The 144,179-nt window shown below is 36.7% G+C and overlaps 2 protein-coding genes and 1 pseudogene across 3 annotated transcripts; 2 read left to right on the forward strand and 1 right to left on the reverse strand.

The window, feature by feature from the left end:
• Positions 1-13,827: 13,827 nt before the first annotated feature.
• Positions 13,828-81,610, reverse strand: LOC120781777 (52 kDa repressor of the inhibitor of the protein kinase-like). The gene is made up of 5 exons (XM_040114005.1): positions 81,328-81,610; positions 60,574-60,801; positions 59,572-60,514; positions 59,483-59,513; positions 13,828-14,424 (listed from the first exon to the last, which is right to left on the reverse strand). The coding sequence occupies exons 1-5, from the start codon at positions 81,608-81,610 to the stop codon at positions 13,828-13,830; spliced, it is 2,082 nt and encodes a 693-aa protein (XP_039969939.1).
• A 12,945-nt stretch (positions 81,611-94,555) lies between these two features.
• Positions 94,556-95,822, forward strand: LOC120781622. Of its 2 annotated transcripts, XM_040113856.1 has the most exons (4): positions 94,556-94,727; positions 95,107-95,228; positions 95,350-95,550; positions 95,611-95,822. In XM_040113856.1, exons 2-4 carry the CDS (start codon positions 95,127-95,129, stop codon positions 95,695-95,697), a joined length of 390 nt encoding a protein of 129 aa, XP_039969790.1. In that variant the 5' UTR covers positions 94,556-94,727; positions 95,107-95,126; the 3' UTR covers positions 95,698-95,822. The 2 variants fall into 2 exon arrangements, with proteins under 2 accessions (XP_039969790.1, XP_039969789.1); XM_040113855.1 differs by lacking the exon at positions 94,556-94,727 and having other exon boundaries at positions 94,749-95,228.
• A 44,963-nt stretch (positions 95,823-140,785) lies between these two features.
• On the forward strand, positions 140,786-140,988 carry LOC120781890 (annotated as a pseudogene).
• Positions 140,989-144,179: the final 3,191 nt, after the last annotated feature.

Raw genomic sequence — 144,179 nt, forward strand, 5'->3', positions numbered from 1 at the left:
CCTGAAGGAAACGACTCTATAAAGTTCTGTTGACATAGCTATAGCAGTTTCCGAGATATGTACAAAAAACTTACTAGGGGGCGGGGCCACGCCCACTTTTCCAAAAAATGGCGTCCAAATATGCCCCTCCCTAATGCGATCCCTTGTGCCAAATTTCACTTTAATATCTTTATTTATGGCTTAGTTATGATACTTTATAGGTTTTCGGTTTCCGCCATTTTGTGGGCGTGGCAGTGGGCCGATTTTGCCCATCTTCGAACTTAACCTTCTTATGGAGCCAAGGAATACGTGTACCAAGTTTCATCATGATATCTCAATTTTTACTCAAGTTACAGCTTGCACGGACGGACGGACGGACAGACAGACATCCAGATTTCGACTCTACTCGTCACCCTGATCACTTTGGTATATATAACCCTATATCTGACTCTTTTAGTTTAAGGACTAACAAACAACCGTTATTTGAACAAAACTATAAGACTCTCCTTAGCAACATTGTTCCGAGAGTATAAATACGGCATATTTTACAGTACTACTACGATACAGGCAAAAATGCATCTCAAGCCGCCAATAAAATTTGTCCAGTTTATGGACCCGATACAGTTTCCATTTCCCCCGCACAACGATGGTTTCAACGTTTTCTTTCTGGTGTAGAGGTGGTCGAAGATGCGCCACGCTCCGAAAGGCCAGTCGTCGAAAATTGCGATAAAATCGCTGAATTGGTCGAAAGAGACCGGTATAGTAGCAGCCGTAGCATCGGTCAAGAGCAGGGAATGAGTCATCAAACCGTTATAAACCATTTGAAGAAGCTTGTAGTCACTAAGAAGCTCGATGTATGGGTGCCACACGAATTGACGCAAAAAAACATCTTTGACCGTATCGACGCTTGCGAATCGCTTCTGAATCGCAACAAAATCGACCCGTTTTTGAAGCGTATGGTGACTGGCGATGAAAAATGGATCACTTACGATAACGTAAGGCGTAAACGGTCTTGGTCGAAAAGCGGTGAAGACGTTGGCCAAGCCTGCATTGACGGCCAGGAAGGTTCTTCTGAGTGTTTGGTGGGATTGGCAGGGAATAATCCACTATGAGCTGTTGTCCTAAGGCCAAACGCTCAATTCGGACCTGTACTGCCAACAACTGGACCGCTTGAAGGCAGCACTCATGCAGAAGAGGCCATCTTTGATCAACAGAGGCCGAATTGTCTTCCATCAGGACAACGCCAGGCCACACACATCTTTAGTGACGCGCCAGAAGCTCCAGGAGCTCGGATGGGAGGTTCTTTTGCATCCACCGTATAGTCCGGGTCTCGCACCAAGTGATTACCACCTGTTTCTGTCCATGGCGAACGCGTTTGGTAGTCTGAAGTTGGCCACAAGAGAGTCCTGTGAAAATTGGCTCTCCGAATTTTCTGCCAATAGGGAAGCGAGCTTCTATGAGAGGGGCATTATGAAGTTGGCATCTCGTTGGGAATGCGTCATCGAACAAAACGGCGCATATTTGGCTTGAATCGCGTTATTGTAACCAATTTTATGAACAATTGAAAATTCAATAAAATACCGCAAGATTTTTTTGACAACCTATTATGTAACGTAAGAATTCAACAGTCTTTATTTGACGAAACCTTCAATGAATTGCAATCATATTTGGTATGGTATCTTATTTATTTATATTGTTTTATAGCCGATAAATTTATTTATTGTAGTTTCATGGCTACATTTTGCTTAAAGACCAAAATATTTATATTAAAATTAACCCAATTAGGAAAGAGGTTTATATCAAGGTAATTTCTTTCATATACACTTAAATTATTCAAAATATCACATTTATTGATATTATTATCAAAATAAGGTCCGGAATTCTTTGGAGCAGCGTAAAGTTCACAAGTAATAACGAATATCATTATATGCAGTATTTAATTAGCGAGTTATCGCATTTTTAATGGTTACCATACGATTTCTCAAATTTTAATGCTGTACATACAGGTAAAAGGTAGTATCAATAGCATTCCTCCTTAGTACTGTGATAATTTGCGAGAGTTGTACGTTAAATTTATATGCTTTTTGCAGCCCTCAGATGTTCTAACCTTTGAGAATACAGTTTGTTGTTTTAATTTTGCAATGATCCGATTCCATTCATCTGTAACTCAAATCTCACTTGGGTGCCAAGGAACACTTATACCAAGCACCGTCGCGATATCTAAATTTTTTTATCAAGTTATTGCTCACCCGGAATCCGATTCACCTTGTAATCTTGATCATATATGTATATGGTATATAGAGCTCTATATACAAACATTTCATACCATATTTAGTTTATGTTTTGCAATTTTTTCCTTATTTCTAATTCCAGTCTTATTGTCTATTTCTAAATGTTGACTTTATCGACTTTGTTTGCAAATTCAACTTCTAATTCAGTTACTGGCGCTGGACTCGTTGCATTTGTGTTAGGTCCACCTGAATTCAATTGCTTGTTGGCTCTCCCTCGCATCATTATATCAACAAAATTTGCAAAGGACAAATATTTTCGACACTTTCTACGGCAACGTGAAAATATGTGAAATGAGATGAGCTTTTGTTGACTACTTAAAGAGGGATAACTCACTAACTAAACATGATAGGGAAAATAAAAATTATACACAATTTCGGTGCATATACGTAATATCATAATGAGTGAAATCGGACAAACACAACGCCTACTTTCTTTAAATCACAATTTTAAATCCCATCTCAATCTGTGAAAAAATCAAGTACCAAATAAACTATAGGAATAAAACTTTTAAGAAAGAGTTTATTTGAAACATACAACTTACCCTTGTGCCAAAAAGGGGTAAAATCGGGTCAACACTTTCTCTATACCCCATACTCGTATCAAACATTTCGAAATTCAGATTAACTATATCGTAGATATCGGACAATTTGTGAGTTAATATAACAAAGAGAGCATCTCGTTCTAATAATACTTGTAGTGTTTGCCCCCATATATGTATGTAGTTACTTAATAAAGAATTTTAAAAAATCCGTTCGACTTTATACCTTATGTAACATATTAGTGAGATATCCTATTGAAAGTTTGCGTGCATTTTTTTCCGGTAATTGTATATCGTGTTACCAAAAATTGATAATATTGATAAATCGGATTAATAGTAAACTTAGCTTGGGAGCTTAGCTTATAGTGAGTATACCGCATATATCCGTCAATATCTCAATCTTAGGGAAATTAAGTGAATTTATAATACAATATTAGATGTACCATATTTTAATGCAGAATTACCACAGCTCATGTAGACTATATACAATTATATATATTTTTGTTATGATAACTAAATTTATGCCAATCGTTAAATCAAACATTCCCCTTGCCCAAAATACACGATAGTGTTCCGACTTTTATCCTTACTGTAAACTTTTTATGTCGGTCAATATGCCCTGAAAATAGCAAAAATACGTCTAGACTTGGGTCTAAGTCTCATATCCCAAATATAGTGAACACTCATCCCATGGTTGATGTTTTTCTCATATACGCAAAATTAAATTTTACTCCTATCTATATATCATTTGAGTTAATTAAGTTGATTTTAATGTAACAGTAATATACAATATACGATTGTAATCCTCTCACACTTCATTTACTAAAGTTTAATTTAAAAGGAAGATTTTTTTTATAAAATTTTAGCTGACACGAACTAAACCAATGTAATAAAACTAATTCTGCGTTTATGGATAGAAGTCAATTTTGTTAAAGTATGTAGCTCAAGTTGCGTATTTTATTTTTGCATTGTGATACTTATTATTTACGAGACTATAGAAATTGTGTACAAAATTTAAAGCTCGATATAAGAGAACATTATAATATTAAGTTTGCAGATGTCACAGTACCATCAAGAATCGGGTGAGAATAACACAACTTACATGGAACTTCCTTAAATGCAAATATCCAATTCGCTACATAACTTCAAGTATAATATATCTGTATTTCTTTTAAATGCAGTTCACTTTTTAAATTTTTATTACGATATTCTATATGTAGCATTTGATATATGTATATGTATATCTAAATACAGTAAAGATATTATAGTTATAATTTTTTATTAATAATAGATACGAAGGAGAGTGGTATAATAACAAGAAACATGGCTACGGTGTAACTACATTCCGAGACGGTTCATTTGAAGAAGGGAAATATAAGAATAATATTTTAATGACAAGCCAAAAGAAGAAGCATTTGTTTCTTGCGCGATCACGTAAATTTCGAGATCGCATCAACGTAGCTGTAAATTCGGCACAAAGGTCGTTAAAAATGGCAATGCAAAGGTCTGATATTGCCATTTCACGTACTTCAACTGCATCTGACAGAGCGCAAAATGCCGACATTGCAGCTGATAAAGCCCGCATTGATTGTGAAATCGCTGTTAGTATGGCGCGTGAATTTGCTCCTGATTTTAAGCCATCAGTTTTAGAGAGGTTTCAAAAACTTTTTTCTCGAAATCACTTTAAATTAGGTCATTTGAGGGGAAACTGCTCTTCATTACCTTATAATGAAAATAGTAGATCATCAAATAAAAGAGGATTCTTACTAAAAGAATTGAATGAACCGGATCTCAATGTGTCTCTTCGACAGCAATCGGATATTTTGTCTAATTCTCTACCCCCACAAAAGCTACATGTAACGCCACAAACAGATTTTGCCCATTTAGTTAATCAACCAAGTCAATTCGGTAACAGTTCTTTTGCTCATATTAATCCTTCACAAATCAATGATGAACAATCGAAGCAGTATCAAGAAAATATTCAACCTAATTTTATTAGAAACATTGAGATGCAAGTTCACAATTTGAATGAAGAAAATAGCACTTCACCACACATCCACAGAATGGGAAAAAATTACATCGCAGTTGGACAAAATCAAACCAATACTTCTGTCAACAGTTATATTTCGAACGCTAATTCCGACCAATTGGATGGCTATATGTACAATAACTCTGAGCGCAGAACTAACTTATTGTCAAATAACTCAACAACAAATTATAGTGAACAACTAAAATCTCATCAGCAAAATTCTACACAAACATTCACGCAGCCATTGTCTAATCAACTTTCCCAATTTTATCGAACGTCACCACAAAAAAAAGAAATATTAGGAGAAACAAGAAAAACAACAAGGCCACCTCCACTCTGTGAAACTGGTCAACAGTTATCTATTGATTACTTTGACCACTATAAGAAGCCTCCTAGTCGAGACTCATCCACCGATCGATATGCTCGGGCAGCTAGCCACATTAGCTCACGCCAACCTTCGATTGATCAATCAATACCTTCACAATCACGAAATATGCCATCGCCTAATAAGGAAATTAGACAACGAGAGGGCTCACATAATCCAGATAATGTATCGAAATCTGTTAATAATAAAATAATGACTAATATGTCAAATCAAATGCTAAATGCGGTAGAAAAAAGACCGTCAATAAATCAACCTTTCGAAGATGTTCTTTTGTATCAGCGAACATTAGGTCAAGATATTATTCCTTCCGCAGTTACTCCTAAACGAACCGAAAGCTTGTATACTCCTGCCAAAGTTTTTATTCCAAAAGGGACCACGGTTAACTCTAACAACTATACAGGAAACAAACCAGTAAAGGTATGTATATTTATTTCTTTGCCAATTATATCAATCATTCTCCATAGATAGGCAAAATTTTGATGACTAGGGTTTTAAACATATAATACATAAAAGCGAGTATTTATCCATACAATTATTTCTGAACACATTTAATTAGTATTAAGGTAATTTGTATTTCACTAGTTACCTTGAGCTTTATTGGTTGCATAATTCTTTGTATAACACCAAAATTCGACACATCTTAAAAACATATTGGCTTAAGCAGTTCCCAGTAATACATAAGTATGTACATATGTATGTACTCTTCTATTAATCAATTAGTCAAAATTCATTGTTTTGAAATTTTGAAGCGTAAAAGCTTAATTTTCCTGGATCACAACTTTGCTTCTTTCACTGAAATAACAATAAGGTGTAAAACTCTCAGTATTGTTATGTGGTATGCGTTGTTCGTTAAATTTGTTACAGCTTGTCAATTGTGAATGCACATTTCTACGCCATTTGTTAATCGTTGAAATTTCCAAAATATCAAGTAAGATTTTTAGTTGTTTCTTAAAGCTATTGCACCAATACATGTACTGACCAGATTCGGCGGAACGCTCTGAAATAATGCGAAATATAGTACTTTCAGTAAACTATCTTTTTGCATTGGATGTCATATACATACATATGTATATTCTCTTAAATAATAATAAGTAGTGTGCGGCTACCAGATAAAGATTCGCGATGTGGTTGTTGGTTACTGTGGTTCTACTCAGGATTCAAAAATATTAACAAATTGTTCATTTTTAAAAACCGCTCTAATTGTTTTTCGGGACAGAAAAGGTTAGCTGTTAATTCTGCATATCCACTTAACAATATTATAATATCTCCGTAAAGAAGTATAGTATGGTAATGCTCAACAACTTGAATCAGAAAAAAGTAAAAAGTTTAATTTACAGTCCAGTAAGTACAGTGTTGGAGTAGCTTTGGTGTATTAAAAGGCGGTTTCTGTAGCCTAAAGCAATTGAGAATGGCTATCCGCAATAAAGAAAGACTAAAATTCTGTAATAAATGGATTCTAGTTTATTGTATTCTCCATAATATTTTAATTGATGACACGGACTTTGGGGTATTAGTGGAATATCCTTGAATGCTTCCGACGAATTTGAAGACGTAGGCACAATTAGTTTAGAAATGAAAAAGAAGTGCTGTACAACCTTACGTTTCAGTATAATTCACCTTTTTAAAACAAAACTTTTTATTGATGAATTCTTATTATAAATAATATATTTGTATTTACTATTTATTGGTCTTTGTTATGCTATTTTTCTTTAATACGTTTACTATAAATTTAAAATTCTTTTTACTCTAATTAAGGTTTTCTTATTTCGAGGTCCTAGGCCAACGTTTGTTTTTCTAGCTTTTGTTGGTCATGTAACAGGCGTATTTCTCATTATCAACTCTTTGTTGTTCTATGTTCAGGCGCATTTCATAATAAGAAGCTCTTTTTTATTTTAATATGAGCGAGATTGCTTAGACTGTCTCATGGTTTGCGAGTTTTAAATTTTGCTCCAAGTGATCGTTTAGGGCGGGGAGTTGATACGTCTAACTGGGAAAGTGCTGACTCAGGTAATAATTCAATGGAAGCCTCCAACTCAAGGTGTAGATCTAACAAAGGAAAAGCCGATGCTATTGGTAACCACTTTAACACGTTCGCGGACGCAAAAAATTTTAGGGAGCTGCAAAAATATACAGGCAATTATTTTTGAAACTAGTTGTAATATCCGAAATCTAATTAGACATATATTATAATAGTAGTCAGAACATCGTATTTTAACCGTTATATACAATGAATGCTATAGCATCCACGACGATATAGATACTATTTTTCAACCAGAATGACGTGAGGAAATTTGTAAATACACGGAGAAAAGATAAAATAATATGAAACTATCTAATGAACCAATTGGTCATTATTTTGAAATGTGTATTAATTACAAAAACTTAAGATTTTATAAAATTAAATGAATAAAAATTGGCTTTAAAATTTGAATGCTATAGCATTCACGTCATTTTGCATCATTATGAAAATGAATGCTATAGCATTCACGTCCGCGAACGTGTTAAGAAAACTTTTAAGACTTACATACGTCGCAATTGTGACTATCAGCGTTAGAATGTTCAGTATACTCTCAACTGTCCATGTCAAATAGATAAATCAATATTTTTTGGTTATTAATATTTAGATAATATTATTGCATGGGCAATCAAATTAAAGAATTGTCTAACATTTTCAGCACTAATACTTAACCGTGGTTTTAGGCGAAGCCACTATAACAAGCCCGAGAACAAAATATCTCTTGCAGACCAATAAGACTGCTGACAATATTATCCAAAATATTTATAAGAATATTTCTTTGATGATTATTGTCAATTATAATATCTCTTCAAGGAACTACAGGAGCGCCAGAATAGTGCCACAGAATCGTTCAGATCATATTTAAATACCTAGAATAGAAACAGTACTGTTTAGCAGTTTTCTTAGATATTCAACAAACTTTTGACAGAGTCTGGCCCGACAGGCTGTTATGTAAAATAAATTATACTGCCAGCTTCACTTTATCTATTTCTTAGGTCATTATGACATTAGATTAGACATTTCTATGCTAAAATTAATGATGGCTCATCCGACATACATATATGAAATCAAAGCACGTGTTCCGCATAACTGGTGCCACATGCACAGATAACACCATCATATTTGCATCTGCTTATTCCAGAAAGGAAGCTTCTGAAACTTATCAAAAACAACTGAACGAATACGGAATCCAAATATGGGGAACTGCAAATAAAACTCTCAGGTTAATCGAAAACGATTCGTGGTACATCAAAAACATTAACTAATATGAAGACCTTGAAATAAATATGATGAAGTGCGAGATTCAAAAACTGAGTTCAAGTTTTAAATCGACTAAACTATTACCCTCGCATATTTACATGCCATCAACCTACTTAATAGCAGTGAAGATACTCGATGTATGCAAAGGCTGCATTCCTTAGACTTATCATATATGTAGGTCATAAGTTTAACTGCACTGAATAAGTTGTAAAGTAATACTAGCTTTAAGCGAATCGTGACAAATAGAACAAATCTTATACTTAAAATATATTTAATGGGCAAATTGCAATTTCAGTATCAGCGCAATTCTTTAGATATAATTATATTTGCTTATTGTAAAATAAAAACAAAAGATTTAAACTAAAGTTTTGCCAACACCTTAAGGTTTTTTCCTGGTCTTGATGGTGGCAAGTTGCAATGTCTTAAACACTACGTTTTACTTGAATTTAGCCCTTCCTTACTTGTTTATTATATAATTTTGTCAACACCTGAAAGCCAATCATGAGAAAATTTGGATCTTGCAAATCGTGAGAGAAGCAAATGTTCGATTCCTTAATGTGCAGAAGAACTATACACACCCCGGTGTTTGACCGATCAAAGTAGCACGAAGAGAGAGCAGAGAGCGAAGTAATTTTTAACTCTTGCAACGTGTTGCTACAGTTTTGTTCACCAAGCGGTTGTATCAATCACTTAAAACTAATCGAGCCAGATATAGGGTTATATATATATATACATATATAGTATATAGAAATGATCAGGATGACGAGACGAAGTGAAATTTCTGTGTATTTCGGATGAACGTGTTAGCTATAACTTGAGTGAAAAAAAAAAAAATCTGTCCAAAATGATTAAATTGATTAAATAAAAAATTGGTTTAAGCTGATGGCTTAACCGCTAGTGCTATATATATAAATTATAATTATATTATTCTTTGTATAAATTAATAATAATAATAATAATAATAACTTGAGTGAAAATTAAAATGTCTTGATGAAAATTAGTACACATATTCCTTGGCACCATAAGAAGTTTAGTATTGTAGATTAGCGTAATTACACCACTCTATTAATCGAAAAGGTATAAAGTGTTATAACTCAGCCGTAAATTAGGATTAAGAACTGAAATTTTGCACAGCGAATCACATTAAAGCGGTAAACATGTGGTTTTAAATTTTTTAAAAAGTGGGCAGTATAGTACAAGTGAAAGTCGTTTCTTCTTTTCGCTATTTGGGCCAATTCAATATACCAAGTGTAGCCAGGTCTTTTTTCACCTGATTTCTCCAACGGAGTGGAGGTATTTCTTTTCCTCTGCTTCCACCAGCGGGTACTGAATGGAAAACTTTCAAAGCTGGACTGTTTTCATCCAACCGAACAACATGACCTAGTCAACGCAGCCGCCGTATACCTCGTACAGCTCATAGTTCCATCGACTGTGGTATTCGCCGTTGCCAATGCGCAAAGAAACATAAATGTTCTGAAAAAACTTTCTCTCGATGATGTTATTGTCCATGTCTCCACATTATATATCAGGACGGGAATAATGAGGAACTTTCTTCGTCGAGAGAGGACTTTGCTTTTCATTTATCTACTCAGTTCAAAGTAATACCTGTCGACAAGAACGATTCCGCATTGGATTTCAAGGCTGATATTGCTGTTGGTGTTGATACTGGTACCTAAATAGAAGAAAATTATCTTCGACTTCGAAGTTATAACTGCCAACAATAACGTGTGACTGTTTGATTATGGCAGAAAAAATTTGTTGCCTTCTCCTCGTTTACAACCACACCTATTCATCTCGCTTCCTTATCTATTCTGAAAAAAGCGTTTATTGAGGCCAATTATATCAATACCATCGGCATACGCCAGTTCCTGGCAGTTCCTTTCATGCTGCCGAAGGCAAGTTTAAAAACACGAAGAAATGTTGTATGTCAATCTTCCTTACACGAGTCTTTTCCAAGATTTGGGTCATGGTGAAAGCCACACTGACAAAAGATCCTATCAGTTTGTTGACTGTAGGCTTCAGTCTTCCACACACTATGCTGGACAGGACCTTAACGTGATTTGGTGTACAGCGGGGGGTACGTATCTTCGCTACAACAAGATAATGGTCCGAGTCGTTGTTAGGTCCTCGGAGCGTACGCACATCAAGGAGGACACTGTGTACATGCCGTCCATCTATCATAATATGATCGATCTGGTTTTAAACTTTTCGACCCAGACACAGCCATGCAGCTTGATAAATTGTCTTGTGCTGGAATCTGGTACTACAGACAACCATATTTCAGGACCCTGCTGAGTCGATCTGCCTCAAACCATCATGTGCGGATCCGAATCATAAACGTGATCCGAGCGTTCATGAAGAGCATCTTTGATCTTTGGTCATATCGGCTTCCTCTCTTTTAGCCGTGACCCTAGGCTAAACACAGAACGGCCCTCATCCAATATACCCTAATTACTCATACACTTTATTTCCAATAGAAGTTAAACAATTAATTAAATATTTGTACATATAAGTATGCTTTGGTGATAAGACATCATGTAAATGACTTCTAAGCAGATGTACTATTTTAAAAATACAACCTTGAATAGCTTCGTTTTGTTGAAAACACTTTTTTTAAGTTTATATACACATATACATACCTACTTTCTTCACTGAGGTATGTTAAAGAAAAAATCCTCAGATTTCATTTAAATATCGAACATGTTGACCGACATAAAAGCTTTAAATTCAAATGGTAAGGAGGCTAAGGGTACTTTCGTTAAATATGCTGGAGAACATGTTTCCAAGCTATTTTATAAAGATAACTCGAAAGAGTTTGCTGGAATAAAGAAAATCATTATTTATAGTATATGGTATTTTCGTAGACCAAATTCACACAGTTTCAGAAATAAACAGTAGCCTTTCAATATTATGCAGTCACTTAATTTTGCAAAAATATCTTATATATCGCCCAATGTATATGGTATATAGTTAACCAGAAGTTTGAATTTCACATATTAGGTACATATATAGAACTTCGAAGTATCTTCTGTAATTATGAGTAGATGTGCAATTAAAAAGTGAATTCGGAAAAACCTCTTTTACAATTAAAAGTTTGGGTAGTTTTACCTATACATACATAGTTACCAATAATTACTAAATTGTTCTTTTCTTATACCTGTGACGAATAGCTATAATGTATTTTTAGTGTCCAAATAATCTTCTAACTGCTTCCTTCAATAAAATTCATGGCATTTGGAAAGAACAAAGTATAGCGAAAACCAACTTTAAGGGTATTATAACGAAATACGTTTCTACTTTTATCAGTAAGTTCTTGAAAGAAATGTTAAATGCTCCAACAATTAATTTTTTATTCTCTTACAATATTATAAATATAGAATAATGGGTTTGTTCATCTATGTTCTTAGCACCACTTAAGGGGACAGTAGGGTAATCTGGCCTGTTTTTTGACATTTTTTTCATAGAAAGTTTCATTCTACAATAGAAAAAGTTCACATGTCATGAGATACATAAACAATTTTTTTCGGATTTTTTTGTCGGCATCTGTCGGAGAAATGGCTTGATGAAAGGGATGCGTTTTTTAATTGGCGGACACGATTTCTCATGTTTGGATCATCTGAAACACAAAAAACCAAGTTTATTCTTAAAAATTACGTATTGTCCCTACTAGAATCATGAAAAAATGTTGATAAGTAAAGAAGTAATTAACGTTTTTTTTTTAATTTTTCCCCATGTTTTTTTACATATGTAAATTTGGTCATAACATTGTCAATAAATTAGAAAAAATTATGAATCTAGTAGGGATGATAGCCAGGCGTTTTGTGAACATTTAAAAAAAAATTAAGCAAATTGGTTGAGTAGTTCGACCGGAATCATGTCCGCCAGTTTAAAAAAGTGTGTTTTGGGAAAAACGCGTTTGAGTTTCAGTATAAGGAAAGAGAAAATGCAAAAAAAAATGTTTGAAAAAAGATTACCCTACTGACCCCTTAAAGCTAACTTTAATAGATATGGAGTCATATATGAATGTATAGTACATAAACGAGCATCATTCCGGTCTCTGTCTTCCCCAAGCTTAAAAAATTTAATTAAATCAAAACGATCAAAATTTGTGGAACTCAGTACCTCAGATGACTTTGAGACAAATACATATGTGGCCCAATAAAAATTTTTTTAAAATTCGTCTAACCATATCAGTAATATGTAGCACCTCTTACTGGTCCTATACCAAAACAAGTAAGGAAGGGCTAAGTTCTCGTGAAACCGAACATTACATACTCTTGCAATTTGCAAGGATTAAAGTTAGCTAATTACCTAACAGATGTTGACAAAACTGGACGTTGAATGCGAGAGTATCACTGAGAATTCATCCATTATTTCTGAATTTCATTAGGGATTCTTACATATTGACCGATAGATGCGGAAAAAAGTGAACTGAAAGTTCGGAAATATTTATGTTAGATAACATACTTGTATATGGGGGCTAAGAGAAATGTTGACCCGATTTTACCAATTTTTGGCATAAGTTATAATCGGTAGGTAGGTAGGATAGCACTGGCTGTGCAGTTTTGGTGCACCAGTCGTAGACCTTTTATATTTGCTGTCACGTTTCAATTCTCTTTCAAACCATTTTGAAGTTTTGTGATAGGGCTGGGCATTCACAGATAAAGTGGAAAATTATTTCCTTGTTCTCTACTATTTCGCAGCCTCGGTAGATGTTGTTGTAGGGCATACTCATTTTGGACGCATGTTCTCCAAATGGCCAGTGCCCTGTTATGGCAGCAGTTAGTCTGTATGTACTTTTTCTGGACCTATTTAATAAGTTTCTTTTGGCTACTATTTAAATCGTTGGTTTTAGCCACCACTTACATCGGCGCTAGGTCTTTCCGCACAAATTATTTAAAAATAGAATTTGATAAAAAAAAACACAGCCTGTTCACCAACAACTAATTAAAAGCAAAACACAGTACGTTTGGGGTTTTTTTTTTCTTTTGGTTTTTTTTTCGATTTTATTGTCTTTTATTCACTGCCACTGCACTTTTGTAGACACTTCGATATAAAAAACAATTGACGCTGCGGGATACGTTCGTTCGGTCCGAGATCAACGAAAAAAAGGGAAAATCGTCCTCCGGAGCGGTCGGTTTTGATGGTTTGATAGTGTAGAGTTGTGGTGTGATGTCAGCATGTGTGGTATATTCGTGTGTAGTAGTGTGTGGTGTCTTCATTTGTGAATCGCGTTAGTGTGGTGTGTTGTCGTGTGGTTGTTCAGTGTCGGATGTTTAGAGGGGAAAGCTAACTCATCTAGCCATCCCGGCCCCCCTAGGCGAATATTAGCCTAGCAGTCGCTGTAATTGCTGCAGCGTGGCAACAAGGCTGCTAAGACAAGTGGAGCGACGATTTGTTGTACGATGTTGCCGGCGCCGCGGGGATGCCTCATTTCGCCTTGCTCGGGACGATGGAGGAGCAACTAGCTTTCGGTGCCGACTGGGCTGCTGTGACCGGTTCGTGGCAAGCTGTCGCGCTACAGGCCGTTTTGGGGTCCGATGCAGCATGGTGTGGTGCGGCCTATTGCACAGTTGGCATAGGGTCACTGATGTGCACTCCTGTGTAGTATGTACCGTTGCCAAGCAGTTCAGGCAGTGCCCGAGAGCTTGAGCAACCTTCTGCCGTTGCATGGGCTGCATGCTGCGGAAAACGCTACCGTGTTGTAGCCGGTTTGGGCGCCGACATAGGGGACATCGGCTGCGCTGAGGTTCTGCTACGGGTGTTGAGGACGGTGGTAGTGGTCGCGTGCCACTACGAGGAGCGGTAGCATTGGCGGTTGCCGCTGGAGTTCGAGGCGTTGCAGTTGCCACAGGGCGCGGCACGGTTATGGTTGACCTTACCGTTGGCGTTGGCACAGTTGGCATATCCACATCCATTGTAATCTGTGTGAGAGGGGTAATGTGGTTATAAATGTATGTCATTAAAATGTGCATGGCGATTGTGCCACGTTATGTGGCATGAAAGGGTCGTCACGTAGATCGACCATTGCGTTAGGTTTCGAAATAGTTTAAGCGAGTTTCTTATTTGTGGGTTTATTACGTCGGGTTTTTGATTATTTAATTTGCGTTACGATAGTATCGGCGGTTTTTTCGTTATTTGCGGTTTCGTCAATGTGTGGTAGAAAACATAGTTTCACGAGCGGTCTTGTTAATATACCGTTTTGAGTGCGGAGATCTACAACTCGTACATGACCGTCGGAACCGTAGTGTAGGTTTTCTATGCGGCCAAGCCGCCATTCGGTGGGGGGTAGACAGTCATCATGGATGATGACACAATCTCCAAGCTTTGGCGCCTTTTCTGGACTCTTCCACCTGTACCTTTTATGAAGGTCCTTTATATATTCTTCCTTCCATCGGCGGCTGAAATCGTGATGGAGAATTTTTATTGTCTCCCATTGATTTAATAAGGATAGCGACCCCACGCCTGGCTCAGGTGTGGCCAGAATGGGTGCTCCTTTGAGAAAATGCCCTGGTGTTAGGGCTGTGAAGTCAGAGGGATCTTGCGAGAGGGTTGTGAGTGGCCGTGAATTGAGAACGGATTCAATTCGCACTAACAGTGTGGTGAACTGTTCATAGTTAAATTTGTAGTTTCCAGCTACTTTTTTGAAGTGGGATTTAAAGCTTTTTACTGCTGATTCCCATAAACCACCCATATGAGGAGCGCTTGGGGGGATAAATTGCCAGTTAATACCTTGAGGAGCATACCTTTGTACAATCTCTGGTGAGACTTGTTTGATAAAATCCACAAACTCCTTTTCAGTGGCTCTTTGGGCTCCAATGAAGGTTTTACCATTATCGCTCATCAGTTTTGATGGGAAGCCTCGTCGTCCGACGAAGCGAGCGAATGCCGCGAGAAAAGCCTCCTTTGTCAGATTCGTACACAGCTCTAGGTGCACTGCTTTTGTCGTAAAACAGACAAAGACAGCCACATAGCCTTTCATTATAGTGGGGGACCTTAGCATGAACGCCTTTATCTGAAAAGGCCCAGCAAGGTCGACACCTGTAACTGTGAAAGGCAGAGCGAAGTTGCAGCGTTCCGGCGGAAGTGCTGCCATAATCTGTGTTCGCAACTTCTGCTTGTGCATAGTGCAGATCTTGCACATGAAAATGCATTTCTTTATTTGGGGCTTAAGGCGGGGAATATAAAACTCTTGACGGACTATATGCTGCATTAGGCGATGTTCAGCGTGAAGAATGAGTAAGTGGATATAATTGAGGAGTAATGTGGCAAGTTGGGATTTCTCTGCTATAATTAGAGGGTGGCGTTCGTTGTACGTCAGGCTTGAGTTAGCAAGCCTACCATTCGCACGAAGCAGACCTTTTGTGTTCAAGAATGGGTTAAGAACCAAGATTGAACTCCTTTTATCAATGGGTTTTGATTCTCTTAATAAGGAGATATCGCGGCTGAAGTAGCGCATTTGGGTGAATGCGATTAGTGCGACCTTTGCCTTTTGGAGTTCTAGATAGTTAGCGTTTCGCATTGGTTAGATTCTGGGTGAATTCCCTTAATTTTATTTTTGAGTCGCTCTACGAACTTCAGCATGTAGGCGATAACTCGAAGGGCACGAAGGAACGATGAAAATCGCCCAAGGATGTCATTATCATCCAATGTTGCGTGAAAGCAGTCAATTTTTCGACTTTCTGGGGCATTTATATTGCGTATGGGCGATTTTGGCCAAGAAACGGGAGATTCTGTTAACCATCGGGGGCCATTCCACCAGAGGGTGGTGGTGACAAGGTGCAGCGGCTTACACCCTCTTGTACCTAAATCGACAGAATTGTCAGCACTGGCTACGTGTCGCCAAGTGGCTGACCCCACTAGGTCAAGTATTTGTGACGTACGATTAGAAATGTACGTTTTCCATGCGTGTGGTGGTTTTTCCAACCAGGCTAGAACGATTTCAGAATCGGACCAGAGATGGAATCTGTATTTCTTCATCTTTAAGTGGGTCTGCACCATGGTAACCAATTTTGCGAGTAGTAGGGCGCCACAGAGCTCAAGTCGAGGTAGACTTAGCGTTTTTAGAGGAGCCACCTTAGCTTTAGCTACTAATAAGTGGCTTGTGGTTGCGTTATCGCTTTGTGTGCGCACATATAAAGTGGCACAGTATGCCTTCTCAGAGGCGTCACAGAAGCCGTGTAATTCGACTTTGTGTTCGGGGGAATAGTTTACCTACCGTGGGATTTGTATCTGTGAGATATCGTTTAGATTGCTCGCGAACTGTGACCACTTTTCTAAACGAAGTGGTTTTACTTGTTCGTCTCAGTCGGTCCCATCTAGCCATAATTTTTTTATCAAGATTTTCGCTTGTATCATAATTGGCGAAAGCCATCCTGCGGGGTCGAAAAGTTTCGCCACAGAGGATAGAATTTGGCGTTTTGTAATGGCGGATAATGCAGATATTGACTCGGTAGTGTATGAAAACAGGTCAGATATCGCATTTCATTGAATCCCCAGAGTCTTTTTTGTACTTTCCTTTTCGAATTTAAGGAAATTAGTGTCCAACAAGTTTTCTTTCGGTATGTGTTTTACTATATCTGAATGATTTGCAGTAATCTTTTTCAGTGGAAACCCTGCGGTTTTAAGGGCTCTTATAACATGTGATAAGGATTCGTATGCTTGTGGAAGACTGTGACTTCCAGACAAAATGTGGTCAACATACGTTTGCGTTTCTAACACCTGGGTTGCCAGAAAGAATTCTGACTTGGTGTTTTCTGCCAATTCGTGCAGTGTCCGAATGGCTAAGTATGGGGCACAGTTGACGCCAAAGGTAACTGTTTTTAACTTAAAGTCGCGTAGTGGACTAGTGGGGGATTTTCTGAAAATAATTCTTTGAAAATCTTGATAGTCTTTATGTACGACTATTTGTCTATACATTTTCTCGACGTCCCCGTTGAAGACGTATTTGAAGATACGCCCAATTTAAGATAAGCAACATTAGGTCTGCCTGAAGCGTGGGTCCCGTAAATAAAGTGTTATTTAGGGAATTTCCTGAACTAGTGGATTTTGACGCATTGAAGACAACTCTTACCTTTGTGGTTTTTTTGTCTGGCTTTACTACTGCATGATGTGGCAAATAAAACGAGTAGTATTTACTTTGTATGATTTTTTCGCCAGCGCTGACTTCCTCCATATGGTCTAAAAGGAGGTATTCTTCTACGACCCTATCATATTCTGGTTTCAGCTCGCCTTTTTTAAGTAGGTTTTTTTTCATACCTAAAAATTGTTGGATAGCAGCGGTGCGGGAATGACCTAAGGCGAGTGTGCGGGGAAATTCTGGCTTTAGTGGTAGTCGTACGACGTACCGGCCATCTACTGATCGATTAGTTGTGGTTTTATAAAAATCCTCACAATACCGATCTTCAGGGGTTGTGATTGATACGGGGGGGAGTTCTTCTAACTCCCAAAATTTTCTTAATTGCGTATTGAGGTATTCGTTGGAGATTTCCTCAACTTGACTTGTCATCGTGGCATTTGGTTCCGCAACTAGTCCACTTAGGACTCATCCTCAAATGGTATTTTGCGCCAGAAGTGTTTTTGTGATTTTCTCAATACCTTCGAGTATTATCTGTGGTATGAGATCGCTTCCTAATAGAAGATCTATTTGAGCGGGAGTGTTACAGTTGGGGTCTGCTGTAGTCTGATTTATTAATGTTGAGTTGGTTTAGGATATTACTATGTCCATAGTTCTGCTGATTCCAACCACCCAATTCTTTTATTCTTATTGCAGAACATGCTGCTATTTTGTGAGTAAAGATGTCTATGGGTAGTTGATGCAAGACCACATTAAGCGCATCAGTCGGACATAACTTGATTGCACCAATAACACCTGCACATGCTGCTCTTTGTAATTTAATTTCTTGATATTGTATTGTTTCTTTAGAGCAGGCCACCATACCAGAATTCCATATGTAAGTATAGGTCTTATGACAGCCGTAAACATGATTACATATATTAGGCTTAAGGTCCCAATTCTTGCTGACGATTCTCTTGCAAGTGTATTGTAGTGTAGGCCATATATGCTTTATTTATTCTTTTTTCTATGTTTATTTTGCTGAGAGAGATAGAGAAAGTGTTGTACCGTTTAGTACGGGAAGTAGAAATTGGGGGATTTGGGTTCTCCTTGTGAATAGCATCATTTCTGTTTTATTAGTGTTAACACCTAGTTTATTGTTCTTAGCCCATAGGTTTAACCAGCGTAGTGCTCTTTCTATAATCTCACTGACTATTGAAGGGAGCATGCCTGATACCAACAACACTATATCGTCTGCATATGCTACTGTTTTCACCCCTCCGCCATTTAGTTGGAGTAGTATTTCGTTCAGCGCTAAACCCTCTAGAAGCGGCAAAAAGGGTGCGGGGTTTACAGGTCTAAAATTCTTGGCATTATCATGTGTACTTCTGCCTGGTTTTGGTAGGAGCGGAACTTTAATTCTTTTCCAACTTCTTGGGTTGTAAGACAGTTGAATGCTTGCTTTGTTTTGTTTGTTTTTTAGGCCTTACGACCATTGGTTCTTCTAGCCTTTGCAGCATTATGGGCATAATCCCATCTGGACCTGCCGCTTTGAATGGTGAGTAACTATTCATGGCATATTTTATTTAACTTTTGTCAACTATTAGGCCTAGATAATCAGCTGCGTTAGCCGGTGGTTCTAGTTAAACCTCCGTTATAGGCGTTTGTTGACTCCCAGGGAAATGCGTTTTAATAAGTACCTCGATAGATATCCAAGCAATTCCTTCCGCCTTAATGTAGACAGTATTGGTATGTTCTTTGGATAGCATTTTACTCAGCCTTGCGTACTCTCTACAACTTTCTATCGATGTGCAGAAAGATCGCCATGAGTCAGTTTTAGCTTTCCTGACTGCTTCATTGTATTTTTTCATGATATCTTTGTATGGTTGCCATTGAAAGCCTTTCTTAGTTTTGTTCTCAATTTCTTAAGCTCACTGTTTCACCAAGGAAGAGGCTATCTCTTTTTCAGAACTGTTAGCGGAGAGAATTTATTGAAAGTTGTTGTTAAGATTTTTTCCAACTTATCCACTTCTATGTAGAGTTCTTGAGGATTACTGATACTATTATTGCCTCCTTTTTCAAGGCATTTTGTTGTTATTCTAGTAAACTTTTCCCATGCTGCTCTTCTAAGGTTTCGATATTCGAGAGGAACTGAATTTCTTGCGAATGCTGAAGACTATCTAGGAGTGATCCAGTGTATTTTGTTTGGTGCTCATGACAGTTTTGCCGCTGCTGTAACTACCGATGTACTGTGGCTGGTACGTCTGGTAGTACTCTTAGTCGTCTCCTAGGTGAACAAAAGACAATACTTACATACATATTTAGATCCTGTAAAAGCAGTGGCGTTTGAATTACTAAATGGTATAAATAAAAGATTAGGAAATATCGAAAAGAGCAATGCTTTAGGCATGGCATCATTCTTGGATCTTCGTTTCAAAAAGTGCCTTTTCAGACCCCACAATAGCTGTGTAGTATCATTTCAGATGTAAGTAGAGTAATTCAAGGAGCCCAAGCAAATGAACCACAAGTAGAAACCTCAGAGTTTTCAATATGGAGCTATATAGGCTCCAATATTGCATCAATCAAGCCGCGAGGTACTAGTAATTCAAGAGCCATTATCGAGGTTCAGCGATATTTGGAAGAGGTAGTAATTGCTCGAAATGCGGACTCCTTCAAATGGTGGCAGCACAACAAATATAAATATCCATATCTGTCTCCCATCTACCATAAAATTAGGATATTTAGCGTTATCGGTTCCTTGCTAACGGCTTTTTTCTCAAGCTGGACTTATTTTAAGTGAAAGGAAAATGCGCTTGGACGATGAAAAAATAAAAATTTTGATTTTTTTAAATGCGAATCACATTATTTTTTTAATTTGAAAACTAATTTTCATGACTATTATTAATATTAATCAGTATTCATAAATAAAAAATCCATGCTAATTAAATATTGTTGAATATACAAATTATTCTGTTTCAATTTATGGAAAATTAAAGATATTGCATTAAAATTAGTAGCGATCGCAATAGCTATAAAAAATCACTGTGATTTAAAAATCGCAATCGCTCTTTCCACTGAAACTAAAAAATCTAATTCGCTCATCACTACTGTTGTAAGAGTATAAATATTGGTTAATTTACCAATATGACGTTGTAAAACCCCTTTATACAAACTCAAATATAACAAGAGTTTGTGGACTTGTAAAACCATTATATGTAAGTAAAACTTGTTAAAAACCGTAACCTGGTTCCCTTAAGCTTCACAGTTAATATTCCATCAACTGGAGTACCATTGTTGTTCAAACATTTCAATAATTTTTAGTTTCAAAATTAAACACTTCTATCAACTTTTCAAAAAGTCAATCAGATTTCTTTTTTTTGTTTTAATATTTTTTGGAAACGTAAAATTTGTTTCGGGGTCTCTCATCCGAGGCTGTCGTTTAGATTTCATTGGGGGGCTTTTTCCGTGGCGGGTCCCAAACCCAACGCACAACCCTATGTAGGGGATGTTTCGCCTTCTCACATTAGCTCGGATGTTCTTAGGCTACCCAGAGGATACTTGGTCAAAGACCGGAAGTAGTGAGCTGCTTGAGCCATGTGTAAAAGAATCGTTTCTGGCCACTCCCAAGTGAATGGCGATCAGAGAACTTTCCTCACTTGCGTGAACTTCTACACATAACTCCATCCTCCAGCATTAACACCACCAACAATGTCAGCCTGGAAATCCAACGCAGGATTGCTCTTGCCAACTTCGGACTGAGTAGGCAATTGAAAAGTAAAGTCCTCTCTCGACGAACAAAAGCTAAACTCTATAAGTCGCTCATAATTCCCGTCCTACTATATGATGCAGAGGCTTGGGCGATGACAACAACCGATGAGTCGACGTTACGAGTTTTCGAGAGAAAAATTCTGCGAAAGATTTATGGTCCTTTGCGCATTGGCCACGGCGAATATCGCATTCGATGGAACGATGAGCTGTACGAGATATATGACGACATTGACATAGTTCAGTGAATTAAAAGACAGCGGCTACGTTGGCTAGGTCATGTTGTCCGGATGGATGAAAACACTCCAGCTCTGAAAGTATTCGACGCAGTACCCGCCGGGCGAAGCAGAGGAAGAGGAAGACCTCCACTCCGTTGGAAGGACCAAGTGGAGAAGGACCTGGTTTCGCTTGGAATATCCAATAGGCCACGTAGCGAAAAGAAGAAACGACTGGCGCGCTGTTGTTAGCTCGGCTATAACCACGTAAGCGGTGTCTACGCCAATTAAGAAGAAAATTTGTTTCGAGGACGTAGAAATTGAAGGCAAATGAAAACCCATCAAGTGACATGTTAGTATAGAGTAAATAGCTTTTTTTTTATTATGATTTTACATTGTACCTAGTATATAAGAATAAAATACTAACAACAATTCCAGTCTAATTAATTAGGAGAGATACTTAAATGGTAAATGTTAAGAAATACATTTGCTGTTGTCTTACTAGGTCGGAAGGCTTCTTGCGTTTCAACCGGATTTCTCGCCCAGCAGTTTCGATGAGTCTGGAGGCTTCCTCATTAACGTGCTGTCTAAGCCTCAGTTCGTGAGACTTTGCTATTTTGGAGATTTCATTTACCACTGAATTCACGCATAGATCACGGTGCAGGTCAGCAGATCTAATGTACCAAGGAGCATTAACTAAATTCCTTAGTACCTTACTTTGAAGGCACTGAATGCTGGCAATACAGCTTTGACTTGAGCAACCCCATAGTTGGGCTCCGTAGGCCCAAATTGGCTTTAGAACTTCATTATATATTAACAGTTTGTTTGAGTTTGCCAAATTTCATATCAAGCTCGTTTCTTTTTTTTGGACATGCTCTTTCCAGCGTAGCTTAGCATCTAAGGTGATACCTAGGTACTTAGCACTGTTATGATGTGGTATAGGAATGTTATTTATATAAATTGGACAATATGAAGGTAAAGTCGACATAAATTGATTTGGTGTCGTTTAATTTTATGCGCCACTTAGATGCCCACTTAGTAATTGCGTTGACTACTGTCTTCACTCGTCGACTAGATACTGAAGTTGACTCTCCAGCTGCTAACAAAGCTGTGTCATCCGCAAATGCCGCTGTCATACAACTAGAATCAGATGGGAGGCACTGGTAAAAAGCAAATAAAGCATTGGCCCCAACACACTTCCCTGGGGAACACCCGCTTCTATCGGTTGCAAGTTTTAATATGCATCCTCTTGTTTAATGCGGAAGTATCTATCTTTTAAGTATGAAGCAATTATTTCACAAAATTGTTGGGGTAGCACGTATTTTTATTTGAGCAGTAGACCCGTATGCCAAATTGTGTCAAAAGCTTGAGACACGTCCAAAAAGGCCCCCGTACAAACGTTCTTTTTATCGATTGTATTTTCAACGAAATTAACGATTCGGTGTACCTGGTCAATTGTTGAATGGTGGTCACAGAAGCCAAATTAATGTGTTGGTATTAGGTGTTTATGAGCGATTATTGGTTTGAGTCTATTTATGAGTACATTCTCAAAGATTTTAGATTAAGCTGGCAGTAGCGAAATTGGTCTATATGGTGTAACATCGTGTGCTGGCTTACCCGGCTTAAACATCATAATGATTTCAGATACTTTCCAAAGCGATGGCACGTATCTTAGACATAAAGCACTGTTTATAATGTTTACAAGTTTTTTTATACAATTCTTTGGTAAATTGCATAATATTTCTCCAGTTATTAAATCGTACTCAGGTGCTTTTTTGAGACTTGTGTTCCCGATAAGACTTTTAATTTCTTTAATAGTAACAGGAGAACTGCTGATGTGTGGATCTACCCAACTATTTTTAAAGTTTATCTCATACCCACCTTTATGCGTAAATGTGTTTCTCAAATGATTTGCAAATTCAACAGCTTTCTGTTCATTCGTTTTGGCCCATTCAGTTTCGTTTAGTTTTAATGGTGCTACATGTTTTATCTGTTTATTAATATTTCTTGTAGCTTTCCAGAGTAAATAGTCGGTGGATTTAAACTAAAATCGCCGTGCATCTATTAAGCTCAGTTTTGAGAGCAGAGGATCTGGTTTGGTGCCATCTCCGTCGAAGCTTGCGCTTTTTATGGATACTCTCTAAGATGTGTTTTGGGTATTTGGGACCACTTAGATTCACGCGGGTATTTGGTGTACTCTTCCACGCAGTGTTTTGAATTATTTTTGTGAAATCTTCAACATCACAGTCCAATTCAATACAAGTCGTGTGCTTAAGCTTTGGGTCGACTTTATTCACTATACTTTTAAATTTATACCAATTAGTGTGTTTATTACATAACGATGGCTTGGCAGCCGAAATACTATAAATGACTTTTCATACAGAGTTAGTAGCACTGGGAAATGGTCAGAGCTTAGGTCCGAGCAATTTTTAATACATAAATTGAGTTTCGGTAGTTTATTGATTATAAAGAAGTCAAGAAGGTCTGGCAATTTCTGTCTATCTGTAGGCCAATAAGTGGGTGTTCCTGTAGAAACAAAATTGCATCCAACTGCTTGAATAGCTTTGAGAAGTTCTCGACCTTTGGTTGTAGTTAAACGAGATATGAAACGATTCCGTCATATTTTTTTAATAAATTCATATACACGTTTCTATTTGTATATTATGTCTAGGTGGACTATACAGAGCAATAATTAAAATTGTTGTAGCTTGAATTTCTTCCGTCTTAATCGGATCTTCCTCGCAGTGTTCAATATTGCTTTTGATAATTATAGCGCTCCCTCCTCGTGCTGAGTTTGCCGAGTGTGGTGTGTGATATAATTTATAATTTTTAAATTTTAAAAATGAATGGTTCGTAAAATGCGTTTCAGATAATAGATAAATAAATTGTAGATGGTACTCAAGAGCGTTGAGCCGCTGATTAAAAGACTTAAATAGTTTTTCTTGCTCATTTAGTTTATCCAAAATTAGGGATAACAGACTTTAGAAACTTTAGAAACGGAAGGAAGGGATTTTACTTCTTTTGTGTTCACAACGGGTTTGTTTGTCGGGGCATTGGCATTCGAAGACATTAAGTTTGCAGGCACTGTTGCTCAAAAGCTTTATTAAAAAGATGTTATTTATTAATTCTGTAATAGTACAATGTAATTCATTAAAATCCTTTACGTCGTTTATTATAATTATTGGTTTTAGTATCATTGTTGGCCGCCTGCTCTTTATTTTTATTCGCAGCGCTAATAATTGTTGGAGAAGTATCAGCTTTGCGTTTTTTTGAAGAACGCTTCTTTTTGAGTATTCATTTAGTTTCTTTAGCTAGCTCATTTTTATCGGTTTCGTATATTTTATCTAAATTCATACTAGAAGGTTTTGATTCAACACTCACATGCTTGCTTTTACTAGATTTTAGTTCTTCGTTTTCTCCTATTAATTCATTGTTATCTTTACGTAACTGATTGCACATCGCTTCCAAAGTTCTAAGCCTCTCATTTATAAGTGAGGTAGTTTTTTTCTAATTCTCTTATTTTATTTACTCTAAATGAGCTGAGACTGTTTCTCGGCGTCACCTCATGAAGTGGTTCAGCCATTTTTGTTTTCTAATGATTTCTCTACTGGGTATTAGAAACCTGTCGTTTTGTCGATAATGCAGTTTGAATAAGAATTTTATTGTTTGTTTTTTTGATTTTAATTGACCAGTACGACAGCGCTGATTGCAGTTGAAAATTGTTAGAACAAAACAGATGAATGCACACTGATGTGCACTTTTTTTCCCCCGCGAAAATTAATTATTTGAGTGTTTATTTGATTTGTTATTGTTTAAAAGAAAACAAACTTCGATTAAATATGTGATTTGTTTTGAATTATTTTTACCAATTGCTACCACTAATCCAAGTAAATCGATGTGAAACGTGTTGACAACATAAATGCCTCCCACGGCGCACACACCCACGAATTACCACAGATTGGATTATTTGCAAATTGTCGCAATTACGGAGCACACTTGGATGTTGACCACACTCAATGATAGATAACTGATCAATGTGTTTTTCTCTAACACACGTCCATACTCCTATACCTTGAGTAAACATTTAGATATATAAATGAAACTTAGTATCCGTGTTTCTCGGTTTCTCGGGAATGTTGGTGGGCGCAATCGGACCCCAACATTAATTGGGAACTTATAAAGTGACAGAAGTAAGTTCCACTAATTTCAACCAAATAAGTAGGGCACATTGCCCTCACATTCGTAGGTTAAAGTGCACAAATAGGCTAAATCAATAGACAACCACACCTACTTCCCATACAACACAACCTTAAATTCCCTCTGATTTTTTCACTTTTAAGTAAACAAATACAGCACTATAGCGGAATAAAACGAGAATAGTGCCGTTAAAGCGTACCATCTATGGTTTGAATGGGGAGTTTTCTTAAACCTCACATAGTACCTGTATTATAGCGGACTCACTTTTTTTGTATTCACTTTAGCATTTATCAAAATCAATAGAAAAACGAGAATTTTATTTAAAAAAAAAGTGTATTTTAAAAATTGGTAAACTGAGGGAGATCGCTGTTGTTATCGAAAAAAGGTGTAAGGGATCCCCTCGTGTGTCTTTTTATTCCCTTTTGTGTGAGGAATCAGGTGGTGTTATGTGTGTGGGATGATGATGATGTGGATTGTAAGTGGTGATATTGTGGGTTTTTTGAAGGTTGCGTATCAGTGTTGTGAATCTGTGTCGATGTTGTGTGCTAATGTGGTGGTAATCCTCCGTAGAAAATTGCGGTCGCGAAGGTCGTCTGATGGCATTACGGTCGGTGACGCCCAGCGTCCAGTCCGGCGGCACTGAAAATCTGTTATACACTCACTCGTGAGATAGGTAGGCGCTAGACGCTGGCGTAGCTGAGGTGTCCTTCCCTTGAAGATGCCACAGTGTGGAAACCGATGTCGGCGACAACGTAGAGCGCATTGAATTCGTTGTGGTTCCGGAGTCAGTGGTTGTGTGTCACTAGGCGGAACCGTTGGCACTGCTCGGGGAGATGTGGTGGTGATGATTGTTCGCTGCGCTGTTACTGGTGTAGCTTTAGAGCGCGGAACAGTAATGGCCGAATGTATAGTGGGTGTTGGTGCAGTGGGCATATCGGCATCCATATTTATCTGTTGAAAAATGTTATTTTAATTATCTTTGCGATATATATCATATGTTAGTTGGTGCCACGTAATGTAGAGATCGACTACGCGAATGTGACCGTCGGAGCCGTGATCATGATGGAGAATTTTAATTCTGTCCCAACGGTTTAATAAAGACAGCGACTCCACGCCTGGCTCAGGTGTGGCCAGAATGGGCACTCTTTTAAGAAACTGCCCTGGCGTAGGGGCAGTAAAGTGTTAGGGATCTTGCGAGAATGCAGCGAGAGGCCATGAGTTGAAAACGGCTTCAATTTAAGTTAACAAGGTCGTGATTTTTTCATAATTAATCAAATTATGAGGAGCGGTTGGGGAGCGTATTTTTGGACAATGTCAGGTGAGACTTGTTTTATGAAATCCACAACCTCTTTTTCTGTAGCCCTTTGAGCTCCGATAAATTCTTTACCATTATCGATCACGATTTTTGATAGAAAGCGACGTCAACCGACGAAGTGAGCAAATCCGTCATTAAAGCCGTCATCGTCAGGTAAGTACATATCTAAAGGTGTACTGCTTTTGTCGTGAAACAGACAAAACCGGCCATATAGCGTGAGAGTAAGAGATCTTAGCATAGACGCCTTTATATGAAAACGCCCAGCAAAATCGACACCTGTGGTGGTGAAAAGCAGAGAAAAATTGCAGCGGTCAGGTGGAAGCGCTGCCATAATCTGCGCTCGTACATGAAGATGCACCACTATATAAGGGGCTTAAGTTGGGGTATGTACAATTCTTGGCAGACCATAGGTTGCATGAGGCGATGTTCGGCGTGGATCATTAAAATATGGCTGTATATGAGGAATAAGGTGGCAAATGGACACCTCTCTGGTATTATTATAAGGTAGAGCAGACCTTTCGTGTCTAGAAATGGGCTTAGAACTAAGAATGAGCACTTAAATGTTTACATTGCACTATTTATTGTGACGTTATTTGCTTTTCATCTTTGATTGTCGCAATATTCGTTTGAACATATAAAATAATGAAATGTGCAACGGAAATGCAATGTGATCTAGTGTAAGTGCCCTAGTATGTTTCGAAATATGATATGCATATTTCGTGTGGTCGCAACGTTGTTGCGATAATAAAAAAGGAAAATATTTTAAGCTGACCAATTGACTAAGTATTTCGAAAGCATTATTAAAAATTTTCATATAATTTCGTTTTATTAAACAATTATTAATTGGTTCAAGACTTTGTAAGTCTATATTATCATTAAATTCGTACTACTCATTATTACATCTTAGTGTATATACATACTTGTTGAAACATTTCGTGTCTAGAAATGGGCTTAGAACTAAGAATGAGCACTTAAATGTTTACATTGCACTATTTATTGTGACGTTATTTGCTTTTCATCTTTGATTGTCGCAATATTCGTTTGAACATATAAAATAATGAAATGTGCAACGGAAATGCAATGTGATCTAGTGTAAGTGCCCTAGTATGTTTCGAAATATGATATGCATATTTCGTGTGGTCGCAACGTTGTTGCGATAATAAAAAAGGAAAATATTTTAAGCTGACCAATTGACTAAGTATTTCGAAAGCATTATTAAAAATTTTCATATAATTTCGTTTTATTAAACAATTATTAATTGGTTCAAGACTTTGTAAGTCTATATTATCATTAAATTCGTACTACTCATTATTACATCTTAGTGTATATACATACTTGTTGAAACATTAACTCAAAGTCGCTACTATCGCCTAGCGGTAATAATACAAGGTGCGTTCCAAAGTAGACAGGAATCTAGCGCCCCTAGGTGGCGCCATCTATATAACGACTGGTACGTTAGAATCTCCTATCTTTATCGATTGGAAGTGAAGTTATTGCGTTTTAAGTGTCAGTATGTTTGTGTTATCGGTGCGAAAATGAACTTCGAACAAAGAGCCTACATTGAATTTTGTTTTAAAATTGGTAAAACTTTTACCGAAACCTTTCAATTGATGAAACAAGTTTTTGGCGATGATTCCCTTTCTCGTAGCAGAGTGCACGAGTAGTTTCAACGTTTTCAAAGTTGTCGGGTGGACATAAATGACGATCAACATGTGGGCCAATCCAAATCTGTGATCACCGGAAATTTCATCGAAACTGTGCTTGAATTCATCAAAAATTAGCCGAAATCATCATTGAAATTCATGGAAAAGGAATTGAACATCTCCAAAATATCGATTTATCGCATTTTAGCGAAAGGAAAGCGTTATACAGATGTAGAGGAGAGGAGAGATTGTTCGATATGCTTTTGAACCGTGCTAAAAGCTATATTGAAGCAGAAGGAGACTATTTTGAATAAAATAAATTGATTTTGCCTAAAAACCTTTTGTTCGGTTTTTTTTTAAGTCCTCTTTACTTTGGAACGCACCTTGTATAGATGTGTATAGTATTACTAATTCTGTTGGGATTTTGATAGCAAAAATTATACATTTGTCTGTAAGGGATCCTAGATAAATTTTTTTAAATTTTTGGGAATCTATGTTATACTTTGTTATTTCTTGGTCGGTTATCACATTACTGTGTAAAATGCCTAAACCACTTGCTGCTATATTGTCTTTTATGTGTTCTACATTGTCCTGTAAAATTCAGTCCAAATTGTTGTCAGGATTAAAAGTTTCAGGATCCATTGCCCCTGCAAATTTGTATTTCTGTTTATCGTTGTTTAAATGTATATCGTTTACATTTTTTTTTATAAATTTCGGTTGTTCGTTATATCAAACACTTTTATAATTCTTTACGTAACTTATATTTCTTTCTTCCACATATTTTTCTCTGTTTTCATTACTCTTATTTATTCGCTTAGACTTTTCATTAAATATACCTTACCTTCTTCGATATTTATTGGTTTTTTTCTTTTGTAACTGAGTGGTAACTGTTATTATACCATTCTATAGCCGAGCTCATTTTATTTGTTATACTTGAATTTTTATTTTCTATACCTAATACTCCAAATTTTTTCTCCTAGTGTATTGTGTAGGCGTTCTACATAAGAATTGCCGCTGTGATTATTCGGCTTAACGAGATGTAGTTCAATATTTTCGTTTCTGAGGAAATCTTTAACATTAATGCTTTTAAATTCGTAATCAGCAATAAGTTTTTTAAAGTGCCCTCTTTGTGACTTATATTGGTTTATTTTCTCGATTATTCTTTGGCTAATCCTATCTTCGAGAAAAAATTAATTGGCAAATTTAGAAAACCTGTCTATAAAGGTTAGAAAATTCGCTTTCGAGTTAGTGTAGCAATCCATGTGAATTATTTCTTCGCAATCTTTCGGTGTTATGTTAAATTAAATTGAGCTCTTATAGGTCGCCTATCATATTTAACTCTGTTGATGTATCGCAATTGTTTACGAATTTGTGTATAAGTTTTTTCAAGTTTTGTAAGTAGATGTGTCTTTTAATTCCCTCGTAGTTCTCGGATATTACTGTGTGTCCTCTTTTGAACTTGTGATAATTTTGGATATGCCTGTAAGCTTCTTCCTCGCTATTTACATCTTTAGCGTGATACGAACATTTAACAAATTTAGTGTTGTCAAATCCATCAAATAACTCGATAATTTTTTTTTGTAATTTATTATATTCATGGTCATTAATTTCGCCATATATGCCAATTTTGCCTGAAGTGATATGTCTTCTGAGGATATTAGAAATATTATTGTTGAAATCTGCTGGTGATACATATATTTTTTTATTGCTGTGTTTTATTTCTAACTCCAATTGTTTGTTATCTATTCAAATTATCTGAGTTTAAACCGATTGACTATGGTGTCCAAAATGGGTATACAGCCATAGTCAAATGTTATTACACATTACTAAATTTTTTTGCGTTTCGGTAAGACTGCTTGTTGTTGTTGGATGCAATGGAGTGTGTAAAAGAAACGAACAAAAATTCAAAGAAAATAACGGAATATTTCTCTCAAAAACAATACATTTGTTTGATTCATATTGGCGTCAGAAGTTATTACACACATTTTATTCGTGTAAAGATCATTAGTTTTTAGCTATCTTGTGAGTTAAGTAGGCGCATTTTACATGATTGCGCAAAAATTAATATTGTTAATTTAATCCACGAAAAAGGTCAAAAGGAAGCATTTAAATGTTGAAACACGATCCGATATTGTGACCAAATTTAAAATGGGAACTTCGGCTTCGGATCTTCTGAAAATTTATGGAATTTCGCGGAAAACTGTGTACAATTTAGTAAAAAGAAGGACACTTGTGGGAATTTAGAAGATAAAAAGAAAAGTGGACGAAATCTCGTTATAGGCCAAAGGGAAAAAACAAGATTAATGAGTGTCCTTTTGGCAAATCCAACAATAAGCCCTATTCGCCTTGCAGAAAATTCGGGGGAACTAATTGGGAAGAAAGTTAGTGAAGCTACTTTACGTCGCAAGATGAAAAGCATGGAAATCAAGACCTATGTAGTTCGCAAAGTGATCGACATAACTCCAAACAACAAAGCCAAACGCTATGCTTTTGCTCGTGAACATATTAATAAGCCCATAGAGTTCTGGCACAACGTTCTGTGGACTGACGAGTCCTCTTTTCAGTTCCAGGGGTCATTTGGAAGAAAGTATATGCGTCTACCGTCAACTCTGAAACGCAAAGCACGGCAGCCTCTAAACAGATTCGGTGGAGGATCTGTAAGGTTTTGGGAATGCAATTCAAGGAACTTTGAATCAATGTGGGTATATCGATGTGTTGAATGATCATGCATTTCCTTCAGCAAATAGCCTGTTTCCAAATACCGACTGGATTCTGCAACAGGATAATACTCCTTGACATAAAGGATGGTTGGTAACGAAGTTTTTAAATGAGGTAGATCAAGCTGTTCTTGCATGGCCCCCTCAAAGCCCGGACCTTACCATCATTGGGGTTTCATGAAACTACAACGAACAATTGATAAAAATCGAAAACTAAATGACACTATTGAAGAAATTAAAAATATTTGGGCTAAACTACCTCTTTCTTTTATCCACACCTTGATTGAGTCTATCCCGGCCAGGTTGCAAGCAGTAATTTATGCCAAAGGAGGAGTAACAAAATATTGACTCATTAAAATTTAAAAAAAAATTAAAAATGTATAATTCTTAATATAAACCATATAATATCGTCCCCTCAATATAACAATAGCGTATAATTTTTTTTGGGTTTTGAGAAAATCGAGTTTAAAGTTTTTGTAATTTTCTTATTGAAGGAAATTTCTGAACATGAAATTATGCACCATTTTTTCCAATGACATTTCCAATGACCCACTTTGTGGAAGTAGAATTTGACGAAATTTTGACCAGACATAGAATTAATGATGGACATTCTAAATATGCAATAAAAAAATAATGGCGTATGAGCACATCCGCTATTGTTATATTGAGGGGACGATATGACATTGTGTAACTATCTTTGACACGAATAAAATGTGTGTAATAACTTCTGACGCCAATTTGCATCAAACAAATGTATTGTTTTTGTGAGAAATATTCCGTTATTTTCTTTGAATTTTTGTTCGTTTCTTCTATACACTCCATTTCATCCAACAACAACAATTTTGGCTTCATATTGAAAACAACAACAACAGCAATCGAAGCAGTCTTACCGAAACGAAAAATTTTAGTAATGTGTAATAACATTTGACTATGGCTGTATGGCTGTTCAATTGCTCCTCTTGAGAGTGGATTGTGTTTGCATGGTTTTGGTCTAAATTATTTTCTAAAGATACATTGCTACCTGTTTCCATAAAACTTATAGAATTTGTATCGATGTTGATTCTGCTGAGGAACTCTTTTCCTTTTATGTAATCTACGTTAATATTATATTCTTCTAATTTTAGTATCCATCTTTTTAGTCTACGATTTACATTAACTTTAACATTTTTCTTTAGAAAATGTGTCATAGATTGTGCTACTTTTTCGCAGCCCTAAATTTTCGATAATATCCTGTAGCTTCTCTAAAAGGCTTTATTTTTGGTAATTTTAAATCTTGTATTTTGTTTATCTTATCAAAGTTCGGTTCAACTCCTTTAGGTGTTGAAACATGGTATAGAAACTGTGTTTCTTTGGCACAAAAAAGGCACTTGTCAAGTTGTACCTTAAGGTTATGATTCTTTAGTGCATTGAACATTTTTGGAAGGCTTTGTATAGGCTCTTCCAATGTTGTACTGAAAACGAGGATATCGTCCATGTACACTACGCAAAATTTTGTTTATGTGATATCTAAGGATACAATTCATCACCTTCTTTGGAAGGTTGATAGGGCATTTTTAAGACCGAATGGCGTTCCATAAAGGGCTATTGTAAAGAGAATTGCTGTTTCTTACGATTCCTTGTCTTAACTTTTCCTGAATTTGTTTAGTTATCTCTAATTCATCTACCTTCATGTATTTTTGAATATACTGGGGTGTCTATCGTGGTCACTATCTCGTGTTGAATAGCTGGTGTAGGGGAAGACGGGGTACATTTGACACTTTCATTTAAAAGTCCTTTATTTTCTACCAAATATAATATAATTTTAAATGTGTTACAGCTTTAAAAGCACCAGGGTTTGGATACTTAGTAATGAAAGTCGGAAGAGTCGGAAGTTTAAACTTAATTTCGCTTCTAAGAGTTATAGATATGTCTTCCACAACTGGTTTTACAAAAACCCAGTTGTCTGGAGATAGTCTACGCAAATAATTTATGCTGAAGGAAGCATCGCAAAATACCTCTACAATTTCGCCAATGTAATAAAAAGGCTTCATACCATTTTCCCCAAAGTTTACCAAAACGTATTCTCCAAGCATTCAATTCTCATCATCCAATAACGAAAATTTTAGCAAACAATTATCTTTGTTGACACATTTCTCTGTGCTGTCTGATTTCAGACTGATAATACTTTCATCAGATGATGTAAGGTTTTCATTTAATGAACGCTTATTTTGTTTTGATTTTTGTTTTTTTGATTTTTCTTGCTTTCTGTTGAAAATTTTAGAGAACGTTTGGAAAATTGAGTGATTCTCTTAGTTTGGAAATCCAAAGCTCGATTTTTTTCTGGTGAACTAGTGAGGATTCGCGAAGATCCACTTTTCTGTGTTATGTTTGGCGCCAAGCGCGCAATAGGCCTCAAATGTTCTGGTGTTAAAGTTTGTGTTGGAGTTACTTCAGAAGACCGTGCAAGCCTAGCCAAGCTTGTTTTTTCAGGCTTTCGTAGTGTGAGGGATGGATTTCGCTTCTAAAAGCCGTAAAGCCAACTTTCTCCAGCTGCCTTGTTAGTTTCCCAAGTAGATGGACATGGTATGTTATTAGCGGCAACGAATTCGTAAACAAATCTTTTGAATATATCATACGACAATCCATATGCAAAAAACGCACACAAACGTAGCATGTTTCGCGTTGATGCTTTATGTCTGCAAGAGCATTTTTCATATCATCCTCAGTTATCTGACATCGGTTGGTCTTTTTCTTATAGTTGCGCACCATTGCTAAAGTAATACTTAGCATTAGAAAACTCCTTAATTGTTTTAACATTCTTCTTCTTCTTAATTGGCGTAGACACCGCTTACGCGATTATAGCAGAGTTAACAACAGCGCGCCAGTCGTTTCTTCTTTTCGCTACGTGGCGCCATTTGGACTTGGTCCTTCCAACGGAGTGGAGGTCTTCCTCTTCCTCTGCTTCCCCCGGCGGGTACTGCGTCGAATACTTTCAGAGCTGGAGTGTTTTCATCCATCCGGACAACATGACCTAGCCAACGTAGCCGCTGTCTTTTAATTCGCTGAACTATGTCAATGTCGTCATATATCTCGTACAGCTCATCGTTCCATCGAATGCGATATTCGCCGTGGCCAACGCGCAAAGGACCATAAATCTTTCGCAGAACTTTTCTCTCGAAAACTCGCAACGTCGACTCATCAGTTGTTGACATCGACCAAGCCTCTGCACCATATAGCAGGACGGGAATTATGAGTGACTTATAGAGTTTGGTTTTAGTTTGTCGAGAGAGGACTTTGCTTCTCAATTGCCTACTCAGTCCGAAGTAGCACCTGTTGGCAAGAGCAATCCTGCGTTGGATTTCCAGGCTGACATTATTGGTGGTGTTTATGCTGGTTCCAAGATAGACGAAATTATCTACGACTTCAAAGTTATGACTGTCAACAGTGACGTGAGTGCCAAGTCGCGAGTGCGACGACTGTTTGTTTGATGACAGGATATATTTCGTCTTGCCCTCGTTCACTGCCAGACCCATTTTCTGTGCTTCCTTGTCCAGCCTGGAGAAAGCAGAACTAACGGCGCGGGTGTTGAGGCCGATGATATCAATATCGTCGGCATACGCCAGCAACTGTACACTCTTATAGAAGATGGTACCTTCTCTATTTAGTTCTGCAGCTCGAACTATTTTCTCCAAAAGCAGGTTGAAGAAGTCGCACGATAGGGAGTCGCCTTGTCTGAAACCTCGTTTGGTATCGAACGGCTCGGAGAGGTCCTTCCCGATCCTGACGGAGCTTTTCGTGTTGCTCAACGTCAGTTTACACAGCCGTATTAGTTTTGCGGGGATACCAAACTCAGACATCGCGGCATAAAGGCAGCTCCTTTTCGTGCTATCGAAAGCAGCTTTGAAATCGACGAAGAGGTGGTGTGTGTCGATTCTCCTTTCACGGGTCTTTTCCAAGATTTGGCGCATGGTGAATATCTGGACGGTTGTTGATTTTCCAGGTCTGAAGCCACACTGATAAGGTCCAATCAGTTTGTTGACGGTGGGCTTTAATCTTTCACACAATACGCTCGATAGAACCTTATATGCGATGTTGAGGAGGCTAATCCCACGGTAGTTGGCGCAGATTATGGGGTCTCCTTTTTTATGGATTGGGCATATCACACTTAAATTCCAATCGTTGGGCATGCTTCCGTCCGACCATATTTTACAAAGAAGCTGATGCATGCTCCCTATTAGTTCTTCGCCGCCGTGTTTGAATAGCTCGGCCGGTAGTCCGTCGGTCCCTGCCGCTTTGTTGTTCTTGAGGCGGGCAATTGCTATTTGAATTTCTTCATGGTCGGGTAATGGAACGTCTGCTCCATCGTCATCGTTTGGGGAATCGGGTTCTTTTTCTCCTGGTGTTGTGCGTTCACTGCCATTCAGCAGGATGGAGAACTGTGTTCCCTCCATAATTTAACTATGCTCTGGGCATCAGTGACTAGATCACCTTTGGGGGTTCTACAAGAGTATGCTCCGGTCTTGAAACCTTCTGTAAGCCGCCGCATTTTTTCGTAGAATTTTCGAGCATTACCCCTGTCGGCCAGCTTATCAAGCTCTTCGTACTCACGCATTTCGGTCTCTTTCTTCTTCTGTCTGCAAATGCGTCTCGCTTCCCTCTTCAACTATCGGTATCTATCCCATCCCGCACGTGTAGTGGTCGATCGTAACGTTGCGAGGTAGGCAGCCTGTTTTCTCTCCGCTGCGACACGGCATTTCTCGTCGTACCAGCAGTTCTTTTGCTAGTCTACAGTTTCGTAAGATGCTTTAAAAAATGTATTTTATTGTTTAAGAAGACTTTACTTCGGATCTACCGAAAATTACAATTACGTTCCCAAAAATAGAAAAACACGTGTAACTCTATTACGCGTTGGAATATAATTGTGAAATTTTTTGACGCTTCGTTTAGTTCAATAATGGTGGTGGCCACGTTTTTACATTTTCAATAAAGCCCCAGTTAACGCCACAGAGACTGAAGTCAAATGTGCCCCAGTGTCAAATGTACCCCATCTTACCCTACTTGTAAGATCATCGCCTTCTTTATAAAATAAGTCTTTGTAATTTTTTATTAACTAACTAACTAAAAAATTCTCTTCCACATTTAGATTGGTTGTAAATTGTTCAATTTGTAAATCCCTATTTTCTATACTCTCTAATTGGTAAATTTCGTTAAAATTATATGGGCAAGAATTCATAAATTTTATCACTTTATTATTATTTGTTAAGGTATCGTTTTTCATGTCAATAACTGCTTCCAATGGTTTTAATACGTTTTGCCCATTGATTGCATCAAATCCTTTATTATGTATACATATATGCGTCAAAATTAAATTCGAGAGGTAAGCTTGTTATTATTCCCCATTTGATTAATGCTTCGCTATTTGACCGGAATTTTATTGAATTGTTCAACAGTATTCTGTTATACTTAGTTAATTTCCTATTATCAATAAGGGACGTAGTAGAACCTGAGTCGATTAGGCATATAATATTTTCATTTTTGATTGTTAATCTACAAACGGAAGGTAGTTCTGGTACGGTCCAAGGGAAAATTTACCTCCTGGCTTATGTGGTCTACTTCCATTGGAATTTCATTCCCATAGTTGGTACTCCTTGCACCATTATAATTGTTATGGTTCGTCTAAATGAGCTTGCTGTGTTATTACTTTGATTGAAACGATTACTTTTTGATTCGCTCCTGTTCGTTCGTTGTTGTGCCTATTGTTGAAATTGTTGTAATTGAAATACCTATTATTTATTGGATTATGACCCTCAGGTCTTTGATTATTTCTTTCGTGTCCTATCTGACCATATTGATTTCTGTGTGTAAGTCCGGTTTCTTCCAGTATGTAATTGGCTTCCCTTAGAGAGTTAATGTTTCTGCCGTAAATTATTGCCAATAAATGAGGCGGAATAGTGTTTCAAAATATTTTCAGTATTTAGGATTCATTTATCCTTGGGATAAATTCTATGGGCGAATTTCGGTCTAAATCAGTCTTTCCCAAAGTGGGCGATAACGCCCCCTTGTGGGCGCTGCAGGTATCAAGGGGGGCGGTAAGAGACCCAGAAAGAAAATGGGGGCGTTGTGTAGAGGCCTGGGGGGTGATTTGTAATTTTATTTAGCTAGGAGGCCTCTTAGTCAACGACTACATGAGCTCTCGACTCTCAACAACAACTTGTGAACATCAACTACTATGAATTAAAAGATTGCTCAAACTCGGTTCTATATTTCTCTCCGCGTAGTTCATATATCTGTCCTATTTTATTGAACATAGAAAAAATTAAAATCATGTCCATCAGTCACTCCGTTTCATAATGAAAGTAGACACAAAAAAACAAATAAAAAGGCAACAGACACACTTTCGCATTTTAATAGTTATTAGTACTCGTAGATATCTATCATGTTTTAACAATTTTTTGTTAAATAACTCAAATTGTGCATTCCCGTATCAATCGGCTGGTTCATTGAATATTTGTTCGGACTTGTTGTGTACGATTGAGTGTCGAATGAGATAAACGAGTTAATGCATGTTTGTTTTATTCCTGTCGGTGGGTGCTACTTAAGCATTCCTATATAAACAATGCAATATTTATTTTATTTTCATTTGTGGTTTTGCGCGCAATAGATGAGTAGTACTTACGCCTCCTTTACACTAGTTGAACGTATTTCTCAAAGCTAAACAATGTCGAAAGTAAAAAAGAAGAGACGGCAATATTGTGCGGAATATCTAAATTCGGATTCATTGAAAATCCCACAAACCCATCGTCGCCTTTGTGTCTTCTATGTCTAAAAACATTTTCGAATGAAGCCTTCAAGACTGCAAGATCATTTGAATAAAGATAAGAAAGACATGAATGTAGCATATTTTCAAGACCTAGAGAAGAAGCATAATACTCAGCCAAGTGTAGCAAAACTATTTTCGGCGGCTGCTAAGCAAGATGACGACGGACTTCGAGCTTCGTACAATATCTCTTTGTTAATTGCTCAAAAAGACAAACCACATAATATCGGAGAAGAGTTAATATTGCCAGCAATAAATGAAGTAATAACTACCGTGCTTCATAAACCGGCCGCAGATATTATCCGAAAAATTCCTTTGAGTAATAATTCTGTGCAAAGACGAATTGATGAAATGGCTGAAAACATTGAAGAATCATTGTGCGATCACCTGAGGTCAAGTCAATTTTCAATTTAGCTGGATGAGTCCACTTTACCAACTAATGAAGCATTTTTGTTGTCTTACGTGAGTTTTATTAAAGATGAGAAAATATGTGAAGAACTATTATTTGATAGAAATTTAAAGACCGATACAAAAGGCGAAACCATATTCAATACATTGGAAAAGTTTTGCGATGAAAGAGATTCCTTTGAAAAATATTATTTCAGTTGCTACGGATGGCGCTCCGGCTATGACAGGGGTGCCATAAAGGCTTCATAGCGTACTTAAAAAATAAAATTCCAGATGTCCTTGGTGTACATTGCGTTATTCATAGACAACATTTAGTTGCTAGAAACTTAAGTGAAAAACTATTTCAATCACTGCAATAAGTCATTAAAGCAGTCAATAAAATCCGCAACAGCTCTTTGAATGATAGATTATTTCATCAGCTTTGTGTAACTCATGACGAGGATTTCAACCGTTTGTTGTTTCATACTGAAGTTCGTTGGCTATCAAGAGGCAATTCTCTGACTCGATTTTACAACCTGTTTGACTCTGTTATAGAGTTCTTGGAAACTAAAGATACAGAATTTCAAGACAAGCTCATAACATCAAAGAATGATATAGCTTACATGACAGACCTGTATAAATTGTTCAACGACATGAATCTCCAACTGCAAGACGATAAACTAAATTTAATTAAAACAAAAAACGTCGTTGCTGCTTTCGCAGCCAAACTGCTTCTAAACGGAAAGAATCTGGGCAGACGTGAGTTTCACAATTTTCTGAATTTATCAGTGTCATGCAGTAACGACGAGTTGTTTGCCTACTGCCAACATTTGGAAAACCTCCACATTGACTTTACCGAACGATACCAGGACATTTTGAACTTGAAAATACCAGACTGGGTGTTGGATCCGTTTTCAAATGTCAACACAGCAATGTCGCCTCAGCTGGAAGAAGAACTTATAGAATTGACAACAAACGAGGAATGAAAATCAAGTTCCAAAATGGTTACCAAGAATTTTGGCTACAAAAACCGATCTCGCAATTGTACCCTGGATTGTGATCAATCGTTCAACGATTCTTGATAGCATTCCCATCGTCATATTTGTGTGAACGTGGATTTAGTGCTGTGACAACACTGCTTACTAAAAAGAGAAATCGTTTGCTTGTTACCGAACGTGGCGACTTGCGACTGTTCTTGAGTAAATTGGAACCTGATATTAACAAACGTATTAAACAGCATCAGATTTATCCTTCACATTAGTTTTTATATAAGGATCGATTATTTTAGTTTTATTTTTAATAAAAGATTCTCTGTTTTAATACTATAAAGTTGCGTTTCAATAATCATTCTTATTGGCAGGTGGAGCCCGTAAGAGTTAACTTGAGACCTTAGCGCCGTTGTATGTTACCTACTGCGCTCAGGTTTCAAGTTGCGAGTTATAGTAAAAAATAGCTAAATAGCTAAAAAATATTTATTCTCAAAGTGGGCAGTAGACAAAATAAGTTTGGGAACTACTGGTCTAAATTATACTTAGAGTTAAGCTTATCTAATATGTTTTTTAATTGATAGTAATAATTACTTACGTTGTGCTGCTTTGTCGTGATGGCCTGGGGGAAGAGTTGGTGGTAGCTCTCTCTTACCCCAAAGTTTCTTATTAGTTCCGTTTTGAATTCTTCCCACGATTAGACGCTGGGTAGTGTCCTTTTTATTTGGAGGGCCTCTCCCTGGATTTTCGTTTTTATGCGTCTTTCCCACACATAGTGTTTGGCCGCTTCGTTCTCGCTAAACAAGGGCAGGATCAGCTCAACCTGACCTGATGCATGATGAAACGTCGCAGTTTCCGTCGCCCCTGAATTCTCTCATTTCAGTAGATTCTTTCAGGAGATCTGATGCCGACATCAGATTTAGATCGGTTTTGTTGTTTCCCATGGTGTAGTTATACAAGGAGTGTTCCAAAGTAAACAGAGCTTTTTGAATCTAGCGCCCCCTGGTGGCGTCATCTATATAACGACTGGTGCGTTGGAATCTATCTTTATCGATTGCCCAGTGAGAATTTCATGACATTTCATCGATTGGAAGTGAATTTTTGGCCTTTTAAGTGTCAATATGTTTGTGTGATCACCGAAAATTCCATCGAAATTGTGCGTGAATTCTTCAAAAATCAACCGAAATCATCATTGAAATTCATGAAAATGGAATTGAACATCTCCAAAACATCAATTTATCGCATTTTGACCGAACATTTGGGCTTACGAAAGGTGGGTGCACGGTTTGTTCCGCACAAATTAACTGACGACCAAAAATTGCTCAGAATACAACATTCGAAGGACATCATTAAAGAGGTTTATTTGACCAAAAATCACATTTTAGCCATTAACCACTCTCCGTATTTACCTGATATGGTACCGTGTGACTTCTTCCTTTTCGGAAAAATGTATTTGCCTATGAAAGGAATAGGTTACGCAGGTTGCTATACATATTTCTGGCCTAATAATGTAAATAGACATATTTATCAACGAAAATGATTTTTTTTATACTCTCGCAACAATGTTGCTAAGGAGAGTATTATAGTTTTGTTCACATAACGGTTGTTTGTAAGTCCTAAAACTAAGAGTCAGATATAGGGTTATATATACCAAAGTGATCAGGGTGACGAGTAGAGTCGAAATCCGGATGTCTGTCCGTCCGTCCGTCCGTCCGTCCGTGCAAGCTGTAACTTGAGTAAAAATTGAGATATCATGATGAAACTTGGTACACGTATTCCTTGGCTCCATAAGAAGGTTAAGTTCGAAGATGGGCAAAATCGGCCAACTGCCACGCCCACAAAATGGTGGAAACCGAAAACCTATAACGTGTCATAACTAAGCCATAAATAAAGATATTAAAGTGAAATTTGGCACAAAGGATCGCATTAGGGAGGGGCATATTTGGACATAAGTTTTTTGGAAAAGTGGGCGTGGCCCCGCCCCCTACCAAGTTTTTTGTACATATCTCGGAAACTACTATAGCTATGTCAACCAAACTCTACAGAGTCGTTTTCTTCAGGCATTTCCATATACAGTTCAAAAATGGAAGAAATCGGATAATAACCACGCCCACTTCCCATACAAAGGTTATGTTGAAAATCACTAAAAGTGCGTTAACCGACTAACAAAAAACGTCAGAAACACTAAATTTTACGGAAGAAATTGCAGAAAAAAGCTGCACCCAGGCTTTTTTTGAAAATTGAAAATGGGCGTGGCGTCGCCCACTTATGGACCAAAAACCATATCTCAGGAACTGCTAGACCGATTTCAATGAAATTCAGTATAAATTATATTTCCTTAACACCCTGATGACATGTACGAAATATGGGTGAAATCGGTTAACAACCACGCCTTCTTCCAATATAACGCTATTTTGAATTCCATCTGATGCCTTATCTGTATAATATATAGTACATTAGGAACCAATGATGATAGCGAAATAAAACTTTACAAAAATACGGTATTTGAAAAATATGTAAATGACGTATAATGAAATCTCGATTATCACTTTATCATGCGAGAGTATAAAATGTTCGGTGACACCCGAACTTAACCCTTCCTTACTTGTTTTTTGTTTGTTTTTTTATTTTATTTTTTTGTTTGTCGATTGCTGTTTTGTTTCGGGCATATACGCATAGATCCATGATTCGTCACCTGTGACGATCTTATAAACTATCGCTATCGTATTTTTTCAGCATTTCTTTACACCAATCCACACGAGCCTTTTTTTGAGCGATTGTCAAATTGTGCGGGATTTTTACGGCCAGTTGTTCATGCACTATCGAATGTATGCTGGTGGGAGAAATGTATAGGCATGCCTCTATCTGAATGTATGTTACATGACGGTCTTGCATTATCAGCTCACGTACGGCATCGATGTTTTCTGGCACAACGGCTGTTTTTGGACGAGCTTCACGGAATTCGTCTTTGAGCGAGCGTCGGCCACGATTAAATTCTGAGTGATGTTATGCTAAAAAATTTCAAACTTTCCAATGGAAATGTCAGATTGCACCTGGCAACACTTAGTGTTGCCCTAGGCCAGAATATATATAGCAGCCCTCGTATGCAGACGTAGAGGCCATTTAAAAGGCTTGCACCGGCGTACTAGCGGCCAACGAGCTAAAACACTCGTTCGAATTGCTTTTGAACCGTGCAAAAAGCAGTATTGAAGCAGAAGGAGACTATTTGAATAAAATAAATGGATTTTGCCAAAAAAATCATTTGTTCTGTTTTTGTTTAAGTACTGATTACTTTGGAACGCTCCTTGTATGTGTTTAATTGTTTTTTTGTTCCCTTTTCAAGAAGTTAGTTCTTTTATATTTATATAATGATCTAACACTGCTTGAACCCGCTAGCAATAGTAAGTTTCTTATACATGACGTCTATGACTTTAGAGGGTATGGGTTAGATTTCATAATATTTCAGAAGTTCACTCCAAGATATTTCTTTATGTAATTTTTATTATAAAAATTTCAAGTACTATTAATTATTGTTTTTAATTTTGCACAACTTGTAGAATTATATTTATACTGAGTCTTGTGCTTTCAGTGGTGTTCAAATCATTTGACGTTTTTCACTTTTCACTTTAACTAAGTACGTTTAAGCGGTTTACCTCTGGCGTCAGGTTCTTTTTCTTTGTCTAAGAACAAAGTTCCTTCGACTGCGCCAGTTGTAGTTATTGAACCCGTGTTCAATACTAAATTTTTAAATTTTTGTTACTGAACTTTAGTTCAAATATTCTAATTAATACTAAACTTCGGTTTAGTGAATCGCTAAGAGAAAAACACGATTTATCGGATTAACCGTCAAAATTCTTCTGCCAGTTTATTTAGATAGGTCTTACTTTCTATTACAATATTTTCTTTCTTTATCTTTTTCTTTATTTGTTATATTGGCGTAACCAACCTCAACTAACATCAATTGCATTCTCTTAAATGTTTACATTGCACTATTTATTGTGACGTTAATTGCTTTTTTTCTTTGGTTGTCGCAATATTTGTTTGAACATATAAAGTAACGAAATGTGCAACGGAAATGCAATTAGATCTAGTGTAAGTGCCCTAGTTTGTTTCGAAATATGATATGCATATTTCGTGTGGACCAAAGATATTATTTTTACACAGAGTTCAAGTCGTGGTAGACTTAGCGTTTTTAGAGGAGCACCTTTTGAAATTGCCATTAATAGGTGGCTTGTGTGCGCACATAGATAGTGCCACAATATATCTCCTTAGAGACGTCGCAGAAGCAGTGTAGTTCCACTTTTGATTGGGGGGAATAGTTTACCCACACGGAATTTGTATCTGCGAAATGTCGTTAAGTGAAAAGTTTCACTTATTTGTCCCAGTCAGTTCCGTCCAGCCATAATTTTGGAATCAGGATTTTCGATAGTATCATAATTGACGAAAGCCATCCTGCGAAAAGTTTTGCCACCGCGGATAAATCTTTATCTTTTTTATGGCGGATTATGCGGATATTGACTCAGTCGCCTATGGAAACTGGTCCGATATCGCATTCGATTGGTTGCCTAATAATTTTATTGTACTTTCCTTTTCGAAGATAAGGAAATTAATATCCAACAAATTGTTTGGTATATTTTTTAAGATTTGGATAATTTACTGTGATATTTTTTAAGGGAAGCCCTGCGATTCTGAGGGTATTTATTACTTGTGATAAGGACTCTCATGCTTGTGGAAGACAGCGGCTTCCAGACAGATATCGTATACATAGCTTTATATTTTAGCACTTGTGTTGACAAAGGAAATTCTGACTTTGTGTCTTCTTTATGTTCGACTATTTATCAATAAATTTTTCGGGATCCTCACTGAAAACGTATTTGTATATACGCCCATTTAATATGAGGAGGTTAAAATCTGGTTGGAATGTGAGTCCCGTGAACAGAATATCATTTCAGGAATTCCCCGAGCTAGTGGATCTTGAGGCATTGAAGACAACTCTAACTTTTATTGTTTTTTTTTTTTCTTTGGCTTTACTACTATGATATGGCAGGTAGAATGAGTAGTATTTGCCGTTGACGATTCTTTCCCCTGGGCTTATTTCCTCCTCCTTCTTCTAAGATACTGTCATAATCTAAATACGTTTTTTCTCATACTTAGAAACTGATGTATGCAGAGGTGCGAAAGTGAAATACTACTATGATCAAATTGAAAGGTGAATTTTTAATTTATACTTCGCATGTTTTTTGAATTGGTAAGTTGGTTTTACTGTTAATGATTTTTATGCTAAATTTCACGTCAAAATATTAATTGGTATTTGAAATACGCGTCGTTTTGTGAGGTTCTAAAAGTGAATTCTTCGATTTTTACTATGTCTGAATTTATTGAACAAAGAAGTGCGATAATGCACCATCTCATACTGCATTGGTTCACCAATTGGTGCTGGTGCTGTAATTGAAATGGCGGGAGTTCTTTGAACTCCCAAAATTTTCTTAGTTGTGAATTGAGGTATTCATTGGATATTTCTGCAACTTGAGTTGTCATGTTGGTAACTGGTTCCGCAACTTACCCACTTCGTATCCAACCGAATATAGTATTTTGAGCTAGAAAGGTGTTTGAAATTTTTTCCAAACCGGGAGTTGCGGTTGCAACTAAACCCGTGCCTCTTTTTGAGAAAGCGCTACTTTGGGGTGTATTGGGAAAACTATTAAAATGCAACATTGAATGATGTTTTTTATGACATGGAACCAGCAGTATGTTCAGAGTCTTTTTGATCTGCAAAAGTTTTTCCTTTCGTTAATATTTAATTCTTTATACTTCTCGCAAGTTTTAAGCTATGCCCTCCTGTACATAGTTCGCATGACGTGTATTTATGCTATTCGGATGTGAACGATTTTGTTTGGAAAGAGATTATATTTAACTGGTTGGTGCCTCCAGCTTGGGGTTTATTAATGCTTCAATTTAGGTCAACAAACAATTTAAAACAGTAGATTCTAGTTTAATGAATTCTCCGCTCGCTTCTTTTTGAATTTTAAGCAAGCTCATAAGTAACGTTACTTGTCTGTCGACCAATATTCTTTATCTTGATCTTAGAGCTAACCAAGCCAACGAACTGAATGACTATTGCGCCTGCTTGACCTTCAGTTTTATATCGGAGGTGATACAATTTTTTCGATCGTGACAATTTTTAATGGCTTTTGTACACTGTTGTAAACATGTCCCGGAAGAATGGCCATTGTTCATGAAAATTCATGAAATATTTCTGTATCGCATGCTGGCACTTTGAGGTGAATGCCAGAACTTAGCTTTTGGGCTTGTAATTATGGCAAATCTACTCTCGGATGGGAAGTAGGTGCAATTGACTTTATAAATTTTAATTGCTCTGAAATCTGAGTCATCAGATTCTACTATTGCGTCGTATGCAGCTTGGAGGCGTGTCCAAAAATTGTCAATAGATTTATTCCTGATTTCTAGTACCGATTACGAGTTGTCTTAAATGGATGAAAATGCAAATCAAGTGCAGTAGCTAATTAAACTGCCGCTCTAAAAAATGAATTTACTATAAGAAATGTCTTTCCCCCTTTTTTGCTTTGTAGCACCTTGCTTTGAGCGCGTAGCTTCTGCAGGAGTACATGGACTTTTATCGTCAGTAGTTATTTTCAGAATTAATAAGAATTATGCTATAAGTATCTTTGCCATTAACCGAAAATTTATAAATTACCATAATTATGCACTAAATTAAGATATAAAACTATAATTTGGTATAGGAGATCGTTGTAGCAAGAGGCACCAGTGGGTAAAAATTTTTGGAAAAGTATGTTGTACGAGTATATATCTCCTAAACTACTAAAGCTACTAAAACTCTTTCACTCCCCACATAACGGTACTGGTACAAACTACTATAAGTGCAATACATCAATAACTAATCATACTAAGTGTTTTCCAAAGTAAACAGAACTTAAAAACAAAAACAGAACAAATGGCTTTTTCGGCAAAATCAATTTATTTTATTCAAAATACTGCTTCAATACAGCTGTTTGCACGATCCAGAAGCATGTCGAACGAGTGTTTTAGCTCGTTGGCCGGTATAGTCGCCAGTATGCTAATGCAAGCCTTTTGAATGGCCTCTATGTAAGTCCGCATAACGCTTTCTTTTCATGGACAAATGCATTTTTCCGAAGAGGAAGAAGTCACACGGTACCATATCAGGTGAATACGGGAAGTGGTTAATGGCTAAAATGTGATTTTTGGTCAAATAAACCTCTTTAATGATGTCCTTCGAATGTTGTATTCTGAGCAATTTTTGGTCGTCAGTTAATTTGTACGGAACAAACCGTGCACACACCTTTCGTAAGCCCAAATGTTCGGTCAAAATAAGATAAGTCGATGTTTTGGAGATGTTCAATTTCATTTCCATGAATTTCAATGATGATTTCGGCTGATTTTTGATGCAGTCATGCACAGTTTCTATGGAATTTTCGGTGATCACGAATTTTGATTGGCCCACATGTTGATCGTCATTTATGTCCTCACGACCACTTTGAAAACGTTGAAACCACTCGTGCACTCTGCTACGAGATAGGCAATCATCGCCATAAACTTGTTTCATCAATTGAAACGTTTCGGTAAAAGTTTTACCGATTTTAAAACAAAATTTAATTTTGACTCTTTGTTCGAAGTTCATTTTCGCACCGATAAACAAACATACACACTTAAAACGCAAAACCTTAACTTCCAAAAGATGAAATGTCATGAAATTCTGACTGGACAATCAATAAAGAATGCAGATTCTAACGCACCAGTCGACATATAGATTGCGCCACCAGGGGCGCTAGATTGAAAAATTGTAAATTGTTTACTTTGGAAGGCACCTTGTAGAACTTTATAGGAACCAGAGTGAAAATTGGACCCACTTTTCGGTGGTATGTCTGTATATCAGTGTATCTTTGTGTTTAACCCATTTACAGCCAATGGTCGATTTTTCGACCAGCAACTTTGAAAAATCGCCGAGTAGAAAATGAACGAGATATGTCCTGAGCGCAATAATTGTATGTCATTTTGCATCTCTCTGATCTTGACAAAAAATTTTCTTTTACTTATTTATTTTCCACATTTTTTCAAAAAATTCGGAAAAAATAGAGAAAGTTTTTGAAAAACTTTCAATTTAACAGAAAATTTCTTTGTTAAACTCTTGATTACTGAGTTCTTTCACAAACAAGTAAACGCAGAAAGTATCATAATCAAAAACATGCAGGACAAAGCGTCGTCTTACAGTTCATTCAGTTTTTTGTAATTGCATATCAGAAAAGGAAAAAATCCACTAAATTATTGTTCCTTTTCATGTAACATTCAAGAGCTTTCTTTTCAGATATTTCTAGAATAGAATTTTCCAAAAGCTTCTTAGGTCACAAATATAAAAAGGATCCCTTCCAGGCAGATAGTCGGTTGTTGTCCACGAGCCTGACAGTGAAATTTTGAGTTTTCTCTTGAAAATGTTTCGCAAAAGATACCAGAGTCAAAGAGAGATTGAGGAGATTATGGGGCACGCTGATCATGTAATCGCAATTTCATGGTCATTTATATTTTCGTGTAGCTCATTTAGTAAGTCTTATCGCGCTGCAGGAGGGTACTCACCAATTCAACTTTTCAGCTTGCTTAGCGATGATGAGATAAACAAATATTTGGTTCGATGTACGATGACCTACGCGAAAATCGATCACAACGACTGGAAATTTGAGATAGATTATGATGATTTCATGCGTTGTTTCATTGGAATTTTGTTCGTGACTGGCTACAATAGGCGACAGCGCATCGAAAATTATTGGTCGTCCCAATCTTCATTGGAGTGCAAAATCATCCGTGACAATGGCTCGTGACCATTTCAAATTAATAAAGAAGTATTTCCAAGTGTGCCAGTGATAAGTTCGCTAAAGTGACCCCGTGGAACATTCGTTTGAATAAGAAATTCATGCAGTTCGGCTTCTTCTCACACAATCTGTCTATCGATGGCATTGACAAAGTAGAGAAGCCTCGCCGTTGTCAAAATTGTCAGAAACATTCGTCATATAAATGCGCAAAATGCGATGTAGCTCTACATGTTTTGTGTTTCAATCAATTTCATGAAATATAAAGATAAGATACTGAACTTTCAAGAAATGTTTTTCAAACCTTACTTATGACATTTATCTATCTTTTATTGTAAAAAAATGTAAAGTGAAATTGAGAAATTTAACAAAATAAACGTTTTGAATGATAAGCTTTAATAAAACACTGTTTAGTAAGTATCGTTTTCGATAACTACGATCGATGTTATCGATCAAAAAGTGACAGCAGCTTTTGGTCATCGTTCGTAAAATGCAAAGAGCAAATATTAAATTTATTTTAAACTTGGGAAAACGTTTACTGAAACATTTCAAATGATGAAAAAAGTTTATGGTGATCAGTACCTATCCCGTAGTAATGTGTATAAGTGGTATAAGCGATTCCAAGAAGGTCGTGAGGACCTCTGTGACGATCAGAAGCAGCCGAAAAAAAGTCGTCTTCAGAAGTCATAAATAAAGACAATGCTGATTTGCTTTTACGACTCCGAGGATATTGTACACCAAGAGTTCGTCCCACCTTGCTTAATGATGTGTTTTACCTTGTAGTTATGAAGCGTCTTTTGTCACGCATTCGTCGAGCTCGACCACAATACCGTGAGGCAGGGTCCTGGCGCCTGTTGCACGATATTGCGCCGTGTCATCGGTCGACGCTTGTCCCTGATTTTTTGACAAAAAACTCCATATTAACCATTAATCACTCACCCTACTCACCTGATCTGGCACTCTGTGATTTTTACCTATTTGGAAAACTTCATTTGCCCATGAAAAGACACTGGTTTCAGGACATTTCAGCTAAAGGCGACGACCGATATTCTCAAGAGCATTCCGAAAAATTACCTTAAACACTCATTTGAAATGGTAATTGACCGAGCTAAACGCTGTATCGAAGCACAAGGAAACTACTTTGACTAAAAAAATATAACTTTTGAAAAATATTAATTTTTTGTTGTTTTTTTTTTAACAGTCCTGTTTCTTTTGCGACAGACCTTGTATGTCAGTGTATGAGTTATATATGGTATATGTATTAGGGTGTTTTTTTAACTTTTTAATTCTTTCAATTCCCTCACGAAATTTCCTTGGATATACCCTAAAAAAATTCCCTGAAAATTTTAGCCCTTAATATTAACAATAAGGTCTGAACCAAGGCATGTAAAAATTTTCCAAAAAGTACACGTAAATCGTAATTTTTGATCTTTAAATTTCTATCGCTCAGAGGTATTTTATGTCATCGCTTTGACTTTAGACACATATTCCTCAAAATTGAGCACTCTATAAAAGTGCTCAGTCGAAACTCACACCGACGAAGTAGTACTGGGCTTTAAACCTTATTTTTCCACAAAAATTGCAGTTTTTTTCCATTTATTTTGTAAATTACAAGAGCTATATAAAAAATGTAAATGTCAACTTGTCCGAGGGCAAAATCGCTATCATTAATACTTCTCGAGATACTAGGCACTTAAGTAAGGTTTTATGGAATAATATGGTATATAAAAAAAATCAATTTTTACTCAAGTTACAGATTGCACGGACGGACGGACGGACAGTAGCAACTGGTTGCAAGAGTATAAAAATTAAGAAAATACACAGACGGTTCGGGAAATAAAAAAAAATTATAAGTAGAATACATTAAATGTCTCACATACATACTTACCTTTGTGAAAAGACATACATCACATACCTGTACACTTACATACAAGTATGTATATTGAAAGTCCAATTTGGCGATTTTTAAGCATTCCTCTTGTTCCTTGTCAAACAAGAACATGCATAATTGCATACAAAACATTTAACGCATTCTATATGCACATAATGTCCACACGTAAGTACCTTCGCAAAGAATTATACAAGGTACTTTCCAAAGTAAACAGGACTTTTTGAATCTAGCGCCCCTGGTGGCGCAATCTATATATCAACTGGTGCGTTAGAATTTCCTATCTTTATCGATTGTCCAGTGAGAATTTTATGACATTTCATTGATTGGAAGTCAAGTTTTGACCTTTTAAGCGTCAGTATGTTTGTGTTATCGGTGCGAAAATGAACAAGAATGGACATGAAATAAGTTTATGGCGATGATTGCCTATCTCGTAGCAGAGTGCACGAGTGGTTTCAACGTTTTAAAAGTGGTCGTGAGAACATAAATGACGATCAACATGTGAGCCAATCAAAATCCGTGACCACCGGAAATTCCATAGAAACTGTGCATGACTGCATCAAAAATCAGCCGAAATCATCATTGAAATTCATGGAAATGAAATTGAACATCTCCAAAACATCGACTTATCTTATTTTGACCGAACATTGCTCAGCATCCAACATTCGAAGGACATCTTTAAACCGATTATTTGACAAAAATCACATTTTAACCATTAACCACTCCCCGTATTCACCTGTTATGGCACCGTGCGACTTCTTCCTTTTCGGAAAAATGCATTTGCCCATGAAAGGAAAGCGTTATGGAGACGTAGAGGCTATTCAAAAGGCTTGCACCGGCATACTGGTGGTCATACCGGGCAACGAGCTAACACACTCGTTCGACATGCTTTTGGGCCGTGCAAAAAGCAGTATTGAAGCAGAAGGATACTATTTTGAATAAAATAAATTGATTTTGAAGGAAAAACCATTTGTTCCTGTTTACTTTGGAACGAATTTTGTATGTGCAAACTTTTTTTCAAAGTATCTCATGAATTAATAACCGTAAATTTTTTTTCAGTATGCAGTATTCGTGGTTCACAAAATAAAATTGCGATTTGTATTGTTCATAGAAAATAATTGTATGTGCAAATTCATCTATTTGTGCTCCGACAGCTGTATCGACAACATATAAAGTTTGTTTTTAACTGAAGAGAAAAAATTGGAAAATACGTAAGTTATAGGTATTAAATCTAGTGCGTAGAAACATAATTTATAATTATAGGATAGTTATTTAGTCCAAATGCCACGTGGAACAGAACTATGGACAAGCCTGCATAAGCATTGGTCGAATTGCTAAGTTGGTGAATCGACATCGTAATGCAATTTCAAATTATTTGAAAAATCCTCAAAACTGTGGTGTCATCTAGCGTACTGGTCGGTTATAAGCAGTTGATAAGCGGACTAAGAGACGCATCACTTGGCAATTAGCGAAGGCATGAGTTGCAGGCAGATAAAAGTAGAATAAGGCCTACCAATCTTTAGGCAGCGTGATCAGCAAATTATGAAACATGAAATATGCCTTAAGTTTGAATCAAAACTAGCTCAGCCGTGAAAGAAAAAGCGACACAAAGATTGGCGAGATACGTAAAGATTTGCAAGAGAGATTTGCTATAAGCGAAACCATGGTGGGGGATCTTTGATGGTATGGACTGCCTTTAGCTCTAAAGGCAAATCTCATATCATTTATCTACTGAATAGTGAGCTCATTCCTTTTATTGAGAATTTTCATGACGAATATTAGATATTTCAGCAAGACAACGCCCCATTCATGTAGCTCGCGCTACATAAGCATTTGTTGAGTCCCGTAATATTAAATTATTGGATTGGCCAGCTTTGAGTCCTTTGATACCCTTGGGGTATACTTACTGCTAAAGTATATGGATACGTCAAGTAGTATGATACTATTAAGCAGTTAAAAAGTACCGTTGTTTAAGGGTGGGGGAAAATTGAGCTAACTACTCTGTAAACTTAGTAGGGACCATGCCACGAAGTAATACTGCAAAAGGGTAATACTATTAGATACCAAACATATTTAAAATTTCAATTACTTAAAATTATTTTTATAATATACGTGTAAAAATAATATTGGATATGAATTTTAGGGAGTTCTTTATGTTGCACATATAATTATTTTCTATGGAATTAAAGTAATATAATTTTTTTGTTAAAAAAATTAATATATATTTGGAATTTTGTTTTTGTTTACTACATTTTATAAGGCCATAAATAACAAGTAAGGAAGGCAACCGAGGACAACTTGCAAGAATCAAAGTCAGCGAAGTACCTTAAGGTGTACAACGACAACCAGAGAATCGAAACCCAATAAATTGTATTTATACATATACTGTATACAACTTATACACTGACCGACATAGAAATACTTATGTTTGTTAGAAAAAATTAAAATCATTATATGTAGTTCGGGTTAGTATCGACCCGATTTTATCTATTTTTGCCAATCCCATATACTATTAACTTGTCACATACTATAATAAAAGAATGTTCTCTGGCTTTCATTCAGGTACCACAAATAAAATCACCAATCATATGGAGTAAAGTCAGTCAAATGTTTGAAAATCCTGTTATTAGTTATATGGGAGCCTGATAAAGTTTGCGCCCAATTTCAGCTATTTTAAGCACAAAGATACACTATTATGAGTAAAACACTCTCTGTAGTTTTTATTCAAATAACTCAAATATTGACCGATAAATGCAGCATGAAGTCACCCGGAAGTTCCAAAATCTTTATATTAGGTATAGGGGGCTCAGGAAAGTATTTTTGATTCACATAGTTCCTATTGTCAGGAAAAGATTATCTCTGAATTTCAGCTGTATATTCCATATAATATAACGGTATAGAACTTTGCATGAATAATTCATTTAGAGTATTCCGTCTTATGACCAAAAATATTCCATGTCCAACCAAAACTGTTCAAGTCCATGTCCCGATTATGTGGACCCCAGTATCTGTAATTGACTTTTGACCGAAAATATCAGTCAATATGTAAGTTATATAACTGAAATTCAGGAATAATCTTTTCCTGACAATAATATGTCTTTGTGGCAAAAATGGATTGAATCGTGTAAATATTTTCCTTAGCTCCCATATACAATATCACACACAACGATTTTCGGACTTCCAGGTGACTTTATACCGCAAATATCGGATAACATGTGAATTATCTTTGTAAAAATGAGAGAGCGTGTTTTACTGATAAATGTGCCTAAAATCTCTAGCCTTCATATAGCAATGATATAATATCCAGATGACTTTACTCCATATGATTGGTGATGATACCTTAATGAATCTCAGGGAGTATTTTATTAGCATGTAGCGTATTAATAGTATGTGGGTCGATACTACCCCCACTCCCAAATACTACATATGTAATATATAATGATTTTCGTTTTTTTAACAAACCTTTTTGACGAATATGTCGGTCAGTATATGAGTTATATACAGTTAAATTTTCATAACCCGAACTTCTATAGCTCGGAAGTTTCCTTAACTCGAACTGTTGAGATGGTAATTAAAGGCAAATTTCATACATATTTCCCTCCACAATTCGAAATTTCTCTAACTCGGAGTTTATTTGTGGATTATAGTGATTCGAGTTAAGGAAGTTCAACTTCTTATATAAGTGCTTGGATTCCAATTATCTGGTTGACGGTTTTAAAGTGGTAACCAGGCTTTGATTATTGCAAATTGTAAGAGTGTAAAATGTTCGGTTGCACGCGACCGAAATCTTGTACTACATTTATTCTGTTAATAATTCGTAGTGTGAAAGTTATGTATTTATAAAATAGCTCGAAAATTATCGAGTATACCTAAGCGCATTCAAAAGTTAATGCTATCAGCCCACACCTTTCTCTGTCTCCAATATACCCCATATAACGATTCAATCAGAAATCATTCACCTGACATTAAACCGTATAGGCTGTACTTTCTAATTAAATGTGTATTAAGTGTGCATGTTTTTCTAAAAATTATGTGGTTCATCCAAACTTCATATCCCTAATGTAAATAATTCTCATCTTCTGATTAATGTTTTCCACCTCATTACATTAAATTTAGCTTCTATGGTTACTTATATCACACATGTACATACATGGGGTATTCCATACCAAATCGACCACTTTTGAACCCGACCCCTTTAAATTTTGCTGAAACTTATCCATCCTTTTCTACCCTTTGAAAAACATTTTTGAGAATTTTTTAAAAATGTTTTGTCCAACTTCAAAAAAGTTATGAATTTTTCAAAAAAATGGCTTTTTTATTTTGAAATAGCCATAACTTTTGTAGAAATTGACTTTTGGAGATCTTTTTTTTTTAATTTTTGTTTTTGAATGAACTTTTCGAAAAAATAAACGAAAAAAATTTAACACGATCAATTATATAAAATAATCGGTTTTTTAAGTACAATCGTCATTTTTTTTTTGGACCATATGGGCAAATCCTGCGTTAGGAACGCCACATTCGTACGCGTTTTCGGATTGAAATATAACAATTTTTTGGTCTTTCAAAAGACATACCTTCAATTTATACACAGTGTTTAGTGAGATTTGAGTGTACTTTCGAATGTCATCAAAATATTTTTTGTAACAGGTTTAAGCTGCGAAAAATTTGATCTCAAAGTATTGTTACGCACGCTACAAAAAAGAAGTAGCTTTGAGGTATGTTTTCGTAATTTTTAGCAAATTTTGTATAATAAAGCACACCAAATGAAATACCTTAAAGAAAGATGAATATAAGAGAATTCTAAAATAACTTACTTGCAGCCAAAAAATTTTGTAGTTTTTTATCAATGGCCGTGAACCCAACGTTACGCACGCTACGTTACGCACGCTAAATTTTTTCCAGTAGTATATAAATAAAAACAATTGTATTTATTTTAACAAAACAATTTATACTATTTTTTAATAAGATTATTTAATTCATATTTTATGTTTATAAATTAATTATAAAGAATTTTATGTTTTGCTGAATCTGCCGTTAGTGCTATTTCGAGCTCATTTTCATTAAGAAATGAATTCTTTTTATTCCGGGAATGCTCTTAACGTTAGCCCATCTCTCCGAAAGAAATGCAGTTGTATTTTTTATATACATATGTACTACTTACATATAAAATAGAAATACCATTTATATTAATTTTTGCCAATTTAAAAAAATCATGGGCGTTATTAAGAACAATATTCTGAGCTTTCACCATTTGTTAAATTTTTCTCTTTATGACAGCTCCAATTCCGTCTACTGCACCCTTTCCGTGAGCAGTTGCAAAAAAATTCCACTCAAAGTTGGTCAAATCTATTTTTATACTCTCGCAACAAAGTTGCTAAGGAGAGTATTATAGTTTTGTTCACATAACGGTTGTTTGTAAGTCCTAAAACTAAAAGAGTCAGATATAGGGTTATATATACCAAAGTGATAAGGGTGACGAGTAGAGTTGAAATCCGGATGTCTGTCTGTCCGTCCGTCCGTCTGTCCGTCCGTCCGTCCGTGCAAGCTGTAACTTGAGTAAAAATTGAGATATCATGATGAAACCATAGGAACCTCCCATACAAAGGTTATGTTGAAAATCACTAAAAGTGCGTTAACCTACTAACAAAAAACGTCAGAAACACTAAATTTTACGGAAGAAATGGCAGAAGGAAGCTGCACCCAGGCTTTTTTTTTTAATTGAAACTGGGCGTGGCGTCGCCCACTTATGGACCAAAAACCATATCTCGGGAACTACTCTACCGATTTCAATGAAATTCGGTATGTAATATTTTCTTAACACCCTGATGACAAAATATGGGTGAAATCAGTTCACAACCACGCCTTCTTCCAATATAACGCTATTTTGAATTCCATCTGATGCCTTCTCTGTATAATATATAGTACATTAGGAACCAATGATGATAGCGGAATAAAACTTTACACAAATACGGTATTTGAAAAATATGTAAATGACTGATAATGAAATCTCGATTATCACTTTATCGTGCGAGAGTATAAAATGTTCGGTGACACCCGAACTTAGCCCTTCCTTACTTTAAAAAACGGTATAATACTCAAAATGAACTTGTTTTTAAATTGACTTGCAAAGCCATCAGAAAATAAAAATAACTTCGAAATAGCGTTTTGTTCTTTAAGTTTCTTTACAATTAACTGGAGAAAGCAATAAACATCATATTTATTTTGTGACAGTTGATCGCTCGTAATAAAATGTGCAGACTGAATTTCATTTTGATTGAGGAGCCTATAGTTTTCCGCAAAATCGACTTACAGAACAGCTTCATCTTGTTTAATAGATATTTTTCGGTCTTGAAAGTATTTTTGTTGAGTCCTTTTAACGTAAGTATGCAGTTTAAAGGAAGGTAACTGAGATTCCAATTCATTAATCAAATCAGTTATTGGTCCTTTCGTATAACTAATGATGATGCGTTTATCAACGATTCTCCAATGCTTCCATTCAGTAAGCTGTTCGAGTTGATTAATGTAAATCAAAGGGACGAAAGCGTCTGTAATGTCTTTAATCCACTTGTTGCATTCATTCCTCATAAAAACTTCATTGGTTTCGTCACAACACACCCTTCTTAAAAAATTTCCGAAGTTAGATGGGAACATACGAAAAATGCCAAACATACATAGCTTCCAATAAAAATGAAAAATTGGCGTGGTACTGGCAAACACACATGTTATGTGGAAGCTTACTAGACAATTCCACGTGTTTTGGTCGGTTGTTATGAAATTTAGTACGTGAAATATTTATTCCAGGAAACGTTGTTTTAAACAATTCATATGCTTCTCTAATTGTCATAACCATGAATCTTTTAGATATTGGAAGGTTATTTGATTTTGATATAAGTGTGGACTTTCTTCCGGTAGTTTCCGTAGAGATGTCAACATTAGTGTAAAACTCATAAATCATTTTAACATTTTCGTCAACCGTATTTTTTGTTTGAGCTTCTTCTGCCTCTTTCAAGTATTTTACTGTAAGCATTCTAAGAATTTCCTTTTTTTTGTTAATGTCTTTTGGTAACGCTAATTCCACTTTTTTTAAGGCCTTGTAAAGGATATGCACCATCCAACGATATTATTGGTTGCTCTTGTTGTTTTTGTTCCTTTATTTTCTTTCTAAAAGTTTGCATGCGGTTTCGGTGGTCAGCCTTTACTTTTTTTGATAATGAATCATCATTTTTACTTTTTTCTTTAAGATTTTTTCTATAAATTTTCATTCTTTTCGCATTTTTTAAACGTTCTATTTGTGTTAAGTTTTCACTGAATTGTATTTTTTTGCGATATTTTCGAATACGCTCTGCACCCGTTTTCATTTTTTCAACTGTTACGTTGAAAATTATTAAATATTATTATTTATTATACTGTAAACAAACAATTTTCTGTGGTACCAATATGCCGATAATCTAAAGTGACACTGAAAGATAATTGCAAATGATTCAAACGAAACCAAAGGCGAGACAACGTGAAATTTACCGTTTAAAAAAATAATCGCTAATCGGTACGATTATAGTATGCTAAGAATAGTAGGCGAGGAATAGATTTAAGAAGCGAAGTGATAAGAAAACAGAATAAAAATTGCAAAGGTTTCTATTGTAATTTTTGTGAGAACTCAAATCGTTACGCACGCCACAGAAATGAATATGCTGTAATTTTTTGGTTTTTAATTGTAGAATGAAAATTTGTTTTTTCTTAAAAGCAGAATATTTATTTAAATTAAAGTTATAGATGATTTGTAAAAAAAAAATTTTCTACTCACAATATAAAAAAAACCTGATTTTCCGTTACGCACGCTACAACGCATTTACCTAGCATTTCATACCAAATTTTAATGTTTCCAAAAAGTAAGCGAAATTTTTTTTTTGCAAATTTTAAGAAGAATTGAGTGAATAACAATATGGCTTTCGATTGGACCATCTATGTTAATACCAAAGCAATGATGAACACGTAAAAAATTTCACTTTTTTTGTATAACACCTGAAATGACCTGAGGTAGGGTAGGATTTGGTAATAATTTTTGTTTTAATCATCATCGAATAATTTTTTTTCATACATTTATAAAATTGGATATCTATTCTAATGCTTCATTAAAAAAAAAATTAGGTTGGATTAAGTTCAAATATTTTTGGTTGGTAGACAGTTTCTGGGATATGCCCATATACATTGGAATAAAACTTGCTCAAAGAGTACCTTCAAAGTATGATACCTCTCTGCTGAATCGAGCTATAGAATTTAACACCCCATATACCGATTTTGTTCCAAAATATCAATTGACAGGACATACTTGTATTTTCCTGCTGAAAAACATGTTTTAAAACTTGCATTCTGAATTTCCCCAAGCCCTCATGCAGTGTTATATTTTACATAAATATTGGGTAGTGTTTTCCTATTTCCAATCAAAATTCAACTTATTTTTTATATTTATAATGAACTTTAATGAACAAAATATGTACCATTTTGGACGACCACTTTTTGCCATTTTTCCGAATAGACATTATTCCATCAGTGTAAAACTTTTTTGGTTTCTCTGCGAAAAACGGCGACACATTATTTTCAACGGCTTCTCTTGAAGCTAACTTTACTTCATTGAGGGTGTTATAAAAGTGCACTCACCTTTTATTTTTTCACTTCACCACAAATATTAAAAAATGCAATAAATACCGAAAAAAGTTTATCTCTCCTTGTGGATGGTTATACCAACAGAGGTTTTATTTAAACAGTTGAAAATAAATACACGTTTTTTAGAGTTGAGGTTCACTATTTAATAACGCGGTCAGTGGCGAACGCAGGAAAAAATTTGGGGGGGGTTTTAGGTAAAAAGACAATGTTTCATTATTTTATTCACAAATTGAAATCTAATCTTCTTTTATTTTGGGCCATAACATTTAAAATCTCTTCCTCCGTCACGTCTATATCTCTATGGATATTCAAGAGAGCCATTCCGTTCAGGCGTGCTTCTCCAGTTTTATTTCTTAAATATGTTTTAAGCCTGCGAAGTGAGGAAAACGAGCGTTCACTTGAAGCGACAGATATAGGGATTGTTGCTCCAATCTTTAAAAAACGATGCACTGTTTTGAAAATTTTTGCATCGCAAACAATTCAACGCGTCTAAAAAAGTTTTGGATCTCTTTGATTGATTTAACCAGTTCCTGAAAATATTATCAAAATTTTAGTTAGAGAATATAATCTGAAGAAAAGATTTTTAACCTTTTCCACATTCTAAATTCAGCAACGAAATCATCGGGATCTTCTACATCAGCGGACCATTGCTTTTCTAAAACACGAACAGTCTCCTGCATCTCAATAACGTCCAGATTTACGCATTTATTTGGCAAAATGTTTTCAATTTTGGAAAGCAGCTCTCGATGTTTTAAAAATCGTTCATTGATTTGGTCCAAAAACTGATCTAAAAACGGTATGTAATTTGATCTGCGGTAATATTCTTCCGGTTCGCCTTCATAATTGTCGCGATTAGTTTGCCGTTTCGCCAAACGCGGAATTTTGATTTCTAAATCTAATTCTGCGGCTATTGTTTTAACTGATTCAAAAATTAGTTTAAACGATTGTTCAGAATCCTTACGCATTTCACTAATTTCAGCATACAAATTATTTGCATAAGCAACGCAGCTGCTCAAATCACAATCTATTTGCTGCAAACATAGGCTTATGTGTTTTGATAATGCAAAAATTGGCTTTAGTATCGCCATAGCAATCACAAATTGAGGTGATTGGATTGCAGTCAACAAAGCATGTGGCTTTGATAAATCACTTCTTAAATTTTCAATATCAAGCTCTTCCAACGCAGTACAGATCAATGGAAATAAATCGTTAAATAAAGAAAGAGATTCTAAATGCTCCACCCAACGTGTTTCGCAGAATTTAAGTAACCTCACTTGCTTTGAGTTTGGAAAGGATTCAAGAATAAGATTTTTGAGCAGTGTGCCTGCTTTAGTTGACATCCGAAAAAGATTTACGGTCTCTTTCATGGAACCAATACAATTTCTTATAGCAGGTATTTTGCAAGTCGTTGCGATGGCTAAATTTAAGCTGTGATTAGCACAGTGCACATAAAGAGCCGCTGAATATAAATTTTGGATGACACTAGCACAACCTTTGACATGTCCACTCATCGACCACGCTCCGTCATAACCTTTAGAAAGAAAAAAGTATAATTTAATTGTCCCAAAAATAGAAGAGTTGAAAACTCACCTTGACCCCTTATGTGTGCAAAACTAAGTTTAAGTTCTTTTAATTTATCAATTAGCACATTCGCAAGACCGCTGCCAGTTGTATCCTCAACAGGAACAAAACATAAAAAGTCCTCTCTCAGTTTTTCCTCATTCTCAAAACGATCAACATACCGTATACAAATTGAAAATTGCTCAATGCCACTAACATCCGTGGTTTCATCAGCAATTATTGCAAAGCATTGAGATTTATTAATACGGTTAATAATTTTTTTTGTATTATTTGTCCTGCTATTTCAATAATTTCATTTTGGATGCGCCAACTGAAATAATTAGCATTACGTGCTGCAGTTTGAACATGTTTTTTTAAATTTTCGTCGCCACTATCTATTGCTAAACGCAAAAGATCCCTGAAGTTCCCGTCGTTTTCAGCAGGCATTTCTAAAGAAAGATTTCCTTCGTCACGATGGCCTCTTAACGCAAGCCCTTGCCTCCCGCAGATAAGCAAAACACGGATTATAGGATGTAATTTTGCTCGATTTTCAAGCTGTTGCTTTTTGCGGCCATGATCAATTTCTGTTAATATATTGTTTCTTTTATTTTCAAAAATCAGCTTGAAATTGGCTGCGTCTTCCACTGCTCTGCGGTGATAATCCTTCTGCTGATGTTCTTTGCATTTCTCAAGTGCTTATAGACAGTAGGCACCATCTTGTCTAGGCGAATATACTAGCCATGGAAAAGACTTCAGCCATGACAACTGAAATTTTAAGTTTCGATCACCAGACGACGGAAAAATAAATGATAAATCAGGCTGCCACACATTCGTTAAAAGCTCATATGTCTGCTTTTCGTCAATTTTTTTGCAAAAATTAACGATATCGTTTACAAACTCCTAAAATTAACGTGATATTTGAACATAGGTAAACGAAATATTTTTATTGAAAATAAAAGTAAACACTTACTGCCACTCGGGTGACCTTAGGTGCAGCGTTTTCTTCATTAATTATAACGGAAAAATCACTTACGCGTTTTAAAACACTACTTTGAAAATATTTTTTAATCGAATTTTCACTCATTTTTACAACTTAGTACTTTCTTCAACGACCACTTTGTAATGACGCCAATTACTGTGTAGTACACATTGTGTACAATAAGCAAATACATTTCATTGACGCTACTGCGGTAACGGTACATTAACAGTCAAAAAATTCGTTTGTGAGCGAGAATCGACAGTTAAGAGAGAAATCAGAGAGCTTTTTCATCTCTGCTTACTGATGCTCAAAAGAGTTACAATGATTAATACGAATGCAAAATATAAGGAAAATGCAAACACGGCACAAGAACAAAACACACGTACGCACATAATTCATTTGTTCTATTCTCATTCACGCACTAATCATTAGTGACAAGTGTTGCCGCGAACTAAAAAAATTAAGTATATGTTGCCAAGCAAAATAAGTATCAAAAAGTATCAAAAGCACAACCGTTGTTTTAAAAATTTTCATTTGAAAAACAAATAATAAGTAAAGTTGTGTATCTAATTCAGACCAGTTTTTTCTGGTCGTTTTTATTAAAAATATAGACATTTGAGTTAAGACACTCAAGTATTTTTTTGCAAATAGCATAATTTTTTTTAAGTTAAATTTATTTCACAACAGTTTGCTCATGGAACGAAAACTGAAAGTCATAAAAAATGAGTTTTTATTTTTCCTGTATTATGATTAACAATAAACTCTAAAAAAATAATAGAAACCTTATTGGTGACTTTTCAGTTCAGAATTAAATTCTATTATTTAAAAATTCAATTACTTTGGGGTTTTAACCCCCCAAACCCCCCCCTGCGTTCGCCCCTGAACGCGGTTGGTTTTGCAAACAGATGGCGGCGGATAGAAGCGGGATGAGCAAACGAATGACCGATCGATGCTAGTGTCGTAGAACGAACTGATCTGAATCTGTTCATCGGTCCTTCTTTATCCCCGTTGGTGCTGAATAGGTTGGTGTGCATGTATGTAGGTGTCGGTGTGTGCTGCTCTCGTGAGTAGTGTAGAATGTGGGTTGTAAGCGTAATGTGGTGAGATGTGCCTGGATGTGGTGTGCTAATGTGGTGTGTGTGTTGAGCTCGGGGGAGGATGCTCATTTATACATCCTGGCCCCCCTAGGCGAGTATTTAACCTAGTAGCCTCTGAAGCCGTTGTAACGTTTCTACCACGTTGCTGAGGCCTGTAGAACGGCGCGATTGCGGCCTAGGCTGACGCCTCCTGTTCGGTGTAGGATTGCGGTGACGCTAGGAACGTGAGTCCTCCGTAGGGTATGCCGGCCTGCGCGGTTACGATCGCGGGGGTCTTCTGATGGCATTGCCGCTTCGAGGTGCATCATGATCCCCGGCGTCGAGTACGGCAGTGCCCGTGGTGCACTCTTGCATAAGGCGGGCGGGCACCAGACAATTTAGCCAATGTCCATGTGCCTGAGCGACCTGCTGGCGTTGCAAAGGCAACCTCCCCTTTTGAAGATGCCACAGTGTGGCAACCGATGTCGACGGCGACATAGAGCGCATTCGAGTTGTGGTGGTTCCGCAGCGGTTGAAACTCCTCGGTGAGCTGCGGTGGTTATTGTTGTTCGCAGCGCTGCCGAACGGACTGTGGGCGTAGGGGCAGTTGACATCTCGGCATCCATAGTTATCTGTTAAAAGATGTTATTTTATTTAACATATACATAGATATTCATATGGGCATTGGTGCCACGTAATGTGGCACGAGTGAGTCGTCATGTGGATCGACTCCCTTTTCTTGTGTTTTGTTGTTACTTATGGCTAATGGAGGCTTTTATTATTATTTATTTTCGTTTCTTTCTTTATTAGTTACGGTTACGTTACTTTCGGTTTACTTTTCGGTTTTATCGGCGGTTGGCAAAAATCATAGCTTAACGAGCGGCCTGGTTAGTGTTCCCGTTTGTGTACGGAGATCGACTACGCGAATATGACCATCGGAGCCGTAGTAGAGCTTCTCTATGCGGCCAAGCCGCCATTCGGTAGGGGAGAGACAATCGTCATTGATCAAGACATAATCTCCAAGCTTAGGCGCATTTTCTGTTGTTTTCCATCGGTACCTTCTGTGGAGGTCCTTTAAATAATCATCTTTCCATCGGCGACTGAAATCATGATGGAGAATCTTAATTCTTTCCCAACGGTTTAATAAGGAGAGCTACTCCACGCCTGGCTCAGGTGTGGCCAGGATGGGCGCTCCTTTAGGAAAATGCCCTGGTGTGAGGGCAGTACGGTCTGAGGGATCTTGCGAGAGTGCAGCGAGAGGCCGTGAGTTAGAAACGGCTTCAATTCTAGTTAATAGTGTCGTGAATTCTTCATAATTAAATTTGTGGTTGCCAGCTATCTTTTTTAAATGAGATTTGAAACCTCTTACCGCTGATTCCCATAAGCCGCCCATATGAGGAGCGCTTGAGGGGATAAACTGAAAATTAATACCTTGGGGAACGTATTTTTGGCCAATGTCAGGTGAGACTTGTTTTGTAAAGTCCACAAAATGTCTTTCGGTAGCTCTTTGAGCTCCGATAAATGTTTTACCATTATCGCTAATGATTTTTGATGAAGAGCCTTGTCGTCCGACGAAACGAGCAAAATCCGCAAGAAAAGCCTCGGTCGTCAGATTCGTACATAGCTCAAGGTGTACTGCTTTTGACGTGAAACAGACAAATACAGCCACATAGCCTTTCATGAGGGTAGGAGACTTTAGCATGGACGCCCAGCAAAATCTACACCTGTAGTGGTAAAAGGCAGAGCAAAATTGCAGTGTTCAGGTAGAAGTGCTGCCATAATCTGCGATCGCATTTTCTGCTTAAGCATAGTGCAGATTTTGGACACGAAAATGCACTTCTTTATTTGGGGCTTCAGTCGGGGTATGTACCGCTCTTGTCGGACCATATGTTACATGAGGCGATGTTCGGCATGGAGCATTAGTATGTGGATACATCTAATAAATAAAGTGGCAAACGGACACCTCTCTGGTATGATTATAGGGTGGCGTTTATTATACGTTAGGATTGAATTAGCAAGCCGACCATTCGCACGAAGTAGACCCTTCGTGTCTAGAAATGGGGTTTGAACTAAGAGCGAGCTCTTTTTATTAATAGGCTTCGATTCTCTTAGTAATGCTATATCGCTGCTGAAGAAGCGCGTTTGGGTTGATGCAATAAGAGCGACCATTGCTTTTTGTAAATCTTGGTGCGTCAATGCATCGCAATGGAAATAAGTTGCTCCTTCAACTTTAAGTTTAAGCCGCTCTAAAAACTTGAGCATATAGGCGACTACGCGGAGGGCCCGGGGGAACGAAGAAAATCGTTCAAGGATGTCAGTGTCATCCAGTGTTGCATAATAAGTGTCGATTTTTCGACTCTCTGGGGCAAGTATTTTGCGCATGGGCGATTGTGGCCAAGAATCGGGAGATTCTGTTAACCATTGCACCAGAGGGTAGAAGTAGCGAGATGCAGAGGTTTGCATCTTCTTGTACCTAGATCAGCAGGATTGTCAGCACTGGCTACGTGTCGCCAAGTGGCTGATTCTACTAGGTCAAGTATTTGAGACGTTCTGTTAGAAATATACGTTTTCCACGCATGTGGTGGTTTTTCTAACCAGGCTAGAATTATCTCGGAATCGGACCATAAATATAATATGTATTTCGCCATGTTTAAGTGGGTCTGCACCATTGAAGCTAGTTTTACAAGTAGCAGAGCGCCACAGAGTTCAAGTCGTGGGAGACTTAGCGTTTTCAGAGGCGCAACTTTTGCTTTTGCCGCTAGTGAGTGGCTTGTAGTTGCGACATCGCTTTGTGTACGCACATATATAGTGGCACAATATGCCTTTTCAGAGGCGTCGTAGAAGCCGTGTAGTTCCACTTTGTATTCGGGGGAATAGTTTAGCCACCGTGGAATTTGTATCTGCGAGATGTCGTTCAAATTATTGGCGAACTGGGTCCCTTTTTCTAAGCGAAGAGGTTTCACTTGTTCGTCCCAGTCGGTGCCGTCCAGCCTTAATTCTTGTATCATTATGTTCGCTTGTATCATAATTGGCGAAAGCTATCCTGCGGGGTCGAAAAGTTTTGCCACCGAGGATAAAATTTGTCTCTTTGTTATGGCGGATAATGCGGTTATGGACTCAGTCGTGTATGAAAACTGGTCCGATATCGCATTCCATTGGATGCCCAGTGTTTTTGTTGTTCTTTCTTTTTCGAATATAAGGAAATTAATATCCAACAAATTTTTTAAAATATTTGGGTGATAAGCTGTTATCTTTTTTAATGGAAACCCTGCGGTGTTGAGGGCATTTATTACCTGTGATAAGGACTCGTATGCTTGTGGAAGACTGTGGCTTCCAGACAGAATAACGTCTACATTCGTTTGAGTTTTTAACACTTGTGTTGCCAGAGAAAATTCTGACTTTGTGTCTTCTGCCAGTTCGTGGAGTGTACGAATGGCTAGGTATAGAGCACAATTTACGCCGAAGGCAACTGTTTTCAATTTAAAGTAGCGTATTGGACTATTTGGCGATTTTCGGAAAATAATTCGCTGAAAATCTTGATCATCTTTATGTACGAATATTTGTCGATACATTTTTTCGACACTCCCATTGAACACGTATTTGTATATACGTCAATTTAATATGAGGAGCATTAAATCTGGTTGGAGTGTGGGTCCCGTGAATAGAATATTATTTAGGGAATTCCCCGAGCCTGGAGGCATTAAAGACAACTCAAAGTTTTGTTGTTTTTTTGTCAGGCTTTACTACTGCATGATGTGGCAAGTAGAATGAGTAATATTTGCCTTTCATGATTTTTTCGCATGAGTTTACTACCTCCATGTGATCTTAATGGAGGTATTCTTCTAAGACACAATCATAATCTTGTTTGAGCTGACCTTTTCTAAGTAGGTTTTTTCCATATTTAGAAACTGCTGTATTGCAGAGGTGCGAGAGTGACCTAAGGCGAGTGTGTCTGGAAATTGTTGTTTTAGTGGTAGTCGTACGACATGCCGACCATTATCAGATCGAGTAGTTGTGGCTTTGTAAAAGTCTTCACAATACTGTTCTTCCGGTGTTGTAATTGAAACGGGGGGGAGTTCTTCTAACTCCCAAAATTTTCTCAATTGTGAATTGAGGTACTCGTTTGAGATTTCCTCAACTTGAGTTGTCATTGTTGTGACTGGTCCCGCAACTAGTCCGCTTAGGACCCATCCGAAAATGGCATTTTGCGCCAGAAGTGTTTTTGGAATTTTTTCAACACCTGCTTGTATAATTTGGAATATAAGATCACTGCCTAATAGAAGGTCTATTTGAGCGGGGGTGTTGCAGTTGGGATCTGCTAACTTTAGGTGTGTAACCTTTTGCCAATGTTTACTATCTATGTATATGATAGTTTGGAAGCATGTTGGTAAGTTGCGGTAAGACTATGGCTTCTGCTTGAACACGCTTATCCGCTTGAGGAGAAATTAGGGTAAGGGGCAGATTTTATTTGAGTTTTGTACTACTCGTCCGGCCATTCCCGTAATTTCATAATTGGCTTGTTTTGTTGGTAGTTTTAGCCTATTTTGTGCCCTAGACGCTATGAATGATCGTTGTGATCCTTGGTCTATTAGGGCTCTTAGTTTGAACAGTTCTCCTCGATGTTCGATGGAGACAACTGCTGCGGCTAGTAGTACTCTACTATGATTTTCGCCATGTAGCGTTCGAGTTTTTAATGCCTTTGAATAGCATGTTGTCTCCTTGGCAAATTGCGGGACTTTGTGTTTCGGGTGTTGCTGTTACAACTAAACCCGTGGCTTTTTTTTTTGAAAAAGCGCTACTTTGAGGTGTGTTGGGAAAGTTATTGAGGTGTAACATAGAATGATGCTTTTTTTGGCAATATACGCAATTGAAATTGCTTTTTGGGACAAGCAGCTTGTACAGAGTCTTTTTGACCTGACAAAGTTTTTCCTTTCATTGACATTCAATTTTTTAAACTTCTCGCAAGTTTTTAGCTTTTGCCCCCCAGTACATAGTTCGCATGACGTGTATTTATTTTGTTCAGATGTGAAAGATTGTGTTTTGGAAAAACTTTTGTTTAAATGATTGTTGCTTCCGGCTTGGGGTCTATTGAAGCTTCGATTTAGGTCTTGTTGAACGTTTTTAGTTCTGATTATTTGTTTGTCTACCCTATCCGCAATTTCGTATTGGGTAGTTAAGAAATCTTTCATCTGCTGTCACGTTTGGCATTTTTTTATTGATGAGAGCGATTCCTCCCACAAAAGTAACGATTTTTCTGGTAATGCGGCGGTACATATGTTTACCAGAATAGGATCCCAATTGTGTGTGGGAATATTTTGTGTCGATAGCACCGACAAACAATTTTAAACAGTGGATTATAGTTTGATAAATTCTTCACTGGTTTCTCTTTGAATTTTAGGCAAGTTCATAAGTATTGTTACTGGCTTGTCAACTAATATTCTCTCATTTTCATATCTTGATCTTAAAGCTTGCCAAGCTAAATTGAAATTATCGTCATTCAATGCGAACTGCTTGACTATTACGCCTGCTTAACCTTTAGTTTTGTATCGGAGGTGATACAATTTCTGCGCTTGTGATAATTTTGGATGTTTTATGTACACAGCTGTAAACATGTCCCGGAAGGACGGCCATTGTTCATAACCTCCATGAAATGGCACTTTGAGATGAATGCCTGAACTTGCCTTTTGGGCTTACAATTGTGGTAACTCTACTCTACTGTGGGGAGTAGGTGCAGTTGACTTAATAAGTTTTAATTGATCTGATATCATTGCTTTTGTGTTTTCATACTGGTCTAAGCAGTTTTCGTATTTGGCTTAAGTCGAGGATTTGAAATTTTCAGGTAGATCTGACTCATCAGTTTCTACTATTGCGTCGTATGCAGCTTGGAGGCCTATCCAAAAATTGTCAATAGATTTATTTTTACTTTCTAGTACGGATTCAGAGATGTCCTGAATCGGTGAAAATGCAAATCGAGTGCAGTATTTAATTAAGCTGTCACTCTCAGAAATGAATTTAATATACGAAATGTCTTTCCCCCTTTTTTACTTTGTAGCACCTTGCTTCGAGCGTGTAGCTTCTGCAGGTGTACGTGGACTTTTGTCATCAGTAATCATTTTTGTAATTCTTAAGAATTCTGCTTTAGATTCTTTTGAATCCGTGCTCATTCAGAAAATTTGAATTAATAAAATATTTATGTATATTTTATTATAATAGAGAAATGTGGTACCGAAAACTCTTTTCAATAAATGTATGTATAAATATTTAACCGAAAGCTCTTTTCAATAAATAAGAGCTGTTATTTCCGAAAAAGAATTTAAGAATGCGTTTATCGCTTTTATTGTTCGCGTTTGTATTCACTTGCGTTTTTTTTTTTTTTTTTGTTTTTGAAAACAAATTTTACGGTTTTATCCGTATGCCCTTGTATCAGCACGCACTGAAGACTAGGTCAATATCCTTTGTACATGCGTGTGGATGTTATGTGCATATAATATACGTTAAATGAAATATGTGCAATTATGCTTGTTCTTGTTTGACAAGGAACAAGAAAATGCTCGGAAATCGCCAAATTGAACTTTCAATATTTGAATGTATGTACAAAGGTAATTAGTTTGCAATTTTCAATTTTTTCAACCAATGTTGATTTTTCGCACAGTTTATTTAATTTCTTGTATCCTATGTTCATAGGTATACAACATTCGAAAGTTTTCGGCAATATACTTGTATAATATTTCGCGTTTATATATGTATATTCGCGGTAAAAAATATGCGCTAAAAGCGCTTCTGTATATATTTATATATATATGTGAGTATATGTATATATTTATCAAAATTTGGTTATATATGTATATTTCGTTTGCTGATATGTATGTATATATGTATGTATGTATGTTTGTATTTGTTCTTTTTATGTTGTATTATTATTTCTGCCTTTGCTTACTTTGGAAGCAATCCCTCTCCCAGCTGAATAATCTGAAGCGGTATTGCATTTGCAAGTATCCCTCTCACAGTTACTAAGCCGAAGCGGTATTGCCAGAATAATTAGCAAGTAAATACTTGAATACTGATATTTTTTATTGTTTGCGGATTGTGTGTATTGTATACACGAAGGTAAGTCTTAAGGGCATATAACAATTTATTTGGTTATATATATATATATATATGTATATTGAGGATACATATATATACATATATTATTTTCCTTTTTGTACTGCTATTATATCGGTAACTGAATTTACCGCCGAGCTTTCACTAACCGTTCTATTAAACGGATTTAGTAGCTGTCTGTTTTATGCTGTTGACCTTTGGCGCAACGATACATACATATATACATATATTATATATAACGATAAAAATCAAATGTGAAATGGATACACTCACTTTATGTTCCCTCAGGGGATTTGGGGAGTTTTGTTAAAGGAAAAAGTGGGTGCGTGTGCGCTTCTACTGTTCCTCCTGTTGTTGAGCTGCATCCTCTCCGCTGTTCCAGTGTTGGTTGTAATTTTTTTTTCTGCTTTTAATTTAAATGAATTTGGATTTTTTATGTTTCGCGCCCGTATGGTTGGTAAAGTTTTAATTGTTGTTGGTTTTGGTTCTATTGATTTATGTATTAAATTTCACTGCTTTTCCTTCTATTTTTTTTTTCGATTGTTTTGCACTTTTTTACTTTTGTTCTTGTATGCGCTTCACTGCGTTTTAAGTGCACCGCACTCTTAATTAGCTTTTTTTTTTGTTTTGTTGTTTTAAATTTTTGTGTCACTGCACTTCACTGCTTGTACCATGTGCATTTCTGTAGGCTCGAAGGACCATATATATATATACATATATAATCTGTGCACTCACCTTTTTGGGATTTTGTACCAAAAATGAAACTAGCGTAAAGCACTGAAAATGAGTCCGTGAAAATGAAATCTGTGAGTGTGAGGATCGAGCACAACCGAATTTTATTATTGATTTTATCTTTTAATGCGTGATGTACCGGCGGGACGCGCAGAGATTGTATCGAACCGATCGCTGATAATGTCGCAAACGAACTGAGCGAGTCGATCTGTTTATCGGTCCTTCCTGGATCCCGTTGGTGCTGAATCGGATGATGTGATGGGTGTTGGTGTACATGTGTGCTGATGTGTGTAGATGTCGGTGTGTAATGTTCTCACAAGTAGTGTAGGATGTGGGTTGTAAGCGTACTGTGGTGAAAGTTGCGTGTTAGTGATGTAAGTTTGAGTCGATGTGGTGTGATGTGGTGAAGGTTGCGTGTTAGTGATGTAGGCTGTGAAACGATGTGGTGTGTGTGTTGAGGTCGGAGGAGGATGCTCATTTGTACACACCCTTTCTTTGCGAAAATAATGGAAAATTCGGATGGACTGTTTCGTTTTTCCTTTTTTTCTTTTGTTTTTGCACTTGTATATGCTTCACTTCACTTTTATTTGGTTGGGTGACCGCACTTTCAATTTTACTTCTTTTTTTTTGTTTTGTGTTTTTGCACCACAATATTTCTTTTATGTATGTTTTATAAATATGTGCATATATATATTTATATATATGTATATACTCTTTATTTTTTTTTGTCACTCACGTTTGATTTCTGTATGTTTTGCATCACTGCACTTCACTTTCTTTTACCAATGTGCCTTTCTATCCGCCTCGAAGGACCATGTTATAAAAGTGCACTTACATTTTATTTTTTCATATTTTTTTTTGTGGATAGTTATACCAACAGAGGTTTTATTTAAACAGTTGAAAATAAATACACGTTTTTTAGAGTTGAGGTTAACTATTTAATAACGCGGTTGGTTTCGCAAAAAGATGGCGGCGGATAGAAGCGGGAGGAGCAAACGTATGACCGATCAATGCTAGTATCGTAGAACGAACTGAATCTGTTCATCGGTCCTTCTTTATCCTCGTTGGTGCTGAATAGGATGGTGTGACTGTGGTTGGTGTACATGTATATAATGTGGTAAGTGTGGTGAAGGTTGCGTGTCAGTGGTGTGAGTTTGAGTGGATGTGGTGTGCTAATGTGGTGTGTGTGTTGCGCTCGGGGGAGGATTTATACAAAGGGAGTTCTGCATTGACCGAAACAAATGATAGTTCGAAGGTCCAAGATCAGGGCTATCTTGTGTATGCATCAAAACTTCCCAGCCAAGCTCCGCCAATTTTTTCCGAGTCATCTAAGAAGTTTGTGATCTCGCGTTGTCTTGATGGAAGACGAAGCCCTTTCTGTTGATAAGTTCTGGCCGTTTTTTTCGATTACCTGCATTAATCTCATCAGTTGTTCACAGTAAAATGTAGAATCAATCGTTCGACCAGGCTGGAGCAGCTCATAGTGGATGATTCCTTTCCAACCACACCAAACACTCAGCATAACCTTTCGAAGCGTCAATTCTGGCTTTGCAACCATTTGTTGAGCTTCATCACGCTTGGACCATGATCTTTATCACACATTATTGTCGTATTTGATCCACTTTTCGTCTCCTGTTACCATTCGCTTCAGAAATGGTTCGAGTTCATTTCGTTTCAGCAATGAATCGCAGATGTTAATTCGGTCCTTTAAATTTTTCACAGTTAATTCATGTGGTACCCAAATATCGAGCTTCTTTTTGTATCCAGTCTTTTTTAAATGTTTCAAAACCGTTTAGTGGTGAATGCTAAGGTCCTTAGCGATATCATGGCTGCTTATGTGACGGTCCTCGTCAATCTTTTCCTTAATTGTAGCGAATTTCTTCTTTATTTTTCAACAGTTCTAGGTTTTTTTCATTTCTTTTTTATTTTTTTTTTTGTTAAATGAAGCTTAAAATCTCACATTTCCAACACTATATGGTATGACTTAATGAAACACTTTTTCGATCACTCAATATTTCACATTGCGTTTGCTAATTAATATGAAATAAAATTCGTTTGGTAAATAGACTCACTACTAAGCAGTACATCATCGCCAGAATTGTAAAAAGTATGTTAGTTTGTTATTATGTAAATTAGTATGTATGTAGTTTGGATTTTTATTTTTATTTTTATTATACTGTCACTAAACAGAGGGTCACTTAATGAAGTAACACTCACAATTTGTTTGTACCTTAACAGCACATTTACTTATTGTCTATTAACATTAAGACAGATTGTAAATTTAACTTGAATAAAAAAAAAAAAAAAGTTTGTTAATATGACGGTTGTAAATACAAATATTTTATCAATGCCAATACCTTCGGCGGAATCGGACCACTGCTGCACCTACAAAACACTATCAATCGAAAACCTATGAAGTGTTATAACTAAATTAAAATACAAAACTGTAACTTGGTACAACGAACTGTATTAAGAAGGGGCATGTTTAGTATAAAATTTTTTAACAAGTTTGTATGGTTCGGCCCTCTAAAAGTTTTACAGCTTATAGTTTTACAGTGTTTGTACATCTCCTAAACTACTACTGAAAGCTTCCCTATCCAAATTTGTCCTACACAAACTTTCTAAGACAGTGAGAACCAATGCACCACATCATATCAATTTAGGTACTCACTAACATGCCAGAAAAATTCAATTTTACATCCAAAGTGGCACCATCGAGCTTCATAGAGGCAAATATCAAAACTGAACAATGGGCGTGCCACCGTCACCTTTAGGTGATTTGGGTAAAAACTTACATCCAGTAACTATTAAACCAATTTTAACAAAAATTAGTACATATTTTGGAATTAGTATGTTACATAGTGAAGATCAGCATCACGTCTTCTTCGATTTTAAAGACGCTTTTGACAGCACGAAAAGAAGCTGACTTTATGCCTCTTTGTATGAATTTTGTACCATCCAAAAATTAATACGGCTGTGTAAGCTGACGGTGAGCAATACCAAAAGCTCTGACAGGATCGAGAAAGACCTCTCCGAACCTTTCGATACCAAAAGAAATTTAAAATATTTCGTGCTGCAGAACTTAATTGAACAGGTTCAATCTTTTATAAGAGTGTACAGCTGCTAGCGTACTCCGGTAATATTGATATCATTGGCATCAACATCCGCGCCGTTAGTTCTGCTTTCTCCCGACTGAATAAGGAAGCGAATCAAATGTGTCTAGTAGTGAACGAGGGCAAAATGAAATATCTTTTGTCTTCAAACAAACAGTCGTCGCACTTGCGACTCGGCTCTTATTTCACTGTTGACAGTCATAACCTTAAAATCATAGATAATTTCGCCTATCCTGGAACCAGTATTAGTACCAACAACAATGCTAGTCTCGAAATCCAACGCAAAATAAGGTGCTACTTCGGACTACGTAGGATATTAAGAAATAAAGTTATCTCTCGACGAACAAAAATAAAACTCTATAAGGCACTCATTATTTCCGTCCTAAAAGCACTCATTTTTCACCGCTAAATGATGCAGAGGCGTGGACGGTGACAACATCTGATGAGTCGACGTTACGAGTTCTCGAGGGAAAGGTTATGCAGAAGATTTTTGGTCCTTTGCGAATTGGCATCGGCGAATATCGCATTCCATGGAACGATGAACTGTATAAGATGACTGTATACGATGACAGTTCAGTGAATTAAATGACAGCGGCTACGCTGACTAGGGGATGTTGTCGCAATGATTGAAAACGCTCTAGCTCTGAAGTTATTCGACGGAATACCCGCAGAGGGAAACAGAGGAACAGGAATACCTCCACTCCCTTCTCCAATTGGCGCCAAACAGTGGGAAGGAAGAACGATAGGCGTGCTGTTGTAAACTCGGGCATAACCGCGTAAACGGTGTCAACGTTAATTAAGAAAAACATGTTACGTTGTGAAAGAAGGCGAAAAGGGACAACAACTACGCCTGCTTCCCGCTTTATATAACTTATCAAGTACCAACGAATATATAAAAATACAACTTTGTAGAAATAGTATCTGAAGACCGTCAAAATCGGGCGACCACTTTTAAAGCTGAATAAGTGCTACGCATTGCCTATAGCGGACTTTTTACTGAAAATATCCTTCGAGATATGTTATTGAAACACATATGTATGTATATCGGTAATATCGGTATACTAAAAGTCTCCCAGCACCATTCACTTAAAGTTGGGATTTTAAAACTTCCGGTTAGGTTTATTACACATATATCGGTGGATCTGGTTGGTTTCTATAATAATATTAGGTTGTCAAATATCTCTATTCCGCTTTTTTTGTGTTTTGAATTTCGCGGCTACGTATAAAGCGCTACAGAGCTCGTATCTGGCAATACTATACATCTTTGAAAGGTCTTGGCATAACCCACAAAACAGCGCTATGCATGATTAGTTTGGATATTGCGTTCAACAGTTATAGAAGTGTAAACATGGAGTTCACTAAGGCCGAAATTTGCGCTATTTTAAAGTTTTCCTATGTTAAAGGCAAATCCGCTGGAGAAACGTTCCGTGAGATTATGGTGTTTTTGGGGTTGGTACTCTATCACTTCGAACTGCGGAGGAATGGTTTCGACGATTCAGAGTGGTTAAAATTTATCGATTTACGAACATAACATATCAAACCGCCACCGCGCCATGATCGCTTATTTTAAAAATATAAATTGGAGATCAAGTTATATTCAGTAAATTTATTAAGAATTAATAAAGTGAACTTTTGTAAGAAGAAACCCACAAATTTGGCGTCAGAAGTAAGGTAGTGGAAGATTTATCTGACCGGTGGCGACTGATGTAGAAGAACAATACATCAACGCAGAACTAATCAGACGTGGTGTGCGCGTGTGCGCTAATACTATCTGGAGATGCAGCAAAAGAAACCAAAATCTACTGAATTGTACAATTCCTTTAGCTTTAGCGGGAGTCCCTCGGGGAAATGGTACAGCAAAGCATAAAGTGATATACCAGCAGGTCGGTGCAGTCATGAAAACTGTAGGTTAAGTTAGGTTAGATGGTTGATCAATGATCGCAAGTGGACTAGTATATGTTGTCCTTTGTAAAGCCATAGGCAATAAAAACTCCCGTATTCGAGCTTACTTCTTCTTCTTCTTAATTGGCGTAGACACCGCTTACGCGATTATAGCCGAGTTAACAACAGCGCGCCAGTCGTTTCTTCTTTTCGCTACGTGGCGCCAATTGGATATTCCAAGCGTAGCCAGGTCCTTCTCCACCTGGTCCTTCCAACGGAGTGGAGGTCTTCCTCTTCCTCTGCTTCCCCCAGCGGGTATAGCGAATACTTTCAGAGCTGGAGTGTTTCCGTCCATTCGGTCAACATGACCTAGCCAGCGTAAATTCGCTGAACTATGTCAATGTCGTCATATATCTCGTACAGCTCATCGTTCCATCGAATGCGATATTCGCCGTGGCCAACGCGCAAAGGACCATAAATCTTTCGCAGAACTTTTCTCTCGAAAACTCGCAACGTCGACTCATCAGTTGTTGACATCGACCAAGCCTCTGCACCATATAGCAGGACGGGAATTATGAGTGACTTATTGAGTTTGGTTTTAGTTTGTCGAGAGAGGACTTTGCTTCTCAATTGCCTACTCAGTCCGAAGTACCACCTGTTGGCAAGAGTTATCCTGCGTTGGATTTCTAGACTGACGTTGTTGGTGGTGTTTACGCTGGTTCCAAGATAGACGAAATTATCTACGACTTCAAAGTTATGACTGTCAACAGTGACGTGAGAGCCAAGTCGCGAGTGCGACGACTGTTTGTTTGATGACAGGAGATATTTCGTTTTGCCCTCGTTCACTGCCAGACCCATTTGTTTTGCTTCCTTGTCCAGTCTGGAGAAATCAGAACTAACGGCGCGGGTGTTAAGGCCGATGATATCAATATCATCGGCATACGCCAGCAGCTGTACACTCTTATAAAAGATGGTACCTTCTCTATTAAGTTCTGCAGCTCGAACTATTTTCTCCAGAAGCAGGTTGAAAAAGTCACACAATAGGGAATCGCCTTGTCTGAAACCTCGTTTGGTATCGAACGGCTCGGAGAGGTCCTTCCCGATTCTGACGGAGCTTTTGGTGTTGCTCAACATCAGCTTACACAGCCGTATTAGTTTTGCGGGGATACCAAATTCAGACATCGCGGCATAAAGGCAGTTCCTTTTCGTGCTGTCGAAAGCAGCTTTGAAATCGACGAAGAGGTGGTGTGTGTCGATTCTTCTTTCACGGGTCTTTTCCAAGATTTGGCGCATGGTGAATATCTGGTCAGTTGTTGATTTTCCAGGTCTGAAGCCACACTGATAAAGTCCAATCAGTTTGTTGGCGGTGGGTTTTAATCTTTCACACAATATGCTCGATAGAACCTTATATGAGATGTTGAGGAGACTAATCCCACGGTAGTTCGAGCTTACAGATTGGCAAAATGCCTAGAATCCAATACTAATTTGCAAAAGCGCTTAATTTTAACACCCGATAGTATTGACCTCCCAAACGCGGGACAGTCAAGAAGGATGTGTTGAGTTGTTTCTACCTCATCATCTCCCAAACAACTTCTGCAGATGGCGTCTGGTAAGATTCCCAACCATATAGCATGTACACCAAACACTTTCTGACGATGTCCAAGACCATTATGTTCAAAATGGCGTTAAGTTCCATGGTTGGAGTGAGCCATTGTTAAACCGTTGAACGCTATCGAGTTTCTTTGCAAGTGTGGTCTTTTCTAAAGCCCTCCGCCACATAAAAACTCCATAGAACATAATGGGCTTGACTGTGGTGTCACAGATACGGAGGACTCATTTTGCTTTCTCTTCGATATTTGGCTTCCATGAAAGCTTCATATATTTCACTGCCTCCGCCGGTTGCAGGCTGATGTCTCCCATTGGCGGCAGCGGTGACACCGGGTTCTTATATCTTCTAGTGAATAAAACCATTTCGGTTTTACTGGGGTTGATGGCGAAACCATTTCCAACCGCCCAGTTTGGTACGAAGCTGAGATACCCCTGCGTCAACTCGTTTTTTTTTGTTTTTGGTTTATAGTAGGAGGAAGCATCGAAAGCCGGAGGGCGGGACTTTAATCCGCTAAACCTAACCTACTCCCACCTAATGTCTCTCCCACGGGACCACTGGACAGAGTATTACTTTATGGGAGAGAAGAAGACGTTTAAGTCTCCTCTATTGCACGGACTGACTGACATCTAATCTGTTATAAATGTCTCAATTTTGTCATAATTAGATTTGCCGCTCCGCTAACAGCTTTCCATTTTACAGAGGACTCGCACATAAGTGCAGTCAAATTTTCCACCGTGAAACTACCCCCCAGGGTGGTTTTCAACTTTTCCCTAACACTTGAAAACCGAGGGCAATAAAAGAACACGTGTTCAAAGTCTTCTATACACTCTGTACACGTCGGACAGTATGGACTAAAGTCATTACGATATTTGAATAGGTAGCTTCTGAAGCAACCATGCCCACTGAGTATTTGGGTAAGGTGGTAATCAAGGTCCCCATATTGTCTACCTATCCACGAATGTATGTCCGAAATCAGTCGGTAGGTCCACCGTCCTTGCATGAAGTTTGCCACCGCTGCTGCCACATTTCAATGCTTTTAATTCTCTCTCCTCTTCTTGCAGTAGTAGACATCTCTGACAAGTTATATATTCGCGCGAATTCGTCTCCTTGGATGTCAATCGGCGTCATACTGGCTAATACATCAGCAGCGTCATTTGAAATGATTCGGAAAGCACTTATCACGCTTATTGCTGAAAGCCTATGCACTGTGTTAAATGGTCTAGCAAATGATTTTATTTCTAGCGCCTGTATCCATATTGGAGCCGCATACAGGATAACTGAACTTATTACCTTAGCTATTAAACATCGTCGGCTGGAACGCACACAGCCTTTATTTGCCATCATTCTAGATAGCGCATTATATATTTTATTTGCTTTACGCGTCGCATTTTCCAGGTGTTCCTTGAACTTGAGTCGTGAGTCCACTATTACCCCAAGGTACTTCAACTGCGGCTGTGAAGTAATCTCACATTCTCCTATGGTGAGCGATATTTTCTCCTCAATTTTCCTGGAGCTTATGAGCAGGACTTCTGTTTTCTGCTCAGCAAGCTCTAGACTCATGGTAGCAAACCAGTTATGCTGTCATTGCATTTGATCCGAAGGTCATCCAGATGTTTAGCTACAGCTACCACAATGAGGTCATCCGCATATGCAATTGTTTTCACATTTTTTGGTTGCGGTATTCTTAACACCCCATCGTACATCAGGTTCCATAGCAGCGGGCCTAAAACCGAGCCTTGCGGTACTCCACTGGAGATAGTGTAGCTCTGAGTGCCCTCGTCCGTCTCGAATAGCAATATCCTATTTTGAAAGTAACTCATTATAATATTTATCAGATAATGAGGAGCGTGTATATCGTGTAGGGCTTTTATTATATTTTCCCATTTTGCGGAGTTGAACGCGTTCTTTACATCCAGGGTTATTAGCGCGCAGTGTTTTTTTTACCACCTTTTTCCACTTATTGCACATTTCGCAGTGTCGACTACTTCTCTTAGTGCGTCAATAGTGGACCTCTTTTTAATAAAGCCGTATTGTCTCTCCGATAATCCGCCGGCTTTTTGGATTGCTATCTCCATGCGGTTTCTTACAATGCTTTCGTACACTTTCCCAATTGTGTCGAGCATGCTAAGAGGTCGATAAGATGAAGGTTCTTCTGGTGGCTTTTTTGGCTTTGACAGTAGAACCAGACGCTGTATCTTCCACGGATCAGGGAATACCCATTCTAATATACACGCATTGTACATGTTAATAAATAAATTGGGCCTTAGAGTTATGGCTTCTTTAAGGGCTCTATTTGGTATACCATCTATTCCAGGCGCTTTGGAGTTTTTGATTTTTTTCGCAATAGCCAATAGTTCGTCTTCTGTGACTAATAGGGGTGGCTCCGTAGCTTCGTTTCGTCTAATATAGGAAATGGAGGCATGTGTCGGGAATAACGTTTCAACAACATTTTTCATAAATAATGCATTCTTGGGTTGCTGCGACTTAGTTTTGAACTTCGACATACAAATTTTGTATGCCGTTCCCCAAGGGTCTATGTTGGCTTCTTCGCAGAGCAGAGCAGAGAAACAGGATCTCCTACTTCGGATAATGGCTGACTTCAGGAGCTTTTTTTTAGCATTTGAATGCTTCTCTGAGGCTGATTTCGTTATCACATCCCTGGTTACGCTGTAGGCGGCGTCTAGCTGAGTGACAAAGCTTCGTCAGCTTGGCAATTTCGTCGTTCCGCCAGTATACCGGCTTTCGATTGTTATAGTATCTCGTCCTGCGCATACTTGCATCGCATGCTGCAACTAGTTCCTTCCGCACAGCGGATACTAAGTGGGCTGCGTTTTCGCCTGATGCATTTGCCGTATTCCAGACACTCTCAAAAACGTCAGTATCAAATTCCTTTTTTCGCCAACTTCGTTTTCGGAAGGTATTTCTCGGACAGTGTTCCGTTTCTTGGGAGAACAAGACTTCAGCAATTATAGCCATATGGTCGCTATTTGTGTACATATGTATCTGACACTTTCCACTTAGTATGCCTGCTAAGCGCGTCGTTGGCAAAGATTAAATCTATTATTGAACCTTTATTTCCCTTTTGAAAGGTATTTTGTGTGCCACTGTTTAGAATCGTAGGTTTGTTTGACTCAAAAATTCTAGAATGAGGCGACCACGATGATTAGTAATTCTGCTACCCCATGCAGTAGACCATGCGTTAAAATCTCCCGCTATTATTATTGGCGATTTGCTTCTGATTTCTAGGGATAGCTCTAGGAGAAAGTTTTCAAATTCGCTAATTGTTGCACTAGGACGAGCATAGCAGCTTACAAAAAATATTCCTTGTATGTTCGCCCATGTAAAGCCGTTATGGGTTTCGTTGGAACGTGATGTGAAGGCTTGACCTTTGCAGGCCCATATTGCCGCCTTGCCACTTATATCTTTATTCCAAGTGCTTTCCGAACGTTGAGAATATTGTTCGCTTAATAGAGCGACATCTATGTTTTCTTCCAGCACTGTCTGTTTTAGAAGGTCTTGTGCTGCAGCGCAATGGTTGAGATTTAATTGCAATATCTTCATTATTTCATTGACTTCAACATATCTGCATATTTAGGACAAACCGTACTTAGAACGGAGTGCTCCCCTTTGCAGAGCATACAACTTGGGGAATTTGTACATGACTTTGCTACGTGACCTGGGGTTCCGCAACGTGTACAAAGGGAAGACCTATCAATGGGGCTGCAACATTTGTGTGCTATATGTCCAATTTGGAAGCACCTAAAACAACGAGTAATAGGTGAAAATTCCCGGAGGCGACAGATAGACCACCCGATCTTAACTTTACCACACTTGAGTAAAGTTTTGGCATCCTCAGCTCGTAGGCATATAAGGGCTATTTGAGTGCCACTTCGAGTTTTCCGCAGATTTTTTATATTTTGCTTCCCCAGGTTTTGGATCCCACACTCCTTACGTAATGCCTCACAGATTTCTTCAGGGGTGGTTATCTCGTCCAAGTCTTTGCACATGATGGTAATGTTATGGGATTTTGGCTGTATTACGGCCATCTCACCAATAACTCTTTCTAGGGCGCTTTCGAACGTGTCAGCTCTCTTTTCTGCTTGATTTTTTAGTTCAATCAGTAGGTCTTCTTTGAGGGTTTTTCTAATGTACCTCACATTTGAACTCAGTTCTTCAAGGCCTTTGTCACATTTTATTTTCTTCAGTATATCGGCATAATAGCGTCTGGTTTCGATCTGATTCTCTTCTGGATCGGTTTCTTCTTTCTAACAACGTCTATCCATTTCTCACCTGCGGTCTTGTCTCCCAAACCGTCTTTGTGCATGAGTTTAGTGACTTCACTATATGTTGCTTGCACTTTGTGGCTCATGTTTTTGGGCTTCTTCGTTGGTGGCAAATATCCCAATATCTCGCGTGGTCTCTTCGGTGCATTTTTTTCACTTTGAATAGGGGATACCTGCGACGCTTTCCCTACCATGTTTCTTTTCGACGGATTCTCCTGCTTTTCATACAAGCTTGTGATGCAGCTTACTAGATCACGCATTGCTTGATTTATATGTCTCTGTCCGGACATCATGCTTTCGAGCTCTCTAATTTTTATACCCAATTTGCAGAAAATATTGGGATTTTCACTATTCTGAGGCTGCTCAGATTTACCGCCTTTGTCTGTTTGTCGGCATTTTCACATCTTTTTGCTGATCCAGCAGGGGCGAATTCTTCATGTTTGCCTTTTGGAGGCGTTCTTAAAATTTTAGAAGTCCAAAAAAAAAAAAGAAAACCCCTGTGTCAAATACTCTGTCGCCCAGAAGACTGATAATGAGGTGTTTGAGGTTTGATTCAATCCCAAGACCGTCTAGAGCAGTAACGACTACCTCCCGCAGGTGTTGTTGAAAGCTCCCTCGATAACAAGGCAGAAGCGTCACCATCAACGCAAACGACAACGACAACGTCAACATCAACACCAACGACAGCGTCAAAGCAAACGATAACAACAATAGCGCCGAAGACTGTGCAGCAAAAATTAAAATGCACGCGGAACAACAGTTAGAGTACGAACAGAAGAAGCGGGTACGTTTAAAAATATAAAGGTATAGTCGATTTGTTTTGCATATGCACAATGTAATACGAGTATGAGCAGCAAACTTTATATTAGTGAACATCAAATCAATCAAATACGCCTATACTGTTAAAAATTGTTATTGCAATTTCCATGTTCTTTCTGCGTATTTTTAGTTAATTTTGAGTTTTCCTTACAATCATTCATGTGTAATGCAGTAATTTAGCTACAATGTGAATTAAAAATAAAATTTATCATAATTGCATTACACACTTCATCACTCAATTACGAAAGAAATTCGACTTAAATAAATTAAGCTGAATGCAAACATTATTTTTGGCAAAATATATAATGTTTGTAGTTTTGATTGCGTTTTCCTATACATAATGTGCATACGCATTAACGAGTACATCTTATCTAGAATTGTAATAGATTTATTAATTCTATTAATATATGTATGTACAGTATACATATAAGCATTCATAAAAACTGTTTTCAAAAATTCATATTCTTATTTTATCTTAAACCGCTGCATTTTTAAACTATATTTTGATTACATTTACATATATCTATATTCTATAACATTTGTATATTTTTATAAAATTGTAAGTTGACATTCGGATGAACAGGGATAACATTGTTTCTTTATCGGCTACCCAATTAAGGGGCAAGGTGAGGGAATTAGAAGTACAAACAACGGGGCGAAAGGTTACGTTACAGGGTAGGTTTTGTGAACAATTTGGACTTATGGTAGATAGCGAAAGTGAGAGGGGCAATACGGACGTCGGAGAAGCAGCTTCAACAGTATGTAGTGTGGTGCCTCATAATCTCGTTGAGCTTACACCGTTCACCTTGCGCGACATTCTTGATTCGGTAAGCCTGTTTAGTGGCGTAGGTCAGCCGTCGGTAGAAGAGTGGAATAAGGAATTTGAAGAAAATGCATTAGCTATACAATGGTCGGATATCCAAAAGTATACCTATGCCAACGAACTCTTCAAATGTGCGGCAAAGCTGTACATGCGGGACCAGCGAGGCATTGGTAACCGCGTTACTAAAAGAATTTGGGGTAAGGGTATCGGCGATTGAGATACATCGACAATTGCGAAACCGACGTAAACGTAACTACCGCGAGTATTTATACCAACTGATGGACATTGGTAGCTCTATTAAATACATGATGAGTTGAGTCTGGTCGAGTATTTTACAGAAAGGATTCCTGATACCAGGAAAAACTAATTTATATCAGGCAATTAATCTAGATCAGCTTAAAGTACAGATTGTTATTTACGAGAAAGTTCGTCCAGCTAAGCAGCAGACCCGCAATTATACTGGCTCTGAAAGTTTTGTAGCCTACTGCTTTAGATTTTACAATACATACAATTTCATTATTTGCATCATCTCATATTTTCATACAATCAGGGATTTATCCGGTTTAGACCGTAATTTTACTCCGCTTCTGCTGAAAGCTTAGGAGCTGTATTTTGGTATCATATCTGTTGTAAAACTTGTGTAACATTGTTAACAGCTTGATTAAAGAGTCCAAATCGTAAAATGCCCTTTGCAGTGCCAATGGTTTGGAAAGAACCTAAATACCATGTTACAGACTGCTATTTTTGCCTTACGAATATTAAAAGTATTGACCGAAGTCTAAAAATACGGTTAAGTACTGTAATTTACCATCAGCTTTGAGACCTGTCAAAATACACATATGAACTCCTTTATATGGCAGTAAGCGCTAGCCAATCCATAACCTTCGCTTAGGTGCCTACTATTATCAACGGAATATGTAGAATTATATACATCTATACTTATTTCCTATTCCAAAAGCACTCTTAGAATCTCGATGAAGAACTAGAATCGACTAGTTCTTCAAGTTCATTTATTTGATTTACCAGGGTGTTCAACAGTGCCGCATCTTATTTCACAGGGTGAACTTTATGACTTAGTTCGAGTTTTAAGCCTTCCAAAATCACAGTCCGAACTTTTAGCATCCAGACTAAAAGGTTGAAACTTTCTTCAAAGTGATGTACTACTGTGCCCAAAAAATAAGGTGACATTGTATTTATTTTATTTCCGTCTTTGCTGCGGCTTGAATCTTCTCTGTCGTATAAAAACGGTGTCACCAGTGCGGTCTTTACAGCTTGGTGAACAGCCAGAAGTCGCACGGCGCCAGATCAGGTGAATACGGTTGACTGTTTGACCGGTTGGAAGGAATTCATAATGCACAACACCACGATAATCAAAGAAAACAGTCAACATGACCTTGATTTTTGACCGACTTTGGCGCGTTTTTTTTGGTCTCGGCTCTCTTTTGGCACGATATTCGCTCGATTGATCGGTTGTTTCGGAGTCGGAGTCGTAAGCATAGATCCAAGTCTCATCGCCAGTTATAATGCGTTTCACGACACCCTGGTAGTCGGAAAGCATCGTTTCACACACTTCAACGTGACGCCTTTTTTCCAAAAAATTCAATGTTTTCGGTACCAGTCGTGATTTGACGCGCTTGAGGCCCAAAACATCCTTCAAAATGGTATTGGTTGAGCCTTTCGATATGCCAACTTCATCAGCAAGGTCTCTAATTGTTAATCGGTGGTTTTTCAAAACCAAATCTTTGATTTGTTGAACGTGAGCTTCGTCGGTTGAGGTTGATGGTCGCCCTGGACGCTCTTCGTCTTCGACACGTTCACGGCCGGCTTGGAACTCACTATACCACTTGTAAACATTTTTTTTAGACATAGCCTCATCACCAAAGGCTTTTTGCACCATCCTCGACGTATCCGTCGCAGAAAATTGATTCCGTAAACAAAATTTAATGCAAATTCTTTGCTCAAAAAATTTCGACATCGCAAAAAACCAAAAACTCACTTTTAGCAGCTCACAAAACGACACGTATCTCAAACACTAATGAAAACTTTGACATGAAATTTGACATAAATGTGACTGACAGTACTTCCAACCTAAAAAAGAAAATAATTCTCCAAATCCTTCGACGCGCGCAGTTTAAATTCAAATATCACCTTATTTTTTGGGCACACAGTATGTACATATATTAATTTTTACAGAAAAAGACAGAAAGAAATCAGAAATTTTTTCCTTTAAAAAGGGGATCTAGTTCAGAAGTTAACCTTTTGTTTAATATGAGAGTTCTTTTAGAGCACATCCGTTATGAATATGGTGAGGCAATATCTGGAGACCTAAAAGTAATAGCCATTTTTCTTGGAATGCAAGTAGGAAATTTGAAATATCGTTGCTTCCTTTGCGAATGGGACAGCCGTGCGAGAGACTATCAATATGTACAGAAGCAGTGGCCAGTACGACAGGCACTCACTCCGGGTCAAAAAAACGTTACCGGTGAACCTCTAGTTGATCCCAAAAAGATATTACTACCACCTTTGCATATTAAATCGGGTTAAATGAAGAAATTTAGTAAGTCAATGGACAGAAATGGAAGAGGGTTCTGGTATCTAAAACAAAAATTTCCAAGGGTCAGTGAAACAAAAATTAAGGAAGGCATATTTGTGGGTCCGCAAATAAGAGAACTAATGAAAGATAAAACATTTGAGAAAAAGCTCAATGAAACAGAAATACGAGCCTGGAGTGCCTTTAAAAGCGTTGTTAATAATTTTCTTAGAAATGTGAAAGCTGACAATTACAAAGATCTTGTGACTGAACTACTTACTGTCTATAAAACAATGGGTTGTAAAATGTCCTTTAAAATTCACTTTCTGGACTCCCATCTGGATTTTTCCCCCGAAAATTTAGGGGCCGTAAGTGACGAACATGAGGAACGGTTCCTCCAAGGCATTGCTGCTATGGAGAAACGGCACCAAGACAAGTAGAGTGTCAGTTTGTTTGTCAATTACTGCTGGACATTGTTAAGGGATACTCCAAAAGCAAAATATCGCCGAAAAACATCGACTGAAACATTTTAAGGGACTCTTTGGTTAATAAAATAATAATAGGCATACGGCAGGAGACAAGCGATGTTATGGGTACAACAAGTTGGGGCACCTCGCAAACAGATGCCTAAAAAGGAGTCAGGGGATAGCGCACTCAATACAATGGGTAGCTTCTTTTGTCAATTGCAAGTGGACTATATTAACATACCAGTGGTGTTTCACGTGGTTATACTTTAGAACATGATATTTGTTACTGGGCGATAGTAGGAAACAATATGCTCAAATCAATAAATATGGTGATAACTGAAGAAGGACTCAGATTTGTGGAAAAACAAGGGGGCACGCAAGCACTAGAGCAATCGGTTACGTTTGGGAAAAGACAGGGGGCACAAAAGTAGTAGAGGAAGCAGTTACGTTTGTGGGAAGTGTGTGTATGGTAGAAAAACAGGTCAAAAAGTGGTTAGAGGAGGGAATTATTCGAATAAGTTATTCCGATTACGAATTGCCTGTAGTACTATTGGGGAATAAAGACGGAAATAAAAGGCTATGATGCGACGACCGAAAATTAAACCTAAACATTTTAAAGCAAAATTACAGGGAGCTCAGGTATTTACATCACTGGAAATTGAATTCTTCCATGTTGACGCGGTCAGTAGGGTATCCTGTTTTTTTTTTTTTTTTTGGTGCATTTCTCAATTAAACAATGTAGCGTCAGTAGCAGAAGTTCCAGACCTGTCAGAACACCGCGATTCGAACCATCACAGGATTTCAAATAATCGATTATCGAATAACTAATAGTGAGACTGTTATACTTTCGGTCGAGGAGCGTAACACGTTCCTCTTCAAGCAGTTTCTACTGGGATGCTTTGCCGAAATCATCATTGCAGTCATCTGCTTGTAGCGTAGTCGTCTCCTAAGAGTATCAAAAGAGTGTTTTTACTTTACGTCGGCGAACAACAGCAATACACCGACGTAATTTTGGACGCGATCAACTTCAGTTTTCAGCATCACCAACAAAACTTATTTACCAAGTCTCTTTGGTCAGATCTGGCTCGTTTTTGTGTCCCTTCATAATAGGAGGAGGCTGTGACACAATTTGCAATGCGGCTTACAGCACACTCTCTCGGAGATACGTTGCTTTTTCGGCTTCAGCAAGTTCAACTAGAAGAGGGGTGCGCGCTGTAAGGAAAGCGGTAGAATACTGGAAATAAGAAGATTTTTATATTAAACGAGGGGTACTCTAAGAGGGTCCCATTAAGGGGGATAACCCATAGACAGGGTAATTTTTCAACTAAGAAGACACAGGACGCGATCGAAAAAATATTTTTATCCCTAGGCTAACACCCAAAGTGGAGAAAGTGGTTAGGAGCTATATAAAGTGTATAATTATAGACAGGAAAGCAGGCAGGAAGCAAGGGTTGCTAACTCCAATGCATAAAGACGATAAACCTCTTAGCACACATCATATAGACCATGTAGGTCCAATGAAAACAACCAACAAATCTAGAATCAAATTTTGGTTGTGGTAGATGCTTTTGCGAAATTGGCACGGTTGTACGAGTATCACACTCGAACTACTTGTGTGGAAAGTGTAACTAGTCTTAAAAAACAAGCTGCTGTTTTCGGTAACTCAAAACTAATTATTACCGATAGGGAGACAGCGTTCACATCGCATACTTTCAAAAAATATTGCGATGAACAGGGAATTCAACACTTTATAATCGCCACAGGGCACACTGGTCGATTTCATAGGCCAAAAATAAAAAAATAAAAGTTTGAAACTTACCACTTTTTGTATCAAAGCTATTTCTTAAGACACCAATAAAACTAACGGTAAATACATTTTTGCTCAATCCCATTCGTAGGGGCTACGAAAAGCGAGAAAAGTGAGATAATAGAAACACGCGAAATGTGCAGTGAAAATAGCTTAAAAATTATCTCGAATAATAAATTAAATTTCAATATAAAATGGTGTTTAATCCCCATAAATCGAAATGATAATTGATAACAAAGGTATATGTTATATAAAAAAAGTGTTTTTTATGTAATAATATGTTGTTTTACTATTTTAAAACAATTGTTTTATAAGTGCCCTTTTGAGTGGTATGTTTTTCTTCATACATCGATTTAAGGTATTCAAAAAGTTATGTTCCCTGTCTCGCCCTCAAATGAATAAAGTTTGTTTATATCAGTTAATGTTTTCTAAGTCTATGCTTTTGATTTCAGCTGCAACTTTTTGCAACGTTCTTTGTTATTCATGTTATTCAACCAGGCATGCGATATAATTTTTTGTATTTATGTGGATGTATTTTCGTGCATATTTTATTGTTTTTTTCATCATACATATATGTACATTAGGGTGATTCAAAAATATATATATTTTTTTTTCAATTGGTACTCGCAAAAATAGGTTCCTAGACGGTTGAAAATTGACTATTTTTGGAAAAATTTTGTATTTCTTATGAATTTTATAACTCAATGAAAAAAAATTATTATGAATAGATTTTTGGAGAGGCTTTCTTAGAGGTGTCTAGGAACCTATTTTTCAGAGTACCAAACGAAAAAAATTTTTTTTTTTTTGATCCACCCTAATATGCATTGATGTTTGACGATGAATATCTCGTAAACGCTTAACTTAATCGAAATATCATCGTAGACCATATTTTAGAGCATTCAATTTCCTACAAAACCTAATTAACAAGATATTTTTTCAAGTAGTTGGAAGCGAGATATAAATTTTTCTATCTGATAATAAGAAAAATTAGAAAACCGTTAGGCGGAGGACCTTCCCGTTACAATTAAAAACTCATATTTGGAGAGGCTTTCTTAGAGGTGTCTAGGAACCTATTTTTGCGAGTACCAATTGAAAAAAAAAAATATGTATATTTTTGAATCACCCTAATGTACATATTTGGTTTTCATTTTATCATTTTCTCTCTTTTATCAAATGTTTGTTTTATACGTACTTTCATTTAGGCACATCATATGGGTGTAAACTCTCACGCCTATATACGTACATATAATATTTTATTTTTGAATTTTGGTGTTTAGAAAATTTGTGAAGTAATATCACTTCTCACCGAAGCAAATTTAATAAAGCTTCAGTATCTACTTATTAGAAGCTTCGTTAGCAAAAAACTTGATATTAACTTTTTACCCTGCTCTGATGAAATTTAAAGGAAAAACAGTTATCCTGTTATTAAAGGTCTCAGAATCTGATCTTGAAGTTGAGATAAAAAAATTATTCAGCCACATTGCGTCACAAATGTAATTAATGAACGGAATGAGTCCTCTAATTACCTATTATCAATAGGAATATGTGGCTTTGATGGCAATTCTGGTCAGAGCGAATATAAGCAGAAATTTGAAAATAATAATATGGAAGACAATAATTTATTTGTCACGGCATATGTAACTGTATAACTGATAATAAAATCGCAAAATGATGAAGAGCACAAACAAATTTGGAAAAACTACAGACCGACCTTCATCTACCCGCTATTGCCGTCCTGTTCGAATTCAATTTCAAAAGGAATTCGTTTAATAAACACTCAATGCACTAGATTTGCGGTAGATCCTGCAAAGGAATTAATTTCAAAATATTTGGTATTATCTTCCTTCGTCAGTCCGTAAAATTTTAATTCACGCTCCCTATGTTATTCAATATGCACCAGTTTCAATTGGAGAGTTCTCATAAGAGCTGAGAGCTGAGTCAAGCAATAAGGACATTAAGATGTATCGACTCCATCATATACGAAAGAACTAATGGATCAAATACAAATCCGGACTTGCTAAACCGAATGCTTATGAGCTTAGATCCTTTCATCACCCGTCAAAGAAACTATCATGCAAAAGTAAATAATTAAATTTTATTAAAATCAGTTTTTGATTAAGTTGACTAAGATTCAAAAAGTTCCTTTTTTCGTTTATTAACTTTTTTAATTTAGTATAATTAATTAAAATTTGTTACCACCGGGGGGTGTCGAAGTGGGAAACGGGAGAGGGCGATTTTAAAAAGCTTTGGCGAAAGTTTCATTTTTATTTAGGCAGCGACCACTGTGAGGCGTAATAGTCAAACCGTTCGCTTTTAATGACGAAATTATCAACTTTGCTTAGAAAGGATGCAAAAAATGATCGTGCCAATGCTGGCAAAACTTTCCTTGCAAGAGCAAGAGAATCCCCCTCATATTATTGGTGATTGCTTGGGAAATACTTTATAAAACCCAGGGAACATTTTTTAATATGTGGCATGTTAATATTCCGCTTTAAAAAATTTTTGGTAATAAGGTGACTGATTCTTGTCTTGTAGAATGGATAGTGAATAAATCCGATATAATTTAGGATTGTGTTATATGAAAACTTATAGTTACATATATAGCGACTAGGTAAGCTTTCATACGATTTTATCCTTTTTACTTTGTAAAGCTTATATACTGGCCGATTAATGCGGCATAAAGTCAGCTAGAAGTTTAAAAAATTTCAATTACGTATATGGGGGCAGAGTTTCAATCATATAGTACATCTCAAAGTGTAAACACAATGGCTACGACAGACTGCAAACTACATCTGTCAAATATTAAAATACACACGTTCTTATGGGCAGTGTTATTTTGACAGCTGCACGACTACACGGCTGCAGGCCGACAGTTGTCGTTCTCGCTAACTTCAATATCCTCCTATTTTTGCCAACGAAAGTAGAGTTGACAGTAGAATGGAAGATAGAAAGAGGAGGTAGAGTGGTGATGCCACTAATATGTAAAATGTAAAATTATTCACAGCTCTAACAAACTTGATGTTATTTTACAAATAAAAGCATAAAATAGCTATATTATAGCTCTATTATATCATTTGTAATAACAAGTGATAATTTAAAGCAAAAATATTTACCTATTTACTTATTTTTTTGCATAAAAAATTTCACTTTGAACAAAATATTAAAATTTCATTGAAGTGAAAGGTATTAGTATGGCCACAACGAAATTGTGTACATGCAAAATGGACAACTGCGTTGTTTTGTGTACATGCCGGCCATTGTGTTGTTGTTGCTTCTCAAAATGTACATGTAGTAAGATGAACAACGACGTTTTCAGTTCACTGTCGTGCCGCTGCAGTCTGTCGTAGCCATTGTGTTTACACTTTCACACATTGCCTTATGTTCTCGGTAAAAAGTCAGCGAGAGTCACTGAGTTTTTCATCTTCAGATCTGGGGACTTAAACAGTTTTGGTAAATTTTTGCAAATTGTAAGACTTAACATGGTATACCTTATATCGGTGGTAGGCGTGATTGTAGTCCGACTTCGCCGATTTTCGCACTTTAATATCGGGATGTCAGAATAATATTACCTAGCGAGCGTGATTGAATTTTTTTAGTAAAAATGTGGGCGGTACCAAGTCCATCTTCCTATTTTGCACCCTATAAAGCCCTGTTGTACCACCTCGAGCACAAAATTTAATGGCTCTGACGCAGAAAATAGTAAGACATTTTAATATATTTTTCGTGCGAAGACCCAATTGTCGCAAATTTTTTTTCTAGGTTGGTATGACTGTCAGTGGCATTTGTGCTAAATATCACATCAAAATGATCATTAGTGTTTAACATACGCTTGTCTTTCTGAAGTACACAAAATACATTTGGCTATCTTTACGATGAGTGAAATTATTCAACAAAGAATTTCCATTAAATTTTGCGTGTCGAAACGCATTCGGGGAAAACTCTTTGTCGCAACAACGTCCAGGACGGCCATCAACATCATCTTATGATCAATACGTCAATAAAACATAGGAATTGGTGCTTAAGATTCGACGGCTTACAGTCAGAGATCTTACTGACATCGTCGGAACATCGGAAAGATTAGTGGAAACCATTTTGAAGGATCATTTGAGCCTAAGAAAAGTGAAAGCACGATTGGTTCCAAAATTACTAAATTTTTCGAAAAATCGAGCTGCGTTAATGTTTGAGAAAAAATACTTTCCGACTAACAGGATGCCATGAAACCTATTATTTCTGGCGATGAATCTTAGATCTATGTTTACGACTCGGAAACAGACGATCAATCGGCTCAATATCGTAATAAAGCTGGGCCGAAGCCGAAAAAACTATAACGTAGCAGGTAAAAAAATCAAGGTTCTGTTGTCAGTTTTATTCAATTATCGAGATGTAGTGTACTACTCCGAATTCCTTCCGACTGGCCAAACTGTCAAGAAGGTATACTGTTTGAGCGTTATGCGTTGTTTGCGCCAAGCTAAATGGAATTATGGGCCGACAACCTTCGGTTTGTGCACCACGATAATGCACAGTCGTATTTTGCATTTAATTCTTCGGGTGTTCTTTACCAAATTTTCAGCCAATACCATGTGACTTTTGGCTATTCAGAAAACCCAAAATCACCGCTCTGGCAAAACCGTTTTAATTTACTTGAAGACATTTAACATGAGTCGCTACGCGTATAGAAGGTTATTCTGGAAATTGATTTTATAAACTGTTTCAAGGATTGGAAAAAACGTTGGCACAAGTGTATTGCGACCAAGTGGGATTGCTTTGAGGGGACAACATAGAGTTTGAATTAAGAATTTTAAAATTACGAACAAAGTCTTACTATCTTTTGTTCATTGTGGTATATCAACGAATTTCGGAAATAATCGGTATTCTGCGGGCACAGTTTTCTAATAAGATTTCAAGGACGATTTTGTCCAGAGAAATATTCCTACCTTTTCTAAAAACGTTTAAAACACGTATAAAATGACAAGGTTACTAAATTGTATCTGGCACAAAAATACCTGTGCAAGAAGCTGTTTTTGTTGCATTAAGCACCATCTCTAATACCTCACAAATTGAGAACGTGCTCGAATGTTAAGACCTAGAGCGTAACTTCAGAACCTTTCTTAAGGTTCCACTGAAGTCTTGATCTGGTATTTTAGAACGTCATGTACAGAAACTCAATCAGTTAGAAACTCTTTGCTTAGCTGATTTTTCTTCAGTATTAAATTTTATTAAATCTAATAGAAGAGCTTAAGATAGTGATCATGAAGAAGAAGAGGAGGAGATAATAATTTACCAGAAAGTGGAGTTGTGGCAATGTATAATTTTGTAATTAGTATGAAAGATGTAATGCCGATGTGTCAGAGTTGAATTTTTCCATGGTATGGTATATACTCTCATAAAAAATTATAATGAACGAAAACCAAAGAGGCTGTAAAGCTTTTCAAAAGAGAACTTTTAAATGGCTTAGAAAATCCTTGTAATTTTGGGGACTTAGAAAAAGGTGCACAAAATGAACTACCAATTGTGAAATATGAGTTCAGCGTATTAGACCACTAGAAATTAACCAAAATATAAATTTGTTGCACTTACAAGCAAAGATTTTTAGAGAATCTCTTTGAAAAGACATGTTTTCCAACTCTGACTACAAAGTGTGGTCCAGTGGAATCAAATCTAGTATTTCATATCACCATAAAAAGAATAACATTGTTTTTCAGTCAATGCTGGTGTGTTTTTGCCTGGTTGCTGACGCAGAATTTTACTGGAAGATCGAAAAGAATATTATGTTAACTGCTTAACAATACCTTCCAAAACATCCAGCTGATACACTTTTGTCCCAGTTCAACCCCTCTTTTCAGAAGTGAAGAAGTGTAACGGCTTTACAGGAGACTACCCACCAAACTATTAGAGCTGAATGGTGACCACGTTTGAATAACATTTTTTGCCCCTTTGGTGTTTTTGCGCAGATTTCATAGCCTTCATAGTCGTTGATCGCATGCCACTGAAACAGTAATCGAATCTGTTGAGCTTAATTTGTTTTAATCGCATTGTGAGAAGATAACCAGTTGAACGACAATAGAATTTCATATGAGATCATTTCGAAAAATTATGACATTCATTTTGTCGATATATAAATATATGGTATGTATGTATATCCCTTAAAACTGTTTTTTGTTTTCTAAGAGATACATATATTTATCGATAAAAAAAATCTTCTAATTACTTAAAAATATATTTGAAGCTCGTGTTGAAATTTGAGACTAATCGGTTAAGCCGTTTTCGACTAATGTTGGTCACCGACTTTGAATAGAAAAACGGGTTTAAAGTACTTCTACGCACTCTGTAACGCATTTTCAAATTTGCGTATAACTTCGAAAATATTCACCGGAATTATATGAAATTATCTGTGCGTATTATGTGTACATTAAGACCTTTTAAGATTTCGGCCTTCAAACATGGCAATTTACGTACATATATATAACTCTATATCCATATCGATAAATTTTAGGTGATACAAAAAACCGCAAAGTAAACAAAACTATTATACTCTGTAGCAAAATATAAATATAATACTTTGTCCTTTAAAATAATGACAAATGATTGATTAAGGTTAAACTTTCGGCTAATATGTTAATACTTATGACGTGTTATAGAAATACCAAATGTGCCATCAGAATGTTTATTTTGAGTATTACAACAGCAATATCTCCGGTGCAAAAAATTAATTTACGATGTGGCAACATCCCTCGAATCTTTTGACATATTAGTGTTATATGTTTCTGACACATTTAAGAGTATTTATAGAATGACCAAAATAAATACGGTGAAAAAACGATCAAGGAACGAAATTTTCAAACACCAAATACTTTGTTCAACTTCTGCAACCAAACGGTCATTGTTCTTACGAAAGAGTTGTTATATATATATAAATGATTAGTTTTGTATATAAATAATTTACATTTATATTGTACAATAAGTACGTATTATAAAGTTCCGGTTATAAAATGCTTTACCCATATAAAATGTACAAAATATTAAGAACTAATGAATGAATAAGTTTTTCTAATAATGTGGCTTTGGTTTTATTTTCGCTATGACATCTTTAATAAAATGATAAATCTATTTTTAAATACGCAATGCGTATGCAAAATTAAGATGAACTGGCTATATGCCTTTTTTGAGCTAACAAGAAAATAAACAGTATGGCTCGAAAATAAAGTTGCCAATGATATTTTGTTGTCGGAAAAATGCAAATTATTTGAAGACTGTCAGGAAGTGAGAAGTGTTTCCTATTTAATTAAGATAAACTTGTGTAATTTGAATTTCCATCAGTAATACATACTTAACGGTTGCAGAGTTATGAAATTACTCTAAAATGGAGTGGTATCCTGAAGAAGATGAAGAAGAGTTGATGTATTCGCCAGCTTTATTGGCTAGAAGAGCATCTGAGAGCTGGATCGTTGAGCCACCGATCGAGGTTACTTTAAATATTTAAAAACAAATTTATATAGAAAGTGGTTTAAAAGAGTATACATTTTAATTCATAAATTGTATTTAAAAAGTGTTTTAAAAAACATTTACATATTATTTTTTTTCAGATTACTCCTATAAATGTGACTCTCCAACGAAAAAAATCGCTACCAGATTTTCAAGATCTTCCACGTGCCACGGAAGCTATGACTAGGGAGGAGGTGTCTGCATTGGGTTCAGCAAGACGTGAAGCTGTACGCCGCCAAATTGAAACTAACGAAAGACTAAAAGCGAATCCCCTACTTTATATTTTTAGTCCACAAGTTAAGGTACCGTTTTCTCGTTGAAAATTAAAAAAAAAATAATAATAATTTATAAATTTTTTACAGGATTGGTTTACTCGACAACAATTGGTGCTACTTGTGCTTTTTGTAAATATACTTTTAGGCTACCTTTTCGTGAAAATGTTAACATAGCGAAATTTATTTAAAGCCTAGTATACTCATATGAAAATTTACGGTTTTAGTTAAATATCTTAGTGATTTTAAGTTATATTCGAATGAATGTCTGCACAATTTTGATAAAAAAATAACGTTATAAATCACGAGTCTTAATGGTCATTATATATGCTTTATATACTTAAAGATTTTGTCGTTCACTATTATGCATTTGGTCAGTTCGCTAGAGGAGAAATTTTTTTATGTAATCCAATCACATATTACATTTAAAGAATTTATCAAGTATTCGTGATATAGTTCCCTAATTTAATGATTTTGTTTATCAGAAACATTGGACTCTTTCTGTTATATATACTTTTGTAGGAAATGGACATATACTTGTAGACACAAAAGAAAGGTATCAGCATCAAGACATTAGTTGCATATACATACATATGTCATAAAGAATTCTAAAATATTCCCTTCGTCTCCCAATTAACCTACAACTTAGAATCTATATTTATATCAATCATACCTTAAAAAATTTCTTATATAGAGAATTGTAAGTTCGTGAACATAATTTATATCCAATAATTTTCTTTAATTTAGAGTAACAACTAGTTGTTTCTTCAGAGCGAATTGACCTAATTGTAAGAAAATAAATATTAATTCAATTCTTGTTTAAATCCCTCTATAAAAAATCATTTGTTTTTACTTATGTTTAGTGTAAAATATTTCTTACGTGCTTTATTCAAAAAATTATATTAGATTTGTTTTTATGAATATTGTCCTATGCGTACCAGGATATTTGAAACGAAGATAAAATCAGTACTCTCCTAAAGTTGAACTACTACTTAGTTACTACGGTCAATTAATAAAAGCAAATGTGAGTTACATATCGTCACCTAAAATGCAAAATAACGTAACAACATTTTCGAAAATTTACAGTGGCTTGAATGAAACACGAAATAAAATGGAACAAGAGTGAAACAAATTTTTAATATTGGTTAAATCTGGTTCATATATGAGCGCAGAACCTGAAAATGTTGGACATATGTAATATTATGTATGTAATTTGAAGTAGTGAATCGTAATCAATAAGATACTCAATTCCGAATTTTTTGATGATACGTTATTTTGCATTTTAGGTGACGATATACTAAAATTATGTAAAAAAGTAAGGAAGGGCTAAGATCGTGTGCAGAACAGTTTGTCTGTCGCAACTTATGTGGATCAAATTCGATGTAATATTACCAGGTGTTGACAACATTATTACTAATATACAATATTTTGCTTCTAGCCCGAAATCTTTATATTATAATTAATTTAATTAAATCAAATGATATATACGTATGTGATATAAATTCATCCAAAGACGTCAAATTTGATGTATAGGGTTCATACAAAAACCATCAACCAGAGGACAAAAGTAACTATTCGAGTATTAGAGATATGATTTACGTTTTACGTCTAAGCCAATTTCTTTCATATCCAGCGCACTTTATTTTAAAGAAAACTTCTCCACTTAATTTTAGTAAGGTGAAAAGTTGGAAATCACCATATGTTTGGATTAGAGACAGCTTAAGAAAGGTATTAAATTTTTTTATTGTTTAAGAATGCTCGAAAGCGTGCTGCAGGTAACTTTTTGAAGATTACCCACATAATGATCGACATATAATAACGAAAATCATTATATGTGGTACATGGATCGATTTCACACATTTTCCGCATTATACTACTGTACCGGGTTTCCCAATATTCATTGTAAAAAAAAAAAATTCAAATTATTCAAATATACATATTATCGAAATTATCGTTCTCCAATTTTAACTTTTCGTGCGCTTTTGTCATTTTTTGGTCGTAATAATCGTTGACCTATGCTCGCTATAATTTTTACATTTTCTTTACATAACGTTCGAAGTTATAACAAGTAAGGAAGGGCTAATTTCGGATGTCACCGAACATTTTATACTCTCGCATGATAAAGTGATAATCGAGATTTCATTATACGTCATTTACATATTTTTCAAATACCGTATTTTTGTAAAGTTTTATTCCGCTATCATCATTGGTTCCTAATGTATGTACTCGTATTATACAGAAAAGGCATCAGATGGAATTCAAAATAGCGTTATATTGGAAGAAAGCGTGGTTGTGAACCGATTTCACCTATATTTTGTACATGTCATCAGGGTGTTAAGAAAATATTATATACCGAATTTCATTGAAATCGGTCTAGTAGTTCCTGAGATATGGTTTTTGGTCCATAAGTGGGCGAGGCCACGCCCATTTTCAATTTTTAAAAAACGCCTGGGTGCAGCTTCCTTTTGCAATTTCTTCCGTAAAATTTTGTGTTTCTGACGTTTTTTGTTAGTCCGTTAACGCACTTTTAGTGATTTTCAACATAACCTTTGTATGGGAGGTGGGCGTGGTTATTATCCGATTTCTTCCATTTTTGAAATGTATATGGAAATGTCTGAAGAAAACGATCCTGTAGAGTTTGGTTGACATAGCTATAGTAGTTTCCGAGATATGTACAAAAAACTTAGTAGGGGGCGGGGCCACACCCACTTTTCAAAAAAACAAAAAGATCCTTTGTGCCAAATTTTACTTTAATATCTTTATTTATGGCTTAGTTATGACACTTTATAGGTTTTCGGTTTCCGCCATTTTGTGGGCGTGGCAGTGGGCCGATTTTGCCCATCTTCGAACTTAACCTTCTTATGGAGCCAAGAAATATGTGTACCAAGTTTCATCATGATATCTCAATTTTTACTCAAGTTACAGCTTGCACGGACGGACGGACGGACAGACGGACGGACGGACAAACAGACATCCGGATTTCAACTCTACTCGTCACCCTGATCACTTTGGTATATATAACCCTATATCTGACTCTTTTAGTTTTAGGACTTACAAACAACCGTTATGTGAACAAAACTATAATACTCTCCTTAGCAACTTTGTTGCGAGAGTATAAAAATATCGCTGCCGTTCAGGTAAGTGTTGCTTGAAGACGCAATTTTCAATTCCAAGACAGAATTGAGACTGTCTCAAACCACAACCTGGTTGATTTTGAGAAAGGATTTGAGCTTACATCCGAATAAAATTGATCTCACTCAAGAACTGAAGCCTTTGGATCACTGTAAACGTCGTTAATCTGCTGATTTTGCTTTGGAACAACTTGAAAACGATAACGATTTGTTTAAAAAAATAATTTTCTCCGATGAGACTCCACAAATTATTCATGAACAAAAAAATTACGGTTTGGTGTAGTTTTTGGAAATGAAGCTTATGAAACAGTTACTATCAATGGAGAGTGGTATAGATCAATGATAACCAAGTTTTTATGGCCGCAATTATAAGAAGCTGCTCTTAGATGTTGGTTCTAACAAGACGGACCTACGAGCCACATAGCACGAGCAACAATCGAATTATTGCGAGAAAAATTTGGAAATTCGATTATTTCAAAAAATTTTGATATTGAATGGCCTCCAAGAAGTTGTGTCTTAACGCCATTAGACTACTTCTTGTGTGGTTGTTTGAAGTCATTGGTCTTTCAAGCTCCAGAAGTCAATATTGAACATGCTATTCATGACATACTACTTGATTTAGTGTGAAAAGTACCATTTGAATGATGTTATATTCAGGACTTAATTGTATCGATTGTACTTCAATTAGTTGTTTAGTCTTATTGGGAAATCCTGTATATTGAATTTTATAGCTTCACTTAACTTGGTAAGAGAGATTGAAATTGATATGAGAACTAGGTTTTGTATTCACTCGATTTTATCCATTTTTGAGATAAGACATTCTACAAATTTCACCGGAAAAAGATTCTCTTAAATTTTTCATGAGATACCTCACATCTTAACCAATATCTATGGCACAAAATAACCGGATGTATAAAAATGCCTAAATTAGGTATTGAGGGCAATGTGACGTATTCGCATGATTGTATCTTTTTTACGCACAAGGATCCACTGTTAAAAGCAAGATATTATTTCTAAATTTCATATCGATATCTTGCATATGATATAGACTATAGGCTTGTTGTCCGATTTCGTCCATTTTTATAATGTAACAACTTTATATCAACGTGTTACGAGAATATAAAAAGAGAGTTAAATGAGTATATATATAACCTGTAGTATAACTTAAAAAGGTGCCAATTGCCGATATCCGTTAATATTTGCTCACCTTTGATCCTTACGAATTGGAAATGTATGTAATATTGATGATTATTTAATTCTTACAACTTGTAAAAGGGGTGTAATAGGGTATAGTTATGCTTTTGGGTTAGCAGATACAGTTCATGTACTATACCCAATAATTACCCTTGCGTCCTCGCCGCGTACCCTGAAAACGTGAGTAACCCTTGTGTAAGTTGCGGTAGCTAACCAATGTAGAGCCTGGGTTTACTGCTCAAAGAGAGGAAGCTTTAGCGAAGCCAGTCCGACGTATACGGTTTAAGGGTTTGATGAAGTCTAATTCCAGCGTCTGCTCAACAAAGGGTGTGGCTGCGAGCGGCCAGTGAATTGCACTGAGCGTCAGTTTATCATCATACGTCCTTTCTCCGGTCCCTTAAATAGTAGCTGGAGAAATGACGTCGTTTAAAGCATAAGAATAAAATCTCTTTCTTAGAAATCACATCTTAACACACACTCAAAAATCTTTAGAAACCAATTTGCTCTTACAGAATTCTCCACACATAAGTATAAGACCCTACAACATTATTTCTCCTCAGCTCTATTTTAGTAGTCAAAAAAGTATTTTCGTACTTGTAGCAGTCGTATATCTCCAGTGCTATACGAAATATTGTTGGAAAGGTGAGATTTCAAGCTTAATTAAATCAAAAAAAGGGTGAAAAAAAGTTACAGCTGTTCAAAAATTTGTGAAAACAATGAAGAAATTCGCTATATTTTGAAATTTTTGAATAAAAAAGGGAAAAATGCCACGAAAGCCGACAATGAAATTTGTGAAGTTTATGGAGATGACACTGTATCAGTTCGTCTAGCACAAAAATGGTTTGCTCGCTTCCGTTTTTGAAATTTCGATTTATACTGACGAGAGTTTTACACTGATGGAATATGATGGACCATAATCTTTCGCAGAACCTTTCTCTCGAAAACTCGACTTCGTCTCATCAGATCTTGTCATCGTCCATGCCTATTCACCATATAGCAGGACGGGAATAAAGAGTGACTTATAGAGTTTGTTTTTTGTTCGTCGAGAGAGGACACCTTTTGCCTTGCTTCCGTATCTGTCTGGAGAAAGCAGAACTAACGGCCACAAGCTATACACTCTTACAGAAGATTGTACCTGCTCGATTAAGTACTGCAGCTCGAATTATTTTCTCCAGCAGCAGATTGAAGAAGTCTTACCATAGAGAGTTGCCTTGTCTGAAACCTCGTTCTGCAAGAGCATGTTCTAGTCTTCAAGCCTTTTATTAGTCGCCACATCTTTCCGTAGAATTTTTGAGCATTACCCCTATCGGACAGCTTGTCAAGCTCTTCATACTCACGCATTTCGGTCACTCTCTTTTTTTCTCAGCAAATGCGTCTTACTTTCCTCTTCCACTCTAGCTATCTATCCCATCCCGCACATGTTGTAATCGATCGCAACGTTGTGTGGTAGGCAGACTGCTTTCACTCCACTGCGACAAGGCACTCCTCGCACCAGCTGTCCTTTTGCATTTTCCGAAAACCAATGCTTTCGTTTGCAGCTGTAGGTAAGTACCTTGAAATGCCGTATCACGTATTATGTCGAATTGCTGATGAGTGCTCTTAGAAGCAAGAATGCAAGGAACTCGTTCGGCTGTCTGTTGTGATTGCAGTTTCACGACGTCGAACCTTCCTTGTGTTTGTTGACGTGCGTTTTTTATTGCACAGAGGCGGGTGCGTGTCTTGGCTGCAACAATATAGTGATACAAGTCGATGTTAGGACCTCGGAGCATACGCACGTTTAAAACACTGGTGCCGTGTCTTCCGGCTATCACAAAATTAGCGATCTGGTTGGTGGTTTTTCAATCCGGGTAGCTTGATGAATTTTCTTATGCTGGAATCTAGTACTGCAGATAACCATATTTCGGGCCCCGGCGACGTGGATCAGCCTCAACCCATTTGGGAATATTTCCTCGTGGAGGCTGAATTTCCCGACTATTGTGCCAAAAATACCTTTCTTGGCCATCGTGGCGGGGCAGCTCTCATAGGTGCACTCCAAGCGCTCATAGAAGACATCTTTGGTCACATCATTCTTCTCTTTCCTTATTTGCGTGAACTTCTGCACATGATTCTATCCTCAATTTATGTATGTATTAGTATAAATATAAAAAAAAATAAGCTGAAGTTTGATTAAAAATACGAAAAGTCTTTTTTGACTACCCAATATATTCATATTGCCAACGAACTTAATGGGAAATGAAAATTTTTGCACAACAAACTTTTTTGAATATACATATGTGTTTAAGTATATCCACAATATATCTTCTCTATATAAGTTATCACGCAACGCAAGAATGTAATTGAAGGAGCCCCAAAATATTGTGCGTGGCCTGAATCAGCAATAAGTAGCGCACTCAGAATCATGAACGGAAATAATAAGTTTTAAGTTGCATCCAAAAGTTGCGCGTGGACTGAGTCAGCAATTATACGTTCTCACGTCTGCCAATACCATCAGCACATATTCGTTCTCACGCCTGCAAACAACAGCTCGCAACACCACAACTGCTACGCAGCAGCGGCGGCAGCAACAGCAACAAGTAGCTTGAGGGTAGTTTATAATTAGAATAATTTTTAGTATAATGTTTGTTGCTCTTCGAGCTGGACGCGCTCCACTCGAATACTCGTAATAAAGTCAATAAAAACAAAATTGGCATTTTGAATTAATTGGCGCCCAACGTGGGGCTGTGTTTAAGCAAAGTAGTTTGTCGGTGTCGGTTAAAAACGAGCAACTACAATCAACCAGCTGCCACAAGCAATCAGGATTATGCCGCTGAAAGTCGATCGAATCAAGGACCAGCCAGCAACTGCAATGAACCAGCTATCGTAAACGAGCAGCAGCTATTCCATTGGCGGATCAGGACAGGAGGAAGATCGAAGCAACCGGCAATCATGAATTTAATGTAAGTTGAAAAACTCGAATTTCAATTTTAGAATCAAAGATCTAAACATTGAGGGTACCTCTTGTTAAAAAATAAAATATATTAAGGAAGTGAAATTTAATACTAATAGTTTACGGTGCACCCGATATTTATTTTGTGAAAATAGTAATAACTTTTTCAATGATTAATTGAGGAATAGTGAAGAGTATTGGTTACACGGTATATGAATAGGCCAACCGTCAACTTAGTTGACTTAGTCTCTAGCTTTGAAAATATTAAATTATCAGAAGAAGAAGAAATCAAAATGAACGAAACCCAGTTTACACAGATAGTGAACGCGGCAGTCACTGCTGCTTTAGGGGTGCAGAGGCGGGAGTTTGAGAATAAACTTAAGGTCATGCAGGACCAAATTGATAACGTATTCCAAAAACCCACTATAACGACTTACGAAAAAATAAAGATAGTAGTGAGTAGGACCTGCGAAGAATCGCTGGACGTTGTAACGCTCTTAGAGTGTTCATTTCTGGGTTAAGGAAGCCCCTTTGCGATATTCTCTTCGCATCGCAACCTAGTGACTTGCCATCCGCCCTGGCACTCGCTCAGGAAGTCGATGCGAATCATGAACATTACATTTTCGCAGCTTGCAAATAGAGCATCTGATGTGACCAAAAAAGCAGAGAGCAGCCAAAGGGGAAAAGATAACAATAATCAAAACATGCTAAATAGAACAAATTCGGATGATCAGAAAAATCCTCATTTCGTAAGGCAGCACCGGGGTGATAACCAAAATAATGGCTGAATAAAAGGGTACACAATTTATGTAGGATAAAATAAATTTTGTTTGTATTTCGACAATTTGATGAAGGAAATTATAATTTTTTATATTATAAATTTTAACGTAAATGTTAATAAAAAATATATGTCGACGAGCGGGGCGGCGAGAATTCTAATACAATCCACCTTCCACTTATCGAGATCACAATGTAGTAGAATCGCGGTAGAGTAGCGTAGGCAGTGTATATGCGAATTTAATATAAATGAAGGTTTGTAACGAAGTGCTTAGAACGAATTGAGTCTCCTGTCCGGTTGTCCACCCTTTTTGTTGAGTGGGTACAGGTGTGGTGAGTTGTGTTGGTGTGGTGTGGTGATGTAAGTGGATGGTGCCATCGGAAGTGGTGTATTATGCTGTCTTGCTAGGGTGCGCCAGTTTTTCCCAGGTAGAGTGGGGGGATGCTTAACTCATTTAAACAATGGCCAATACCGCCAACAAAATTTTCAGCAGAACCGTCAAACAGGATATCGGAACTCTCAGCCGCGACAGGAACCAATGGATGTGGATCCTTCATATTCTCGCCTACGGCAATTTAAAAGTAACGTAAGAGACGACGGTGGTCAAAAGTGTCAGGCAGCGTCGGACCGTCGAACAGGACCAAAACTGCAAAGGGTAAACAATTTGAAGGAAGATCGAAATACCGAGTTAAGCTCAGACTCTTACGAGGAGTTATCTGAGGCAGTTGTTGGGGACCTAGAGGCAGAAGAAGTGAATTTTTTAGGGGTAAGTCCCTCCAGCCCTGGATTTCTAAGTCACTAGGTGGGGGGGAGGTAAAGTTTCTTGTCGACACGGGTGCCTCCAAAAACTACATCAGGCCTCTAGAGGGCCTAAAGGAAGTGAAGCCTGTTGATAAGGGATTCACGGTGAAATCCATTCATGGATTCACCAATATTGGAAAAAAAATGCAAGGTACACTTGTTTGGAGTGGTATCAGATTTTTTCGTCCTGCCAAATCTAACTCTCTTTGATGGAATAGTAGGTTTGTACTTGCTGAACAAGGTTCAAGCCAATATTAATTTGAAAAACAAAATTATATAATACAACTCTGGTAAGGAAATTATTCATTTTCTCCAGGGTCAAGATGTTAGTCATCTCCAGCTCCATACCGAGTCAGTCCCGGTGAGCATAAAAGGGGAATTTAATGGTATGTTAGAGCGCGTTTCAGGAGTTTTTGCTGACCCAAACGAGAAACTACCATCCAACACTAATATTGTGGCCACAATCCGTACTAGGGATAATGAGCCGACTTACGCAAAGTTCTACCCATACCCAATGGGAGTCGCTGATTTTGTAAAAACAGAAATAGAGGATCTCCTCCAAAATGATATTATCCGACGTTCGCAGTCGCCATACAACAATCCCATTTGGGTGGTAGACAAAAAGGGTTTCAAAGAGAACGGAGTTAAAAGGAAAATATTGGTAATTGATTTCCGAAAATTGAACGAGAAACCATAGAAGACTCATATCCCATACCAAACGTAGGGGTAATATTTTCAAACTTGGGAAAAGCCCAGCTCTTCACAACCTTGGACCTTAAGTCGGGGTTTCATCAAATTGAGCTCGCCGAACGTGATCGTGAAAACACCGTTTTCTCTGTGTGTAATGGGAAGTACGAATTCTGCCGTCTTCCCTTTGGCCTTAAGAATGCACCTGGCATTTTTCAGAGGGCAATAGACGACGTTCTTAGGGAACACATTGGCAAGTACTGCTTTGTTTATATTGATGTGATCATTTTTTCACAAAATAAGGAAGACCACTTGAAACACGTAGAGGCTATTTTAGTGAGTTTGCTTGAAGCAAATATGAGGATTTCTGTTTAGAAATCAAAATTTTTTAAGGCAGAACTTGAATACCTCGGATTTCTAATATCAAAAGTTGGAATAAAAACATGCCCGCAGAAAATTGAAGCAATCCAAAACTTCCCACAGCCAACAACATTGAGAGGTGTTAGGTCCTTTTTAGGAATGGCTGGGTATTACATATGTTTCGTTCGTGACTATGCAAAAATTGCTAAGCCAATAACTAGTATCCTTAGGGGCGAATTTGGTAAAGTGTCGGCCTCTCAATCAAAAAAAATTGAAATATCATTTGACCAGGAACAAGTGAATGCATTTAATAAATTGAAGAGTATACTAACATCAGAAGATGTTATGTTGGCCTATCCGGACTTTAGAAAGGCTTCGACCTAACCACTGATGCTTCTTCACACGCCCTAGGTGCGGTTCTTTCTCAAGGGGGGAGACCGATTACAATGATTTCCAGAACCCTTGACAAAAAGGAAGAACACTTTGCAACAAACGAGCGAGAGCTTCTTGCAATCGTATGGGCTCTTAAAACCCTTACACTTTATTTGTACGGCGTTAGGGAATTAAACATTTACACAGATCATCAACCCCTAACCTTCGCGGTGTCTAATCGTAACCCGAATCCAAAAATAAAGCGATGGAAAGCTTTCATTGAAGGATATAATGCCAAACTGCACTATAAACCAGGAAAAGATAATTTAGTAGCTGATGCTTTATCACGCCACTTTATAAACGCACTAGATCCAGAACCTAAATCGGATGCTGCCACTATTCATAGCGAACAGTCTCTTACTTATACGGTGGAAACAGTTTCAAAACCAATAAAAGTCTATAAAAACCACTAATTTTGGAATCTGGCTTACATCCGGACAAAAGGACAGTTGTTATTTTTGGAAATAAGTTACGCCATTTTCTCACGTTTCCTGATAATGAGAGTTTGTTTAAAATGCTATTAGAAGTGGTAAAATCCGACGTAGTCAACGGCATTCACTGCGAGCTACCTCTGCTGGCGCAAATCCAAAACTGGCTAGGGAGTACTTTCCCAAATACAAGATTCCGTCACACAACTAAATTTGTCACGGACATTTTGGATCCTAACGAACAAATTGAAATAATTACACAAGAACATAATAAAGCCCATCGTGCCTCTCAAGAAAATGTTAAACAAATTCTTGAAGATTATTTTCTTCCGAGAATGGAGAAAAAAGCTAAGGAGGTGGCGTCAAATTGTAAAGTCTGCATTAAAGCTAAATATGTCAGACATCCAGTAAAGCATCTCATAGGAAAAACACCCATTCCTTTTCCCTTTGAATTTCTCCATATTGACATATTCTGTACTAACCGATTATTTCCCAATGGTAAAAATAAATGCATATTTTATGGTTTTATTGTTTCTTACGTTTAAAAATACATAAAAAAAGAGAAAATTATTAAAAAAAAAAATATTGGTTAATTATTTTTCATTCCGTGAAATGTTGCACCTACGCAACGTTGGGATTACTGAACTTAGATTATACAAGCAAGTCATAAAAATACATTTAAAATATTTCACTTACGCTAATACTATAGCGATTAGCGTGAGTGAAATATTTTAAAACAATCAGCATGAAGATGTATTTGACATTTTTACACATATAAATTGTTGTACTTTTACACTGTCTGCATCTTCTTCGACGTTTATTTTCGTGCTCTTCTATGACATGACCAATATTATCGAAGCGAATATTGGAAGGTAATGCGTTTTTGGATGGTCTTCCTAAATTTCTATTTGAATTACCCAAAAAGTCAGAATTATCTGTAAGTTGGGCTTCTTCGGTTTTCATCAAACTAACAGCAACGTAAGATTTAAATTCTAATTGAGTCATAGATCGCTCATTTGCCAGATTGTAAATTTTCCACGAGTTTACTAAAACACTATCTATCAAATTGATGAACAGTGGCCACCACCACTTTTTCCCTCTTACTCGAATCCTATAATTGGCAATTCCATTATCATGCAGATCGACGCCTCCCATATTTTTATTATAATCTGCTATAACCTGGGGCTGTGGCACATTCACCATTTTTTTTATTTTTCTATCGTAACGTTTTGCCGTAACCAATGGTTCGATTTTTGCGTTGTTAGTAGCCACGTCACCACAGAATTGTCATTCCATCGAACTAATAATACTTCATGTTTTTGGTCAAAGCTGAAATCAAATGATCCTCTCTCTTTTTTCTGAAGAGTTTTCGTATTTATCATGGTTTTATTCATTGTTCTATTTTCTCGAATAGTACCAGTGGCAAAATAGCCTTTCTCTTTCAGAATGCAAAATAATTTGTGCGAAGAAAAGAAATTATCAAAAAAAATGCGATGTTTGCGAGGATCTTCAATGACAGACAATAGGTCAGAACAGTTTTTTCTCCTAGACCTAAATCATTTCTATTGTCGTTACTATCCTTTCCGCCATATGGAATAAAGATACAGATAACCATTTGAACTACACAAGCACCATATCTTGAAACCAAATCTTACAGGCTTTCCTTTGATGAACATCTTGCAACTATGACGTCCAAAATACGGCACCATTTCTTCGTCAATTGACAAGTTGTGTGAGAATATCCCAAACTGCATATTCTTTTGATTCATTACATCGAAAATAGGACGCAATTTAGCGAATTTATCATTTTTATCCAGATCCGCATTATCACATAGATGAATGTTTTCCTTTATAGAGTAAAATTTGTTCCGACTCATACAATTTCTTACAATTGATACATTTTTGTCTTCATCTTTTGACCAGTACAATTTCGTTGCTGGTAAAGAATGATAGCCAGACAATAATAATATACCAAAAAATCTTTTGAGTTCTGCTACCGTGAGGATAAATAAATTACGGTTATGGTCACGAGCATATTTTTCCGAGAAACATACAATCTGTTCCCAAATTTCATCACTAAAAAATAGTGAAAATACTTCAAAAGGTGTTTTTCCACCTACACGTTCTTCAATATTTTGTGTCATTACTGCTTCATCACTTGTAGGACAATTCATATAGGTCGGATGTTCTTTTTTCCAGTCTGGAACACATTTTGGGGACTTCTTTGACAGTCTTGGCTTTTTCGATGTTGAAGGACCGAGCTCACCTTGCGTGTTTTCAGGCTCTAAGGGTAAATCGGTGTGTATTTCATATGTTCCAGCGATATCAGTGGACACAATATTGTCAAAATCACCTAGCGCGTCATCATCTAGGCCTTCCTCGTCTGTAAGATTGTCAACCGTCGGGGGGATGTACACGGCATCGATTTGAGTGGCATCTTGTAAATCCTCTTCCTCTTCTAAGGTACTCAGAATTTCTTGAGAAGATAGTAATATTTCGCCTTATTATTTACTGATTTGTATACACTCACTTAACGTTTTTTAGAAATTACTATGTGATACTATTAGCATAGTTTTGACAGCTCTCTCTCGAACCAAAGAGTCTCGTATCAAGTTATCTATGTTATTAGCTCAACGTTCTAGAACCAACTGAATAATAAAAACAAAACAGAACTACTCCTTGAATAGCGAGAACCCATTATTGACAATACATTTCTAACACGAATGGCATGCTGAGTAACAATAACAACAGACTATTGTTATTCCCAAGGTTGCGTAAACGCAACGTTTCCTAGAAATGTAAGATAAACAACACGTGTAGGTAGTTTTGTCCACCAAAAGGGTTTATATCACAAAGAAGATATTGTTAAAGCTTTGTACAGTGTAAAAAGTAAAGGTTTATTTAAATTAATATTTTTTATGATTGGATGAATATATCGATCCCGAGATGACTCAATTAGCAGTTTTTGAATGATAAAAATAAAATGCATTTGTATTTGAAAAGCCATAAAAAAAAATTGTTGTCTATCTGTTAGTTCTTCTTTTTGAGACTGGCTTACATTTCATAGATTTATTTCCTTATTTTAGAAATAAAAAAAAAACAAATTCGAAATGTTGCGCTTGCGCAACGATGGGTAAAGATGGGCTAATGCCACATATTTCCTTACTTGTGTGGACAAGCTATCCAAGTTTGCAGTAGTGCAACCAATCCCTGCACGAACCATAATCGATATTAAGCCGTGTATTCTGCAACTGGTCAATATGTTCGCAGGAACCATAATTATTTTCTGCGATAATGAAAAATCATTAAACTCAAATACAATAAGATCGTGCCTTAGAGACCTTTTCGACATTGAAATTTTGAATGCCCTCCTCTGCATAGTACTTCTAATGGGCAGGTGGAGAGATTTCATAGCACTATGGGGGAAATAGCTAGATGCCCTAAATTAGAAAAAGGAATTGAAGATACTGTGGACTTAATTTTACTGGCCACAATTCAATACAATAAGAGCATTCACTCCGTAACTGGCGAAAAACCCTTGGATGTTTTTCATTCCCGGGTAGGTGGGACAGAAGCAAAAAATAAAGTAGAAAAGGCTCAAGAAGCAATGTTAAGGACTCATAAAAAAACAGGATAGCGAGAACATTTGCCGTTGGAGAAACAGTCCACATTAAGTCAAATAGACGGTTGGGAAACAAACTTACCCCCTTATATGTGGAGGGCATAGTCCAGGAGGACCTGGGTTCTACGGTCAGGGTTAAAGGTAGAATAGTTCATAAGGATAATCTCGGATAGTCGAATAAAATATTTTTAAATCTAACGATCTTCTTTGCTTCTGTCTTTCCTTCTCTTTTTAGACCTCTGCTCTTTATGCTTAGCTTGACCTCGACCTCCACAGTTTGTAAGATTGTGGATTACTCACACTCAGACTACTTACCGATTACGAATGGTGACGTGGTTTTATGGGACTCGTACGATTACATCAGACATACGACGAACCTACTTCCTACGCTGAATTGACCATTGACACTCGCTCAGCGCTAAAACTGTACCCAAAAAGCCGCATGACGAAACTGATGAATGCTGACCTGAACCGAATCGACATGCTTCTTCTGACAGTAATGGGACCGACAAGACATTCGCGTAGCCTAAACATCTTGGGAACTGCTCTTAAGGTTGTGGCAGGCACGCCGGACTTCGACGATTTTCAAAAAGGAACTTTAGAGCTTGATAGGCTTAGGGACAATAACAATCGCCAAGTAGCAATAAACTCAAAGTTCCAGGAACAGATTTAACCAATACAGTAAATGAAATTTTAAGAATAAAAAAACTAGAACAGATAGATAGGTGTCCGGTACCTTTACGAAATTCTTTTGGCCCGAAATAAGGCTATTACTACAGACCTAGATAACATTATCTTATCAATCACCTTAGCACAGTTGGGATTATTAAACCCAATCATTTTTGATAATATTGACATTGATTCAATCTTGAAGACCGAGTCTCTCAACAACTTAACTGTAACTGATTTGTTATTAGTCTCTGGTTAAATGTGTTAAGCATCCATCCCCTCTGTCCGGTAAAACAGGCGCATCCTAATACGCCAGCTTAATTCACCACAGCTGATGACATTACAGCACAACACCAATGTAACACACCACTCTCGTACGCAACCCAACTCACAAAAGGAAGTTAAGTATCCTAGACCTAAGCTTATGTGTAAAAGAAAAATTGTGTTACCAGTAGCTCACAACAACAAAATGCTATCACTACGCGACAACTCTGTAGCGGTTTGTGGTAAAGACATCTATTCCTTGGATGGCTGTGCAGGGACTACCATGCAGTTTTGCAGAAAATCCAACATAACAACTTGCGCTCAACAACTGGTAGCCAGCGTCACCGCAGAGTGTAGAACAACATTTGGCGAACTAGATCCCTTACAAGAAATTGATGATGGTATGGTCATCATAAACGACTCCACCGCCACGGTAACTTCTGAGAGCGAGGAAGCTGAAATCCCTTGGGCGACTCGGATAAATATAACTGGACACGATAACATAATGAGCTTACCTTACTTGCGGTACCGGGCGCTGGTAAATCGCCAGCTGATGGAACAGCTAACCGATGGGTATGAAAAAGGATTGATAACGACGTCAATAATTCTCATGGTAATAATAATATCGCCGCGCTTTTTTCCATAATAACATTCTATAAAAAGCTGAAGCGACAGGCTGCAATAGTAAGAGTAGTAGAAAACATCACTCAGGTGTCAAGAGAAAGGTCCGAGGACGTCCCTCACTTAGGAGGGGAGGAGTTATCACGCGACCCAAGAATGTAATTGAAGGAGCCCCAAAATATTGCGCGTGGCCTGAGTCAACACAAGCAGCGCACTCAGAATCATGAACGGAAATAACAAGTTTTAAGTTGCATCCAAAAGTTGCGCGTGGACTGAGTCAGCAATTATACGTTCTCACGTCTGCCAATACCATCAGCACATAGTCGTTCTCACGCCTGCAAACACCAGCTGGCAACACCACAACTGCTACGCAGCAGCGGCGGCAGCAACAGCAACAAGAAGCTTGAGGGTAGTTTATAATTAGAATAATTTTTAGTATAATGTTTGGTGCTCTTCGAGCTGGACGCGCTCCACTCGAATACTCGTAATAAAGTCAATAAAAACAAAATTGGCATTTTGAATTAATTTTTACAAGCCGATCACAAATTAGGCTCGACACGGGGCGAATATGTCAACTTTTCGCAATTAAAAATATTATCAGCCTCATTGAAAACTCTATGGTTTTTCAATGGAGAAAATTCCCCATTTGTCTTTCACCGTAAACTTCACAAGGCAAAATTATCCCATAATTCAAAGTTTTTCCTAATCGTAATAGTGATTTTTTCATGCATTAGTCTGATTGGCTCATGAGTCACGCATAGACCAGTTTTGGTCCTCAGCGATACCAAATTGAGTGCCGTAGTTCATGAGAAGTAGTCACTCTTTGGGATGCGCTCATCAAAAGTTTCCTTCAATTAAATGTTTCAACATCCTCCGATTCAGGTACGAAAAAGTCATTTATTTTACTTTTGAGAAAATGTAGGCCAATGATGACAGATCAAACTAAACAATGAATTTTTGAAAATATAACGTAATCAACAAAGGCTTGCGGATTATCAACACTCCAAATGCAATGTGTATTAACGTACCGAATCAAACAAAATTGAACTTTATCACAAACTTTATTTGTGAAATTCAGGATCGGTGGCTATCTCATTTTGGGCCCATTCAATGCAAACTCTTCCATAAAGTCGAATATATCTGGCAGGCGATGTCGTTGACCGAATATTAGACGCAGGGCGAATTGGGTATCTTAATTTATTAAAGTGAATCTTAAGACAAATGTAAATTTATTTTACAAATGCACTTAGAGCTAAACAATACATTGGGTTCAGATTCAGTCTATCTTGAAATGCTATATATGTACATAAGTATGTACGCTAGTAAGCAATTTTTGCATGTTGTAACTCAGGGATGGGCACATTTTTAGCCCGCAAAGTTAGCAAAGTGCGCACGAAAGCTAGATGAGGGGAATATCAGTTTACGGAGGGAAGGGCATAAAATGTTGCGAAAAAATCAACTACCGTAACTTAATGTTCCTCGCAGAATGGTTGCGGCCAGGGATAATGGGATGCCCAACTTTTTATAACATTTTCCATTGTGGCCACATCGAACAAAATAAGAATTTTCGGGCAGTTAATACCCACAGTGCAACTTCCCATATATGCGCGCGCTCTCATTTGTAAACATGGTGTGGCAAAATACGTTGCTCTCATTTGTAAATATAGAGTGGTAAAATACGTTGCTCTCACTTCCCTCTTCATGTTTGCCCGCGATGATCCCCTCATCTAGCCCTCAAAATGTGCACTCGTGCCCGAACGGGCAAATTGCCACTGAGGGCTAATATGCCCACCCCTGTTGTAACTGACCGGTGCTGTTTGCAGTAGTGTATATTTGTATTATTGACTAGAGGAAAATAGTTTTGTTCATCTAACGGTGTACTTATCCCCTAAAACTATTCGAGATATATATAGATTTATGTACATAAGTATATAAATGATCAGGATGACGATAAAAATTGAAATCCGGGTGACTGTCTGTCCGTCCGTCCCTGCAAGCTGTAACTTGAGAAAAAATTAAGATATCTAGATGAAACTTGGTCGACGTGTTGCTTGACAAAAAAGGAAGGACGAGTTCGTAGATGAGCATAATCCACTCTCGAACCACTCTCACGCCTACAAAACGCCATTGATCGAAAATTTATGTAGTATCGTTACTAAGCTCTAAATTAAACTATAGAACTCTAATTTGGCAGAGGGAATCGCAGTGGGAAGGGTTATCTGCCCTCTAATAAGCTTAATGTACATACCGACTAAATTTGGTGCATGGAAATCGGACTGCAACCTCGGCTACTTCTCATATTGCACAATTTTAAATTCCATTCGAATCTTTTACTTCCCAGTACACAAATCAAGGAGTAACTAATATTACGAGATAAAATTTTGCACTAACTATTTCTTTAAAGTATGATTCCTCACCATCAAAAATTTCCAAAATCCAATCAAAACTGTTCAAGCCCCTATGTATCGAATATGTTGACCCTAGTATCTATAGTTGATTTTTGTCCGAAAATATCGGTCAATGTATGGGATATACAATTGAAATTCAGAGGAAATCCTTTCTTTCCAATCGTGTCCCTGTGTATAAAAAAGGGTTGCATCGGGTAAATACTTGCCTGATCCCTCATATACCGAATGTAATTCGGCATATATCCGCCAATATTTGTTTTATCTCAATGAAAATTACAGAGCGTGTTTTACTCATAACAGTCTATCTGCTAGCTCGCAACAACCTTAATTTTATAAAATATTTAAACTAAAAGATTGTATATTAAAATAAAACACTATGGATTTATAAATTTTTAATTGTACATTAAAATGCAACCATGTAGATTTATGTATGTCCCGCTATTTGTCTGTGCTAGCTCACTTGTAGCTTAACCTTTTGCGTTGGCTCATTTTCAAGGAGATTTGGAAGGAACATTTTCTTTGACTGTGACAAAATTTCATCAATTTATCTCCAGTAGTTTATGAGAAAATAATTTTACAAATGTATCGTGCTCTAAATTTCAACCTTCAATAACTTTAACAAAAAATAATAATTTGACGAAATATTTATGTCACGGGGTATGTGTCTGGTCCCCCTCCTAATGAACTGCTAATTTTCAAAATCGGTGATTTTATGAAATTTCCCTGGGTCACTTAACGTGGCTTGACCCATTGTCTAATAAGCAAAATTACTGAAGTTGAATAAAGTACGAGGATGTTTAAAATAAATGTTTTATTTTACCATGCATACTGTTGGCCTAAAATTTAGCAAAAACTTGACCTAGCCGCCATATAACAAATATCAGGATTTTCGAACATTCGGCTGACATTACTCCCTATGAATGTGAGTTATCTAAATAAATCTCTGGCAATATTTTATTAATATGTGATATGTTAATAGTTGTGGTATTGACAAAAATAGATAAAAGCGGATCGAAACTACCTCAACTAACCTTTCTAACAAACCTTATACCGAATAAGTCCTTACTTATTATGGACGCATGTTTGTACGGATGTACTATACGTGCGTATGTGTATACCATATATAACTCCTCAACCTCTTGTTTGAAGATTGTCAGAAATAAAAAGCTACTGTAAACACACTTGTTGACAGATCGCACTAATTTTTGGCATCATAATTAAGGATAGTTGCACCAACCTAGGAACAAATAATTTACCTATCTTCCATATAAGCGGAGATTTCAATGAAGAATTACCGATACTTTCTAGACAGGGTGTAGTGTTGGAAAGGTGAAATTTTATCATTCATTTATTAACCCTCATCGAGACTCTCGAGTCTGGACAGGCATATTTTGTTTTTAAATGTTATTTAAATATATTTAGAGTGTAGCAAACGACTTGCGCTTCCAGGTAGCTTCCTAGAATTTTATTGTCTATAGAATTCAGAAAAAAAAATTCAAGGATATCGTATCGAAAAGGACGAAAAAAAGATATAATAATATTACACCTTAGTGCACAAATTGTGCTTGGCTAGACCACATATATTTTGTATGAAAATATATGAACTTTGGTATGTTTCTATCAGCGTTTGAAAAACTACGCTACTCTCGTAGCATTTCATTTTACTCTTGCTACCACTCTCACTTTGTCGGGAGCCGCAGCATAGCCTTAGCATAACAATGTAAAGTATGTGCTCTACTCTGCTCCGAGTTTTGTTAGGTAAAAAACTATAGCAGGAGCGGGAGCAAAAAATTAAATTCTGCGCTATGCTCTGGCGTAGCGGTAGCAAAAAATTGGGAGCGGTAGCACAGCGGAGCTAATGAAAATTTTCATGTGCTACAGCTCCTGCATGTGTTTGTTGTTTTTTTTTCTTTTTTCCTATTTTCTGTCATTTACAAGAATGGTACAAGTTGGTATATAAAAGAAAGTCGTTTATAACTCAAGAACGGCTGAACCGATTTGGCTTAAAATTGGTGGGGGTGTAGCATAGAAGCAGGGTAAGGACATAGGATCTATCTCTTTATGCTAAAATTCAATACAACTCATAAATACAGAAATTATATTTCAAATCATAGGCATTTGTTCAAAATTTATGTAAGAATCGTTTGAAATTTTTAGTAATTCAAAAATAGAAAGAAATACATAAGTAAGGGAGCACAATTTTATTCTTGCTTATAGAGGTTTCTCACTGACCCGAGTGCGATAAATTAACAACAAATAAAATCTATTGAGAAGAAAACAATACAAAATCAATGATAAGAAGTTCCGCGAAATTAAGAATGGGTAATAAAATAGCAGATGTTAAATTTGTTATGTATGTATGTATTTTTATTGTAGCTATAGTTCCTCATTTATAATATTCATAAATAAATAAAGCTCGACAGTCGCTTATAGAGGTATAGATAAGTAGCAGTCTCACTTACGGAGGTCTATGAGGCAAAAACGACTCTCTCTTACAGAGGTTTTTGTTTCTCACTATTAGAGGTTTAGGAAGCTTAAAATGACGGGTCCTAGCTATTACTCTCACTTATAGAGTTTTCTCACTAATCCAGTTCTCACTTATCCAGGTTTGACTGTATTTAATATCACAACAAAAAATGGCATTGAAAGTTTCATCGTCAAGGCACTGCAGATACTTTGCTGAATTATTGGTCAAGGACGCAAATGCATTCATAACAAACCAAACGCGATATCTAGCATAAAGATATAGCGGAATAATTGGAGTGTTGATAAAAAGGTTTATTATAATTTTAGATATACAGAAATCTTTTCGATTCTTTGCAATATACATTGATGTATTTATATGTGTACAAATATTTTCTGTTATGTCGAAAAGGTCGATTTGCTTTGAGTACTCAATGTGCGATGCCATAAAATACCTCTGATCTGTAGGAATTTAAAGATAAAAAATCAGGATTGTAGTGTATTTTCTACGGAAAATTCTTACATGCCTCGGTCCAGTTCTTAATGTTAATATTTAGGGCTAAAATTTTCAGGGAATTTTTTTTTGGGGTATTTTCAAGGAAATTTCGTGACGGTAGTGAAAAAAATTAATAGTTCAAAAAAAAAACACCCTAATGTATATAAACAGGGGGAAAGTATATGTAGTTAAAATTAATTTCGAAAATTCATAGTAATTGAGTATTGTAATACATTTGGAATAGATGATGTTTTTGGTAATATAAAAATGGTGAATATTTTGCATAATAAAAAAAAAAATTTATACTTTATTCAATTATTATCCAATTCACTTTATTAATATATTTCTTAAAATATTGGATTTTAGATTTATAAAGTCACTTGACGCAACAAGTGCCAAAATGATTTGCATAACATTTTTTTGTTTGAATTATTCAATTAATTCAAATATTATGACAGAAAATAGCAAAATAGCAAAAAAGAAAAAAAACAACAACAAACACATGCGGGAGCTGTAGCACATGAAAATTTTCATTAGCTCCGCTGTGCTACCGCTCCCAATTTTTTGCGCGCCAGAGCATAGCGCAGAATTTAATTTTTTGCTCCCGCTCCAGCTAAAGTTTTTTACCAACAAAACTCTGAGCAGAGTAGAGCAGATACTTTACATTGCTATGCTAAGGCTATGCTATGGCTCCCAACAAAGTGAGAGCGGTAGTGATACCATAGCAATAATTTTAGAAATTTTGCTGCTACGGAGTAGTAAATGAGAACCCTGGTTTCTATCACTTCGCACGGTTGATTTATCTGTTTTCATGTTCGTTACATGTCCAAATTGGTTTGTATGTTTATCTAGGTTAAATAATTTAGCCGCTAGAGCGTTTTAAAGGTTAAGAAAAATGTAATTTTTCTCAAAATGTTACATTTCTTGTGAACGCTATTGCCACGCCAAGCGTGAACAAGGCAGTCAATTTGATTTCAACCAAATCGAGAGGTAAGAAATTTCAAAAATGTATCTACATATATTGTACATATATGAGCGTAAATACAACACGCATTTCCATACAAATGTATGTAAACACCACTTGGCCTAGCCAAGCACCATTGGTCTCGACTAAGTGTATCAGACCGTTGGTCTCGACCAGGGTTAAAAAAGTTAAATTCGGGGAAGTTGAAAAAAAGTTACAGCTGTTGAAAAATGAGTGAAAATAATGAAGGAATTACTATTTTTGGAAATTTTTGTATAAAAAAGGGAAGAATGCCAATAACATTTGTGAAGTTTACGGTACGATGCTGTATCAGTTCGTCTAGCACAACAATGCTTTGCTCGCTTCCGTTCTGGAAATTTCGATTCAAACTGACGAAAGTTTTACACTGATTGAATAATATCTCTAGCGAAAAATGGCATAAAGTGGTCGGCCAAAATTGTACAAATTTGTTTATTTAGTTATTAGTATCAATATAAAAAAAAATAAGTTGAATTTTGATTAGAAATACGAAAATACTTTTGAGACTACCCAATATAGGAAAACGGTTAACTTAATTAAAAAATTATGGTAGACTATTTTTGTAGAGAAGACGTGTTGGTAGATGGGCGTAATCGGGTCACTGTTTAAATTGTATGTTTTATTTTGAAGAATTCCATCGAGCATCTTTGAAAATTCACTACACTCAAAACCTCGCCAATAACTTAAAAGAAATCTGATAAGTCTCGTATACGCATATATGTATGTATGGTTTATTATTTTGTTATTATACTTAATATAAGTAACAATAGTTAATATATATTATAATATTTTGTTGTAAGATCGCTTAGACGAAGTATATTGACGTTCGGGATGGTTGAAGAATTAAGAAGCGCGCAGGACCGTTGTCGTTATCGAAAGTATGAGCGAATGTTGTGCAGACGGATTGTTTAGAACGAACTGCATGTCCCATCCCGATGTCCATCCTTTTTGTTGAGTGGGTACATGTGTGGTGAATTGTGTTGGTGTGGTGTGGTGATGTAAGTGTATGGTGCCATCGGATGTGGTGTATTAAGCTGTCTTGCTAGGGTGCGGCAGTTTTTCATAGGTAGAGTGGGGTATACATGCGGGGAGATGCTTAAGTCATTTAAACTTACATAAGTGAAAATTATTAAGGTGCCCTAACTAAACCCTAAATTAAGATATGTACACAAAAAAGTGGTCGTTGCTCAGCCTTCTAAGAGGTTTAATATATATTATAATATCTGTGTCGTTTTACCATAACATCTTAAGTCGACTTAAGTTAAAATCGAGTAAGGGTGATATTCTAGTTCTCCTATTCATAGTCCATATTTGTGTCCAATCCGATTTAAAAAATTTCAATTTTAAAGAAAGTTATAGCCTTTTGTATATTTCTTATCTTTATTTTTGAAAATATTATATACATTAAAACATCTTAAGTAAACTTAAATTTTATGAGATGCTTTATTGGTTGTTAAAGGTTTCTTTATTTAACTTATGTCAACTGAAGCTCTATTAATATTAAAAAAATAATTAAAAATATGTATTCAATGAAACATCTTATGTCCTCTTACGCTAATATGTTAAACTTATATTCTTATAATTTCTTCACTTAAATGGACATAAGTTGTTTTGAAAAAACTCGAATATTCAAAGAGAGAACTTTTTACATTTTGCAAAACATCTTAAGTCTACTTAAAATGTTATGCAATAATTCGCTTCGAACATAACGGCATTTTAACTCAACATAAGTTTGTTTGGATGCGTGCTCACAACGCATTATTGTGCACATAAGCGATCAGTTGAAAACAAGTCGTTGTGCTAATAACTTCAAAAATGGAAAGTGATTTATTGAATAATACATAAAAGCAATGTAGAGTTCGATAGTGATGATTCCATTATTGATCCAAATTTTAATATAAGTGGATGTACTGCAGCAAGTTCCAGTTCCGAAAATAATGATGTTAGTTTTATAGTGATTGCATTTATAAAGTGATTTTAATAAAAACTTAAAATTGGGAAAACTCTATAAGTGTTGCAAAGAAAGTGGAAACAGAAAAATATTCAAAGAAAGATGCAAAAGATTCCAGGAATAAAGGGCAAAGTTACACCTCAAGCGCTGGTAAGGATGTCCAGGCACGCGCAGTGCGCAGGTTGGAACCGGGCAGAAAGAAATGCGCAAAACATTTCTTGGTGGCTTAATTGAAGTTGAAGAAACAAAAACAGTAAAAATGGCTAAACATGACTTAAAACAAAGGATAAGACCTTATACAAACAATTATTTCCTGGAAGTTGGTAGTAATAAAATCGCAGTATGAAAATAATGCTTTACATTCACATTATCCGAGACAGAACAATCTATAAAAACGGTTGTGAGTGCAAAAATTGATGGGCGTGTAATCGGCGATGGACGTGGAAAACATATATGCGCTAAAAAAAACTTTCTACCGCAAAAGAGAATGAAATTTTAGATTTTATTAAAAGCTTCCCATCGTATAAGTCGCATTATGCATTAGGGACATATCAAAACGTTATTTGCCAAGTGATTTATCTGTGAATGAAATGCATTGTCTCTATTGTGAATAATTCGCTTATTCCGTTTCAATTTCAAAATTTTCGCAATTGTTTAGCACACTCAACTTGAAATTTAAAAAAAAACTAAAATTGACACTTGTCATAAGTGTGATTTGCTCCAATGCAAAATACAAGTTGCTAAACCCGAAGAATTGGACTCTTTACAACTAGAGCAATGTAAACATGTAAATTTAGCAGAAAAAGCTTATGATGCTAAAAAAAAAGATAAGCAGAGAGCTTTAGCTGATGCTACACTTAAAGTGTTGTGTTTTGACCTACAGCAGTGTCTTCCTACACCATTATTAAAAACCTCACTTTCTTTTTACAAAAGGCCTTTGTGGACTTTTAATCTTACTATGCATGATTGTGCAAGTAATCAGGCCTCATGCTACATGTAGCATGAAGCAATAGCAAAAAGAGGGGGTAATGAAATAGCATCGTGCGTGTTTGATCATTTATTAACATTAAATACCAATGCAAAGCACGTTGTTTTATACAATGATTCATGTCCAGAGCAAAATAAAAATTCATTCATTGCAACTATGTTTGCAATTTTTATGCAATTTAAAAATAATGTATACATTATAGATCATAAATTCTTGGTCCCTGGTCATACTCATATGGAGTGTGATAGCGACCATGCTTTGATAGAAAAAAGGAAAAAACTAACTTCAACCAAAATTCACCATCCCCGTAATTGGTACCAGTTTATCAGAACAATTGGCGTAACAAAAAAATTTGTTGTTAATGAAATGGCACAGTCGAACATATGTATATGGCTTTGCACATGCATCAAAGAATTTATTTACATGGAGAAAAGTAGATGACAGTGGTGAAAAGTATAGCTGGATCGACATTAAATGGCTAGGATATACCAAAGAAACTGGAAATGTTTATTTTAAAAAATCCTTAAATGAAGAAGAACCTTTTAAATTGATAAATATATCTAAACGAGGAATAAACTGCGTGAGAATGACAGATTTAAAAATATGCTACGACGCACCAATAAAAATTGGCACAAAAAAGAAACAAGATCTTTTAGATATGTCTTGTAGATGAAGTGTATAAGCCATTTTATATAAACTTAGCAACAGAAGAGCAGTTAGATTGTCATCCAGATCTTACAGAAGCTGATGAAACTAATGAATAATTAATGCTTTAATTTGCTTTGAAACCAGATTTTTTGAACTATGAGTTGAATTTAATGATATGATTTAAGAAACAATACATGAAGCTGTATATTTTTGTTATGAATAAACTTTTTGTTTTAAAAATAAACAAATACAAAAATCTTATAACCAATGTGTTATTTGTTTCAGTTTCAGCAAAAGCGCTTATGTCAACTTAAGTATTATCCAACTGAAGTATTCATTTTGACAAAATATTTTAATCAAATTAAGATTTGATTTTTCTTAACTTTTCGTTTTTCAAAATATATTATGTACAAAACAACGAATAAAACATACTTCTTACTAAAATTTTTTTCAAAATCGGCATATAATGTCCTAAGAAATAGTTTTACTTTTTCCTTTAATAAATTCCAGTACAGTTCACAACTGCAAGAGAGCACTAAGCTCAATAAAAGACAAGCTCCAGCTAAACTTGATCTGGGTTCCCGGCCACAGGAACATTTTCGGTAACGAAAAAGCAGACGAGTTGGCAAAGGCAGGAGCTTTCCTCAATGAATCCATGGCGGAGCTAATACCAAGCCCGCTAGGATCGATAAAAGGAGAGATCAATAGACAATTTCAGCAAATTGCAAACAACAGGTGGAAAAACATTACAAAATGCGTCATAACTAAACAATTATGGCCAACATATGACAGGAAAAGAACCAATGACCTATTAAATAGGTCAAGAAAAAGTATTTACAGGATAACAGGTACCACAACAGGGCACTGGCCATTTGGGGAACATGCGTCCAAAATGGGATTGCCCTACAACGACATCTGCCGTGGCTGCGGAGTAGCAGGGAACAAGGAAACAATCTTCCACTTTCTCTGCGAATGCCCAGCTCTAGCACAGATCCGACACAAAACACTCGGAATCCACCAAGCACCAAACCTTGAATGGATTTCCACCAAAAGCATATCGGACATAAGTAGTTTCATCGAAACCTCAAAATGGTTTGAGAGAGAAGGTGAAACGTAATAGCAGATACAGGAGGTTCTACGAATAGTGTATCAAAATGGCACATCAAGTGCTAATTGAGCCCGATAGGGCTGCACTCCTACCTACCTACCCTACCTTGAATAAAAATAACTCATTAAATTTCAACACAATAGATTTTAGAGGAAATCGCCAATATCTTAAAACTCAACTTTAAGACTTAAGATGTTATGGTAAAACGACACAGATATTATAACGCACTTAAGATACAATATCTCAATTCGCTAAGGACAAATCACTTAAGCACTTTAAACGACACTGTAGAAATTGAAAAAATTGGGTTAAGTCCCCGAATATTCCCCAAATACTGTTTCGTAAAAAAATACTAAAACGCGATAAATCAACAAATAAATACACCAGAGACATTAAATTTTACATCTAGCAAGTTACTGAAGGACTTTATAAGAGCCGGGGTTAAATTGGATGATGGGCGTGGCACTGCCCGTATTTAGGTGATATGACATATATTCGACCAATTTCATCTGAACTCATAACAATTAATAATTATCCTGACGATCCTATGTTGCATTGTGCAAACGATTGCAGTCGGACCATAACAACGCTTATTTTTCATATAACACAGTTTTAAATTTCATCTGATTCTTTCACTTCCAGTATACAAAACAACCACTGATTAATATATTCAGATGAAACTTGGAGAAAACAAATAGAGCCTTTGAGGTATGTCAGCAGTATGCTTATTGAGCGAAGGATATATGTATAATAAGCAAAGAATATACTTTTAAAATGGCCGGGGTCACGCTTTTGAGGTGGCTTACTATCATCAATAAATATAAACGACACGGGCAAATTACTGTCAAATTTTTCATATCCATAGATTTAATATGGCGCATACTCAAATAAACGCGGCGGCAGCGCTGAGCGTTGAAAAATTCGATTTTAGCAGCGCGTTTTAAAGTAAGTTGGCTGCAAAAAACGAGAAAATTCTGCAAAACTGCCAAATTTCTTGACCCGCATGTTTACTTCTTGTACAAACGGATGTATGTTTAATTAATAAAGTAATTAATTATACTCTAGCAACCAGTTGCTACAGAGTATTATAGTTTTGTTTTTCCTAACGGTTGTAAGTATCACCTAAAACTAAACGAGATAGTTATATATAAAAATGATCAAGGTGACGAGAAAAGTTGAAATCCGGTTGACTGTCTGTCTGTCCGTCCGTCCGCGCAACTTGGGTAAGAATTTAGATATCTTGATGAAACTCAGTATACAAGTTTCTTGGTACAAAATAAAGTTCGAGTTCGTAGATGGGCGTAATCGGACCACTGCGACGCCCAAAAATCACCATTAACCGAAAACTTATAAAGTGCCATAACTAAGCACCTGAATAAGACATAAAACACATATTTGGGGGTAAAAATTTGACGATGGGCGTGGCATCGTCTACTTTTTGTGGAAATCCCATATCTCGGGACCCGATTTACCGATTTCTACAAAATTGGTATGTGGTGTTTTTCTAAAGTTTTCTATATTGTATTATGAGAATGAGCGAAATCGCACAACAATCACGCTTACTATAGCACAATTTTAACTTCCACTTGATTCTTTTACTTTTCAGTACACAAATCAAGAAACTATTAATATAACGAGATTAAATTTTGCACGAATAATACCTTTAGTGTATGTCACCTTATGATCAAAAATTGTTCAAATCCAACAACTGTTCAAGCCCCTAGGTACCCAATATTTGGATCCCAGTACCTATAGTTGACTTTTGACCGAAAAAATAGGTCAATATGTGAGATATATAATTGAAATTGTGTCTAAAATAGATAATTTTGAGCAAAAAATTTACTTACTCTACATACAACTAATATCAGGATTTTCGAACATCGGGCTGCCTTTCCTCTATAGGATTGATTTTTTTAGTATGGGACATGGTAATAGTATGTGGTATTGAGAAAAATAGATAAAATCTGGGCGATACTACCCCACTGACATATACTACATACAATGGTTTTTGTTTTTCTAACAAACCTTATACGCCTGTCAGTGTAGGAGTTATATATAGTACTAGCTGTTAGCCTGTGCGTTTCGCTACACCTAAATCGATTAAACCTCTTAAGGGTTTTTACTTTGTGTTTTATTTATTGTTGTAAAACTGTTACTTATTTATAAAACATTTATAAAACATATTGGTATACAAAATTTTTGGTTTTTCCACCTGGCGCGTAAATGAATAAGCACCTTGGTGTTCCCACTCTCGAGCATGCGACGAACAATTGGCCGTGGGAGAAGCACGGTTCTTCCAAATTGACGCCGCACACTTGAAACGTTTGCCCTTGCGATTTGTTGATGGTCATCGCAAAGGAAAGACGTACTGGGAACTGCAAGCGCTTAAATTCAAACGGCATGTCCGTTGGAATCATGGGAATGCGTGCTAAGAGTACAACTTCAACTGCTGTCTTGCCATTTAGTATTGTTGCTTCAATCAAATTTGGCCACAATTTTTTGACTGAAAGTCTTGTGCCATTACACAAAGTCGGTGGCTTCAGATTTAGTAGAAGTATAATGGGTGAACCGACTTTCAGGACCAAACGATGCGATGGCAGACCGGGGGGATCCAAAGAATTCAAGAATTCAGTTGGATAATTGACTTCTTCATCTTGATTTAAAACGCTATCAATCGATGTACATATATGTTGTAGCTTCTCCTGGCAGTTTTTCTTGAATGGCAAAATTGATTTCGTTGACGTGTACATTTTTCGGTGCCAATATTGCGCATTCACTTAAATAATCGTGGCGTTGATAGTGTTGAACAATATTCGGAAATACACTTTCAATCAATTCTTCTTTCGATTGTTAAAGTGTACCAAAGTTGTTCGGCAATGTGATCAAACCGGTATCATCGATTGGTATTTTGCCTTCGCCAATGTCCAACAACTGCTTCGAAAACGCCGCTGCGGATCGATCATTTTGCAATTGGACTCGCATGTTGATGGTAAGAGTCAGCCTTTGAACATGTCTCCACAAAACTGACGATTTTAAACATACGTTTATTTCATCGGCAGGAGTTGATCGAGGAAAATGACTGACAAAGTTTGCCGAAAATCGCCGGATAATAAGACTAATGCTCCGCCAAAAAAGTTGTTGCTTTTGGCGTAAATCTTGCATTGTTCTATTGAATGCTTCTAATGACTTTTTGTTAGCCATTGGGCACTCATCCCATAGAACTATTCCAGCTCCTCGCAAAACTTTTGCCATTGTTGAATTCCTCGATATGTTGCACGTTGGTGTTTCAACGACTTGGATGTTCAACGGTAATTTCAACGCAGAATGTGCTGTTCGGCCGCCATCAAGTAGAGTAGCAGCGATGCCTGACGAAGCAATTGCCAGCGCAATTTTCTGCTGTGACCGTATAGTAGCAAGAATCAAAGAGATCAGAAACGTTTTCCCTGTACCACCGGGCGCATCAAGAAAGTAGAATCCACCGGCGTTATTGTCAACCACTCGTATAATCTTATCATAAGCATTTTTCTGCTGAATATTCAATTTGGTAATGTTAGCTTGTATGAAAGCACGCAATTCATTGCAATCGTATTGTTGTTCACGTTGAAGCCCATGGTCAATGATTGGGAGCAGTAATGCCAAGTTGCGCTAATGCCTTATTCGCAATTGTAAGGCGCAGATCTTCAACCAATATCAAAGCAAAATTATACATTTGTAATGTATGTATATAGCAAGTCTGCGTTCGATGCTCGATTACGCGCCAAAATTAATAAGTCCTCGGTCATGCAGTCTTTGTACTTATTCCACCGTTATTGCGGATTTGACGAAAGGCATGTAGATATTATTATGGCGAATAGTACGCGTATTTGTTTTGGATGAGATGTGAGTGATGCGTCATGAAGTGCGGTGTCCCAATGCATATCATCTTCTAACAAATGCAATCGCAGACATGCTTCACGATACGTCGCACACAACTGACCATCAACAGTTTTCAAATCATCAAATGATCTTGGTCCGCGCACGTTGACTAATAGCAGACGCAAATAAAAACATTCGGCGTTGTTTGGATGGATGGTGTAAATACGTCTTAAGGCAGCGGTTTTACGGACATTTGGATAACCGTCAACACGCTCCCCTTGCTTTCGTCGTTGAAATGTTTTCGATGATGGATTCCAAGTGAAATATTGTGGTATTTCGGAATATAGCAATGTTCTTGCAAATTCATCGTTTTCAGACAACTCGAAAAAGGTAGTTAGTGTTGTTCTCGGTGATCGTGCTAGAGTATGCATATTTGAAGAACATAAATAAAAATGGAAAAATTAACCTAAAACTACATCTTAAACTATGTATTTTACCCACACACGCATATGGAATAAGACCCACCAACAGTGTATTTGCGAACCGCATGACATCACATATGAAACAACAACAATACTCACTTGCTTTGTGTTGTACGCAGAATGTTAATCACGTTGAAATCTGAGAAAAATACACACAATGTTGAAACATTTTTTTTGATACACTCACTGCATTCGGAACACTTACGTTCTGGATGTCTTGTTTGCTTGACAGTCATCCATAGAAAGAACGAATGTCAGGCAAAAACGATCAACATGCGATGTCAATGTTTTTTATTAATTGTAAACATCCGCCAGTTGTTTCTGTTTATTAGTAAAAGGCATTTGACAGGACTGCCAATCTTGCGGCAAACTATTATTTCAAGAGAATTTGTATAGGCGGGATGTATCATTTTTTTTTGTTTTTTGCAAAACGTGCAATGATACTCACATTAAATTTCTTATGTGTTCAAACAAACCCCAATCACCCTGAAAATTTCATTGAAATCGGGCAAGCCGTCTAGGAGGAGTATGCGAACAGGAAGTTTTGCCACTTAATTTTATATATATAGAAGATATGTATATATAAAATTGATTGGATTTCGATCCTGAATAAACCACCTTTACACCATAAAGTATTTCCCTGGCTTTGTCTCTTGAAAGTTGCAAGAGTATAATATGTTCGGTTGCATCCAAACTTAGCCCTTCCTTACTTGTTTTATTTTTCATTTCTTCTGTACTAATTTTAGAATTGAAGTGAGAATTTGCCGTTTTATTTAGAGATGCTTCCTAATCGCTAACGCTAAGGTGGTAAGCAGGAAGGAGTTAAGTTCAATGCGAATACGTTGGAGTCCAGGGGGCTTACTCTGTAAAGCGATGCGAAAGACAATGAGATTCGAAAGCCCAAAGCGATGCGATAGGCAATTGATACTCTGTATTGCTTACGCATCACTAACAATGTTGTTCACCTTTGCTTTTTTTTCTTTTTATGTAATAGTTGGCATTACTTCCAAAAATGTCAAAGTATAAACGAGCAAAATAAAGAAAATAATAATAATTTAAAACAAATATGATAAATGCTCGTAACTCAACTTAATTAAAACGAACTATTTGCAAATTAATAAATCCAGTCTTTTATTTCATTGTAATAACGAAAATTAAATTTAAATAATTACAGATTAAATTTGTAGTTTTTAATTCTGTTTCTCGCAGTTATATAGTTATTTAACTTACATTTTCCAGTTTCTCAATTTTTGTTCATCAATTTTTTGTTTACATAGAAATTTTTCCTTTTCAAAGGTTAGTCTCCGTTTTTCTAATTTATTTCTTTTTTCAATGTTTTAAAAATGTTTTTTATATTAAAATTTATATCGTTTAACATTTTAATCGAGTCATTGTGGAATATAATTTGGTTTTCGACTTGCTGTTCAAGCAGAGTCTGCTGCTTTTTGCGCGGTGGGTACGTCACATTTGAACAATGTGGTAGTTCATTTTCTTGTGTATTAAAAGGAGTCTGCTGTTTTTTATGAGGTGTGCATGCCACTTTGGAACATTGTGGTAGTTCCCTGTTTTGTGTATTTGGTTCGGTAGGGTCTGCATTTACCTCCGACATGCTGCTTGTAGCTGCACCGAATGACAAGGTACCACTCATTCCATTTATTGATTCCTCTATTGACAATAACTCACTCACTTGTTGCTCTAACTGTGATAAGGGTATGAAAAGTGAGGGACCACCTCCAGTTCCCGAAATATTATTTTTGTTTCGTCGCATTTTTGCCTTTAAGTGAATCTTATAGTCTGCCTTTAACCTTTAATTGATTACATTTAATCACATTTATAATTTATCTGTGCAATTATTGGAATTACCTTTTTCCACCCCGCAATGTCGCGCAATGGTGGCCCAGCTGCGTTTAAATGGGAAACTAAATTTTTCCATAAATTATTGGAGGTATTTTTGGCGTCTGGTGTTTTTAGTGATCCTTTCGAAAAATCGGGATGCGCCTTCATGAAATCCACGAGAATTTCAAATTGCTTTGGTTGAGTTTGTTGTTTTATTTTCGGTGCTTCCCTGTAAATTTGTGCAAAATAGTTCATATGCATGGCGTTATATATTTTAGTAGCAATTAAAACAACTAATTTATATTTGAAACTTACATTTTCAAGCAATGCGACTTCTTTATACTTGTAGCACAAAAATTACGAATATAACGCATGTTTGACAATTGCTTTAGCAAAGCAGAGTACCGCTAATGCGAAAAACTGAATGCGAAAGGGAAAAACTAAATTCGAAAATTTCAAAATTTACTGCGATTGCCGAATTACAGAGTACCAAAATTGAAGATGCGAACATTTTCATATTCGTATCGCATTACAGAGTAACCCCCCAGGAAATCATAAATCATTTTTTCTTTTCTTTTTCGCTGTATATCGTTTTTAACCAAACGGATAAACGGACAGCTTCTGAGGACATTATCTAACGTTCAAGTGGACCCTAGCATCTTCTTACATGCGTATAGGTCACTCACTGTCTCCACCACATTGTGTTTCCATATCAGCTTGCTGTTCAAAATTACTTCCAAGTACTTGATATCCTCTTTAATTGTTAATTCAACTCTATTCCTGTAAATGTCCATAGGAGTGCTGACAATATATTTCCTATGAAGTTCCCGTTTGCGCTAATCTTCTGCAGTCTGGCTTCGTTCCATTTCGCATTAATTTTCCTACAGCACAGTACAGCTTTTATCCAGCAGGCTATACCCGGCATGCAATTAGATTTTTGACGATTGCGTTGTTGGAGACATTATTGAATTCTCCACTTACATGTGTCAAGAAAGACACCCAAAGCATATTCCTTATGATTTAGTGTTCTGTATATATTTAGGGTATGCGAGTGATGTGCAGTTTCCGTGGATCTGCCTTTTATATAGGCGTTCTTTGCTTTCGACATGGTGACCCATAAAAGCTTTTCTTTTATATAGGCATCTAAATTTTTTTTTAATGTCTTCAGAAGTACTGAGGTTAAACTCATTGGTCTGTATTATAATAAAAGAAAAGATATATATCGTCTGTACCCTCTGGAAAATGAGTGTTGATCTGGTCTACCAGTAATTCCTTAATGCATCCAGTCCACTCGCCATATTTTTTGCGTAGTAGTAGAAAGTTTGGATAATAATTTCCTAAGCCGAGCTAATTCGGATGTTTTTTCTAACTTGCACAAAAGCTCTCTCTTGTCTTTACGAACTTCTCTTTTATATTTCTAAAGTACATCTCTGTATTCCCCCAACAGGACTCTTAATCGGCCAGCCTAGCAAGTTTGAGTCTGAGCGATTAAGCTCCTTGTTCCACCAAGGCGGCCTCGATTTATCATTTGCACGTATGGGAGATCCCACGATATTATATTTATGCTTTTTTAAGAACGTCAGTGAGTGTAATTGTCCATTTCTCTAGTTCAGAGATTGAGTCATATGCCTTTAGTCTACTTATATTCATCATTCTATGTATATTTTGCTTGTACGCTTTGTTACATCAAGAACGATCTTCGAGGTGGGACCAATATATGTATGTATGTTGGTTCCTCCCTCAGGTTACCTACAACTTAGTTACTGTCAATGTACAGTTAAAGGATCGTCTCAGTGTGAAGTTTTCGAGAATTCGTTTTTGGAATCGAAATTTAAATTATTACGGTTGCTACAGCGTTTCTTGTGGAAAGGGAACAGAGTGGGCAACATAGCGACTGCAATCTTTAAACGCGTTTTTCTCAGAATGGTGTTTTTCAAAACGGTTTCCACTTCAAATTTGGAGAAAACATTTTTAACTTTTAGCTTTTATTTTTATACCCTGAACAGGGTATATTAAGTTTGTTACGGAGTTTGTAACACCCAGAAGGAATCGTCGGAGACCCTATAAAGTATATATATAAATGATCAGTATATCGAGCTGAGTCGATTTAGCCATGTCCGTCTCTCTGTCCGTCTGTCTGTCTGTATATATACGAAATAGTCCCTCAGTTTTTATCATCGGACCATTATAACATATAGCTGCCATACAAACTGAACGATCGGAATCAAATGCTTGTATGGAAAACTTTCACATTTGACAAGATATATTCACGAAATTTTGTATATGTTTGTTTCAAAGACAACAATGTAATCTCCATAGAAAATGTTCAGATCGGTCAACTATAGCATATAGCTGCCATACAAACTGAACGATCGAAATCAAGTTCTTGTATGGACAACTTTCACATTTGGCAAGATATATTCACGAAATTTGAAGAAAATGTGCAGATCGGTTGACTATAGAATATAGCTGCCATACAAACTGAACGATCGGAATCAAGTTCTTGTATGGACAACTTTCTCATTTGACAAGATATATTCACGAAATTTGGTATATATTATTTCCTAAAGCAACAATGTAATATCCGAAGAAATTGATCAGATCGGTTGACTATAGCATATAGCTTCCATACAAACTGAACACATAGTTACTAACAGAAATGCACCTGTGAAGGGTATTTAGCTTCGGTGCAACCGAAGTTAACGTTTTTTCTTGTTTTTTTTTTTAAATTTTTTTTTTTCCTACGAAAAACTGTCCAAGAAGAAGGTAAAATTCGATACTTTTTGTTCAAACCGCCGCTATTTTGTCAAGTTTCATAAAACAAAAAAAACTTCCATAGCGCGATAGCGACTTTCTTACAAATTAATAATCTTTTTAAAATTTTTCTTTTACACCAAAATTGCACCCGCTATCGTGGACACCGTACAGGACCTTTTCTTTACGTGTAATTTCAACCATTTATTTAACTATTATACACCTAATAAATAAACATAAAAAAATCATTTTGTATTCGTCATGAATGTATTTATTTATAAAAAAATCTGATTGATTAGTTAATTGCAGAATTAAAAAACATCGTGAAAATCAGACATTTTTCGGAGGGTCGTACTGAGATTGGCACATTGATAACCGCGCCTATAACTAGGGGTCTTTAAGCTTTATTCGCCGCGTCCACCAACCTCCGGAGTTCTATTGTTGACGCTTCCCCATCATGAGGCATGTAAGAGGATGCACGTCGTAGCATCTCATCCATGCCATCCTTTACAACTACAAGGAACATTCCAAAGTAAACAGGACTTAAAAAAAAAAACAGAAGAAATGGTTTTTTCGTCAAAATCAATTTATTTTATTCAAAATAGTCTCCTTCAGCTTCAATACAGCTTTTTGCACGATCCAGAAGCATGTCGAACGAGTGTTTTAGCTAGTTGGCCGGTATTGCCGACAGAATGCCGGTGGAAGCCTTTTGAATAACCTCTACGTTCCTCTAAAGGAAGAAGTCGCACGGTGCCATATCAGGTGAATACGGGAAGTGGTTAATGGTTAAAATGTGATTTTTGTTCAAATAATCGGTCACAAGCGTCGATCGATGGCACGGCACATTATCGTGCAACACACGGCAACTTTCATCTTCGCGATATTCGAGCCGAACACGTCGAGTACGGCACATCAAACGATAACACGAACATACTTACACCTAAAATCGGTGAAATGTCATGAAATTCTCACTGGACAATCGATAAAGATAGCAGATTCTAACGTACCAGTCGACGTATATGTAGATGACGCTTCCAGGGGCGCTAGACTAAAAAATTTTAGATTGTTTGGAACACACCTTGTTCTACAGTCAGGTCATCTGCATACAAATTTAGATCACTATATATACTCGTATATCTCCTGAGCCATTGAAGGTACAACAACCAAATTTGCTGAGTAGAAATCATATAAGATCTTCTATCCACAGTGTAAAAATTAATGAAATCGAAATATAAACCCGCTGACTCCCCATATAACGGTACTGTTAAATGCGACAAAGCCATTAAATTTTACCACTGATTGTGTGAGAGAGCTTAATAGCCCTGACAGACGGCAGTGCTAATTTGCATTAGCGGGCTTAATTTGCATTAACTTGCGCATTTGATCCATGTTAATACAAATTAGTAGTTCGTGCATTTAGCTGAATTTACCAAATTTGTGTAGGCAACACTGGCAATAACATTGTTTGACAGATGCCTCTTAAAGTCTGAAGCCTTCTTTGTGTTTACAGCATCAGAAGTAAGCGGTTTTTATATTGCTAATTAAACTACGTGCAAGTATATTAACAAAAACAAATTTTAATATTTTTAGATAGCAGAAAATAAACAACGTATAGTTTGCTAACCATTTTTTCAATATTCTTAATTTTTTTCGAGTTACAATCAAGTATTGCTTTTAATTGCACTTTATTATCTTTTATCGTATTTAATAATAAACGAATTTTTTCGTTAAATTTATATTTAGGGATTTCACAAGTCTCATAAAGTTATAAGTTATAACGATTCGAAAACATAGCATTGAGAATTGTAATTGTGTAAACTCATTTTTGTATGAAATCCAACAACAATTTTTCTAAACAAGTGTAAAAATTTTTAATTTTACTATTTTACGATGCTTTACGACGGTTTGTGAGTACCCCAATTGATTTTCAAAAAATACCAAAATTGCCATTAATAATTTTCTCTTATCCATTTTTATTTCACTTTTTTTTAATAAATAAACAAATTTCACAATCGGCTATCTAAATGCAAAATTCTGCAGCTGTTTATTATTTGAGGGCATGCACCTGGAATGTCCAGTCATTTAATTGGGAAGCGGCCGCTTTCCAGCAGGTTGATGTCCTCGTTAGAGTGAAGGCTGACATCACCGCCGTCCAAGAAATGCGATGGACGGGACAAGGACTGAGACGAGTAGATCCTTGTGGCATTTACTATAGTGGCCATATAAAGGGGCGCTAGTTTGGTGTGGCGAGAGAGACTCCGTCGCCGAGTACTATAATTCAATCCGGTGAATGATGTCTAGCCACAATCCGCATCAAAGCGAAGTTTTTCAACATATTGCAGAGTTGGGCGCACGTCCCGATAGAAGAGAAGGACGATGTGACCAAAGATGCCTTCTAAGAGCGCTTGGAGCGCACCTACTCGTATAAGAGCTGCCGCCGCCACGATGCCAAATTCGTGCTTGGCGACTTGAAAGCCACGAGGAAACATCCCCACATGGGTTGAGGCTGATCGACTTCGCCGGGGCCCGATATATGGTTATCTGTAGTACTAGAATCCAGCATAAAAGAATACATCAAGCTACCTGGCTGTCCCCGAATCGAAAATCCACCAACCAGATCGATCATGTTGTACGGAAGACACGTCTCCAGTAGTCTAGACGTGCGCTCGCTCCGATGTCCTAACATCGACTCGGACCACTATTTTGTTGCTGCCAATATTCGCACCTGCCACTGCCCAGCAAAAAACGCACAGCAACAAACACAAGAAAGGCTCGACGTCGAGAAGCTGCAATCACAATAATAAGGATAATAATCGGTATAAGGAAACTGTGGAACGGCATTTCAAGCTCCTTACGTTCAGCTGCAAACAAAACCATTGGTTTTCAGAAAATGCAAAAGAACAGCTGGTACGATGAGAAATACCGTGTCGCAGTGGAGAGAAAACAGATTGATGGGATACATACTGAGAGTTGAAAAGGGAAGCGAGATGCATTTGCAGACAAAAAAAACAAAGAGAGAGGCCGAAATGAGTGTATATGAAAAGCTTGACAAGCTGGCCGAATGGAGTAATGCTCAAAAATTATACGAAACAATACGGCGGCTACCAGAAGGTTTCAAGACCGGAGCATACTCTTGTAGAACCCAAGAAGGCGACTTAGTACCCGATGCCCAGAGCATACTAAAATTATAGAGGGAACGTTTCTCCAGCCTGCTGAATGGCAGTGAATGCATAACGCCAGGAGAAGGCGAATCCGATTCCCCAATCAATGACGGGCAGACGTTCCATTGCAGGACCATGGAGAAGTTCGAATAGCAATTACCAGTCTAAAGAACAACAAAGCGACGGGAGCAGATGGTTTGCCGGCCGAGCTATTCAAACACGTCGGCGAAGAGCTGATAAGGAGCATACATAAGCTTCTTTGTAAAATATTGTCGGACGAAAGCATGTTCAACGATTAGAACTTAAGTGTGCTCTTCAATATATCGAGCGTATTGTGTGAAAGATTAAAGCCCACTGTCAACAAACTGATTGGACATTATCAGTGTGCCTTAAGGCCTGGCAAATCAACAACCAACCAGATATTCACCATGCGCCAAATCTTGGAAAAATCCCATAAAAAGAGAATTGACACACACCACCTTATCGTCGATTTCAAAGCTGCCTTTGATAGCACGAAAAGGAGCTGTCTTTATGCGGCGTTGTCTGAATCCCCGCAAAACTAGTACGGCTATGTGGACTGAAGTTGAACAATACCAAAAGTTCCGTCAGGATCGGGAAGGACCTCTCCGAGCCGTTCGATACCAAACGAGGTTTCAGACAAGGCGACTCTCTATCCTGCGACTTCTTCAATCTGCTGCTGGAGAAAATAATTCGAGCTGCAGAACTAAACCGAGAAGGTACAATCTTCTTTAAGAATATACAGCTACTGGCGTATGCTGATGATATTGACATCATTGGCTTTAACAACCGCGCCGTTAGTTCTGCTTTCTCCAGAATGGATAAGGCAACGAAGCAAATGGGTCTGGTGGTCATCAAATAAACAGTCGTCGCAATCGCGACTACTGCTGACAGTCATAACTTCGAAGTTGTATATAATTTCGTCTATTTAGGAACCAGCATCAACACTAACAAAAACGTCAACCTCTTTCCGACAGGTGCTACTTCGGACTGAGTAGGCAATTGAGAAGTAAAGTCACTCATTATTCCCGTCCTGCTATATGGATCAGAGACATGGAGGATGACAATAACTAATGAGTTGCGAGTTTTCGAGAGAAAATTTCTGCGAAAAATGTATAGTCCTTTGGGCGTTGGCCACGGCGAATATCGCATTCGATGGAACGATTAGCTTTATAAGATGACGTAGTTCAGCGAATTAAAAGACAGCGGCTACGCTGGCCAGATCATGTTGTTCGAATGGACGAAAACACTCTAGCTCTGTTGTCGTCGCAGTATCCGCGGGGGGAAGCAGAAGAGGACCTCCACTCCGTTGGAAGGACAAGGTGGAGAAGGACCTGGCATCGCGTGGAATATCCAATTGGTGCCATGTAGCGAAAAGAAGAAACGACCGACGCCGCACTGTTGTTAACTCGAAAACCAATTCATCGAAGTGATTTGAACCTGATGCACTCTAAATCTCTTGGTGCACTCTGAATTGCGCCATTTACCTATGAGCATTGGAAACCTATTACATTATCGCAGCTGATTTAGACACTACAAAGAGAAAAAAATGTAAAAAAACAAAATTAATTAAACGCAATTAATCTGAATTCATCTGAAAATCGATTTCCAAAATAAAAAAAATTCGTCCATTATTTGTATTTTGCATTTGTAACAAAATACTATATAACGATGTTTTCTTTTAATAAATATTAAGCGATGTGAATTCTTGAATGGCAAAAACATCTGTTTTATCATCTGTCCAACGGCAGTGAAAACGGCTAGATAAGTGAAAAGATTAAATGTAATCTAATCAATTTCAATTTTTGGTGGGAACATAGTATAAGGTTTCGGTTTGGGAAATACTAGTATTAGAGATGTCTGCTTATTTAATAAAAGCGAATGAACTATTATCTTTTTTGCAAGTTGGGTAGCCAGAACTATTTGAGAAATTTTATTATATCTAGCTTATTATTATTGTTTTATGTTAAGTCATTACTTGTTGTCAATATTTTTTCCAGAGATCAAGAGATGCCCAGCTCTCCTGTCACTAGAAATGTGAGAGCTGCTCACCTACCGAACTTTGACGGTTGACTGGATTGGGTAGGTTTTGACATTTCGCAATTGGTAGAAAAGAGACGACCGGATTGAAATCTCGCCAAAATAATATTAGAATGGAGGAATTCGTAGCGGACATCGTTTCTTCGAAGAAAAAAGAATCAGCAAAAAGTGTTAAGTGAAAAGTGAAGTAGTGAAGTTTGTCAAATTTTTTAATATATCACTGAAAATAAAAGGATAAATCAGCAAATATAAACGTAAGTAGCCTTAAAGTAATTTGCGACCATAATTATATATAAAACACATTTTAATTTACACCAAAAATGCCAAAAAACACCGATATGGAAAAAATGCATTGTGGGCTGCAATGAGGGAAGTGCGGTTTTAGATTTCCAAACGAAGTGCAAAAAGTGACCAAATAAGAAATAATAAAATCCGGTGTTAAAACTTTTTTTAATAAACAGGAAAAGAATTAAAGATACATTTCGATATTTGAAATTAAATTTCTTAAATATATAAATGTAACGTTAACACAGTTCATTTAAGTATTTTCAATGTGAAATTGATAGCAATTTTTAAATAATATTTAATTGTATGTATTATTTAAATAATTAAACTCAATTAAGCTGAATAAAAAAGTGTAAGAAAAAGTTCCGATAAATTTCGATATTTTGAAATTTATTTTTTTAAATATTTAAATGTAACGAATACACCGATTCATTTGAATTGATAAATTTATATGTTTGGTATTTTTGAACTATATGTAATATATGTATGTAGTTATTTTATGTTTTTATATAATTTTTTTCTTTTGAATAGGCGTAAATGTTGGCTCAACCGTTTAGGTGTTTCCGATGAAACAAGACAGGTATGTACATAGAAGAAGAAGAAATTGAGGGACTTGAATAGGGTTTTGAAAAAAAATTTAGATGAAAATAATAATAATACCCAACGATTACCCTCCTCCATCCCAACAGACGCGAGGGGCGCAATCCGCGAAAGAGCGGAATTAGCCGAGTCATAAAAGGCAAGAGAGTTTTAGGCGTTGCGATCTTAAGCTGCTCAGGTACAGAAACATAAATTTCAACAGCCAAAATTAAGAGTTAGATTAAAGTAAGTTTATTATTTTTAAATGCTACTTGTTAAGAGTAGATAAAATACTTTTTTTAATGGTAAAGAGTGAGTCTGTTAGATCAAATGTGCTGGAATGAGAATTTAAATCATGACATATACGGCGGAATAGTTCGTTTAACTCAAAATTGTTCTAGGGAATTTTAAAAATTATAGTCTAAACTGCCTAGTAGAGCGAGCGGGAACGATAAAATTAATATCAGATAAGAGAGATGGGCTACAGACTGGCCCATTCATGAGTTAAAAGAAATATTATACCAAGCATCTCTCCACGACTACCGAGTGTCGAGAGATTTATAAGTTTTAAACGGTTTTTGTAAGGGGGAGATTTAAATTAGAAACTTATTTCTATAGGTTATAACTGAGTGGAAGAGTGAAATCAAAAGAAAATTAGCTCACAACAAAATTGAGAGTCGGGCAACAGGAGGTGGTCCATTTTCTAAATATCAGCTCGCTCCACACGAAGAAGCTATTGTGCGTCTTTGTGGCATTTCTCAAACTATAGAAGGCATACCAGTTTCTCTTGGCACCCAACCCGTCAATGAGAATTTAAATATAACAATTGCAGGGGTGAATGTAGATTTGTCTTCCTCATCGCCAGAGCAACAAAATATAAACTTAAGTTATAATGCATCCAATAGACAAAAAGAAAAAAAAGTTTGAACACATAAGAAAAAAAACAAAAAAAAGCTTAATTATTTAATTAAAGATCCTGGTTGTGAAATATACTTAAAGTACCTGAATTTATAAGACTGATTTTAGTTTAGTCATGAAGACTGTTATATTTAAAATTAAGAAATAAATCCATTGAGTTACAAAGTATTTGACTCTCTTATTCTCCGGCCTTCGCTCTGCAGTGAACCATTATCAGATTGGAAAAAATTGTCATCGTCAGTCTCACTTGCAAGAATTACTACTTCCTGATTATATTCAATGTTGTAACGTCAGCAGATGTTGTGTAAGGCATAACAGACGTTTACAATTTTAACCACTTTTCAGGGCGATAATGTAATGTGGACATTAAACAGCGAAAACGGCTCTTTAAAACTCCGATTGTCGTTTCCACAATATTCCGTGCAGCCGTATGTGCTATGTTAAACTTATACTCCATTGAGTTAAACTGTGGATCTCCATAAGGTGGTAACAAAAATGGTTCAATTCAGCAGCCGCAATCGCCCAGCAACCTCAATGAACGCTGCCCACTCTCATACGAGTACTGTGTACGGAAATATTGTTTAGCGTGACTCATACCCCAGATGAAAGCATAATAAATTGAACCGGGATACCACGCGTCACGCGTTTGAATAATAATTTATTGTTTATACTTACTATCATCGCATTTATGCTAAAATATCCCTTTCTGTTAAAATATAAATGCTCATTATCAGGTGGTTTTATGATTTTTATATGTGTTCCATCTATACAACCGACTATTACGGGTATTTTGTACTTTCCAAAAAAGTCTTGAAATCAATTTTTCGCTTTCATCCATAGAAAGTTTTACCCACTGACCGCAAATGTAATTCTCTAAGAGGCACATCACTTTTGTTAAAATCTGCGACACCGTGCTTCTTGTCAAACTGATACAAAAATCACGGTAAGCTCCTTCAGCTAAAAAACGCAGTGTTGCTGCCAATTGAATTAGCGGTGGAATGGTCGAAGGCTGCAAATGTGGTTCTATTATATTTAACACCATAATAAATGCGTCTTTATTCAGCCGATAATGTGATATGAATCTGTGAAGTAAGCGGGTAAAGTAACACACAAGTAAATACAAGATAAATTATACTTACGATTCTTCTGGAGCATCAAGTGGGTTACTATGATCTCTTAATACTATTTACGTTTAATTTTTTCATTTCTTTCTTCCTCTAATAAAAGGAAAGCTAATATTACCGAACTCATTTCAAATTTTATTCGAATTGCATTCACAATAGTTGTCACATAAGTAAACAGTTGATTCAAATATTGGTTTTGCATATATTCGAAAAGACGAAAATCCAATCAGATTCTGTGACACCATTTTAAATTAGAATTGGTTTGAAATTCTGACAGCTAAGCAATTCTGTCTTGGACAACACCCCTGATTGGTTGAATACCAAGAATATCAAGTTGATACATGTTATACAAATTGAAGCAAATTAGTTATGGTAGATTTCCTTTTACGAAACCCGTGCTGAGAACAAGAAATTAGTGGAGAGATCCGGAAATCCATAATTATATAATTGTTCTAACTTATTTAACTGATATAAGACGTCTGCTGCGGAAATGGTAGGTGCATTAATGACAGAAATCGGACATAAATTGTGCTGATGCGGAACATTTTTTAGAGATTTTGGAGAATTATTGGACCTAAAAAATTCAGCGAATATTAGAAATGGTGTGATTGTTCTGTTTGGAGTTGACGAAACCATAGAACAATTTTGGATTACGTATAATATTATTTCTGAGGTTATACTTCTTATACGAGTTCGGAAAAGGTTGCGATAGATTCAGGTTGCACAACCTTGCTCAATATGAATGTACGCAACCTTGTCTGCGAAGATGTTCGAGCAGCAAACGAAACAGTGACAATCGGCGATCGTTTGTTCGTTTCTTTCGGCACAGCTCGGCTTTTCTACCAACAACACAATGTGACCATGCTTATGCTGTTGTTGTTTTTGTAGAACAATGTTTCAATTTTTGGTTGGTGACATATTCAATTAAAAATAAATTCTGTTGGGATTCGAACCTACGTGCTCATCGTAGCTTTTCAAGCGCTTACCACCAACACCATCATTGACACTTGTATTGCGTTGTCCTAATTATGGTTTGGTTATGCATGAAAGAAATATACAATGGATCGCCGATTGTTACCTCTTTCCTTGCTGCTGCTGCGCATATGTATGTTTGTATGCTTGTGCACTATTGAAGTTATGCTTCTTTTTCTTTCGTTTGTCTTTCATTTCTGCGAATTCTCAACTATTTTGCGTATATTTTGGTTGAAAAACTCTGCGTTGGCCGTTGAAAAAGTAAGGCTATAATTTACTGGATCATTTCTGTAGTTAGTCTTCATTTAAATTTTTTGGAAATCGGCCCGCCATGACGAGGTATATCGTTTTATCTGAGAGCGTGAGGTTTATGAACTTCATTTCTAATATTGTGTTGTGGCATATTAGAAATGATGTTTCTTCGAAAATCGCTCGCTTACAACGGATAAAACGACTTCTGAGTGGTGATTTTAATGAATAAATTCCAAGGTTTTACACAAAAATAATACGGTCAATAAGTACAGTACGCTTACGTATGCTTGCGCACTATTTTTCTTTCGTTTGTCTTTCATTTTTGCGAATTCTCAACTATTTTATGTGACTTTATTTCTTTCGTCTCTCTTTTTTTTGTGCGAATTCTTTAAATTTCTGAACGCGCACATGCGTATACATACATTCATATGAGCATGTGCAGATACACAAGATAGATACACAGAAACATGTATGCCTTTTAACATCGTATACTATACTAATAAATATTTTTCGTACTAATAGAAATTAAATTTATCACAGCAATATTATTTATATGTATATTAGGTATATTGCTGTGATAAATTTAATTTATATTAGTAAGAAAAATATTTATTAGTATAGTATTACGATGTTAAAATGCAAAAATTAAAGACAAAGTCCGTCGAGATTCGAACCTGCATTCACATTGTGACTTTTTATGTGCTTACCACCAACACCACTATTGACCCTTTCGTGGCGTTGTCTTAAGTATGGTTTTATGCATGTAAGAAATATACGATGGTTCAAATAATTTTGTTTAAGTATAGAAATATGCTTTTGTAGAACATTTACTTTCGCAAACATACAGACAAATGTGCAAACGACATAATATATGTATGATTGTTTCGCATTTTGCTTCTACGCCGGTCAAATTTCTATACAAAAATCGACTGGAAATGCATGAGAAAATAAAATGGACAACTAGGGCAAATAATTTTAAAAAAATTTATTGATAATTAAATATAAATGAAAATACATGTAAATTTACTTAAATTTATTTAAATTTATTAAAAAACTTATTTAAATTTATTAAGAAACTTATTTAAATTTATTGAAAAACTGCATTGAAAAATAAAAAGAAAATTCATTTTACTTTGGCCCAGTTTTGTGCGCAATACAAATGCAACGCCAATAATGAATACAAGAAATTGACTTAACACCATGATATAAGATATACAAATTATAATATGACAACCCAATTCGAAGAGTACAAAAGAGAAATGGTTACGCTGCATATTCCCTTCCGCAACGAAGAGACAGAACTATTTAGACTTTGCTTTATAAAATGTGCATAATGAATTTAAATGTTCTAGTTTTCTTTCATACAAAATGATATCCATTTCTGAATATCACTAAAAAGTATAACTTCTTCCGCGCGTAGGGACTCCACGCACCCTTTTTTACTTCTATATATATAAAATTAAGTGGCAAAACTTCCTGTTCGCATACTCCTCCTAGACGGATTGCCCGATTTCAATGAAATTTTCAGTGGTGATTGGGGTTTGTTTGGAGGGTGCACATAAGAAATTTAATGTGTGTATCATTGCACGTTTTGCAAAAAACAAAAAAATGATACATCCCGCCTATACAAATTCTCTTGAAATAATGGTTTGCCGCAAGATTGGCAGTCCTGTCAAATGCCTTTTACTAATAAACAGAAACAACTGGCGGATGTTTACAATTAATAAAAAACATTGACATCGCATGTTGATCGTTTTTGCCTGTCATTCGTTCTTTCTATGGATGAGTGTCAAGCTAACACGACATACAGAACGTAAGTGTTCCGAATGCACTGAGTGTATCAAAAAAATTGTTTCAACATTGTGAGTATTTTTCTCAGATTTCAACGTGATTAACATTCTGCGTACAACACAAAGCAAGTGAGTATTGTTGTTGTTTCATATGTGATGTCATGCGGTTCGATTGTCGCTTGAAAATGCGCGGTGTGTGTAAAAAAAAGTGTTTCAACATTGTATGTTTTTTCCAGATTTAATTCCATCGATTTGCTACATTTATTCGAACCGATTTTGTGTTTTTCTGCTGACCGTGCAACACATACAAAGCAAGTGAGTATTGTTATTGTTTCGTACGTGCTTCCATGCGGTTCGCAAATACACTGTTGGTGGGTCTTATTCCATATGCGTGTGTGGGTAAAATACATAGTTTAAGATGTAGTTTTAGGTTAATTTTTCCATTTTTATTTATGTTCTTCAAATATGCATACTCTAGCACGATCACCGAGAACAACACTAACTACCTTTTTCGAGTTGTCTGAAAACGATGAATTTGCAAGAACATTGCTATATTCCGAAATACCACAATATTTCACTTGAAATCCATCATCGAAAACATTTCAACGACGAAAGCAAGGGGAGCGTGTTGACGGTTATCCAAATGCCCGTAAAACCGATGCCATAAGACGCATTTACACCATCCATCCGAACAACGCCGAATGTTTTTATTTGCATCTGCTATTAGTCAACGTGCGCGGACCAAGATCATTTGATGATTTGAAAACTGTTGACGGTCAGTTGTGTGCGACGTATCGTGAAGCATGTCTGCGATTGCATTTGTTAGAAGATGATATGCATTGGGACACCGCACTTCATGACGCATCACTCACATCTCATCCAAAACAAATACGCGTACTATTCGCCGTAATAATATCTACATGCCTTCCGTCAAATCCGCAATAACTGTGGAATAAGTACAAAGACTGCATGACCGAGGACTTATTAATTTTGGCGCGTAATCGAGCATCGGACGCAGACTTGCTATATACATACATTACAAATGTATAATTCTGCTTTGATATTGGTTGAAGATCTGTGCCTTACAATTGCGAATAAGGCATTAGCGCAACTTGGCATTACTGCGCCCAATCATTGACCATGAGCTTCAACGTGAACAACAATACGATTGCAATGAATTGCGTGCTTTCATACAAGCTAACATTACCAAATTGAATATTCAGCAGAAAAATGCTTATGATAAGATTATACGAGTGGTTGACAATAACGCCGGTGGATTCTACTTTCTTGATGCGCCCGGTGGTACAGGGAAAACGTTTCTGATCTCTTTGTTTCTTGCTACTATACGGTCACAGCAGAAAATTGCGCTGGCAATTGCTTCGTCAGGCATCGCTGCTACTCTACTTGCTGGCGGCCGAACAGCACATTCTGCGTTGAAATTACCGTTGAACATCCAAGTCGTTGAAACACCAACGTGCAACATATCGAGGAATTCAACAATGGCAAAAGTTTTGCGAGGAGCTGGAATAGTTCTATGGGATGAGTGCCCAATGGCTAACAAAAAGTCATTAGAAGCATTCAATAGAACAATGCAAGATTTACGCCAAAAGCAACA

This window comes from Bactrocera tryoni, unplaced genomic scaffold (assembly GCF_016617805.1).
Source record: "Bactrocera tryoni isolate S06 unplaced genomic scaffold, CSIRO_BtryS06_freeze2 scaffold_7, whole genome shotgun sequence".
Taxonomy (NCBI): Eukaryota; Metazoa; Arthropoda; class Insecta; order Diptera; family Tephritidae; genus Bactrocera; species Bactrocera tryoni.

Excerpts from the sequence above, each read along its gene's own strand:
- LOC120781777 (XM_040114005.1), bottom strand. The coding sequence starts at position 81,610 with ATGTCCGGACAGAGACATATAAATCAAGCAATGCGTGATCTAGTAAGC. Across the intron at positions 60,802-81,327 it reads TTTGGGAGACAAGACCGCAG|AATCTCAATGCTTTGCAATA; the intron begins GTGAGAAATGGA and ends ACCGTATTAATA. Across the intron at positions 60,515-60,573 it reads TGCACACATAAGGGGTCAAG|GTTATGACGGAGCGTGGTCG; the intron begins GTGAGTTTTCAA and ends TTCTTTCTAAAG.
- LOC120781622 (XM_040113856.1), top strand. The coding sequence starts at position 95,127 with ATGGAGTGGTATCCTGAAGAAGATGAAGAAGAGTTGATGTATTCGCCA. Across the intron at positions 95,229-95,349 it reads TCGTTGAGCCACCGATCGAG|ATTACTCCTATAAATGTGAC; the intron begins GTTACTTTAAAT and ends ATTTTTTTTCAG. Across the intron at positions 95,551-95,610 it reads TTTTTAGTCCACAAGTTAAG|GATTGGTTTACTCGACAACA; the intron begins GTACCGTTTTCT and ends AATTTTTTACAG.